At 37.6% G+C, this 144,179-nt stretch overlaps 7 protein-coding genes across 18 annotated transcripts; 4 read left to right on the top strand and 3 right to left on the bottom strand.

The window, feature by feature from the left end:
• The first annotated feature begins 17,012 nt into the window (after positions 1–17,012).
• Positions 17,013–23,066, top strand: kcnk1a (potassium channel, subfamily K, member 1a). 2 transcript variants are annotated; one of them, XM_051667240.1, is made up of 4 exons: positions 17,013–17,083; positions 17,180–17,540; positions 20,975–21,370; positions 21,871–23,066. In XM_051667240.1, exons 2-4 carry the CDS (start codon positions 17,186–17,188, stop codon positions 22,122–22,124), a joined length of 1,005 nt encoding a protein of 334 aa, XP_051523200.1. In that variant the 5' UTR covers positions 17,013–17,083; positions 17,180–17,185; the 3' UTR covers positions 22,125–23,066. The 2 variants fall into 2 exon arrangements, with proteins under 2 accessions (XP_051523200.1, XP_051523199.1); XM_051667239.1 differs by having other exon boundaries at positions 17,019–17,540.
• Positions 23,067–24,931: 1,865 nt separating this feature from the next.
• On the top strand, positions 24,932–48,942 carry slc35f3a (solute carrier family 35 member F3a). Of its 2 annotated transcripts, XM_051667265.1 has the most exons (9): positions 24,932–24,978; positions 27,325–27,539; positions 30,079–30,081; positions 33,170–33,512; positions 42,215–42,434; positions 43,759–43,884; positions 44,068–44,260; positions 44,374–44,463; positions 46,501–48,942. In XM_051667265.1, the coding sequence occupies exons 1-9, from the start codon at positions 24,932–24,934 to the stop codon at positions 46,755–46,757; spliced, it is 1,494 nt and encodes a 497-aa protein (XP_051523225.1). In that variant the 3' UTR covers positions 46,758–48,942. The 2 variants fall into 2 exon arrangements, with proteins under 2 accessions (XP_051523225.1, XP_051523224.1); XM_051667264.1 differs by lacking the exons at positions 24,932–24,978; positions 30,079–30,081 and adding an exon at positions 26,905–27,039.
• Positions 48,219–75,597, bottom strand: LOC127423152 (ectonucleoside triphosphate diphosphohydrolase 1-like). Of its 2 annotated transcripts, none has more exons than XM_051667263.1 (10): positions 75,341–75,597; positions 57,330–57,457; positions 57,118–57,235; positions 56,277–56,427; positions 53,712–53,871; positions 53,382–53,600; positions 52,416–52,670; positions 52,204–52,311; positions 51,970–52,107; positions 48,219–51,473 (listed from the first exon to the last, which is right to left on the bottom strand). In XM_051667263.1, the coding sequence occupies exons 1-10, from the start codon at positions 75,354–75,356 to the stop codon at positions 51,264–51,266; spliced, it is 1,503 nt and encodes a 500-aa protein (XP_051523223.1). In that variant the 5' UTR covers positions 75,357–75,597; the 3' UTR covers positions 48,219–51,263. The 2 variants fall into 2 exon arrangements, with proteins under 2 accessions (XP_051523223.1, XP_051523222.1); XM_051667262.1 differs by lacking the exon at positions 75,341–75,597 and adding an exon at positions 59,769–59,976.
• Positions 75,598–82,581: 6,984 nt separating this feature from the next.
• On the top strand, positions 82,582–83,643 carry LOC127423101 (heat shock cognate 71 kDa protein-like). Its single transcript, XM_051667149.1, has one exon. The coding sequence runs from the start codon at positions 82,642–82,644 to the stop codon at positions 83,362–83,364; it is 723 nt and encodes a 240-aa protein (XP_051523109.1). The 5' UTR covers positions 82,582–82,641; the 3' UTR covers positions 83,365–83,643.
• A 1,545-nt stretch (positions 83,644–85,188) lies between these two features.
• Positions 85,189–105,465, top strand: LOC127423346 (delta-1-pyrroline-5-carboxylate synthase-like). Of its 9 annotated transcripts, none has more exons than XM_051667567.1 (18): positions 85,189–85,314; positions 85,892–86,008; positions 87,338–87,558; positions 92,169–92,318; positions 92,461–92,565; positions 93,350–93,508; positions 95,444–95,534; positions 95,650–95,774; positions 95,881–96,025; positions 96,127–96,200; positions 99,973–100,072; positions 100,219–100,439; positions 100,805–100,945; positions 101,066–101,261; positions 102,422–102,543; positions 102,733–102,919; positions 103,580–103,675; positions 104,105–105,465. In XM_051667567.1, the coding sequence occupies exons 2-18, from the start codon at positions 85,918–85,920 to the stop codon at positions 104,299–104,301; spliced, it is 2,421 nt and encodes an 806-aa protein (XP_051523527.1). In that variant the 5' UTR covers positions 85,189–85,314; positions 85,892–85,917; the 3' UTR covers positions 104,302–105,465. The 9 variants fall into 9 exon arrangements, with proteins under 9 accessions (XP_051523527.1, XP_051523528.1, XP_051523529.1 ...); XM_051667568.1 differs by having other exon boundaries at positions 100,808–100,945; XM_051667569.1 differs by having other exon boundaries at positions 93,350–93,502.
• Positions 105,466–110,990: 5,525 nt separating this feature from the next.
• On the bottom strand, positions 110,991–113,640 carry LOC127422941 (gamma-crystallin B-like). Its single transcript, XM_051666841.1, has 3 exons — positions 113,497–113,640; positions 112,520–112,762; positions 110,991–111,569 (listed from the first exon to the last, which is right to left on the bottom strand). The coding sequence occupies exons 1-3, from the start codon at positions 113,533–113,535 to the stop codon at positions 111,294–111,296; spliced, it is 558 nt and encodes a 185-aa protein (XP_051522801.1). The 5' UTR covers positions 113,536–113,640; the 3' UTR covers positions 110,991–111,293.
• A 517-nt stretch (positions 113,641–114,157) lies between these two features.
• Positions 114,158–116,011, bottom strand: LOC127422942 (gamma-crystallin M2-like). Its single transcript, XM_051666842.1, has 3 exons — positions 115,857–116,011; positions 114,994–115,236; positions 114,158–114,482 (listed from the first exon to the last, which is right to left on the bottom strand). The coding sequence occupies exons 1-3, from the start codon at positions 115,863–115,865 to the stop codon at positions 114,204–114,206; spliced, it is 531 nt and encodes a 176-aa protein (XP_051522802.1). The 5' UTR covers positions 115,866–116,011; the 3' UTR covers positions 114,158–114,203.
• Between the last annotated feature and the right edge of the window lie 28,168 nt (positions 116,012–144,179).

The following is a 144,179-nucleotide window of genomic DNA, read 5'->3' on the forward strand; positions in this document are numbered from 1 at the left end:
AGGGCGCAATGGCGCTTTTGGGGTGGCCAGTGGGTTAACCAGCTGGCATTCCCGGCATGCCGCACACCACCTGCGGACATTGCCGCCAATGCCCAGCCAATAGAAGTGGGCTATTAGACAGTTCAGTGTTTTCCTTTCTCCTAAGTGACCCGCCATGGGATTATAATGAGCCGCCTGGAATACCATTTCCTGACGGCTCCGTGGTATCAAAAGTTGGGTTGTATCCTCTTTAGTCTGAGCATCCTGTGTCACTCTATACAACCACTTATTTATAATCGCAAAATAGGGGTATGAAAGGTCGATGTCCAGCTGGAGTCGTTGACCATTGATGACTCTCACTTTGTCGAAGGCGTATTTGAGGGTTTTGTCTCGCGACTGCTCCAAAGGGAAATCCCCCTCAGGGAATTCCCTGAGAAGGGGAGGGGCTGTAGCCTCTCCCCCTCTCTCGTCATTATGACGTGGAGCTGTCGAGGACGGCCCCGGCTCCGCCTCCCCTGCCAGAGCATCGCACATTGCACATCTCCCTAATTTCATGAGGCGGGAACTAACCGCGGCCTCCACTCTGTGCTTTTTCCCCTGGAATTTAATCGACAGGGTCACCACCGGATACTTGTGAATATCCCCGTGCGCACATTTCACCCTCACCATTTTAGTTGTGCCCAAAGCCTCAGGTTGAACCAAGCGTTGGTGGATAGTGGTTTGATTACACCCGGTGTCCACCAACGCTTTGTGAGTACCCCCCTTGACACTTACCGGTATCCGGTATGCTCCGGCCCGGTCGGGGGCAGCCTATGGGAGGTCTGAGACCTGCACCACCGTCCCCAGCTCCATTAGAGGGCACTGATCCCGGAAGTGGTCTGGGTCCCCGCACCTCCAGCAGGCTGGCCCAGGCGCTACGCCCGCACTTGCCTGAGAGGGAGAGCGGCAGGGCATCGGGGTAGGGGAAGGTGTCGCCTCCCACGCCTGGGGAGGTGGTCTCGGTGGCTGAAGTCCTCCTCGTCTGCGTGGGGCAGGAACGGGCCCTGGGGAGAGAGCAGAATGAGAGGAGAGAGGGGAGGGGAATGAGACAGGGGGAAGAGAGAGAGTAGGAGGGCTCTTCCGCCCTCGGGATCGCCGCCATGTGGTCCTCCGCAAGCCGGACGGCTTCCTCCAGCGACGCCGGCCGGTGGCACTGGACCCACTCCGCTGTCCCCTTTGGCAGTCGATGTATTAGTTGCTCCAGTACCACCTGGTCGATGATCCCATCGACGCCACGGTCCCCCACTAGCAACCATCTTCGGCAGGCGTCGCGGAGCCATTGGGCAAAGGCAAACGGGTGGTCAGAGCTATCTAGCTTCAGGCTCCAGAAGAGTTGACGACTCTCCTCCGGACTCCGCCCAACCCGTTGTAGGATGGCTTTTTTTAAATCACCATAAGCCAGGAGGCTCATCGCCGGCAGTTGTTGAGCCGCGAGCTGGGCTTCCCCGGACAACAGCGGAATAAGTCGGGCCGCCCGCTGGCCGAGCGGCCAGCCCCAGATCTCGGCGGTGCATTCAAATAAGTCCAGGAACGCCTCAGGGTCATCCGCCATCCCCATCTTCTGTAACGCAGGTGGGGGCAAGGGCGTGTGGGTGTCCGTGGTCACGGCTGGGGACGCCTCCTGGCTGAGGAGGCTCCGGATCGCCTGCCGGTCCTCTGCTTGAGCACGTAGGAGTTCCACATATCGGCGATCCTGATCTTGCCGGAGCTCAAGCAGGGTTTGCTGGTGGCTCCGATGTCAGCCAGAGAGGGCTTGGAGGATCTCGGCCAACTGGGAGAACTCTACGGGGCGACTTCCGTCCATCTTCAAACTAATCCCGGGTTTCGGTGTCACACTTCTCAGTGGAAGGAGGAGGCAAGAAGCAAGGTTTCCTTGTTCAGGTAGGCGTTTAATTGAGCATCCTGTCGTCTACAGTTCCACACACTCCACAGTTTCACAAACAAATAGTTATTTAGATAGTCCCACTTCATTACATTATGTACATAACAACATATGACGCCGTGGCCTTCCTTGTGCCAATCTCTCTCTCTCATCTACTGGCGGTGTGGCTCTTTTATGCCACTCTCCCCGTGCTCACTGAAATTAGAGACAGGTGTTAGACATAATTTAGCTCAGGTGTAAGCGCACTTACCGCTTTCTCTCTCTCCGGAGAGATGCTTGACCACGCCCCCGCTGCCACATACGTATTTTTTGTGGGACAACTGCATGTCATATCCTTTATTTAAGCTACACTTATCATGATTAGTTAACTGCGACAGCCATACTTTTAATCTCATTTATTTTTTCGGTTCATTGTGCTGCCACACAGTCATACCTCAGACATGAATTTTGAAACCGATGTGTTCTTTAAAATCATAAGCTGCAACATGTTTCTATATAAAGACTTCAGTTCATACTAGTCAATGTTTTCAAGAATAGTGATTTTGACATTTATGCTGTCTGATGTGCCTCATTAGTTCAGCACCATGGCAAGATGTTAGGATGGAAATAAGCATGGGCAAATTTTCCAATTTTCCATCCTCTCTTCCCTCAGTGACAGCTACTCTCATTTGTCTTTTAGTGTTGTGTTGAGTCTTGATGACATAAGTAATTTTTATGGCAACCCATGTAGATATACTGGATATTGACTATGCTGTCTGAACAAACAGATCAGAATTCAATACTTACAAAATGACAGTGTGAAAAGTCAGTCGTAAAGATCGGTTTTGAAAAACACTCTTTTGAAAAGGACCTGTTCCTTCATTTCTATGGACCCATCAATTTTTCAGAAGCCCACCCAAACAACAAATCCTTTTGTGGATACTGTTTGTGGAAGAATAATTGATGGCTCAGAAGTTCAGTATCAGGAATAGATAGTTTCATATGATCTCCATTATCTCTCGCAAATTGTGTGACCACAAGGGATTGTGTGACCGAAGGCCGAACTACTCCAGTCCAAAGCCAACTGCAATAATGTCCAAAAATACACATATAAAACTGGGAAACTGTCTTTGGAAAATTGCTATAGGTCAAAAGTATGGAGAAAGAATGATGAGACATCTTATCACATTGCTGTGTTTTTTAAATTATTTTTCCTGCTGATTCTGTCAGTCTAGTTCCAGCAGGGGTAGAGTGCAGAAGAGTAATGGAGCATGGTAAATACTGAGCTGGGAGAGATTTCCAATGCAGTTTTTGAATGCTGTCATCTGAACGGTACAAGACCAGAAATGGCTACCTGCAAAGTTAATTTAATATAACACAACCATCCCCAACCTCTTGGTGAACAGTGGGAGAGTTTTGCAGGGGCCAAGTAAATATGAAAACATTTTCCATTTCACGTTTCTTCTAAGTTCTCTTCAGAAACACCAGCTGGCCATGTGCACAAGGATGAGGCCATGTTGCAGTAAAAGTTATTTTATGGAAATTAGGGGCAAAGTGTAGGGTTTACGAATTACTATATCTTCTGCAGCGATTACATAAGTAACAAGACAATATAGTGATGTAATGTGGGCTGCCCCATTGTTTTTAGTGACCTCACTATTTGTCTGATAAACAAACTAATTCATGCACAAATGTTGACACGTTTTCCTCGAAGGAACACGCAACAGATTCATAGGCATTTCACAGCCCAACAGATCTGATAGCCATAAGCTCATCTATGGTGTGCATTTGTTCAAATACTAATTGGTCATTTTAAAATTGGCAGATATTAGTGACCAATATAGCACACTAAATATCAAGAACTTGTTTTGTCCACTGGTAGTGTGGGCAAGATTTTCTCAATCATCTAGCAGAACAGATGCTCTTGTCGTGGCCAAAAAGAACAGCTTGTTTCATTGACAATAGAGGAAGTTGAGGAACTGATTTGTCACAACACTGGCAGTTCTCACTAATCACCCACAATGGTCATTAAGTGCTTAATTGCATTAGCTTGCTCATCTGCGTATTTGTCCTATGGCTCCCTGCTTCTCCTACCATTTTCTCAACACTTGCCTGCACATATCTCAACACTTATGCCAGATAAACAAATATCTCCTGACCCAGAACCGTCAAAACTTATTCATGTTATCTAAACATCTTTACAAAAAGCAGAGAAAGAAAGACCAGCCATCATTAATTACCTTCATTAATCATATTTAGCTGACAGGCAGACTTGCTGTTTTGAGTAAGACACAGAACAAGGAGGTTTTGGAAAGAGGGAATGACTTTTATATTGATGTTTTACTTCAATCCAGTGGTCAGCTAAATTGCTTTCTTATGTTTACACACAAACAACACTGGCCTTCTTCAAGATTCTGTGTCAAAATACATGCGTTCCTTTTTAGAAACCAAGAGAGGTTGCGATGTAAAACAAATTGTACCTAAGAACTCCTCAGATCATTAAGAAACCACATGGAATAACCCAGTCCATTTTACTCATTCACAAATAAAGGTGTACAGTAAGTCATCTGCAAAGGTAACATGCTAATTTTGAATGCGTTTTATGTCAGTGTGTGGCAGGAGGGGCGATTTGCTTCCATTATAGTTATTTGGCATTTTAGCCTATCAGCTGCGCTTCCTGGGCTATAAAAACGGGAGCATACGTGCTGCCTGGTATGCGTCACTTTCAGTGAACTGCTGCGTCGTTAACGCACTTTCGTCATTGTTTCCAGGAACCGGATGCGAGTACCCGAGTTGGTAAGGAGAACGCGCTGCTAGTTGTTTGTTAGATGATAACGCGTATTCGGTTACGAGAAGTGCACTCTGTTTAATGTATGTTTTAGAGACGCTGACTTGTTCTGAGAGCGTGCTTCTGTCTTCGGCTGTACGAGCTGGGGGTGGCAGTTGGATTATTTTCTACCTTAATCCTTGCTACTGTGTTGTTTCTCGCTGTTTACACTAACTGGATGTGGACACTGGAGAAGGTAAGGAGAATGTGCTGTTGATCTCTCGCTAACAGTCATATAAGGTACGTGTTCTGGAAGCGCTGATCTGTATTTAAGAACTAACTCCCTTTCTCAGCTGTGAGAACATGACGCAGTTGCTGGATTATTGTTTCTCTGCTCTGGTTTTCACCAGGAAAAGCTATGGTTTCATTGTCTTTTGATGAAACATTGACGTATCCTCTCGACGATCGGTATGTATGTTTTATGCGTCCATATATTAGGTTGGGAGAGAGTGAATCTAACAGAGTAACAGTTTCACTTTGTTTATAGGTGTGAAGGCCCGTAACTGCATTCCATTCGGGGTGCTCCGTGTTCGTTTACGGCCACAGTGCTGTTCTGTTTCCAAATTTGGGGCTTCAGTTAATTCTATTTGCTTTTCTTTGACTGTTTTGTATTATTGTTTATAGTCGTTTTGGTTGTAATTGTTTTTTTATTTTTTTTATTTATAAGATTGTTTCTAAAGTTTGAATTGTTTATTGCTTTGTCTTTAATTTTGATTATTTTCTTTTGTGGTTTCTTTCTAGTTTTGTTTCTCACTGCTTTCTTTAGTCATATTAGATCTGTTTTTGATGGATGTATAATTGTTTTATTTATAAGGTTTGCATTGTGTTTTGTTTCAAGCAACTGTTTATTGACTGACTCATTAGTTTGCAATATTTCATTATTTGTGTTTTTGGCTGGCTGTCAGAGTTTGATAATCAATCCAGCTCTCAAAGTGACTGTTTATTTCTGATGTGTATTTTCTGTGTCTTGGCAGGGCCTGAGCACCAGGGGCAGAGGGCTGACTCTATTTTGGGTTGTGGTATCTTCCTCACCGTGTGCTGTGATTTGTATTTATATCAGTGTGTGTGCGTGTGTGCACATGTACGGTGAAGTGCAATGATTCTTCCCCAGGGTGTGGTGTAGTTTGGCTTTCTGCCTCTGCTAGTAAGCTTAGTCCCTGGTCTTGACTCTGTCCTAGACCCTTAGTTGCCTATTGAACGGGAACAAATGTTGCGGTATCCATTTTAACATTGTTTTTACTTAAGATTTGTCAAAGAGTTTATTTTTGTACTATGACCCATGTCTCTGACTCTTATCGGTGATACGAACTTGTGTATGCCATTGTAGGAGGTTTATTCTAATTCTTTGGGTGAAATTCCCAAGGTGGCGTAGTCGGAGTGTGAATGGTATCATCTTGTTCATTTTTTTTATCGTAATGTATTAAAGTGTAAAACCCCTAACTGCCCTCGTAGAACCTAACGCCTCAACGCCACAAATGCAAACAACTTAATCAAAGACACCAGTCTGACTTCACTATGGCAGGCAAATAATGATAAATTAATATGGCAGAGGTGCCAGCTTCAATGTTTTTAATATGGAGGACCCACAGGCCCAAGTATTAATTTCAGTACTTATTACAGATACATCCTTTCAGTTGTCATTCAGAAGCATGGCATACTGATGACATGATAATAAATTAAGAGGATTTTAACATTGCCACTGGCCATAAGATGAGCTCATGAAGGATAATGAGCACATTTTAAACACAAGCCACTGTTTCAGTTTCTGTGTTGAAATCAGTCATCTCAAAACACCAAATAAGGGTGCTGAGGTCATGAAGGAAGGTGGCAGATTAAATTAGGAAAGCTAAACATGAACCAGAGACCCATATTCCTTAAATTGTGAAGAGGTGTGCATTAACTTCACAAATCTGTGCTTTCGTTTATTAGCATTTAAAAGAGTGTTTCTCTAGATAATGTTTATGGGTCTTTATGAGCATTGCATTTTTATTTTATTTGTCTTAAAGGGTATCAAATGTTTATTTTTCTGTTGAGTAACTTCTTAGCAAGGTTACTGTGTTTTTTAAATTTTTCATTTTGCTTTTATATTTATTCTATTTTCAATTTGTCCTTTTAATTTCATTAGTTTTCAATGAACCCATATTATCCCAATTATCTTGATTTAATATGAACATTTTTACAGGGGTGGTGCAAATAGTCACATGACCAGAGCCATTTATTTCCACTGTCCCACAGGGGCTAAACTGTCTTGGGCACAATTTAGTTAGTCTTCCTACTAACTAAATGTGCCACCACAGATTGATCGCTAGACCCTGCCCGGCCACCCCTGTGAAAAACTCCTGGCTCTGCCCCTACTGTGCCCCTCTAAAGGTAATAATGCCTGTGTAAAATCTTCAAAAGGAAAACCTGTTATAACACACATACAGGACTCAGCGGGGCTAAAGTCCCCCTGCGTAAAAAGCACTTTTGATTTTAAGTCCTCCCAAAACACTAAAAAGCAACTAAAACTACCACAGAACTTTCCTTAACAGCTATTTGTCACTATAAACTGCAAAATATTCCTGATCCATAAAGGTCATTTTGTGCAATGTCTAAAGTTTGATTCTGAGGTCATTTGATCTAATATTTAATAGTTTATAAAATTTTGCACATTTATGTAGCTAATGAGTATCCCTGAAATTATCACATTTATATTAAGATAAAATACTTATTCATCATTTTCAGTTTTGTTCAATGTGATTCAATCAAAAGTTGTTGTTTTTTTAAACAGTTTAATGAGTGAAAGGATAGTTTTTAGGGTAAAAAGCCCCCCTTATGCAGGGGATAATGGCCCCCTATAAAACACAATGTGGAGAGAATTGATTTGTTATAAAAATGAATAAAGTGTGCTCACATTGAATGATCCATTTACAATGGTGCTTAATTGTTTATAGAATACTTGAGATGTTATGAAATGCTAAATGCGATTGAAATTAACAGGAAATGGTGCATCATTTTCTGAAGTAGTTATTTTAAGTAAGCTTTCTCTTAATTTGTTACTCAAAGTATCTTGCTGTCTCCAATGTATTTGCGTAAGTTGAAAATGTTGCCTTATAACTATTGTCCCTATATTTACATGAACCCCTTTTGAGGCCTTTTTTCTCCAAATGTGGGGCCTTTTACCCAAGTGTGTGGTAAAAGGCTCCCTCGCCATCTTTCTTTTTTTTTTTTTTTTTTAAGAATTTTAAATCAAAACAGCCTTCCATTATTAATTCTTTTCACACAACTTTTGTTGCTCCATCAATATTAAATCAAAATAAATATATATATTGTTTTCAATCTAGATATACATTGTAACCATAAAAAAGCTAATTTTCCTTAAGGTGTGCCTTTAGCCCGATTGTACCATACAACTACAGTACCATACTTGCTACATATAATGTTTAAAGGATCTATTATTGATTTATTATAAATCATGCTCATAGGACAAGTAAACATGTAAGCGTTCACAACTGTGACCAGTGAAAATACACAGAGCCTCATTTTTGTAGGCGACTGATTGACTCCCATTATAAAATTGTAGGTTTCAAAGTACTGTTAAAATAAATGAAACAAAGTTAAATAAAATAAAAAATGCATTTATTGATTTATCAATCATTTTGATTTATCATTTATTTTTTCCCCCACAATTGCAAGTTAGTAAAATGTTTTATTAAAATATGATACTTTATTGTTTGTAATTTCCTGTTGGGTCTTATTAAGAACTGTGCAAAATGTAACTCTGTAGTTTCCTAATGGTTACAAATGTGACCAAGAGAAAAGAACATATTAATTTCTTTTTCTTTTTTTTTTCTTTTTTTTCTTTTTTTTTAAGGTTTATTTTACTGGGCAAAGAAGTAAATACATGTCTTTACTTTGGGATTTGGGATTAAATGGGTAAAATTTTTCCGGCCTGTCTTATTAAAACTAAATTTTTTCATTTCGTTTTAGAGTCATGAAATGTATTTTATCTTAGTTTTTACAATTATGTTTTTATAATTTACAATTTTAATTTAACAAATGTGTTCTAGCTTTCCTAAATGATAACACTGCTTCTTAGTTATTCTTTATTTACTTGTTCTAATATAAACTACAGAAAAAACATGTATATGAGAATGTTAAAGAGATTGCAGCCAGTGACCTTAAAGGAGGGCGACATAAATCAGAGGTAACGCAAGCCTTATTTCTCTGAGGAGTATACAGAATGCAGCATGCTCACCCCAACTCATCGACTAGACACAGTGTAAGAGCCCCTGTGGGGTGAACCTGCTGGTAGGGATGCCTTTTCCAGATGTTTCCTTTGAGCAGAGAAAGCACCGTGAATTCTCTTCTCTGGGTCCTGATCAGACCCTACAGGACCAAAGTGAGCCTTGAAGTTTGTTAGGAGATCCACGCTGAGCCTGGAAACTTCTTCTGCTCTCAAACTGAAACATATGCACATATGTGCTGCGTGTGGCCCCAATCAATGACGTGCCCCAAGAAGTACAGCTGCAAACATACATGCTGAGTGGCAGCTCCTGCCAAAACATGTACACTGACTAACGAGAGGGCTGCCTGGTGGGTACATGGCGTCAGGGCACTTGTGCGTCACAAAAGGAAGACAAATCGGGTCCAGCTGTCAAATGTGTCCTGATCTCACTTTCAGCACTATTGCAACATAAGCCTGGGAACTTCAGGGGCACTTGGGATGGTAAAAAAAAAAAAAAAAAAATAATATATATATATATATATATATATATATATATATATATATATATATATATATATATAAATTGAAGGCACTAACTGGGCTGCCAACCATTGAGACAGAGTGTTGACTCTGGCTGGATCCCCAGAAAGCCTGCAAGTGTTAGCTTCCTGTCTGAGAAGCTATGCCATAATTACAGTGAATACATCGAAGTAGGTTAAGTTGTGCAGTCTTAGAGACAAGCCGCAGACTCAAATCAAATCAGTAGGATGTCCGAATACTCAGTATTCATGATACAGTAGCCAGACAATATCCGGATGACATGCTGCATCTGCTGAGATTGTGAAGTGTGCAACCAGAGGATTATTAGCTATTCTATTAATAAAGCCACTCATTAAAAGTCATAATAATAGTCAGAGATGGCAAAATCATACAAAAATATATGACTTCTACTCCCATAGAGAAAAATAAAATGATGATATTACGATTTTTCCTAAATTTAAGCCCTTAACCTTAAACCTAACCATGATTTTCATAGGAAAATGACTGTTGTGTACTGTTCTTACAATTTTTCCAAAGTTTAACCCCTATCCTAAACCTTAAACCTAAACCTAACCTTCACAGGGAAACAGTAATTAAAAAATTAAAATTCTCTCATCATTTACTCACCTTCATGCCAACCCAGATATTTTTAGAAGAATATCTCAGCACTTTAAGTCCTTACAATGCAAGTGAATGGAAATTTTAAGCTCCAAAAAGCACATAAAGGCAGCATAAAAGTTATTCAGAAGATTCCAGTGGTTTAATCAATGTCTTCTGAAGCAATCCAATCGATTTTAGGTGAAAACAGACCAGAACACAACTCCTTTTTATTGTACATCTTGCCATTGCTGTCTCTAGGCACGATCATGATTTCAAGCTCTATTACACTTCCTAGTGCTTGACACATGCGCAGAGCACTAGATGGTGCTATGAAGTGTAATTAAGCTTGAAATTATGATGCCCAAGGAGACTTTTGATGTCAAGATTTATAGTGAAAAATAGCTATATTTTGGATCACTTCAGAAGACATAGATTAAGCCACTGGTGTTTTATGGATTATTTTTATGCTGCATTTGTGTGCTTTTTGGAGCTTCAAAGTCACCATTAGGTCACCATTCACTTGCATTGTATGGATCTACAGAGCTGAGATATTCTTCTAAAAATCTTTGTTTGTGTTCAGCAGAAGAAAGAAAGTAATGCACATCTGGGATGGCATGAGGGTGAGTAAATGATGAAAGAATTTTCATATTTGGGTGAACTATTTCTTCAGGTCTACCCAAACCCTAAACCTACAATTATTTAATAGGAAAATATTTTTGTGTACCATGGAAGAAAGAAAGCATTAGGGTTTGCAACAAGAGGAGGGAGTATATTACAGGATATTGACAAAAATCAGTCATTTGTATTGCATAAATAAATATGGAATGAGTAACCACATTTGTTCACAGATGTTTCCTTTCTTAAAATAAAGTGTAGGATAACTCAGATTTGATGTCTGTATTGTATGGATTTGAAATTGTGTTTATTGATTGGGTGGTCTCTATCGTACGTTTCCGTAAGAGCCAAGTTGTACTTGTTAAATTGTATTATGTCCAGGAATGTATTTATACTACACACCGACATAACTAAAGAATGAGCTTAATTAACAAACAAGATGTTCTTCTTTGAATTCAGTACATATGTTACTCTGAAAGTAAGAGAATTAATGGGAAATAACTTATTTGATTTGTGTAGTAACTTCATGTTGTACAGTTGGGAAGGGACATAAGTTGCTATTGTTTTCTACAGACAGGACATTTAATCCCTATGTGCTCACTGATATTGCATCTGTCTTAAAAGCCAATAACTGGAAGGCTTTCTGTGAAGCATTAAAACAAAGTTTGAATGCTTTGAAGCATTTATGCTTCTCTGCTGTTCATTTATGTGCACAGGTGTAGATCAACAGCAGTGTCGACAAAGCCACCGATTAATCTTCATTTTGTGTCCTCCCTTTGACATGAGAAATAGCATTGGAATGGAATGGCATTTTGAATAATGACATAAGCATGTAAAAATGGCTTTAAACAGTAGATGAGAACCTAATGGTAGCCTCATAAAACAAAATGTGCACAGCACAAATCAAAACTTCAAATAATAAACAACTTTCTCTATTTAATGTGGCTTCACGTGAAATGCAAGGCCTTTAAAAAAAAATCTATAGCAGTTACTAGTTAGTACAGTAGACAGAGGCACTGTTGGAACATCAAAAGGTATGCAGGCCATGAAACAGGAACAATAAATGATATCCAGGTGTAAGGTTGACAGTGTTAACTCTACAAATATGGCTTGTTAAAACTGTGATATTTTTCCACTCACAGTACAGAGGATTGTGTAATGCAACAGTAAGTGTTAAGATGACATAGTTTGCTATGCATTTCAATAACAAGGTCTGGAAAATACACAGACCAGATTTTAGACACTTTCCTGCAGCCTAAATCTGACCTTTGAAACACCACACCTCTGCAAACATATTCAATAATAACGATGATTCCCCCCTTGTGGAGACACAATACCCTCTAGTGGACATTTAGAGTTCCTGTAGCTCAACTGGAAGAGCATCATGTTAGCAACGCCAAGATAATGGGTATGATTCCCAGGGAACACACAAACAAAATATATACCTTGAAGTCACTTTGGATAAAAGCATCTGTCAAAGGCATAAATGTAAATTACATTTAAAAGAGGCTTCCAGTGTGTACCAGGGAATAATACTCAGCTTTATTGCAGAATTATTAGATAAAGTAATATAAGTGGATATTAGTGGGGTTTCCCCAAGAAAAACATGCAATACCCATCAAAAGTTTGGACATACCTACTCAGTCAGTATACTAGTACTATTTTCCACATTTTAAAATCATAGTGAAGTCTTTAAAACTATTAAATAACAATATGCTGTGATATAGAAAATATTTGCATAGATAACAGCTTTGCGTGCTGGGCTTCTCTAAACCAACTTCATGAAGAATTCTAAGATGCTATGTATGCTGGCCATTTTTAGATGTTTTAGCAAGGGATGCACTGATATGATCATTTTTGGCCGAAACCGATTTTAACAAAAAACCATAGACCGATACCAATATTTTGCCACTTACCTTATTATGTCATTAGATCACTGTTTTACTTTGGAATTATGCTTTAAAAATGCACAAAGAGGTAAAAAAAAAAAAAAAAAAAAAAAAAAAAATTTTCACTGTTCTAACAATAAATTATTTCCATTTAACATGGCTTGGATCTGGCCAAACATTTTTAAAAAGCCACAATGAAAGATAAATAGAAGATAAAAAGAACAAATAACTAAATATGATAACATGATGATTGATATGAAAAAGGTCATTTTGTGCTTCTAAAACATTTTTGCACTTCTGTTTTTGCAGTTCAAGACAATAGAACTCACATTTAACATGTACGAACTGTATATAATGGAACATTACAAATTCATACTATGCATATGTTAGGCAGTTCCACGGAAGTGTCAACCACATCATGGAAAAATAAAAAGTTTAAACCAAAGGAACAATTAAATTATTAATTATATTGGTATAATGGAAAATGGATAATGCCATCCAGACCTCTAGAGGGTGCCGCTTGCTCACATAGCAGAGACTGAAGTGCTGAATGCAGAATCACAGCCTTTTAAGGTTAAGTAATCACGCATAGAAATCATGTGATTTCAATCTTAATTCAATCAATCATGCAGCATTAATAGATATCATACCGATGTCTCAAAGTCTGCTTGTTTCAAAGCGTTTGAGATGGTTTCCCTCATCATATTGCCTATAGATACGTGCCATTTTCACAACTGTCATGTCCATTTATGGCGGTTTTTTGCATTAACATAAGAAAGAGAAAGAATAAAACTGAAATAATGCATGTTCTTAATTTTATTCATAAATTTACAGTATATTAGTCTACAAACCTATAAAACATTTAAACATAAGCCTATAGGTTAGAAGGTTTTTAAGATCACTAGAAAAATATATTCTGGTAGACTGATTTTTTTGGTAATCTTATTCTCAGCGACTTCATCAACATATAATAATTGTCATAATAGATTAGTTTTAACATTCCACTTATGATTGACCACTTACTATATGACATTGAGTCTGCGTGTAATAATCTGTATGAGGCCTGTGTGAGAGCAACAACCTTGACTACTGGCATTCAGATCTGGCCAGAGGTCTCACATTTCGCTTTATCATCCAAAAATAACCCAAAGGAGCAGAACAGAATATAAAGAGGAAGCTCTCACAGTCTGCTCAATACCTAGAATGATTTTTTTAAGCTTACAGTCATCCAGTGAAGCAGCAAACTGCAGAGTAGCAAAAGGGACACATGCAACTGCCACATTAAGTTGTTCAGCCAATCATGAAATCCCAAGAAATGCCCAAGAAATCAGGCATTTGCAACAGTTCCGATAAAATGGGGAAATACATTCTGGTACAAGACCATAAAAGTGTGTAATTGTAACCAGTCCTGCTAAATCCACTCCGAGCGGGATTCAAACCGGGATCTCTAGCATGGGAGGCAGGCGTGCTAATGAGGAGGCTTAAGGCTACAGTCTCTAGCGTCAGTCGCTAGTGGGCCTCTTGGGGACAGGGGAGTGAGGTTTACACATACCGCACAGCTATCACCATGGTTGGGAGGGTTACTTTTGAAATGTATTCCACTACAGATTACAGAATACATGCTGTAAAATGTAATTTGTAACGTATTCCATTAGATTACTCAAGGTCAGTAACGTATTCTAAATACTTTGGATTACTTCTTCAGCACTGGGAGATTTTTTCACTTGTTTTGACTATAAAAACTCTGCCAGTACAGTAAGACAAAATACACGTTAAAAATACATTCTCTGAAAAACCTAAATATCTTATGCAGTGTTGTTTCTAAAACAAGATTAATCAAATTGAACTTGTTTTAAGGATTTTTAGATATTTTTACAGGAAAACAATACAAAAATTATGATCAAGAATATGATTTTTGCACTAATAACAAAGGTCTTACTACCTTACATGAATTTTCTTGATAAAAAAAAAATATGTTCGTGCCTGGTAACGTGCATGTAAAATGGCTAGAAATAGCATTTTAGCTTAGCGTAAAGGTGACAATTTACACAAGGTTTATTTCTATTTCTTCTGCGCCAAACTTACTTCAAACTTACTTCTCTGTCTGCTCGTATGAATGTAACACATCATAAGAAAGTGTTTCACCGCTGTTCAAATGCACTTTGGATCACATCATTTATATGTATAAATGTTTTCCATCTGAAAGGACTAAATATTAAATGAAACAAATGACAATAAAATGCAAAGTAATCTCTTTAGTAATCAAAATACTTTTTGAATGTAACTGTATTCTAATGACCAATGATTTAAATTGTAACTGTAGTGGAGTACAGTTACTTATATTTTGTTTTTTAAATACGTAATCCCGTTACATGTATTTCGTTACTCCCCAACCCTGGCTATCACATACCAGCTAACCTCCACTACTGTTAATCATCAGCTTTAGTTGCAAAATGTGCCCAGACCTGTTTAATGAGATAATTATCTCCTGCTCTGACCTCATGCAGGGTGGAGTGATGTTTTTAAAATGAAGAAAGGGTAGAAAGTTGGTTGTGAAGAGCGATGGGTGATTGGCATATGTCTGAAAAGTTTTATTGTTTAACTTGTAAAATTAATAGCTTTTTGAGCTTTACCCATTGGTTACCACTCTTAATGGATTTTAGAATTAACTACTTCTAAAATAATATGGCTAAATTGTCTATTTTAGAACTTTTGTCCCTGTAACATTGCATTATACTCCAGCTTCATTCTATCATTATTTATCAGATGTTAAATTGAGGTTTTGACTGAAACATGTGACAGGCTACCTCAACTTCTCTTCACAGAAACCAGAGAGGTGTTTTAGATACAAAAGCACTGATATTTACTATAAACAAAAGCTTTTTGATACATACTGTTATAGTCTGGAGAGGGGCATAGAAAGGTTTCTTGCTGTTAACACTCGTCTCAGGTCACTTTCAAATCTTTTGTCATCCTAAAAGACCATCCAGTCAGCACCTAGTCAAACCAGTATATGAGCTGCGCAGTTGCTGGCCTTTTTGTCACTTCAAAGAAAGTGTGTATAGTTTCCATGAGACATCTGCTTAACTGTATCTGTCTTCTAAATGCAAATTCCTTTAGTTTACCTAAACGGGTGTGCCCTGGTATGATAAACTTGATGAATAGACCTGACCTGGGTGAGGCCTGTGACGTCATGTCTCTGGCTGTCGACCATCCTGCTCGCAAAATTCGGAATCCCACTATGGCGAAGGTTTGGTTCCTGAATATTAATCAGGGAACGGTAACGCTTGATAGACTTCTAAGGGGCCGTTCACACCGAACTCGTTTTTGCGTCCGCGCTTTTTCAGCGCCGTGTCTTGTTAAAAAGAACTTCGGGACCTTAAAAAACCCGCAGAGTAATCAAGTCAAGACAGGTCAAGTAATTTGTGATTGTGTAGTGCTTTTCACAACACACATCGTTTCAAAGCAGCTTTACAAAAAATCATGCATTAACAGAAAATGAAACTGAAATATCTATAAAATCTTAGAGTAATACAGAAACTATTTAGCAGAGACGAGACACTTATATTAAAATGAATGGGAGAAACTGGAAAGCCCAACAGTCAACGGATGCAGAAAGGAAGTCCCGCCTTACAGGTAAAAGAGCCAATCACTTTTAAGATACAGACATCGCCTGTCAATCAACTCTATAACGCGCATGCGCATTAGCTATACAAGCCGGGAAAATTGCGTTTTTTGTAGTAATCTGAAGCCAAGAAGCACAATTTATGATACCAATGTTGTCAGATTTTACTGTTGATTTATGTTCTGATGAAATTCATACTCATGAAATATGTTCATTGTTCATTGATTTTAAACTTGACCAATCGTTTTGAATATTTTAGCCTTTCCCCATTCAAGTAGATAGGAACTGCACTTGTACGCCACTTGTTCACGTAGAAAATTAGCTTCCCAGCCTGCACAGGAGCGTTCCAAAAATGGCCGCCGAGTGGACTGACTTGCTAAAAAACCCTTTGGTAGCGAACAGAATGAACGCAGGTGTCGAGAGATGCATTTTTTAAACCTGACACAGACGGCGACTAAAAACGTGGCGCTGCTGCGCGAGACACTGAAAAAAACAGCTGGACGCGGCGCAACTGTCAAATAGTCTAGCGCACGTTTGCCTAGTAAAACAATCAAAAACCAGCGCGAACGGGCGCAAAAGTGCCTTCGGTATTTACCTTAAACTGATTTTAAAAAAAGGAAAAAATGTAAACGAGTCTCGAGACACCTGCGTTCTGCTCTATCCGTGGCGCTATATTGCTTTTATTTAGCGCGATAACGTTTCTGTTTGAACGGCCCCTAATGGTCATGATATAGCTCATTAATATTAATTAGACAAGTCCCCAGGGGAGGGATCCGCTCATGAATATTTAGAACCGAGTCTTCGCCATAGTACAATTCGCTAATGCACATCTTGTCTGTCCGTCACATCAGCTCCGCAACACCGGCTGAAGACAACCAGGAAATTATATTAAGCGACAGCTGTAAGAGTGTTTATCGCCATTTATTTTCCGGGTAAGAAACATTGTATTCCTGTAATACAGCTACCTGTACTGATACTATAACGTATTTTGCTTCAGGAGACAATGCTTCAGTGTCTATCGGGAGGTTCATGTATGCGTGTGGTAGAAGGTTACAAGTCTACGTGGTATTTTTTGGTCTTGGTGCTGGCGTATGTGCTATATCTGATATTCGGGGCTTTGGTGTTCTCCGCGGTGGAACTGCCGAATGAGGAGCTACTTCGACAGGAGCTTCGGACTATAAAACAGCAGTTTCTACAGGATAATGAATGTGTGTCTGATGAGAGACTGGAGGAGTTTCTGGCCAGAGCACTAGAGGCGAGTAATTACGGTGTGTCGGTTCTCAATAATGCCACCACTAACTGGAACTGGGATTTCACATCAGCGCTTTTCTTCGCCAGCACAGTGCTTTCCACGACAGGTGAGCACAGATGACTTTTCCCAACGCAGCATTTATAGAACAAATTGTAATTATTCCCACCCATGTATTGATTTAAATGATACAACAGTCCTTCATCGCTAAGTCCTTCTCTCCTAATATTCTTAAAGTGTAAAGTCGACCTGTCCTTCCTGGGATCTGTGCATCGGACCACCTGGCTCCTGTACTGTCACAATACAAAGACAAAACGAATACAACGTTTACAATTGCATTTCATTGTTTAAAATTTGTATTAAAGGAATGTTCCGGGTTCAATACAAGTTAAGCTTAATCGACAGCATTTGCGGCATAATCTTGATACCACAAAAAGTAATTCTGACTCGTCCCTTCTATTATTAAAAAATAAAAAGTTATGGAAGTGAATGGGGCCAAAGTTTGGGGAGTTTAAAGGCACAAATGTGAAGATTATAATTTAATAAAAGCACTTACATTAATACTTCTGTTAAAACTCATGTATTATTTGAGCTGTAAAGTTGTTTAAATCGTAATTTTTACAGTCATTATAGGGTTTGTAGTCATTACATTGTCATGGTAACGAAGTTGTAAAATTGGCTATAACTTTACACAGAAAAGGTTAGTAAGTGATTTTATCACACTAAAATCATGTTTACACACATATTGTTTATGTCTTGTAGCTATACCTTTGAAACAGTGTTTACGGATTGGCCTCCATTCACTTCCATTGTAAGTGCCTCACTGTAACCCAGATTTTAGGGGGGTTTTTTTTACAGAAAAGGAGGGACAAGTCAAAATAAATTTGTGTGGCAATCAGTATTATACCACAAATGTTGTTGATTTACCTTAACGTCTATTGAACCCAGAATATTCCTTTAATAGCAAATATCCTTTAAAAGGAATTTTCCGGGTTCAGTAAAATGTCGATGACAACAAAATATATTTTCTACTCGACCCAACGTTTCTTGAAAAAAACAAAAAACAAAAGCAAAAATTGAGGTTACAGTGAGGCACTTACAATGGAAGTGAATGGGGCCAATTTTTTGAGGGTTTAAAGGCAGAAATGTGAAGATTATAATTTTATAAAAGTACTTGCATTAATTCTTCTGTTAAAACTCATGTATTATTTGAGCTGTAAAGTTGTTTAAATCATAATTTTTACAGTCATTTTAGGGTTTGTTGACATTACATTGTCATGGCAACGAAGTTGTAAAATTGGCTATAACTTTACACAGAAAAGGTTAGCAAGCGATTTTATCACACTAAAATCATGTTAACATGCATATTGTTTATGTCTTGTGGCAATACTTTTGAAACAGTGAGTATTTTAACGTTTACAGATTGGCCCCATTCACTTCCATTGTAAATGCCTCACAGATTTTTTTATTTTATTTTTATTTTTTTAAGAAAAGGAGGGACAAGTTAAAATAAATGTTTGTGATAATCAGTATTATGCCACAAATGCTGTTGATTGAGCTTAACCTGTATTGAATATTCCTTTAAAAGGAAGACTTTAAGGTGCACTTAGTAATTTTTTCCTTATTACAAAGTTTTACCCCAAAGAAATTAATAGTACTTCTGATGACATCTCCAGGAAGCCGCCATGTTGAAATGACATAACCATCTGAATACTTCTCCTTTTATCTCAGTAATCCCATTGTTATCTGATACTTTCGATTGTGGAATAAATTAATCATGCACGCACAAATCCACTTGCAAATAGGGTATTTCTACAATGGCAGCGGTAACGATGCTGCATCCTCGTTGATACATGTAGGTGTCAGGATAAAGCGAAATACTTTCTTCGTATTTGCCAGGGAAACATAAACAAAAACAAAACCGAGTGCACCTTTGAAAAGACGTCTGCATACTGCACACAAATGTAAAGGTTAGTCTCTCTCTCTCTCTCTCTCTCTCTCTCTCTCTCTCTCTCTCTCTCTCTCTCTCTCTCTCTCTCTCTCTCTCTCTCTCTCTCTCTCTCTCTCTCACACACACACACACACACACACACACACACACACACACACACACACACACACACAGAGAGAGAGATATAGTTTAGTTTGCATATCCTTGTGAGGACATCTCATTGACTTATTGTGTTCTTGTATTAAGCTCATACAGACCATAACTCCATACAGACACCTTTTGGCATTTTTAGATTTTATTATTTTTTATTAAGACATTATATGGCCCATTTATAAACCCATTTGTTTTTTATAAGTGACAACCAGCATCACAAGTTGGTTTTTAGACGTTCTATTACTGTAAAATTGTGAGGACACTCTCACAAATACAGTAAAACAAGTACACTCAGGCATATTAATTTAACAGTCCCTGGTGGGTTTTTACTTCATTGCGGGTGTGTACTTGGTGCTTTGAAGGGTGTCTGAAGGATAAGCACGCAGTGTGTATTGTTTCCAAGCGTTATGCAACTTAATACAGAAGGATTATACCGCAACAAGGAATATCCTGAAGACTGCTCTACATTCTGGCTTTTAATTATGTGTTCAAGACAGTGTTTAAGAAATGTAAAACTGGTTAATTTGGGTAAAATGGTATACATTTACATTTAGTCATTTAACAAATGCTTCATCCAAAGCGACTTACAAATGAGATAGATTGCAGATCTCCCTAAACCAGGGGTCTTCAGCCTTTTGCAGGCCAAGGACCATTTGGTGGATAGAGTCAAGGAGGAGGGATCCCCTGTAAAACTGAGAGTTGCATTGTAAGCTGGGCCTAAAATAATATGCTACACACTGTAAAAAATGAAATAACATTTTATCCAGCTAATGTTTTTTTGTTTGTTTTTTGAGCCACAGATACTACAAAATACTGTATGAATTACTTTGCATCTACATAAAAACACATGTTAAACCAACAATATTCCCCCAATGTTGTCCCAGTTAGCCTAACAGAGTTGTCTGAACAAACAATTTCGTGTTAAACAATGTGGCTGATTTGTGAGTTCCCAGCATGCATTGCAGCACAAATAAATGATGTGATTAGTGTTTTAGGCATTTGTTTTTTGTTGCCAGTGTTAGTTAATGTTTGTGTGGTGATGTTAAGAGCTCATCTTTTAACTTAGTTGGCTGAAGAAATTAGTAGTTCTCTGAACAAAAATTTTTGCATTTAGTGAACAAACAAATTCAAATTGACTAAACAAAGCAATGTTATTGAGGACAATAAATAAGACAAAAATCACACTGCATCCTATTGTTCTGCGTTTTTAACTTTGCTCAACAATTCCTTTTTTACAGTGCAGTACCATTTATATGTATTTTCATTCTTCACTATGATGCTTCCATTGCAAAGATATCATTAATGATGTATAGTCATATACTTGTACATTCCTGATCCTACAGCCGCGGACCCCTGTTGAATATACCTGCCTTAATCCATTGCCTCACAATGTACAAAAAGCAGACAAACTATTTCAACAGCTGTATGTGTTTTCGCAGGGTATGGCCACACGGTGCCTCTGTCGGATGGGGGTAAGGCCTTCTGCATTATTTACTCAGTGGTGGGCATCCCATTCACCCTCCTGTTCCTGACTGCTGTGGTGCAGAGGATCATGGAGTTCAGTACGCGCAGGCCTGTGGAGTATCTGCACCGGCGCTGGGGAATGTCCAAGCCTCTGCTGGCAGCCCTGCATGCTTCCCTGCTGGCCTTTATTATCATCTCCTGCTTCTTCCTCATACCTGCCATCATCTTCTCAGTACTGGAAGAGGATTGGAATTTCTTGGAGTCCTTCTATTTTTGCTTCATCTCTCTTAGTACCATTGGCTTGGGCGACTATGTGCCAGGAGAGGGCTACCACCAGAGGTTCAGAGAACTCTATAAATTGGGCATTACCTGTAAGTGCACAGCCAGTTGAATGACAAATAAGTTTCTGTTGATTGGAAATAATGTTTTTTTTGGTTTTTTTTTTCTGCTACATTTAATTTTTTTAGCAATATATTTTAGATGTGTCCAAAAACTAAATATATCCAGTACATACTGTGTATGAGTGTGTGTGTGTGTGTGTGTGTGTATAATTTAACATAAAGTTACAAAAAACATTACTGGTTTCTTTGATGCTTCCAAGACTAATAAAAGTCATTCTTGCAATTTCGACAAAATCTTTATCCATATTACATATTAGCCAGCTAGAAAAGGTAAATTTCATCCCAAAATAAAAATTCTGTCATCGTATACTCACTCTCATGCTGTTCCAAACCTGTATGACTTTCTATCATTCATGGAACACAAAAGTAGATGTTCGGCCTTGCCTCGTTCAAAACATTGATATAGTAATTTGAACATTTATAAACCTAACTGCATATGTGAGTTTTCTCTCTGTCTCTCTTCTATGCAGTCTACCTGATAGTGGGCCTGATCGCTATGTTGGTGGTTCTGGAAACCTTCTGTGAACTTCAGCAGCTGAAGAAGCTCAGAAAGGTGTTCTACGTGAGGAAACAGAAAACAGAGGACCAACTTAACATTGTGGATCATGATCACCTCTCCTTTGCCTCTGTGTCTGACCAGGCATCCTCATTTAGAGAGGATAAAACTGATGTATTTTCAGATGCCTCACCCACTGCTACCCCTAACGGACCAATGGACCGATAAGGTTCTGCAAGCATCCAGATATACTGTGTCTAGAATCCTTTGAAGCATGATACGCTAATAATATTTCTGATTATATCTCCACTAAGAGCATAAATGTATCGTAGTTGTACTCTACTATCAAGTTCACAGAAAACTCCTGTAGCTATGGATCCTTGAAATACAGACTGAAGTTAATTTATTGAGGAAAAGGATTATATGAATGTTTAGAAAACACAAAAATATGTCCATGCAGCTTCTGAAAAACATGATGTGACCATAGCAGAATTGTGTGTGTATGTGTAAAAGATAAATCCATCCGTGACTTCGGAAAATAAATAGTTAATGGGTAAGTCGTCATAGACTAGCTTTACATATTCCTTGTACTTGTTAGGTGACTAAAAAGGGATGCAAATCGTATATAATAGTTTTACTGTTGTATTAATGCAGATCATGTCTTCAAGTTACCAAGTGTATACTTGTGTATGCTAAATTGCTTTATTTTTAGAATGTACAGGGGCAGGTCCCAAGTGACATTATTTTAAAATGTACTTTCCTGTTATTGCTTGAATACCTCATAAAGGGAAATTAAAAAAATTAAATATAATTGTGAAGGGATTTAGAAAATAAAAAATTATAATTATTTAATTAATTAATAATTTTTTTTTTTTTTTTTTTTTTTTTGGAAGCAGTGCTTTTTAATGCAGTAAGCATTGTCCACCACTGGGGGTAATGTTGTGCATTGAGTGCCATTACTGTTGGGTTGTAAGCAAGGAATGCAAGTCACTACAGATAGTGAATCTGTATGTTGTTAAGATCTACTGGGTATATTGATGAAGGAAAATGTATCGTATCTTATTTTATTATTCATTTGTAGTTCTCAGTTTTTATTTTATTGTCAATTTTATTGCATATGAAAGTTATGCATTTTACTTTAACAAATCTGAATAAACTGGTGATTTGTGATGCTCATTCTTCAGCGACTGGTTATGAATTGTGTACATACACAACAGAACTAAATATAAACCAGACACATTAGTGAACATTGGTGAACATGTTTAATAATTTCCTCTTCTGGTTTCAGCCCTGATGCCTGAATGTTGTGCTAATCTCCCTCATTGTGCCCACTCAAAGCTGTTTACTGTGCGATCATTGCTAGGTTGTTTGCTACTGTGTTAAAACATTGCTTGGGGGGAGTTAGGCCTTGTGGGTCTGAGCAGCTGTACGGTCTGTTAACAGTCTATCAGGATATCTGCTGAGTGCTGTTAAAGGCGATATTTACTCTGCTGTTTGAAAGTGAATTTGATGCCGTCCCGTAATAGTGGTGCTGAAATTGAGCCGAGGTTATGTTAACAATACCCGTTAACTGTACCCGCAGCTGTGCTCACCTTGTTAAACTTGACCTGAGTTTCTCATAAGTAATGCTCTGCTAAGAGCATGTGAAATTGTAAGAGGCCTTCTGAATTCCCACAGCCATTCTCTTAAATGTCTCGTCCATTATCCTCATCAAAGCATAAGATACATTATTGTTGGAGAAGCTTATCTTTTCATTGACTCCTCTGGCAATGCATTCTATTGATCTTTTAACTTTTCTTGCTTTTAGCACTTTGTCTTTAAAGGTGCATGATTCCTTCATACCATGGGAAAATGTTGTGTTTGAGTTAGTATTCTGAATGAGGTCCTGTTAGTAATGGTTATTATTTTAGATGCACTGTGTTAACCCAAAAGAAAATATAATTACTCTGAGGTTGCACGTTCATACCTCAGAAGACTTTTTTGCATTTTGTTATCAACTTTATCCAAGATGTTTCTCCTAAAATGGTGAGACAATTGTTGAAATACAGTAGGAATATAGAGCTATAAAATTACTGTGGATAGTGTAGTTCAGATAATTTGGTCTTTGATGTATTTGATGAGAAATGTTCATATTGTGTTCATAATGAAATCTCTGACTTTTGATTGCAGACTTTGGTATCCTGGCAAATCTGAGCACAGGCTAAGAAAATGGTGAGATCTCTACTGAAACTCTGAAGGAGACATTTGCAAGATCATAAGGGACTTTATATTTCAGGAGAAAAAAAAGCAAGATACTTGTGCAAAAGTTTCCATTTGATCTAGTAGAAACAACTAAGATATTAAATAGATATCTTCTGTGATTTTTCTTTCCTATAGAAAGTGTGATGTGTGGTACCAAAGCTAAACATAATTTGACTTTTGAAGGATAAACATCCCTTTTAGTTTGCTGTTTGTTCTCCTTGATGAAAACAGCAAACTACTGAACACAGCATTTGTTATTTATGAGTGCTTCTCCTTTTAACTTTGCCTTTGGTTTGTCCTTTGTAAATGCTAATAAACTCCACCAGAGAGCTTCAATAGTTCTCACCAAAGATTTTTCAATTAATCTTACTCTCCCATGGCCTGTGTTTATCCTAGCCACCCAGTCTGCCTTATTTGATGTCAGACCTCGCTACGTGCCAAGCTCAATTTTGAGTTAAGCATATGCAGTACAGACCTCGTGGCTTCCCCCCATGGCATTCTCCATCTAAAGGTGTTGGGAGGTTTATTGATGGCACTGGCAGAAGTTTTTGCTTGGCTAAGCACTGGTCTCTTGACTGAGGCTTGTGCTGGGTTGAAACGATTATTTCCGATCGATAGGTGCCAACAAGTTACAATGAACTACCCCCTCTTTACCCCGCGCATGCACACACACATACACACACACACACACACACACGGTGTCCCAAACCCCCACCACTTTTTAAAACCTGCCTCTGGACAGTGTAGCTGCCACACTGCAGGGAATAGATCCCCACAAATGATGTGCCGGCGCAATGCAGAGAGAGGATGAAAAAGACAGAGAGAGTCCCCAGAAAGACAGGTAAAATCTTTTATTTGATTAAGCACTGATAAGATCATTCTGACTGACATTATAATGAACATGGCATTAGATGCTTTCACTGAGTTATATTAAGATCTTTTGATTTCTCCTAGTCTTGGCAAATTTAATTCTTGCTATATTTGCATTACCATCTGTTTTTGTGCTTTGAAATCTGGCATTTTTTAACTCCATAGTTGAACAACTGGCAACAGTTTTACAGGGTTTGTTTGTCACACCAACAGTTGTCTTTTTTTCTTAAGAATTATAACTTCATCATCTTTCTTTGTTAAACATACTAATATAATTAAATGTTCTAAAACAGTAGCAATGGAAAAAGTTCTGTAAATTATAGTGGAGGAGTGGATCTGTTATAGATATTAAAAAGATGCATTTATGAACTAACTGTACATGGATGTTTATTATGAGCATGAATATATTTAAGCATGCTTAGTAAGTCAAGCATTAGAATTGCTTTTGCTCATACTTGCTCAAACTCCTAACCATTATACTTTGGCATGTAACTCGCTCTGCAGCATTTGTGCTATAGGAACATGTGTGATATAATTTTACTAAGCGATCATGCTCACATTTTGCATGGCATATGATAAAGTTGGAGAAAAGATTGCAAAGACATTAACTGAAGGAGGAGCCTAACTTGAACTATAGTATCAGAGACTTGGGGGGTAAACAACCATCTAGCAACCCCCCCATCCACCCCCACCACCCCCCCCCCCCCCCCCCAACAAAACAGAACACTTTAGCAACCGTTTTGCAATGCCCTGGCAACCACTCAAAACATTCAAGCATCATGCTGTAATTAGTATTGCACAGGCAAGCACCAATTACAGTTTCTTCTGAAATAATAATAATAATAAAAAATAAAAAAATTAGCTTATTATGTAGGCTATGTTATGAGCATGTATGAGCTAATATACACTCACTTAGCACTTTATTAGAAACACCTCTACACCTACTTATTCATGCCATTATCTAATCAACCAATCGTGTGCCAGCAGTGCAATGCATAAAATCATGCAGATATGGGTCAGAAGCTTCAGTTAATGTTCACATCAACCATCAGAATTGGAAAAAAAAAATGTGATCTCACTTATTTAGACTGTGGCATGATTGTTGGTGCCAGATCTGCTGGTTTGAGTATTTCTGTAACTGCTGATCTCCTGGGATTTTCACACACAACATTCTCTAGAGTTTACTCAGAATGGTGGCAAAAACAAAACAACAAAACAACAAAACATCCAGTGAGCGGCAGTTCAGCGGACGGAAATGCCTTGTTGATGAGAGAGGTCAACGGAGAATGGCCAGACTGGTCAAACTGACAGAAAGGCTTCGGTAACTCAGATAACCACTCTGTACAATTTTAGTGAGCAGAATAGCATCTCAGAATGCACAACATGTCGAACCTTGAGGTGGATGGGCTACAACAACAGAAGACCATGTCAGAAACTTTATTAGGACCATAGTGTTCCTAATAAATTTCTGAATGAGTGTATATGTGTATGGGATGGGTCTAATACTTTGTGGAAACCATAGATCTCGCAGGTCTATTTGGATAGTCCCAGAGTAAGAGTCAGATTAAAAATTGGATTAAAAGGGCCTGCTATTCTTTCCTCTTGGATTGCCAACCCCCCTCCGATATCCACTTCCTTTCCCATCTACTTTTGACCAGTTTCATTCTTTTCCAAGATAATCTAAAAAGTGAAGTGTCAAAACAGTTTCTACATTGCTAAGTAAACAGTACATCCGTTATAACAAGCACTTTCCAGACACTAAAAGAAGATATATTGTCATAGTCAGAAGTTAGAAAATGTTTAAATAAAGATGACGCAACAAATTCGCGCATGCGCTGTGAGAGTACAGGTGTCCGTGGCCCGTGTCCAACACTACTGCCGCACAGCGTTCGCCCACCTCACCGCACTTGGTTCCCTTCGTTCTTTCTTCCACAATTTTTTATCATGCACAATCACGATTCTTAAAAGCTGTCACAGTTGCTAAAATGTGCTCATCGGAGTGCCGAATGAAACGCAGCTTCTCTGTTCCAGAGTGAGTTACTTGATATATTTCTTGCTGAAAAAAACTACATGGGCTACGCCTGAACTAGCCGCACATTTTAAATGCGTTCATCTTGCAACTGCGACGTGACAAAACAAGAAACCCATTACAATCAACGAATGAAGCTGTATGCATTGCAGTTTAACGTGAGCTCACACACTTAGCGTGCTGAGTTCTGGAGTGTTTGACTGCAGGTTAGGTCTTCTAGTACGACATTTCACGGCGATTCACTGTTCTCTCTTGCCTTGAACATTTTTGTCTCTTCTTGAACTTTAGGGGAATGAGGAAGACTTCAGACATGAGCCCGCGCCGTCTGTCAGATATCAGTCCTCAACTCAGACAGCTGAAGTCCCTCGTCATCGATGAAGCTCTAAATGAAGAATTAAAGTCTTCGAGATCGGTAGAGTATATCAACAACGCATCCATAGAAGAGCGCATCCTGAGGATCACCGGTTACTATGGTTATGAGCCCTGGAACGCATCTCTCAGAGGTATTCCACTTATTTCATGCTTAGTTCTTATTAAAACCTGCCTTGATGACATGAAAGAGAAATATAAGTGTAGGCTACTACATGAGTGTTTTATCAGTTTCACCCAAAAATGAAAATTCAATCATTTACTCACCCTCATGTAATCCTAGATGTGTATGACTTTATTTCTTCTGCTTAACGCAAACAAAGATTTTTAGAAGAATATTTCAGCTCTGTAGGTCCTCACAATGCAAGTGAATAGTGGCCAGAACTTTGAAGGTCCAAAAAGCACATAAAGGCAGCATAAAAGTAATCCATAAGACTCCTTTGGTTAAATACATCTTCAGAATATGATGGGTGTGGGTGAGAAACAGAAATATTTAAGTGCTTTTTTACTATAAAGTCTCCACTTTTACTTTCACATCCACATTCTCCTTCCTTTGTTTTTGGCGATTTGCATTCTTCATGCATATCGCCATCTACTGGGCAGGGAGGACAGTTTATAGTAAAAATGGACTTAAATATGGATCTGATTCTCACCCACACCTATTACATCGCTTCTGAAGATACATATTTAACCACTGGAGTCGTATGGATTACTTTTATGCTGCCTTTATGTGCTTTTTGAGCTTCAAAGTTCTGGCCACCATTCACTTGCATTGTATGGACCTACAGAGCTGGTATGCTCTTCTAAAAATATTTGTTTGCGTTCAGCAGAAGAAAGTCCTACATATCTGGGATGGCATGAAGGTGAGGAAATTTTCACTACTGAACTATCCCTTTAAGGGTATAAAACTATAAGACTATTATATCAGTTATGGTATAGAACTATAAAGGCATTATATAGCCTTATTATATGGCTCTTATAAGGCTAAAGAACAGTACTGCCCTGTAAAGACAAAACCTAACCCTAACCCAGGCATATGGCACTAGACATTTTGTCAAATTTGAGTTATGTGTGAAAGTCATATAAAGTATCAAGGTACTATATGAATTAAGGGTATAACATAGTCTATAAAGGATCAGGTTGAGTCTTGTTTAGGGATGCATCGATGTATCAGCTGCCGATATTTATAGGAAATGTATTGACCGAATTAAAACCATCGGTAATAAGCATGAAAATGTCGATTTGAAAAAACAATGGTTTACTCATAATCAGTTAGTAACAGACTTGGTACAAACTCTGTGAATTGAAATGCACAATCCAGAAATAATAATAGCCACAATATGAAGAAGGGTTGGCTGTCCTTAAAATGTAATATTCTCACGTTATTGCAGAAAAAAATGGCATAAAGAGACATGACAGTTGTGAAAACAGCAGGTACATATAGGCTACATGATGAGGGACACCAGCCAAAACACTTTGAAACCAGCAGACTTTGACTTCTGAGATATTGGTATGATATCCAATAATATTGATTGATTGAATTAAGACTAAAATTGCAATATGGCCTTGCACAATTAAGGCTGCATTTTAAACTGCAAAAACAGAAGTGCAAAAAATGTTTTAGAAGTACAAAATAACCTTTTTTCATATCAACCATCATGTTATCATATTTAGTCCTTTTTTATTTTATAAAAAAAATATATTTATATTTAAAAAATATTTGTATATTTATCTTTTAGTGTCTTTCGCTGTGGCTCTCTTTAAAATTTTGGCCTGTCGTGTGTTCAATAGATCCAATGTACACTGGAAATTATTTATTGTTTGAATAGTTAAAAAGCTTTAAAAGTATTCCTACGTAAAACGGTGATCTGATGGCAAAATGAGGTACAAAATAGGGTAAGTTGCAAAATATTGGTATTGTTATCGGCCTATAGTTGTTTGTTAAAATCGGTATCTGTATCGGCCAAAAATTATCATATCGGTGCATCCCTAGTCTTCTTTATTCTGAAAATGTAAGGGTGGCTAATACTGGCTATAATATACTTGTCTGTAATTTTAGTTACTGCCAGGACTGTTTGTTCGTGCTTTTCATTTAGCTGTTAGTTGTGAGTTGTGGGTTTATGATTGATGTTTCAAACGCGAGAGCTAAACATCTTTGCTGATGGCGGCGTAATCACATCAATCAGAGACCTGTGCAAGATCTTCACACCCCTGCATCAATCTGAGCTCCTCCGCAACCCCACACACAATCTCTCTATTACAGTTCTTTGCAGTCACACTTTTGAATACTGATGAAAAAGGCAGAGACCATAAAATCTATCACCCAGCACCAGCAGAGTCAGATCATTTGTAGACAAGAGACCTTTTAGTTTCCTTGGGGTTAGTAATTGTTTAGCCTATAGGACCCCTGATGTATCTATTGTAGTATTTGATTTAAATAGCTAAGCACTGTAGTATGAGTTACAGTATGAATCTCTGGCAGCTCATAGTATGCATGAGAAAGTAACTGAGCCAGAGCCCATTTGTGCTTAGTCACCAGGGGCAGACAAGGTCTCTTGCTATTCTCATTTCCATTCTTCCACTGATTGCATCATAGCATGAAGTAAACACAATTTGTGTGCGCTCTAATGCATATTCAGTATCCTCGTAAAATGGCACAGGGCACAGCAGAAGGGGGTGAAAAGTTAATACACTGTTATGTCTTTGTTGAGCAGTCCTGTGCATTGAAGTTAACTACCCTCTCCTGCTGGTACTCACTGAACCTTACCACAGCAGCTCCTTACAGTCCCTGTCAACTCTGTTGACAAGTGCCGTTTTCTTCAAGAAGGTGTAGCTGCAAGCCGGAGATTTCCAAAAGAGGGTAGAGTTAGCCCAGAAGGGGTTGGGGTTACTCCAAAAGGGGGTTGTGGCAACTCCAAAAGGGGCTTCCACACATGGATAGGGTTAGAGAAAGGGTTAGAATAGGGGCTCCCTAGATCTTTGCTGAAGGTTTGGAGCTCTGCCTGCAGCAATATCCTTCTCATTTTCTTTGGCATCATTGGCATATTTTGTACTGAAACTTGACATTGCTGTGGTTCATGTTGAACAGCTCCTTCCTTTTTTAAAAATAGCCAAAAGGCTTAAGCTTAAATTGCAGCCCACCAAAGCCACACACACACACACATATCCCCTTTTCCCTGTGCTGCTTCTCGTGCCAGATCCGGTGTTCAGCCAGAGAAACTGAGAAGTGGTCTCAATACCGAGTCCGACTGCTTTTCCACTGACTTGAGAGCCGAGTGATGATCTAACTAACCACTTTACTACAAAACTAGTCTCGCATAGCCAGACCTATGACTACAGCTCTATAGCAACTTCAATTGGTCAAGAAATACCCATTTAGACAGGAAAAGCTAACTGACATGGTAAGTGACCAATCACAGTCAGTTTTGTCATTACAGGGTAAATTATAAAAATGTTAATTATATAATGTCTCTACGAGCAATTGCACATTAAACACACAGGGAAATAGCAAAATGTGAAGAGTCTAAGTACAGTAAACCTCATTACAGAGAATTTCACAGAGATAACTAAGTAAACAAAGCAGAAAATGCAGCTCTGCTCGTGGATATCCACTTTACTTTCTGCTACGTGCCTCAAACAAAACTCTGAATATCTTTAAAAGATTTGATGTCACTAACCAGGCAAACTTGGGAAAATTCTGTGATTATTTCATTCTTAAAAGCACTCATTCTGTCAACGCGGAACCTTGTGAACACAACTCGGCTTCCAGGCGGACTGATAAAATGTCTTGTGTGCGTCTACTCGTGGAAGTTCCATTGAATCAATCAGATTTGCGCTGAGTTGATCAGTAAAGCGTTTTCCAGTTTTGCGTACTATGTGCATCAGACGGTTAGAGAACGGACTGTGGGCAATCCGTGGGTGTGCTGTCTAAGGCTGAGACTACTACAAAACCAGACCACAAATGCGCACAGAATATGGCAGTCTTTGCTTACAACAAGGCTGGAGCCGTTGTGCAAGTCCAGTGCAGATGAATGAGAAACAAGCGAGTAAAAGATCACAATATATCCATGTTTTGAAACACAATACACTAAACATAATGAATAAAGAACACTTCTTTGTGCTGTACATCCCAAGAAACCTCCATAAAATGCCTGCATTAAAACTATGAATAAACTCCAGCCATTTTCTTTGCATCCAAATCCCTATGCCCGATTCCCTTCAAAGACAGTTACCATCCACTGTGAGAGCTTCAGTGGGCTGAAAGGTGATATCAGTCATTTGGAACTCACTTTTTAAATGATTGTTATTGGAAATTCTATTTGGAATGTTCCAAAATCATGGATTGTCCTCCCTTCGAAGTGCCCTCCGAAGGCATCATGAGCGCTGCCACTGGTTAGAACACAGACAGACGTGCTGATCAGATGTACGAGGAGGGTGCATTCTCGTTCTGGAAAGCATTTGATTGGACAATATTTTTCAGCTGCTTTGTGCCGTCAAATTTTTCCTGGGTCTTTTAAGCCCCAATAAAGACAGCAGATTTTAAATGTGTATATCTGCTGAAAGCATTTTCTTTCTTTTTTTATCGTTTTTTTTTTCATGCCGTCTTTAAATCCACCCTGTCACAACATAGACCACATTGGTCATTTTGTAGTACTAAAATAGAAAACATTCTCATTTTCATCATGAATTTTAATGGAGGTGAAATAAGGTGCAGCAGTGGAAAAGCCGTTTTTTGTGAAAGAGAATAATGAGAGGTGAAAGTCTAGTAGTTTTTACGTTACTTTAACGTGAAAAGAATCAGTTTTATTGTACTGCCTTATTAATACACATACCTGTATTTTCCAAAAAGTCATGTGGATTCGCTGTCTGTTATACGAACTAGGATAACTTGAGACATCATAGCAGTGCTGCTCCACAAGGGATTTCTTTTTTGGTTATACATAATAAAATATTCAGCCGATGCTTACATTTTCAAGGTGACTTACAGTACATTTATTACAGGGAACGTCCTCCTCGATTCCTTGCTTCAGGGCACAATGGTAATTAGGGAACTCAGCAATTCTTCAGTTCATGGATTGGGTTTGAACCTTTGATCTTTGGGTTTAAAGCCAGATCTTTAACCGCTGCACCATCACCACCTAATTAATGTGTGGGTCAATGTGTGCACCACCAAGCTGGGACTTGGATCAAATTAACTTTCACAGATTGTGGTCTGTGGTGTACCTGTGACAGAAGAATCAGCCTCTTGCTCCACTGGCGGACTGCTACTCAGGGACAGTCTGTCTGCCCCCCTGCCCTCAGTGCCCTGACAGCTTTGTCCTAGAGACGTGCCAGGTTCTGAAGTGCAAACTAAACTTCTTCTATGGGCTTTTAGGGGCAAGCGTGTGGTATCTGAAGTAGAAATGAGACGTCTTGACAGTTATTGCAATACAATGTTTCATAGACTAACTTAGTATGAAAATGTTTGCCACAGTTATAAAAAGGGCTAGAGGGAGAAACCTAATTGGCACATATTCAGTACCATGGACAGCACCAAATAAATCTACACTGAAACATTATAAAGGTACTTGGTGTGAGTTGTTTCTTCTAAGGTTAGGACTGCAATTCAACTGTGTCAGCATCATATTTGTCAAGCAATATTTTTGTGCTGTACTATATGCCATTTTATGCAGAAATAACAGCAAAAATGTAATACGTACAGCCTTTATTTGATACAGACACACACACAAACAATTTACATGACCTTTGTTGTCTATATCTGCAGAGGACCAATCCAGCAGAGAGAAAATGGAAGTGAAGGTAGATAGCCATGCTGCTACAGGAACTGTTCAGTCTGTTCGTGTGAACAGGCAGGAGAGACTGCAATTCTGTTTGCTTATGACCGCAGTCCACCTGCGCAGAGCACTATGGGGTGTCACGGTGGTGATCTGCATCTGCATGTCTTGGTCAGGCTGCACTCAGTTGGCTAAAATAACAGTCAGACGCTTGAATGTTCCATTCACCCTCACTTGGTTCTCCACGTCCTGGAACTGTGTCATCTTTCCTCTGTACTACTTGGGTCACCTGTGCTGTAGCAAAGACAGACAGACCCCTAGACAACGCTTCAGGTGAGAAGGATTGTTTCACTTCATGCATGATTGGAGGAGAAGGAGATCTTATTGCTCTGTGACCTACGAAACTTTTCACTGCATTCCTAAATGTGAACTCGTTGCATAAGTGCTGCACTGTGTAAAAGTTTGGATTTATGCAGACTTAACTCAATTTAAATTGCAGAACCAAAGTGTCTGTTGACTTTGCAGTTCTGTTGGGTTGAGCTTCTCAGATAGATTTGACCCTAGCCTCATTTTCTTAACAATGTCCCATGGCAATATTTTGTCCTTTTCATCAGTTTAGCACAACAGATTTTTAAAGGCTTTTTGTACTAGGCAGCACTTTTGAAAGAAGTTTTAAATAATGCAAAAAAAGTTTTTTATGGTTTGTATCAAACTTGGATAGCTGGTTCTATGAAGTTAGTAGTAACCTTCTGCACCCTAAACCGTCACAACTGGGGTGTCTCGGGGCTTTTTACACGTTTTGATGTGGAAAGAACCAAGCCATTGTGAAATTGAGAATACAAATAGTGAAATGGATTTCCACTGGACCATAAAATTCTCCGTGGTGAATGGAAAATGAGATAAATCTTAAAAGTCATGGAAAAGTGAGGGGCCTGGGTAGCTCAGCGAGTATTGACGCTGACTACCACCCCTGGAGTCGCGAGTTCGAATCCAGGGTGTGCTGAGTGACTCCAGCCAGGTCTCCCAAGCAACCAAATTGGCCCGGTTGCTAGTGAGGGTAGAGTCACATGGGGTAACCACCTCATTGTCGCTATAATGTGGTTCTCGCTCTCGGTGGGGTGCATGGTGAGTTGCGAGTGGATGCCGCAGAGAATAGCGTGAAGCCTCCACATGCGCTAGGTCTCCGCGGTAACGCGCTCAACAAGCCACGATAAGATACGTGGATTGAAGGTCTCAGACGCGGAGGCAACTGAGATTCTTCCTCCTCCACCACAAGGACTTCGAGCACATTGGAAATTGGGCATTCCAAATTGGAGAGAAAAGGGGAGAGAAAAAAAATAAAAATCATGGAAATTTCTATAGTGAATTTACATTTTTCTAGTTGTGCTCTGCTCTGAAATATTAAATTGGCTAGAAATTGCTCCTCATGACTGTGATCTCTATACAAATAATTTTTTTTAAAATCATACAGTAATTCGAATAACTGGAAAAATCATGAAAATATAATGGAACTTAATTGGTCAAAAAATGTGGGAACCCTGGTGTCAGAGTGTGTTGCTGTGAAAGTAACATTTTTATCAACCTTTGGTCACATGACCATCCCCATTGAAATCAATCGGTATGCTATGACAAAGAATGCTGCACAAACTCAAAAGCATGCAACAGTCTGGTTCCGGAAGTAAAAATCCCTTTCATTTTTCCATAGACAAATTGATTTTAACAATAACTTATAAACCTTTAAATACAGACCTACACTGTAAAAAATGAAATTGCGTTTTATCCAGCCTATGGGGTTTTTTGAGATATTACAGATACTACAAAATGTGAATTACTTTCATATACATAAAAACACATGTTACCTTAACACGGTTTTACACAGGACGCAGTGGGTGGCAGGCTTTGCTTGCGTTCTTGCCTTATCTTCTAAACATAAGCTGTACATGTAGTATATGTTTCTGTAGTCTGTTTCCACCTGGTACACAGACTCGTCCATTCACAGCTTCCCATGAGGCTGTTTTCCTATTTATGTCTCTATAAATGCTCAAAGAAATGTTATACAGGTCAGGAAATTCAGCAACAGCGAGGTTATTCTTCTGCATGTTGTTTTTGACTACACAAAAGCTTAATGTCATTTGATTGGTTGTGAATAAATTCAGCTCTGTGTGCACAGCAAGAAGTCATGCACAACAAAGTGGCAGGATTCTCGTGAACGAGCTTGGAAAGCGACACCACTTCGACTGCCGGCTCCGTTTTGCAGACTGCCGCCTCTCTCTCATTGAGCGGTGACCGCATCCCATGAAAAACCGCCTTTAGACCAAATATATTCTCCCAAACGTTGTCCCAACTTGCCTAACAGAGTTGTCTGAACAAATAATTTCATGTTTAACAATTTTGCAGATTTGCGAGTTCCCAGTATGCATTGCAACATAGATAAATTATGTGGTTAGTGTTATAGGCTTATTATTTTTTGCTGTTTATACTTATTGTTGATTTTTGTTGCCACTGTTAGTCAGTTGTTTTGTGGTGATGTTAGGCGCTAATCTTTTGATTGTCTCTATTATTGAGGTCTGTGTGTTAAGGGTTGAGGTCTATTGCTTGTCTTCCAAATGCCGTCACCTAGTGTTTGTTTGTAAACAGTAACTTCATCAATACTTATAATTAGGGGTTCAAGCGCTTAGCGCTGAAACCCTATTGTAATTGTTAAGATTTTTATTATTATTATTATTCCGCTATAAAACTGATTGGGTAGTGCAATCCGTAAGGCCTAGAGACTTGAAACTTGGTCAGATGGTAGTAGTATTGCTCGCTACTCAGAAACATGGACTCGGCGAAATTGGTCAATAGGGGGTGCGACTGATTAAAAATGCGAAACTGCTCATAACTTCTAGACCTTTTGTCGTAGACTCAACTTTATACTATTGGAATCCTTGGCTCAAACCAAACAAAACGTATATCTCCGATTTCATTTCCGCCTATAAAAATTCTCCGCCATTTTGGATTTTTCTACTACTTTTGCGAACTAGTCCTAGGTTTTTCGTCCAATCGGGACCAAACCAGTGCCAAACGATTCTCTGGAGTCTCAATATCAAAAGTTATCAAAAAAAGTTTGAACTTTCGACTCGAGCTAGCTGCGGTATGCGAAAACATCGGAAGCAGGAGTGGCCAATTTTACGTAAATGGCTATAACTCTTGAAGGAAATGAGATATCTTCACCAAACTTGGCATGCTTATGTAGGAGGTCGATCTTTGGTCGCCCAGAAAAGTTGCCGTAGTTTTGTCACATGGTGGCGCTATAATACCAAAAAAAACATGAAATTGGCTGTAACTATGAAACTGTTAATCCTATTGACTTCAAATTTTGCATACATTGTCTTTGTCTCAGCTGCCATCATTGTCTATATGGACATTCACGTATGTTGAAATCATGGCAGCCATCGGCCAATCCAATTTCAGTAGCTATTACACAAGGTTAACAATGACTGATCGGAATGAAACTTGGTGGACCTATTTGACTCTTGGTCTGAGAGGGTTGTGCAAAGTTTTTAAAAAATCAGCCACTAGGTGGTGCTATTACGATTTTTGTAGGTGTTAATGGTTGTACATAATGCAGTGTTGCATTAAAACACAAGTAATATATATCACCTGATAGCTCTTCCCATTCTAAACAACTTTGCCTCTAGAAGCATTGGTGTCTGTCAAACCGTTCGGTAAATATTTCAGATAATGTTAAAAACCTACTTTTGCGAACTAGTCCTAGGTTTTTCACCTGATCGGAAGCAAACCAGTGCAGAAATATACTCTGGAGTCTGATTATCAATAATTCTCAAAAAAAAGTTGACATTTCAACTCATGGTCGCTAAGGTGTGCCAAAACGTTCAAAAAGGGCGGTCCATTTTTACTAAAATGACTATAACGCCCGAAGGAAATGAGATATTTTCACCAAACTCGGTACACATGTGTATGAGCTCAATCTGAGGTCACAGTAAAAAAACTGCGGAGTTTAATCACTTGGTGGCACTATAACAGGGAAAAAAACATGAAAACAGCTATAACTATGCAACCGTTAGTCTGATTGAGTTGAAAATCGGCATGCAGCGTCTTTGTCCAAGGTGCCATTACTGTGTATGAGGACATTGGCGTATCTCAAAAAACATGGCCAATGAAATTTGAGCACCTATTAGACAAGGTTAACGGAGGCTGATCGGCACAAAACTCGGTGGGCCTGTTCGACTCCTGGCCATAGAGGTCTGTGAGAAATTTGAAAGAAATCGAACACCCTTTGGTAGCTATAACAGTGTCATTTAGAAAATGGCCGTGGTCAAGTGTACAAATAAGCCCATAATTCCTAAACAAAAACTCAGAACTTCACAAAATTTGCTGAGAACATTCGACATGTGATTTTAAACAAGCATGCTGACTTTTATGGAGATCGGACCATAGGTGGCACTATGAGCTTTAATATCCATGTATTTCCTTAGTAAATTGACTGTATTGGCTGTAAATGGTCTATTCCATCTATGATCTAGGTGGTTACACGCTTGCTAAATAAAACATAATACCTTTTTACGCATGTGCTTAAAGGCCTTAAACCGCTTGAACCCCGTTAATTGCTGCTTGCAGCTATATTTAAATCATTAGTTTTGCATATTTCCATCTTTTTTTTATTTTTTTTTTATTGCGTCATTGGCAATGCTTTATGGAATTGTAGTTCATTCCCTTATGCATTTACATTTACATTTACATTTATTCATTTGGCAGATGCTTTTATCCAAAGCGACTTACAAAAGAGGAAAACATAAGCGAATCATCTTAAGGAGACAGTGGTATGAAAAGTGCCATATTACAAAGTTTCACTAGCATCAGAATAGTATTCAAAACAGAATAACGTGCAACAGGAATTTAAAAAAAAATTTTTTTTTATTTTTTATTAATGACTGGTTAAGTGCTCATGGAAAAGATGTGTTTTTAGTCATTTTTTGAAGACAGAGAGTGAGTCAGCTTCACGGATGGAGTTGGGAAGGTTGTTCCACTAACGTGGTATGATGAAGCTGAAAGTCCGAGAAAGTGTTTTGGTGCCTCTTTGTGTTGGTACAACAAGGCGACATTCCTTAGCCGACCGCAGGCTTCTAGTAGGCGCGTAGCTCTGCAGAAATGATTTTAGGTATGCTGGAGCAGACCCAGTGACTGTTCTGTATGCCAGCATCAGAGCCTTGAATTTGATACGTGCATCAATCGGCAGCCAATGGAGAGAGACAAGGAGTGGTGTAACATGCGCTTCATGACATTTCAAAAAAGTGTCCAAATTTAATTTTCAGAGTCTGTTGTATAAAAGGGGAAAATGGCAAGTGGAGGATCTGTATGAAGCAGCGTTCCTGGACTCTTTTCTTCTCTTCCGCCTTTTCCTCTTTCTTCTTTGCAGGGGTCTAATTGCACATGCAGGGAGGCCTGCAATGAGAGCGTTACAGTAGTCCAGTTTAGTTATGACAAGTGACTGGACAAGCAGTTGTGTGGTATGTTCAGAGAGGAAGGGTCTTATCTTCCTGATATTGTAGAGTGTAAATCTACATGATTTTGTGGTCTTTGAGATGTGGTCTGTGAAATTTAGTTTGTTGTCGATGGTTACCCCTAGATTTTTGACAGTTTTGGAAGGCGTTACTGTAGTTGCACCCAGCTGCACGGTGATGTTGTATTCAACAGCAGGGTTGGCTGGAAAGACAAGGAGTTCAGTCTTGGCTGGGTTGAGTTGCAGGTAGTGCTCCTTCATCCAGGCCGAGATGTCTGCCAGGCAGGCAGAAATTCGAGCAGTCACTGTGGTGTCGTTGGGCTGGAAAGACAAGTAGAGTTGCTTGTCATCAGCGTAGCAGCGGTAAGAGAAACCATGTGCCTGAATGATGGGTCCCAGTGATGTTGTGTATATAGAGCAGAGCAGTGGCCCAAGCACTGATCCCTGAGGTACCCCAGTAAGTAGCTGATGAGGCTTGGATACCTCAGCTCTCCAGGCTACCTTGAAGACCTACCTGAGAGATAGGAGTTAAACCAGTCAAGCACAGTTCCTGTGATGCCCAGTGAGGAGAGGGTAGAGAGTAAGATCTGATGGTTGACTGTGTCAAAGGCTGCAGAAATGTCCTGCAGAATCAGGACGGATGATCTGGATTCAGCTTTCGCCCATCTCAGCGACTCAGTGACAGACAGCAGGGCAGTCACAGTGGAGTGTCCACTTTTGAAACCTGACTGATTGTCATCCAGCAGCTTGTTCTGTGAGAGATAGGCAGAGATTTGATTGAAAACTGCTCTTTCAAGTGTTTTTGCCATGAATGGGATGAGAGAGACTGGTCTGCATTGTTCTGTTTGTGTGGGGTTAAGTGCGGGTTTCTTCAGCAGCGGGGTTACTCGAGCCTGCTTGAATGTAGTGGGAAAAGTGCCTATAAGTAGAGATGTGTTAATTATGTGTGTGAGTGCAGGTAGGATGGACGGAGAAATGGCCTGGAGAAGGTGAGAAGGAATGGGGTGAAGGGAACAGGTGGTGAGGTGGTTGGAGAGGAGGAGGTTAGAGACCTCAGTGTCAGTCAGAGGAGAGAACATAGAGACAGAAGAGTTGCATACAGGAGACAGGTGTTTGACAGGGTGTGGTGCTGAGAATGTATTGCTGATGGATGTAACCTTATTAGTAAAAAATGTGGCGAAGACATCTGCTGTCAGTGATGTGTCAGGTGGTGGAGGGGGAGGGCAGAGAAGTGTGTTGAATGTTCTAAACAAGCCGCGAGTGTCTGTGGTGCTGTTGATCTTGTTCTGGTAATAGGAGGTTTTTGCAGATTTAACATTGTCTGAAAAAGTTGCAAGCAGAGACTAATATTTACCTAGATCTGCTGGATCTTTAGATTTCCGCCGTCTCCTCTCAGCTGCCCTGAGCTCAGTCCGATGTTCACGAAGGATGTCAGACAGCCAGGGGCTGAGTGGTGTAGCACGTGCTGGCCTAGAGGAGATAGGACAGATGTTGTCTGTCCTATCCCTATTATACAATCTTATACCTTCATATTTTTGTCTGATTTTCAAAAACATTTTTGCTTTAAATCAAAGTTTGTGATGTGATTCACCTCGGAACCGGTTGGTTTGGTTCATGGCTTACAACTCTTTTATGAAGGATTTTATGAAAACCCAATGGAAAAAATGAATGGGAAAAATACTTCTGGAACCCAGATGGCTGAAAATGTGGGCGGACACTGTTGCGCTCTAAGGTTAAGGTACCTTTTGACTTACATTCAAGGGTGTCTCATTCATTATAAATGGATGGTGTATGTTCTTTCCTATTTTTTGAGTGTTTGTGTTGCCTTTTCCCCAATTTTTGGGGGAAATTAGTGATCCATGCCTTATTTTGTACCCACACTTTTTTTTAATCATTCCTATGCCCCAACTTATACTTAAAAGAATATTTTAGGTATATTTTTTTTAAACACATTATGCATTTCTGCCATTATATTGATTACAACAAAAAATATTTTGACTCGTTCCTCCTTTTCTTTATATAAAAAAAGCCAAAATTGAGGTTACAGTGAGGCACTTACTATGGAAGTGAATGGGCCAGTTTTTTGGAGGGTTTAGGAAAAAATGTGAAGCTTATAATTTTATAAAAGCACTTACTTTGATTCTTCTGTTAAAACTCGTGTGTTATTTGAGCTGTAAAGATAAATCGTCGTTTTTACAGTTGTTTTAGGGTTTACGACGTTACGTCTTCATGGCAATAAAGTTAAAAAATGTAATATAACTTAACACAGTAAAGGTTAGTAAGCAAGTTTATCTTGCTAAAATCATGTTAACACGCATATTGTTTAAGTCTTGTGTTATACTTTTGAAACAGTGAGTATTTTAACATTTATAGACTGGCCCCATTCACTTCCATTGTAAATGCATCAACCCAGATTTGTGTTTCTTTTTCTTTTCGTATTTTTTTTTTCTTTTAAGAAAAAAAGAAAAGTCAAAAAAAAAAAAATGTGATTATCAACATTATGCCACATGCTGTCGATTGAACTTTACTTGTATTGAACCCAGAATATTCCTTTAAGACATATTTATTTGTTCCTGTATTTTCTGGGTTGTGTTTATGAGGAATATCTGTTACATAAATATGTATATTGAATACACGGTGAGGATGTGTTATTTGTATGCAGAGTTGGGAGGGTTACTTTTGAAATGTATTCCACTACAGATTACAGAATACATGCTGTAAAATGTAATTTGTAACGTATTCTGTTAGATTACTCAAGATTAGTAACGTATTCTAAATACTTTGGATTACTTCTTCAGCACTGGTAGATTTTTTCACTTGTTTTGACTATAAAAACTCTGCCAGTACAGTAACACAAAATACACATGTTAAAAATACATTCTTTGAAAAACCTAAATATCTTATGCAGTGTTGTTTCTAAAACAAGATCAATTAAATTGATCTTGTTTTAAGGATTTTTAGATATTTTTACAGGAAAACAATACAAAAATTATTATCAAGAATATGATTTTTGCCCAAATATCAAAGGTCTTACCAGAAAAATAGAAAATATGATCCAATGTGAATTTTCTTGATAAAAAATATGATCGTGCCTGGTAACGTGCATGTAAAATGGCTAGAAATAGCATTTTAGCTTAGCATAAAGCTGACAATTTACACAAGGTTTATTTCTATTTCTTCTGCTCCAAACTTACTTCAAACTTACTTCTCTGTCTGCTCGTATGAATGTAACACATCATAAGAAAGTGTTTCACCACTGTTCAAATGCACTTTGGATCACATCATTTATATGTATAAATGTTTTCCATCTGAAAGGACTAAATATTAAATGAAACAAATGACAATAAAATGCAAAGTAATCTCTTCAGTAATCAAAATACTTTTGAATGTAACTGTATTCTAATTACCAATTATTTAAATTGTAACTGTAGTGGAATACAGTTGCTTATATTTTATATTTTAAATACATAATCCCGTTACATGTATTTCATTACTCCCCAACCCTGTTTGAATGTGATTGGATTCACAATAGAGAGTGTTGTCAATTCTTTGGAGATGATGGACTGTCAGTGAGGATGCTGCTCTCTCGGGTGGCCCCATTTGGAGTGCTGTGGACTCTCACCAGCTATTTGTACCTTCAAGGCCTTCGCAGAATCCCTGCCACAGATGCCTGTGCCCTCTTCTGCTGCAGTCGTGCCTTTGTCTTCCTAATATCCTGGATTGTACTGCGGGATCGCTTCATGGGAGTGCGGGTGAGACTTAAACTAAAACTACATTCCCTTAGTAAGAACTTAGTTAGATATATATCATGGGGAGACAGATTTAAAAATCTGCTACTTAACAGAATCTTTTTGGTTTAATTCTTTAAAGGGGTCATGACATGCCTTTTTTTAATTTTTAATGTCCTTTGAGGTTCACTTATAATATTAGTAAAGTTTTTATTTATTTATTTATTTATTTTGCACAAAAAACAGTCAAATATTTGCAAAACATGATGATTTTCCACCCTTATTCTGACCCTCTGTCCGAATGGAAAAGTAGGCGTTGATGTGTTGTTCTGTCTACCACAGTGTGACATCACAATGTGAAGGAAGTAGAAAACGAGTCACTTTGGCAGCTTGGTTTCAACAAATGCTCTCTTTGCAGTGATTAGGAAGTTTAGAGTTCTGAAACTTACAGTATGTTTTTAAACAGTATTACAATGACCTCTTATATGTCAAAAGATCAAAGAAAACTTGATTCCTCATGTCATGACCCCTTTAAAGGCTATAGTTTGGCCGGGTTTAAACGGCAAACTGGACTTAACCCCATTTTTTTTTTTTATCATTTATAATACTAACTACATAGGATATGCTTATGATAGCTTTGTTTTTCAGCACGCCTTATTTATTGCTGATTGTATATTTTTACTTCTTAATTGTGGCATTTCTATTCTAATAGTTTAATTTGTTAATTTTCAATAGCTTTGTCTATGTATTGTGTGAACAATTTTATATTTTGTAATCTTTGTAGAATGGTACTATTTATTCTGATCAGTCTGGTCAACCAGGAGTATTTTTGTACTTGAGGTGTGTTTTTATCTGTCTGGTTGAGTGGGGTGGAATTTCGTTTGGGTGTTGATATGTTCATAATGACTGAATGATTGAAGTTCATTGGCTTCTTGCCACACTGAGCACTACTTTAATATGACACAGGTGTTTGTTTCTTGATTGCCCTGATGAAGGCAGTTTGTCTGCCAATACACATTGGCCTTTAATGTATTTGGCCCATTAAAATAAAGGATTTTTTTGTTTTGTTTTTTCAAGTAAAGTGCTTTGCACATTTTTTCTAGGGTATCTTACCTACATAATTTTTCATTGATGCAACATTTTAATTACCCAGAACCAAAACCTAAAACTTAAGCTCTCATAAAATTTTAACACTATTTTTACTGCCTTGAAAGCACTTGTATTACTTCAGGAAATGCAAATCTAGTTTGTTTTGTTGTTGTTGCTGTGCAACAAAATTGCAAATGCCTGTTAATCTAACGTACTTGTAAAAACAGTTACACGTTTCCTGTATTCCATCTAATCACAGATTGTGGCAGCCATTTTAGCCATTGGAGGCATTGTTATGATGACATATGCAGATGGTTTCCATAGCCACTCTGTGATTGGCATCTCCCTTGTGGTTGGGTCTGCATCAACCGCAGCTATGTACAAAGTAAGTGAGAATTACTTGCTGCTGATAAGTATATTGTACCAACAAGCACATCTTAAGACAGTCATACACCACTGACTTACTATTCCTATCGAGATATTTCAAGTTCACAATTACTTATTTCATGCTCTGTTTGGCTGTACAGCACTGTACAACTTGCACATATCTTTTTTTTTTTTTTTTCAGGTTTTGTTCAAGCTTGTTCTGGGAAATGCAAAGATTGGTGAAGCAGCAGTGTATCTTACTGTTCTCGGTGGAGCTAATTTGGTCTTCATTAGTGCTGTACCTCTGATCCTGCTTGTCACAGGGGCTGAGGACTTTGTTTCACCTGGAGATTTGCCATGGCCAAGTATCTGTGGCATGTCTGCTCTTTTGCTGGGTAAGAGGATGGACACATAAATACATGCATACTCCTCAAAATGACGTATTCCCTTAAAATGATTATCATTGACTTGACTAATATTCTTACTTTTCCTCTTGTTGCGCTCTTAGTGTTCAACTTCCTGTTGAATTTTGGTGTTTTGATAACACTTCCTACTCTGATTTCTCTGGGTGTGGTCCTCAGTGTGCCTGTAAATGCTGGTAAGTTATACTAGCACCATTTGTTGTTGTCTCTGGTGAGTTTAATTTGTATCATTTAAAAAAATATATATATATCATCTATGTCTATGATTTTTTTTTAACTCTAACTTTTTTGACTGTCGCATAAACTGTAAATAATTATTTTATTTTTTATTTAGGAAAAATATTTTATGAGAAATGTAACTGTTTAATAGATTAATAATAAAAAAATACTTTATAAAATTTACTTTTATTTATTTTTTTCAATTTTGTAGCCTTTTGTGTCAGTGAAACTCAAAATTGGTTTTGAACAATAATCAAGATGCTAATCTAATCAGTACCATTTGAATAACATTTAAACTTAATTTTGGTATTATGGGATTAACCCTTTAAGCTTGGATGGGCCCGCAAGAAAAAAAATAACTTTCAAAATATTAATAATACAGTCATGACCAACACAAAATAGGTATCATTTGAAAGGTTAAATGCTGTGCTTTACAATGCATGTAGGCATTATGACCAAAACTGAACTAGTGCTTGAAATATGCAGACAAATCAGAAGTTTTACATTTTGATAATTTATTAAACATTTTGCACTGTACATATTATTGTAATCAGTAAAAACATCAAACTCATCAAATAGCCATGTGTCATATGTTGTTGGAAAGCTCTCAAAGAGTAGAATACAAGTAGCCTATTTTTACTTAAATACAAAAATATAGCGAGTAATAGCTAAGTATATGTCTTTGACATTTATGTTTCATGTGAACAAGTGTTGCTCTTATGCTGCGTTTTTGCTTATAACTTCACAAAAAATAAAGAGAACCTAAAATATACAGTTACTTAGAGGAGGTGATCATCTTTCAAACAAGCCCACACACAAGGTCATCGGATGCATAGATCATTAGATAAGTGACATGACACCCAATGTGCATACAACATCTGGCCATCTGGCATCTTGCAATCTGGCTGAAAAAACACTGGCTTTCCTGGATCAGATGAAGTCATCGGAAGTGATGTAGTGTTATGGAATGCTAAACCAATCGGATTGGGTTCAGATCGGTGCAAAAATCATCCATATTTGGGCAGATAGACATGTGATTGTTGACTGTTACATATGGCCACCAGGAGATGGCGCCAAGTACATGACACAGACTCGGTGTCAAATGGCACACATTATGTGAAATCTCATTACTAAACTCATGTCTGCATGCTAGACAAACCTTTAGTCATTGTTGTGTTTGCATGTGTAATTAGTTCTTATGTACAATTATTATGTTTTATTTGTTTGGAGAGGCTTTTGGATACTTTTTTGTAAACTAGGATAAATGATATTTGTAATGCTATAACTTTTTGATTTCTTTGAATCAACACAAAATTAGTTACAGTAATCAGTTACAGTTGACATGATTAGGAACAAAACAAAAGCAGTTTTTCTGAGCCAGATATATATAATGTCAAATCAGAAAAAGAAGGAAAAAATGACATGGCAAAGTGATTTTTCATCAGTTTATTAGAGCAAGAGCCTCAGAATTTATCATAAACAATATCATTAACAAAATTTAAGTTTTCTCAACAATGATATCAAACACTTGACCCTTATTGGTGTTGTTTTTTTTTTTTGTTGTTGTTGTTTTTTTGAGTTATAAGCTTTTAATTATGGGTATGCCACTGAAACAGGAAATCTTTAAAAACACCCTCAGAGCTTAAAGGGTTAATAATTGTTGAACTAAACAGCAGGTGGATATGGAAAGTGGACTTGATCCTTTTATATTGCCTGGTTTTTAAGTGTTTTCATAAAAATCAGATGGTGATGACAAAAACAAGGTACACAGTTGTGAACCTGAAAGAGATACATTTGTAAAGTTAACCTCTTCCTTTTGTCAGAAAATAGCAGCATTGTTTATTTAAAATGTACATAAAAGAACAAATAAGTGTTCATCTCTGATTATCTTGTGGAAATGTTGCTATTATTCAAAACTAATGGCATTGTCTCAAGAATCAGTGATGTGTCATTTAGAAATGCCTAAGAGACCCTGAAAACCTTTTGAACTCCAGTCATAGATCGCTACATGTGTGAGATCCAGCTCAACAGTGTCCGTGTTATAGCGGCATCTATCATTTGCCTGGGCTTCCTTTTGCTCTTGCTGCCTAAGGATTGGGACCAGTGCCTGCCTCAGTTATGGTCCATGCTGCACACACAGGAAGAGCCACAAGAGTGCGCAAGAGACAAACACTCAGAGACACTTCACATCAGACCAAGAGAAGCCAGGAACTGCAATTCCAAAACAACCGGTACTCCCAGTATACACTGACCTGGTGTCATTTTCATGCCATAAACACATTATTGGCACCAGATTAGTTTCATCCACATTTGTGGTGCAGAACTGCACATCAAAATGGAATGGCAACAAACAACTGCTTAGAAAGATGAGAAGTTGATACAGTTGCATATGAGGGTGCTATTGTTATCATATCTTATGATCCAAAGGAATATTGAACAATTCTATGCACAGCTTTAGAATTTGCTTGGGTAACCTGTTACATGGTTAAATGGAGTGGTGAAAGTTTATATTTCATTTTTGTTTACTCGTCCTCATATTAGTTGTTCCAAACCTGTATGACTTGTATTTTTCTGTGGAATACAAACAGAGATGTTAGGCAGAATGTTATCCTCAGTCATCATTCACTTTCATTGAATGGACAAAAGATGCAATGAAAGTGAATGGGGACTGAAGCTCACATTTTGCATAAAATCTCATTTTGTGTTCCATGGAATAAAGAAAGTAATATGGGTTTGCAGAACAACTCACATGAGGGTTCATTTTTGGGTTAACAGCTATCTCTTTAAGTGTCAATGCACTGTTACAGGTCTTAGTGTTTGGAAACTGAATGAATGAGTAGGTGAGAGACATTTTATTACCTGCTACAGTACTACTGTATGTCTGTATATCTAATGTAGATTTGTATATTCCATTGTCGCTTCATGGGTTGAATGAAGTACCTATGTACAGTATATATACAAGTACTGTATATTGCCAGTTTCTCAACTGCTGACACATCGTCACACTCTTCAACTTAATATTCCTGTTATGTGCTATAATCTCAAACTGGTTCTATTTACTCTGTGTATGCATTTGATAGTGTTATGGCCTCATATAATCTGAAAGAAAGACAATACCCATGGATTCTTCAGATTAATGTTACATTTTATCTCTATCAGTGACAATACTTGGTTCTAATATTCCTGTGGAATTAAGGCTTAATGTAAACCTTTGTAAGGATGATTTTTTTGTTACTACTTAATAGCAATAATAAAGAATGAAGGTACACACTATGCATGTTGTTACATTACTGAAGTTATTCATAAAAATTCAGAAATATATCAAGGTTTATCAGCAAGGGTTAAATTGGGGCATTTTGGCTCCTCTGATTAAACAAGAAAAAAAAAATATTGGCAGTTTGTTCGTCACTTTATTTTATTTCCTGCAGGCACGCAGTTCAGGTTTTTTATGTGTTCCATCTCAATTTAGCGAGTGTGCTCAAAAACATCTTTAAAGTTCTTTAAAGTTAATTACATAAGTATTATGCTTCCGTGTAGTCTGTGTTGGAACCTGGTCTGCTATATTTGCCTAAATGCAGGAGGTGGTGGGGGTTGTTAGGGTTCCCCCACCTCAAAAATCCCAATTTAACCCATCAGTTAAGTCTATCAACTGTTGATCTTTCAAGCATGCTTTTCCACTTAAATATATATAAAATCTATATGCACAACCATGAATCACATTTTTTTGATTTAATATAGAAATTTGCAGGTGTTGTTTAAATATATAAAAACAAAATCAGAATTCACATTATTTTACATATTTCAGAGCCATACACAGGAATTTCACATACAGAATGTGCCTTACAGAAGCAGATAAGATCTAATATTTTGAGCACAAATTATGATTTTAACGCTCCTGTGGTATGATAAAATAAATGCAATAAAAAGCAAGAAACGGTAAGCACAGGAAGAGAGCCAAATCATGCAGTAACAACCCTAACAACAAGGCCCTCAATTGTCAATTCATAAAAATATGCTATGCTGGAAGCTTTTATTGTGTTTAACACAATGATATCCATATGACCATAATTAAAATTAGGGAGGTACAACTAGAGTCCTTACAGAGTTTTCTTTATAATAACTAAAAGAGTAAAAGATACTGGCATCAAGAAAAACCTTCATAAAAGATTTAAAGGAATATTCCGGGTTCAATACAAGTTAAGCTCAATCGACAGCATTTGCTGCATAATGTTGATGACCACAAAAATTAATTTTGACTTGTTCCTTTTCTGTAAAAAAAAAAAAAAAAAAAAGGAATAATTGGGGTTAAAAATTAGGCACTAAAATTGAAAGGGGCAATCCATAAATGTTAAAATACTCAAAAGTATAGCCACAAGACATAAAAAATATGCGTGCTAACATGATTTTAGTGATAAAATCACTTACTAACCTTTTCTCTGTACAGTTGTCCAATTTTTCCAACTTCCTTGACATGGCGACATAGTAACGCTGTAAACTATGTAATCCCATTAAATGATTTAAACAACTTTACAGCTCAAATAATTTATGAGTTTTAACAGAAGAATTAATGTTAGTGCTTCTATAAAATCATAAGCTTCACATTTCTGCCTTTAAACCCCCCAAAGATTGGCCCCATTCACTTCCATTGTAAGTGCCTCACTGTAACCTTGATTTTTTTTCTTTGTTTTTTAAAGGATGGACAATTCTAAATATTTTTTTTAGGTAATCAACATAATGCCAGAAATGCCTTTGATTGAGCTTCACCCACACAATATACTGTATGTCATTGCACTTTTCCTTTAAAGGGGACCTATTATGCAAAATTCACTTTTACATGGTGTTTGAACATAAATGTGTACACAACCACCTTACAATGTTAAAAGTCCACCCACTCATCTTTCTTATATTTTTATTAATCAAAAACAGTGTTTCAAAATGACTGGTTTTGGTATCTGCTCCAAAGTGACCTCACTTTAGAGCAGGCCACGCCCACGACTGGTGACGGACTCCACCCTATAATCATAGATCCTCCCCTGAGTGATCAACACACAGTCCGCCATTTTTTTCCGCGCTGGAGCAGCTACATTGAGAAGAATAATGTCTCAGCTTCATAAGCGTAATACGTGTTCTGTTGTAGGCTGTAAAAGTGAACATAAGTGTCTTCATGTACTCCTGGCATCAGAGCCACTGAAGACGCAGTGGACAAGTTTTGTTTTTGAAGAAAGTGTTCCCCAAAACATACCAAAATTTGTGTATGTTTGAGCAAATCATTTTACACCGGACTGCTTTGTGAATGAGGGTCAATATAAAGCAGGCTTTTCTAAATATTTGATTCTCAAGCATGGATCAGTACCAACTGTTCGTGTTCCAGCTTTATATCCTGAAGATGTAAGTATCACACTTTATATTTTGTGAATGTTTGCAAATCGCATTATGCAAGACAACCCCCTAAAATGTCATGTCTCGTTATAGCGCATAGCTAACGTCATTACAGTATATTTTTGTGTTGCTCATCCATCGATGCTAAATGGCTGAAAAACACTGGTATTTATGGTGTCAGTCATATTGGTTCTGATTTGTTGTTGCTATAGTATCCGAAGCACCAGCTGTAAAGGCACAGCCCTGTTCCGGGAAGGGGGCGGGGAGCAGCAACTCATTTGCATTTAAAGTGACACACAAGAAAACAGCGTGTTTTTGATTCCACCCAAAAAGAAGCATTTATAACATGGTATAATAAATGATCCGTGGGGTATTTTGAGCTGAAACTTCACAGACACATTCTGGGGACACCTGATACTTATATTACATCTTGTAAAAAGGGGGCATAATAGGTCTCCTTTAAGGAAGCCTTGCAACCCTCTTGACCCAGCTCCCCAAAGCTAAAACCTGTGCTTCTAAGAGATTTACAGTGGCAACCTGAAGTTGTCATAAAAAACACAATAGTATAGGAATAGAAAAAACTCATCTTTCCTCTGATGCCCCTTCAGTGTCAATGGAACCTGTAACTCAAAACTCTCACAAAGCCTGTTTATCCTTCACTTGAGGTATAACATCCAAATTCTTTGAAATGTAAAATGAGGTTGAGTAAATGATGACAGAATCTTAATTTATGCTTGAACTGTCCCTTTAAATCAAGTCAAAACATTTGCTGTTTCCCAATGTCTGTTCTTTTTGTGTTCTTGTGGACTTGTTTGACATCATCACCCACCTCCAAAAAAAGAAAATAGTTAAGAAGTTGTTGAATATACATATCGCGGCACATCTTAAAACTAGCATAGATTCGTTTTACGTCCTCATGTCTTCCAAGTTTGCTCTTTCAAGATAGTTAGACAAGACTGATTTTCACAAGAACTTAAGAACAGCATTGAGACATTTTTTTGGATCGTACAGATTACATCCTGCGGAAATAAACATTTGGTAACACTTTACCATAAGGTTCCATTCATTAACATTAGTTAATGTATAAGGTATCATTAACAAACAATGAACAATATATATTACAGCATTTATTAATCTTAATGTTAGTAAATATAGCTCACAGGGCAATGACTTATGTTAACATATACAACTTTTGATTTTGAATTAAATGTATTAGTATATGCTGAAACTAACATTAACCTAGATTAGTAAATGCTGTAAAAGTATTGTTCATAGTTACTTCATGTTAAGTAATGTTAACAAATGGAACCTTATTGTAAAGTGTTACCAAACATTCAATGTTAAGAGATCACAGCATAATAGCCCTGTCATTGTCGAGCTAAATAATGTCTTTCTGGGCTGTCCTAGTGGAATGACGGAAGTACATGTAAGCCAGAAACAAGAGAACAAATATTAGAAGTGAGAAGAGGAGCATAAATTTGACGTATCCCCCGTGAGGCATCAGGGGTGTGTCTGGAGCTTCAGCTGGGATCATGTTGGTTAGGTTTAGCATGTAACCCAAAGTCCAGCCTGCATCACTTTCTCCTATCTGCACAGAGAGAGAGAGAGATTGTCAACACTGCTCTCATCAGCATACCTCTTAACACAATCTTATTTCACACACATAGGTATCCACATATTCTTTATAAGAGGAGAAATAAGTTAAGGCTGACTACTCTAGCATACTTTACTATGGCTGTACAGTAAAATATACCCTAACATCTCTTGAAATTCTGTTTAGCTTTTTTGGGGGGGGGGTGATTACAGTGCAATGTTAAATGCACTATGCAAATAGCGATGAATTTTGTGAGAAAGTCCCAATCTTTAATTGGCCTAATTAACATAGAAAGGAGTGTTTGCACTGAAAAACAATCACAATCACTTATATATATGGTGCAGTGCTATTTCAGCACGTTTATCCCCAGCTGGATTGCGGTTGGTAAGTGAATAAGTAGGTTTTTGCACTGAAATAACACCGGTAAAAGCACAACTTTTTAGTGAAGTCGTCCCTTGGTAGAGCATGAATTAATTCATGCCATATTTACCTTCTTAATGAAACGGATGTCTTTCCAGTTGTTAGAGGTAAATTTGTATCCATCTTCCAGAAGAGTCAGAATGTATGTTCCTGAGAAGCAGTATTCGGAAAGATACTTCTGCTTTATATTGGGATGATTTTCTACAATCTACAAAAGGCAGATGAGTTCATATTTAGAAATCCTACTCCAACAAAGATTAACTGTTTTAATATCTTTTTTAAGAAGGTAAACAAATAATTTCACCTTTTCCCATGGGGTGGAGCAGTAGCTTGCCAGTTTCTGCTTTGTATTGTCTAATGTGTCAGAGGTCAGATTCAAATAGTTCATTACAAAGTAGAAAGCAGAAAAAGCCTTGAGAGTGAAACAGGTGGGAGACAAGAACGTTATCAATATTTATGACTTGCATCTAGCCATGATTAACTTCATTCATTCAAGAAATCACCATTGTTTCTTACCCCAAAGTTTCCATCTACAGAAGGCTGGAAAACACCATTGAAAGAGCATCTTGAGTATTCACAAAGGCTGGTGTTAAAAACCTTTCTCACTGATTGTTGGCACTTTGACCAATCCCCCAACCCCACATGGGTTAAGGTTTTATTTGGCAGGGTATTCAATTTGTCTATACAGGGGGTGTCGAAGAGACTCTGAAATGTCTTGTTGACCTTATATCCTGGGTGGAAGCAAGGGTCCATTAACTCAACGGGGTCTGTCTTGGGAAAGATCATTTAAGAATATAAGATACAGTTCATAATATAAGAGCCAAGTGTGGTCTATACCAGTAGTTCTCAACTGGTTCTGCTTCCAGACCAAGATTTTACATTGGACATAAAGTGGTGACCTAACACATCAGAACTGATGATACACAAGCAAACAAAAATGTCTCCACAGCCAGTAATTCACTGCTCAAATCAAATTGTGGTCAGAATTGGGGAAGCTACTTTTAAACTGGTTGCAGAATTAAATAACATCACTTCTTTATATATATTCAATTAAGGTGACACTGAACATATAACGTATATAACGTAGAAAACACAATATTGAATATTGTGTATATATACAGTATATTGCCTTCTTTAATTTCATGTTCATGGTTTTCAAGGATGATGGGATGTCAAGCAACCTGCCCATGGTGGCATCTGCATAATTTGGCTAGCTCTACCAAGTGACACATGAATTTGAGCCAAAATACCATAGAGTCTGATTGGACGCACAGCCTTTGACGTTAACAGCACAAAATATGGGGATATAATTCTCCTATATTTCCTCATTTATTTAGCAATAATAACTATGCTTGATTATGGTTAGTTGTGTTTTATTACTTGTGTTAAGCATTGTTTTTTCCCTTCTGTTTGATCAGAACAGGGACCTGTGACTTAACCCACAAGCTGAGAACCATTTTCAATGACAAGCATGGTCATTACCTTATCAACTGCATGTGTTGACCATAATTTCTCAGCCATAGAAAGCTTAAGGACCTGGTCCTTCCCATAACAGAGAAAGCTGTGGGTGTATAGGCGATAATCATTTCCGTACAGCCTAAAGTCAATTGAATTGTCATTTGATTCAATTTCCTGCTTAGGAACGAAGGTTATCTGAGTAGATGCCCCACCAAGGTCCAGAGCTCCAAGGGTACCAGTGGCCTACAAGATCAAAATAAGATCTTTCATGAAAAGCACAGGGAACCTACAGAATAATTATTTTGAGATGTATGCACAAAGTTCAAGATTCTGCAAACTTTGAGTGAAGTTTACCTTTTTCAAGTTTTCGCTGAGGTAATTAACAGTGATCCAGCCGAAAGCTCCCTCCTCTTGGCCCGAAATGATACGAGCTCCCTGATAGGAGAAGGGGGACGTCTGCAGAGAATGTGCTACTGAATCAAGGACCTTGTCTGAGGCCACTTCATTCTCCATCCTTGAGAAAATAAAAATTTATTAATCATACAAGTGTTTTCAGGAATTAAGTTTCAAAGTCAAAGTTTTATTTGTCACACACAGTGGCCCCAAAAAGTATTTGGAAACTGAACACACTAAAAACTGCATTAACGCCATTGCATTAAATAGGAAAAAAGTGGCATTTATCTTATAGAAAGTTAACACAAGCGTACTTTTCAAGGACATAAATAAAAAGTTGTTTGGTTTGAAATAAATAAAATAAATAAAACAGATATACTGTTCAAAATTAAGACAAAAAGTATTTGTACACTTACTGGGCGTCAAACAGAGTGAAACATCCACATTCACAAAAAATTATTTAGTTAGTAAAGTGTGCAGTTAACTTATTTTTGAATAAAGGGCCATCATTTGTTTGTATTTTGTTATCAATGCAATGACATTCTTACATTCTAAATTGTAGTTTAAGTCCACTGTACACTCCAACATAGTCTCATGACAACTCATAATAATTTGTGCGAGATGGCGAAATCGTAAGATATTGTATTGACTTATTGTATTGTATGACTTAGCTCATACAAAAATAGTACGACTTTTTTCCATAAAGACCAATCAATCATCAAATAGAATTTAAAATATATACAATATAGGCATCAATTTTAGCTAGCCTCCTATCCGACATTTTATTTTAAGAAATGTCAGCGAACAAATTTGGTTACTCATTCCGTATATATTTACAGTATACAATACAAATTACTGTAAATGTCAATAACCTGTATTATGCCTCCCTTGTCAGAAGATAATTCTCTAAAGGTATTTTCCTATTAAAATCATGGTTAGGTTTAGGGTCTGGGTAAGGGTTTCTAATGTATTTCTTAGGTTCAGGCTTGGGCTAGGGGTTAGATTTTCGAAAAATCACAATAACACTGTTCATTGGTTTGTTTATGAGCAGTACTGGGTGTATCCGATTACAAAGTAATTAGTTACTGTAAATGAATTACTTTTTAGTTTAAATAAGTAGTGTAATACATTACATTTTAAATGCTTGTAATCAGATTACAGTTACTGACTTTCAACTAAAGTTATTACTTTTATGTACATTACTTGCGCTAAAGTAATATGTGTAATACATTTAAAATATACATTTTTATGTGTGTCTGTTGGTGTTCCTGTGACAGCTGAAGGGTGTATGACAATGAATGAAGAGGAAATATACACATTTTGAATTTTAGCGAAAAACCAAAAACTTTAATAGCAAAAGTGATATAGGGCCTATTTACACTCGGCCACTTCACGCATTTTTACTGATCGGATTGCTATCCGACTGAGAAAGCTCATTCCATTTACACTTGGCTACATCAATTTGTCTCCACCAAACAGATATTAATGCAATCTTCAATTCCCACACTATATGCAAATAATACAGAGTTCACTTCCGTGATAATGCTAATTCCGGGCAGTGTATTTAAAAGATGTGCTTTATTATTTGATTCCAAGTGAATTTGCCCAGTGCGCGTGTGTCTGTGTATGGGCACGCTGTCTGGTTTCCCCTCAGGGTTTGTCTTAGATAAGATGCGTCATGCATGTCAGCTGTGCTCATTTCAGTGTTGTTTTAGTTTCATCAGCGATCTGCTTCAAATAAATGAGGAAAAAAGTTCTGTCTCTCCTACAACATGCATTAATCTCTTTCTTTGTTATTATTTATTGCGCGATGCAAGCCCAATTCAAATATTCGGTGACAGCTGTTGTGTTTCACATTTTTCCTATGCTGATGTAGTGCTGTTTGGGCAGGGAAAAGTTTACATATTTGACTTGAACAGCCTGATTCATTTAGATCTAAGCAGTTTCATCTAGAATGCATCTCAAACCACCTCCTGAAGTGGTCTGAGCAATCGGATTGCAATCCGTTTCAAATGCGTTTCGGAGGGCATTTACACTTGGTGTTTTCATGATCGGATAGCTATCAGGTCAGTGAAAATGCATGAAGTGGCCAGGTGTAAACAGGCCCTTAGAAAGTAACTTAAAAGTACAATAATTAGTAATGTGATTACTTTTTATATGAAGTAATCAGTAAAGTAATCTGATTATATTTTTAGATAAGTAATTAATAATAATAATCATTTGTAACATTAATAATTAGTCATTTGTAGTGCATTACTTATTTTGAGTAACTTACCCAATACAATTCTTACGTATTTGTCCAACCTAAATCATTCGATTTCTTAAAATTTTGCCATCTCGTAATATTATTACTACATGCTATGAGCTTGAAAATAAAATGTATCATTGATTTTTAAGTCTTAATTTAGCTTACTAAAAGTTTCTCTGTTTGACGTGTGTTTTCAGAATTATTTTCAAACCCCCTCATTTCTGGAGAAATATTCTCCCACTTTGATTCCGACATCGACAGTACTGAGAAGTAATTACCTGAGTAATCGCATGCCTGCTGTGGCCCCCAGATATACTGGAGTTTCCCTGTGTCTGTGTGCAGGTATTATCTTCTTGGCCTCCTCCATACAATCCTGCAGGGATGTGCCAGCCTTTTGTGGGTTAACTGAATAACTGGAGATGCCTTTACCTACAGGGAAAACAGAGCAGAGTGCACAGAAACTAGTTTCTCAGGTTACCCATACAGACTTTGCCTATAGGCAGTATTAGCATGGAAAGTGCTCTTAGAAATGATGTGATGTGTTAAAATTAATTATCAACATGTTGAAGGGTTCTTAACCCTCATGTTCTGTTAAGATTGACTTTATGTCTTTATCTTTGGGGTGCTATAGAGACCCTAATGATTTCTATAAAACAATAATAGTAATTTTTAAATTACCTTCATGTTTCTTCTTCAAATTATTTTACTGTGTTTATCTAGCCCATTCAAAACCCATTTGACAGATATTAATGAAGCATTGCCACTCTGTTGTATCACAAAGTAGGCATGCATATTTCATGTGACCTATCCAATATAGTAACATTGCTTTTGTTTCGGGTTGTTTTGAAAAACACATTGTTATTGCAATAATTCAAATAAAAGTAGTTAGTAGTAGAATTTCTCAACCTGATATTTCAGTATTAAGTATGTTGTTTTTTGAGCTATGAAATTGCCTTTGTGTATTTCAGACCCCAAACAAAACATGAAGGTTAGATAAAAGAAAAGTAAAAAACACAGTAATGTAGCCAGAGGTGTTTCTTGAGTTATCTGAGCTATTCCATTAGAATCCATATGACATTCGATTTTGAAGACCGCACAGTAAAATTAGGGATCATGTACCTTTCACGTTGCAGGTGTGTTTCTGCTGTACCATGCCTGTGTTGTTTTCCTTCTCTGCTGGCCATTCATAGATGAACACTGAAGTGTGGGAGGAACCAGCATCCAGAACTATTCCATACTGTTTACACAGACCACATTAGAAAAACTGTCTAATATTTACATATCAACTAAAAGTGTTGCATTATTAATTACTCATAGTGAATAGTTCATACCTTATACTTCTTGAGTAAAGGCTTGTTCTGGACGACAGAAATGGACACCATGGTAATGATTCCCAGGGAAATAATAACAGTCAGAAAGATGAACACTGGCCTGTGGCATGGGTTCTTCATTTTTACTTCTAAACAGAGTAAAATAAAGAGAACAGGTTGACATTTAATACAAATTTTAATATTTGATAGGCTCAGTGTGTATTGTGTTTAATTTATTAATTTATAGCATACATTCCCTCCAATAACTCTATTTATAGCTTACGCTATAACAACAACTGATGAAAAAAATAAAAACATTACTGTTGTAAAAAATGTAAAAGGAAAATTTGTTTTTAAATATTGATCCTTCACATAAATATTAAAGAACGGTCTTGTACGGGCTGCTGTCAATATCATTTCAATTCTGCGTTAAATTCAGGATATATAAATCCTTTTCTTTTCCCAAACCATTTTTTTCTCTTTTTTTCGGAATCTGCAATGCATAAATAGCATAAATGCGATTTTATGCTTGTTTTTAATTTGTTAAGATTATCTGGATTCATCCCTAACCTTGGTGAGGGCTTGGTGAGGTGTTTATAAAATAAATAAATAAATAAATAAAGATCACCCATCCTGTCTGTTAAAAAAAAAAAAAAAAAAAAACAAGGCTTTAAGTCACGTCATTGTGCACTCTGCTGTGTATTACATCTGTCTGGCCACTGTTTATACAAGAGGCCCTTCATGATGTGTATTTTGGTATCATGTATTTTAGTGATCAAAGGATAATAGGCCAATGGCAATTTTTTGTCTGAAACTATTATTCAAAAATACAGTTAAAATGCAATTCACACAAAACAATTACTTGAATACACCTCTTTTATGATTAAAAGGTTGTCAACTTCTGAGTTTGAAGATATTTTTCTTAAATTCAAAAATGTCTAAGTGGAGTAACCATCCAGAGACTGATGGTTAAAAGATGAAATTCTTGAAAAAAGTATTTAGATAAGCAGTTTGTAAAAACCTTTTATTATTATTTCTTTAAAAAATCAGTTAAACAATTTTATTTTAAAATAATAATACTTGAAAAAGATTTGTCCACCAAATCAGTCATGTGGTGTAACCAAAAAAAAAAAAAAATAATAATAATAATAATAATTGTGTGTGACGTTTAAAAAAAAAAAAAAAAATCTGATATTTTCATACATTTTTATGGAAAGGCACATTTTGTTCAGGTCAAATGGAGAAACCCTTAGAAAACTTCTGGATATTTGTGATTCAAAATACATATATACAAAATATGTTTTTGAAATTAATGATTAAGTTGTACACACTCATGTGTTTTCAAGGTGTAGGGAAAGTATTTTAACACCACTTGACATTTTAAAAGTCATTAAATATATTTTGTTTTTAGAAAATGCTATAGCCTGGGGGGGTAGCTCAGCTAGTATTGATGCTGACTACCACCCCTGGAGGTGCGAGTTCGAATCCAGGTTGTGCTGAGTGACTCCAGCCAGGTCTCCTTAGCAACCAAGTTGGCCCGGTTGCTAGGGAGGGTAGAGTCACATGGGGTAACTTCCTCGTGGTTGCGATTAGTGGTTCTCGCTATCAATGGGGCGCATGGTAAGTTGTGCGTGGATCGCGGAGAGTAGCACGAAGCCTCCACATGCTGGGAGTCTCCGCGGTGTCATGCACAACGAGCCACGTGATAAGATGCGCGGATTGACTCTCTCAGAAGCGGACTTGTCCTCCCCTATCCAGACTGAGGTGAGTAACCACGTCTAGCTACTAAGTAGTGGGAATTGGGCATTCCAAATTGTGAGAAAAGGGGATAAAGAAAGAGAAAATGCTATAAATGTTTTTTTTTTTGTTTGTTTTTTTTTAAATGTATGAAACCAACATGGACACAAATATTACATTTCTATGAACTTGATTAAGTCTTTTTTTTATCATCTCAGACAAACATATTTGTCAACGACCCTAATTATAACTTTGAATAAAAGAAAAACTCCAGATATAGGTAATAATATTTTGGGCCATTGTTACAAATAATACCTGGCTTTAGGTCAATAAAGTCAATTTATTTGTCCATGTTTTTACAGGATGTAAATTATCCTTTTGAATGACTGATACAAAAATGTAATTATTTTTCAAAAATAGCCTACATTACATTTTTAAACCTCTGTTTCATCTCCTCAATATATTGTACATCAATAGGCTACAGTACATATTATATATTACATATAGTAGGCTACATATATAGTAAATATTAATCATCTTGAATTCAAGTACAATATAATTTACTCCCGTTCCCCTACTGTTCTGAAAACAGTTCTTGCAAAGTCCAATATAGCCACTTCTCATGAGGTTGCTCTGTGTTGACATGTCTCTGTAAAGCGGAAAGTAGCATATGGCATGATTAGTGCATTATAATCAGTGCGCCTCGCTGTTCTTTTCACCTACCCATTAGGACTCCACAGGACATGCGTCTTTCATAGGCGGGAGAGTGTGTCAGCGGCACGGAGAAAACAACTGCCGTGGTTTCTGCGGTAACCTCCAAACAAACGAGTTTTAATTGCCTACTGAATTACAGTTCCATTGTGCGAACGTGCATTCCAGGTAATTTGAGTTAAAGATAATTCACACACCTATGCGCGTAGCTCTTCTTGTCATACAAGAGTATATGAATGTGCATTTGGGGAAACATGCTGAGCCAGGCTTGCAGTGACGCTACATGCGCCAGTGAGCGGAATTCCCTAGAACACCCCCTCAGGGAATTGACCCACTTTTGAGTATCTGCATGAGCTGCATACAGATCACCATCGGTTAAGCAAACTTTATTTGAAGCTTCTGTCTTTGGCATGCAAGACAGTGGCCAAGATTTAGATGTTTGGGATTAATCAATAAAAAGGTCTAAAGCCTAAATCTAACTATTTTAATGCACAAACTATTAAAAGATAGATGTATTACCTTAAATTGCATACAAAACTTGTTTTATTAGGGGACTGTCCTCATATTAAGACACCATCCATGAAAGGGTGAATCCAAAGAGAAATACCATACCATATAACTTTTTATGCAACAGTTAACATTGATTTTAAAGGTTAGACAACTCATGTCAGTTACACCTATCAGAGAAAAGAGACAGAAATAATTCTGACTTTTAACCACTTAAAGGGATAGTTCACCCAAAAATTAAAATCCTGTCATCATTTACACCCGCATTCCAGACATCACCCCTCATGTTGTTCCAAACCTGTTTGAGCTTCTTTTCTCCATGGAACACAAAAGGAGATGTTAGGCAAAATTGAACTTAAAACCTCATTCCCTATTTACTTTCATTGTTTGGAAAAAAGAGCAGTGTCAACATTTTTTAAAATTGCTCCTCTTGTGTTCCATGCAAGAAAGAAAGTCAGACGGATTTGGAAACGGCATGGAGGTGACTAAACAACAACAGAATTTTAAATTTGGGGTGAAATAACTTTTTAACTTCATGCACTGCATGAATGTAGCAGATGCTATTATCCAGAACAAATAGCACTGCTGTTCCACCCAAACATTTCGACCAATTACACCGAATTCATCAGAGCCCTTTAACTCCTCTTTAATGACTCCTAGTGGAAAGCAATCCTGTTCTGTTCATGTACATGGCTATTTGTGTTGTTTCATGTTCCTTATTCTTGGTTTCCTTCCTCCAATTAAAAGTATGTTTATATTGCGATAAGCACTGTTGTTGGGATACAGTGAAAACACTCATATTTAAAATACATCTGTTTCTGTCTGTTGTACAATACAAAATTGAAGTTACAATACAATGGTATTTGCAAGAGAATGTAACATTGCTTATCTGTAGTTTGTTCCCCAAGCCACATCACAAACTATACTGTATGTAGATTAAAAACATATGTCCATCCCTCATGTAAAGGCCGCAGCAGTAGTCTCTACACTGTCTCTGTTCATTGCATTCTTCCAGACACCCATCCCACATAAAATGCGTCACCCTCAAGCTTTTACTGTTAGTCGCTCTGAAGTTCTGCCAAATGCAGGTTGTTACTGATATATCCATAAAAACAGGGGCCCCCACGGTTGACATGTTTCTTGCCTTACTTAAAGGAATAGTCCACACTAAACTGTAAAGTTTGTCATATTTACTCACCCTCATGTTGTTCCATGTTAGGCAGAATGTTTGTCTCAGTCACCATTCACTTTCATTGTATAAAAAAATATGCAGTGAAAGTGAATGGTGACTGAGGCTAACATTCTGCTTAACGTCTCCTTTTGATTTTCACAGAAGCAAGCATGACATATGGGTTTGGAAAAACAAGAGGGTGAGTAAATGGAATTTTCTGTAACAGAACTTCATTATGAAACTAAGTTGCATTTCCTCTTGAGCAAAGACACAGACAAAAAAAAGGTGTCATTGTGAAATCAGAGTTGTATAAAGGATATTTGTATAGCAACTAACACATACTGAAAAGAGACGTCAATGCACACTCATGCTCTCTAGTAAACAGATTTCCTTTCTAGTTCTAAATTCCTCCATGGATCACCCATTATTGAGACACTGTCATCATCTACTAAATCACCTGAGAGCAAGTACAGCCTGGGCAAATCATCAGCAGTTTTTATTATGTCTCATCAGACTGTACAGTCACTCTTGGCCAAAGCTGGGACTAAACGTGTTACATCAGGTTTTATATGTCCTCTGTAGGATTCTCCTGCACTGACATGCCTCACTGAGTAAGCTTGCATGAGGTAATCCATGTCAATGTGACACTCTTGAAACAAAGTAAATAATGATACTTCACACCCTATTCAGTGAACACAATCGTGAGAACTGGAATGTCTGTGTTTTTATGAATGAAACGGACGCCAGAACCTTGTGTTTTGTGTAATTCTGAAATTCGATTTTGAATGAAATTTTATTCCTCATTCAAACGTGGTTTAGATTACAAAAACAAGAATATAAAGGTCTTGAATAGATGTAGCCACAAACTGTAGTAATACACATAGCTTACACATAAACTACACAGCCAAAAGTAAGCAGAGACCCCTTCTAATTAAAGTGATAGTTCACCCAAAAATGAAGATTCTGTCAACATTTACTCACCCTCTTGTTATTCCAAATCTGTATGACTTTGTCTTCCGTGGAACACAAATGATGTTAGGACTAACACAAATGATGGTAGGATATGACTGAGACTAACATTCTGCCCAACATCTCCTTTTGTGTTCCATGGAATAAAGAAAGTTGTACAGGTTTGGAACAACATGAGGGTGAGTAAATGATGACAGAATTTTCAGTTTTGGGTGAACTATCCCTTTAGCTAGTTTGGTAATTTCAGCTAGATTCATTAGGATCAGTTCCATTACTATCTGTTGCATAAAATCAGGCATATACCCATACAATCTCCTTAGACAAACATTTTTAGTAGAATGGGGCATACTAAAGAACTTAATGACTTTCATTGTGGCACTGCCGTAGGATGCCACCAGTAAAATGGTTTACTGAGCCTAGTGTGGAAGAACTTGAGTGGCCTGCACAAAACCCATTTAACCACGCTCAAAACCACCAATTTTAATAGAGACACAATAGGTGGGTTTCCATCCAACAATTTTTATGCGCATTTTTAAATTGTGCATAAGAAATCCTGAATGGAAACGCTTGATATGCGAATAAACTTTCTAAATTCGCTTAAAATGTAATGAGTTAAAATGTGCATTAAGGTGATGGAAATGGTTTATTCGCAAAACGATGACATGTTTTGACCATTCGTGCATGTGTTATGAGTGTGCGATAGCTTGATGTGACTAGCCCACTGAAAGGTCCGACCTTGGCACACAATTCTTTGAACATAGCACTTGTCATTCGGAAGTGTTTAACCCACAGATGGTCGATAAATTGGTTCCTCACAAGTATGCGGAGATTGGCGCAGCTATTTCAGCCCGCATTATATCAGATATTACACATATTCTGCAGTGTCTCGTGGACGCATTTAATAAAATTAGATTCTTGCTCCAATCTTGCAAATAAAACTGTCCCCAAAGCAGGGAGAGGTCATTCAGCTGCTCCATCATGACGAGGCGGCTCCCTCACGATAATGCGCATTACGTAGTGGATGGAAACGCACAACAATTCGCATTTTCTTAAGTCACATTCTTAGAAATTCACATAAAAAATGCTAAATATTTTGGATGGAAACCCAGCAAGTGTTTACAGTTTTCGAGAAAATTAACCTATGAATGGCTTACTTATTGTCATGTGTATTTTGTTGATTCATGTCTTTTATTTTGAAAAGTTTCGTTCCTGTTCCCTTGACATGTGATTTCATGTTTTCCCTCCATGTTCATGTGTCATGTTTTCATTGGTTTATTGTTTAATTAGCTTGTTATCAGTTCTGTTTGTTCATTGGTTTATGTTCTCCCATGTTTTGTATTTGAGCCCTCATGTTTGCATTGTCAAGTATTGAATGTGAATGTATGTGGATGTGTTTTGTTCTAGCCAAGTCAAGCCATGTTATTTTTATGTCAAGTTTTAAGTCTAGTCAAGTTCATGTTTCACGTTTATAGTTAGGGTTTTGGTTTCAATTTTGTAAATAAACTGCACTTGGGTTCTTCATCTTCACGTCATTGTCTTCATCATTGCCAGCAGCCAGCACACGTTACACTTATAGTTGTCTCTGCATATTAAGCTGGGATAGGAGAAAATATTTGAACACTGTAAAAGTTACACATTTCAGCTTTAACATGTAGGGATACTCTTGTGTATGAATGGGAGATATTCCCCGCATCCATGTTTCAACATCTAGTGGAAAGCCTTCCAGGAGAGTGGAAGCTGTAATAGGAGCAACAGGAGGACCTGTTACCTATGAATCCCCATGGTTTTAAAGAAATAAAGCACATGGGTGTGGTTAAGATGACCACATAATTTTGCCATGTAGTGTTGTCTGAATAGACAATGCAATCTCTATGCCAGTATCTGAGGATACATGAAACTGACTGGCATTTAAACAATATTACGACACAAATTGTCACGTTGACAGGTATAATTCCCAAAACAGCACCATCAGCGAAAAGTGACGTGTGAATAATGTGCCCTGACATTAGGAGGTCCAGAGCTCACACTGAAGAGAACTTATATCATCTCACCTTGACGTAGCCTTTTAAGTTGTCATTCAAGCCTTAAAGTAATAATGCACATCAATGGTTTATACATTTCCCATTCAGCTGTGTGTGAGGCTTTTCTTAGAGAGATAATACAATAAATTATGCCTTTCTTGCCATACTATCTATCAGTGAAAATTGAAACACAGTCCATTTGAAAGCAATCAGACTGTTTTAGACTGCCAGACTGCCGAGAAGCCTCTTTAGATCAAGGGGCTTAGATTACCCGTGATGAGGTTCATTCAGTCTTACAGATTGACAAAGACAAAAAAAACAACCAACTAAAAACTTGTGGTTTAGTGGTTTAGAAAGCATGCACATGATGATTTTTCAAATAATACAGGAAAGCAATTGTCTCACCCATGTTTGAAGTGCATGCCAGTGTGATCTTGTGGTCATCATGGGCTTGTCAGCACAGACACAAGCTAGAGAAGAGCAGATTCCCAGCAGATTTGAAGACAGAACACTGTCTTCAACTAGTCTTCTAGTGCTATGCTACAGTATGACATTAAATGGATCATTCACCCAAAAATGAAAATTCTGTCATCATTTGCTCATGTTGTACTAAACCTACACTCACTGAGCACTTTATTTGGAACACTATAGTCCTAATAAATTGCCCGACGTGGTCTTCTGCTGTTGTAGCCCATCCGCCTCAAGGTTTTTTTATGTTTTGCATTCTGAGATGCTATTCTGCTCACTACAATTGTATAGAGAGGTTATCTGAGTTATCGCAGCCTTTCTCTCAGCTCGAACCAGTCTGGCCATTTTCTGTGGACCTCTCTCATCAACAAGCGTTTCCATCCGCAGAACTGCTCTTCACTGGATGTTTTTGTTTTTGGCACCATTCTAAATAAACTCTAGAGACTGTTGTGCGTGAAAATCCCAGGAGTTCAGCAGTCACAGAAATACTCAAACCAGCCTGTCTGGCACTAACAATGATGCCACGGTCGAAATCACTTAGATCACATTTTTTTCCCCATTCTGATGGTTGATGTGAACATTAACTGAATCTCCCGACCTGTATCTGCATGATTTTATGCACTGCACTGCTGGCACATGATTGGCTAATTAGATATTTGCATGAATAAGTAAGTTACAGGTGTTCCTAATAAAGTGAGTGTATATAACTTTCTTTCTTCCATAAAACACAAAAGGAGAGATGTTTGGAAGAATTCTAGCCCCAGTCACAATTCAATTTCATTGCATCTTTTTTCCATAGAGTGAAAGTGAATGGTGATTAAAGCTAACATTTTGTCTAATAACTCCTTTTGTGTTTCATAGAAGAAAGTCACAAAGATTTGAAACAACATGATGGTTTGTAAATAAGACAAAGTTCTCTGTTTGGGTTGAACTATCCCTTTAAATCTCAGTGTCTATTTTTAACATTATAGTTCAAGGAAAGCAGTTAAGATTTCCACTCTGATGTCCATTACAAACAGAGAGATAATAGTGTCTTTCATCGTAACAACAGGAAAGGCATTGTTATAAATTCCATTATTTGTAATTTAGTTTTTCCTGGGAGATTACACTTTATGGGGAAATTTACTAAGAATGAATTTGCGCCCACTGATATTACTTTTTCTTTTCTCTCTCCATCATTTGATAACCATTTGATTTAAAATAATTTTTGTTAAACATTAATTTCACCAGGCAAATAGAACTGAGGTTTGACGCAGTATATAATAAGCTACATTTTAATGTTTGTGCTGAAAACAAAGATAATGATTTAATTTAAATACTCAAGAAGCAGAGAAATTGCAAGCCTGATCTCATGAAAATTACGTGACTGTGGAAACATTTTTGCAAAATGATATGTGGTTCCTTACATTTACACACTTATTCCATTGTAATTAACTTGCGTGGTAGCTCATCTGATAGACTGTTGGACTTTGGACTCGGAGACCGAGCCCTGAGCCCAGCCAAGGATGCTCGAAATAAAAGTGAAGCGAAAGTGCCATAGAAGCGACATGAAATGACGTGGTTGCTTCAGTAAATGTGCTTTTCATGTCCAATTTGCTTTTAAAACACTATTGGTTAGGTTTAGGCATTGGTTAAGGGTAAGGATGTCTGTTTTGTTCATCTCTTATTTATCTTTTAGGACACTATTGGTTAGATTTAGGTTAAAGTTTTGGGTTAGGGAGGTATGTTTTACTCATTAAAACATCCATCTAATATTCACCATAAAAGCCTTGTCTGATTATCTACATTAACCTTAAATAATTTCACTCTCTTTTGGTGCTCCCCGCTGGACATTTCACTGGGAAACTACAGCCAAATGTGCAATCCAGCATGTAAATTTGGTTTACAAATATGTTGCCATTGTCATGTGAATTTCATAAGATCAGGCTGCCCAGACAGATGAGGTTTTTAAGGTTTAAACTGAGTTTGAAATCAACAAAACCTTTCTCCCTACCCTAAACCTTAAACCTAAACCTTCATGAAAAGTGGTGTGACTGTTTATTGAATTCCCCCCATGTGAAGTTATTTTCCTTTTTATTTATTTCCACGAAACCCTAGCGTTTTTTTTTTTTTTTTTTTTTTTGTTTTTTTTTTACAATGAAATGACCATGTCAAGTGTGATGTATGCATTTCATCCGTTCAAGAACATTTCAGTATACAATCTTTCCCTAAGGGTTTATTTTGCCAGAGGAGGATGTTTGTTTCCACTGGGTGAGCTGTTTTGTGGTTAGAGGAAGTGAGTGTGTCTGTGTTCCATTTTGCTGAGTTGTGAAATGACTAATGACTAGAAAAAGCATCATGTGAGCCCGACCCCTTCAACCCCAAGATGACACAAGAACACAGAGGCTTTAATCTCTTCACACAAACAAATGGAATTAAATCAAACATTTTAATTGACCTTAAATGGATGTTCATTTACATTTATGCATTTGGCAGATAATTTATCCAAAGCCATAGCTAAATCGCACTGCCCTAAACAAACGGCAATATCCACTGGCAACTCCATTGTGAAAAAGTCCCAGAAGAGGTTGTACTTCCTTCGCCAGTTGAGGAAGTTCAACCTGCCACAGGCGCTGCTGATACAGTTCTACTCAGCAGTCATTGAGTCTGTCCTCTGCACTTCTATAACTGTCTGGTTTGGTTCAGCTACGAAATCAGATATCAGAAGACTACAAAGGACAGTTCGGACTGCTGAGAGGATTATTGGTTGCCCCCTGCCCTCCCTTCAAGAACTGTACACTTCCAGAGTGAGGAAAAAGGCTGGAAAAATCACTCTGGACCCCACTCACCCTGCCCACTACCTTTATGAACTGTTGCCTTCTGGCCGTCGCTTCAGAACTCTGAGCACCAGAACCGTCAGGCACAGGAACAGTTTTTCCCCCCAGGCTATCCATCTCATGAACAGTTAAAACTGCCCCTTTGAGCAGTAATTAATGTGCAATACACAGCTTAGTCTTTTTATATTATCCAACACATCCAACCTCTTCTGCATTACATTCCCTTGCACTGTATATAACTGATTTGTATTTAGATTTGCACTACGTATGTGTATGTGTGAATGTATGTATGTGTGTGTCTGTGTGTGTATGTATGTATGTACACTACCGGTCAAAAGTTTTGAAACACTTGACTGAAATGTTTCTCATGATCTTAAAAATCTTTTGGTCTGAAGGCATATGCTTAAATGTTTGAAATTAGTTTTGTAGACAAAAATATAATTGTGCCACCATATTCATTTATTTCATTATAAAACGAAAATTATATTAAAATGAAATTGATGACTTGGACCAAATAATCAAGAAAAGCAGCCAATAAGTGCCCAACATAGATGGGAACTCCTTCAATACTGTTTAAAAAGCATCCCAGGGTGATACCTCAAGAAGTTGGTTCAGAAAATGTCAAGAGTACATGTCTGCAAATTCTAGGCAAAGGGTGACTACTTTGAAGATCCTCAAATATAACAGTTTTGATTTATTTTGGATTTTGTTTAGTAACAACCTAAATCCCATAGTTCCATGTGTGTGTGTGTGTGTGTATATATATATATATATATATATATATATATATATATATATATATATATATATATATATATATATATACAGTTGTGCTCAAAGTTTGCATACCCTGGCAGAAATTGTGAAAATATGACTGTTTCTGTCTTTTATTTAAGGATAGTGATCATATGAAGCCATTTATTATCACATAGTTGTTTGGCTCCTTTTTAAATCATAATGATAACAGAAATCACCCAAATGGCCCTGATCAATAGTTTACATACCCTTGAATGTTTGGCCTTGTTACAGACACACAAGGTGACACACACAGGTTTAAATGGCAATTAAAAGTTAATTTCCCACACCTGTGGCTTTTTAAATTGCAATTAGTGTCGGTGTATAAATAGTCAATGAGTTTGTTAGCTCTCACGTGGATGCACTGAGCAGGCTAGATACTGAGCCATGGGGAGCAGAAAAGAACTGTCAAAAGACCTGCGTATCAAGGTAATGGAACTTTATAAAGATGGAAAAGGATATAAAAAGATATCCAAAGCCTTGAAAATGCCAGTCAGTACTGTTCAATCACTTATTAAGAAGTGGAAAATTCAGGGATCTCTTGATACCAAGCCAAGGTCAAGTAGACCAAGAAAGATTTCAGCCACAACTGCCAGAAGAATTGTTTGGGATACAAAGAAAAACCCACAGCTAACCTCAGGAGAAATACAGGCTGCTCTGGAAAAAGACGGTGTGGTTGTTTCAAGGAGCACAATACGACAATATTTGAACAAAAATGAGCTGCATGGTTGAGTTGCCAGAAAAAAGCCTTTACTGTGCCAATGCCACAGAAAAGCCCGGTTACAATATGCCCGACAACACCTTGACATGCCTCACAGCTTCTGGCACACTGTAATTTGGAGTGACGAGACAATAGAAAATAGAGCTTTATGGTCACAACCATAAGCTCTTTGTTTGGAAAGGGGTCAACAAGGCCTATAGTGAAAAGAATACCATCCCCACTGTGAAGCATGGTGGTGGCTCACTGACGTTTTGGGGGTGTGTGAGCTCTAAAGGCACGGGGAATCTTGTGAAAATTGATGGCAAGATGAATACAGCATGTTATCAGAAAATACTGGCAGACAATTTATATTCTTCTCCACGAAAGCTGCGCATGGGACGCTCTTGGACTTTCCAGCATGACAATGACCCTAAGCACAAGGCCAAGTTGACCCTCCAGTGGTTACAGCAGAAAAAGGTGAAGGTTCTGGAGTGGCCATCACAGTCTCCTGACCTTAATATCATCAAGCCACTCTGGGGAGATTTCAAACGTGCGGTTCATGCAAGACGACCAAAGACTTTGCATGACCTAGAGGCATTTTGCCAAGACGAATGGGCAGCTACTGTATACCACCTGCAAGAATTTGGGGCCTCATAGACAACTATTACAAAAGACTGCACGCTGTCATTGATGCTAAAGGGGGCAATAAACAGTATTAAGAACTAAGGATACGCAGACTTTTGAACAGGGGTCATTTCATTTTTTTCTTTGTTTCCATGTTTTGTTTTATGATTGTGCCATTCTGTTATAACCTACAGTTGAATATGAATCCCATAAGAAATAAAAGAAATGTGTTTTGCCTGCTCATGGTACATACAGTATATTACCAATTCTCCAAGGGTATGCAAACTTTTGAGCACAACTGTATATATATATATTGTCTTGTGTATTCTATATATACTTTTTTCTTTTCAATATTTATTTATTTTTTATTCTATTTTTAATTATTTTTTAAAAGTCTTGTTGCTGTTTTGTATTGTTGTGTACTGGAAGCTCCTGTCACTAAGACCAATTCCTTGTATGTGTAAGCATACTTGGCAATAAAGCTCATTCTGATTCTGATTCTGATAAACACAGTTGTTGTTTTTTTTTTTTTTTGATCAGTGTGTGAACCCTGTTGATAGCAGCTTTAGAATGTTTGAAATCAAGGCCGTAACCATGTCTTGAACATCGGGGGGCACCAAACCATTTTGGGGGTGGGGGGTCACGGGTGTTGAGGTCACAAATATAATGATTCTCTTTGGTCCTTTAATATAGTAAAGGCACTGAATGCAATAATTTTCTGAATAAAGGCTCGAAATGCAATAAAGGGCCAAAATTTTATAATTTTTGGTTTTAAAAGATAGATGTATTTTTAAGGTTCACACAGTACAAGACAAAAACTGTGTCTGCATTGCTAGCAATTTGCCTGTTTCAGTAATCTTTCTTTCTTTGTGCTGTCTCAAAGAAAATATTAATATCATTTGAATTTCTTTTCATCACTGATTTATCTGTAAAATGACATGACTGTGTCATGTGGCTTGCAAAAAGAAAATACACAAAATTATTTGCTGCCCGCAAGTTGTCCCTCATTGTTTTTTCCTCCCAGTAGAATCTTTATACACAATATTTTGTTCAAGAAACTGAACGCTGCTCTTTTCCATACAAAAACAGTTCATACTGACCACTGCTGTCAAGAACCAAAGATGAAAAAAAATATATATATAATTATAAAAATACCATAAAAGTAGTCCATACAACACATAGCTGTTGTACGGCCCCAGAAAGCTTGGAATATTGTGCACTTGTCCTATGGAATACTGTCATATGGACTACTGATGTCTTTTTACTGAACCTTTAATAGTGCTTTATAGTATTTGTCCTTTTTGAAGCTTGACAGCTCCTGCTCACTGTAATATAATATATTCTATGGAATAGAGCTGCTTAAAATATCTATTTTTATGTTCCAAGAAAAAACCCAGAATATGTGTTTTGAACAACATAAGGGTGAGGTTTTTTTAGGTGAACTACTTTAACTGGTGGCTCATTTTTTTTTTTTTTTTTTTTTGCCTACATCGATTTGATCTCATATGACATTGGCGAGTGGTGTTAGACTAATGAACATGCTAAAAATTACACTTTTTTTTATACCTTTATGTTATTTCTGCAACAACTTAATGACAATTAGACAGTGGTGCATAATGGACTGCAGCAGAACAGCAACAATCAATTATTGGGGGGACTTGTCCCCCTCACAGTATACTGTGGTTACAGCCCTGCTTGAAATGGTGGTGTTTGTCAGACTGATCTCACAGTGAAATCGGAAACAGTAGGTTGACTTTTCTTTAGCTAAAATCGGTCTGTGCTTACCGAAATGGGTGAAATGTCCAAGGAGGGACGCCAAAAGCGAGTTGTGAAGCGAGTTGTTTTCAGCTATACAGGCTGTAATACAGTGAACAGGAATGCCTATTTTATCAACTGTACACTGTGGCATTTTGTTTACATTCACCTCTGATCAGTCAAGTAGCTACGAGCACAGATATGCACTTCCTGTAAAGTAGTCCAACAATATTATTTTTTTATCATTGTTTTTGATAAGTCATTTCCACTTAACCACCGCCCAAATACATGTCTTCAGTGTAGTTATGTAAGGTATTGCTTGCAATAGCATATGGGGTGTGTGTGAGCATGTTAACTCCACAATTGTTTCTGGCAGGCTGACAAGGCCTTTACCCTGTCCCCACCTCTATTCCTAAGACTCCTAACCATATAGTAGCCTGCCAGATACAACTTGGGACTTGATTTGAGGGCTAAAAATTGAATATTCAAAAACCCTTTGTATCCATTTATTAAGTCAGTATGATACATCCGATATTCTATTTTTTAGCTATAGCACGATGATTTGTCATGTTGCATGTCATAGCTGTCATTTTAAAGGGATAGTTCATCCAAAAATGAAAGTTCGGTCTACTCACAATGTTGTTCCAAACTTATGAATTATAGCCCTGGAACACAAAAGGAGACTCCACTCTTCTGACTCAAACAGGTTTACATTATTTTAATGTAAAAATTATTATTGGTGTTAATCAGCTTTTAGTGAGTGAATTGTGGTGGGAGATCGCTAGAGATCAGAAATCACTTCATAAATATTCAGAAATTTCAGCTCAGACATTCTGCTTTTATAGACTTTCTCTCTAAATCTTTTCTACTGCATCTACTGTCTAGATAGCACTATGTAGTATCTACTATCTGCATATATATATTTTCTCTCTAGATCTTTTATACTGCCTGCCAGATGGGTAATATACCTTTATTCAGGAGTCAAATAAAGAGATTAAGCTCAGAACTTTGTTTTCGCTATTTTAACTGGGAAGATGAATCCAAAGATAATTCATTACTGCTGGGAAGAATATTTTATTGATTTTCTTAATAGATTTTTAAACATTCATCACCATCTCTACTTATGTTACTTAATACCATAAAGTAACCAGCTGCCTAGTTTGTTTGTCAAATTTTCTTATGGTGATGATCACAAGCAGACCACATTCTGACATCAGCAGCATTTTTGTGACAGTGGTCAAGTGGTAAAGTACCTGGTGTCAGACTGCAATGGCTTCAACCTACGCATCATTCGCAGGTGTGAGTACAGACCCCTCTACGCACGCAAGCCATTTACAATGACATGCAATATACCACACTGTAGGGTCAATGGCCACATTTTTACACACAAGATTTTCCTATGTCCTATTTCAACTGAAAGTGTGAAATATCTCTTTTACTTAGTATTTAACTTTATAAAACCAAATCTGGCTTTTTAAAATGTTTCTCTTGCATTGGATTAAGGAAATGGCCCTTTAAGACAAGGGAATCACCCCAGCCAGGCTTGTAAAAGAGGCCCTGTGTGTGGGAGGGGTGGGACTTCCTCAACTGAATGTGACTGGAATAAGGAGGAACATCTACACTGACCTTGTTGTGTCAGCTACAGGAAGTTTTAGTTTCCTCGAGGCATTTGGTGTTGAGAAATGAGATCAAGATGGCACAAAGTAAGTTCGAGTTTCCTCAAGTTAGCACATGAAAGAAACAATGGAACTTATCCTAACAAAAGAATTCCAAGAAGTACTTGTTCCGTGCAGGTCTAAAATAGTGCAAAACCGATACTTAAAAGGATAGTTTACTGAAAAAGTAAAGTTCTGTCATCATTTATTCACCCTCATTTTGTTCCAAGCCCATATAATTTTCTTTCTTTTTTTCCATGGAACACAAAAGTAGATGTTAGCCAGAAAGGCAATCTCAGTCCCCATTCACTTTCATTATATGGAAAAAGATGCAATAAAAGTGAACGGTGACTAAGGCTAATGTAACGGTAGCCAGCTGGTAGGTAACTGTGCAGTGTGTAAATCTCACTCCCCTGGTGTCAAGATGCAGACTAGCGACTGACACTAGAGGCTGTAGACTTTAGCCTCCTCATTAGTGTGCCGCCTCCCATGCCGGAGACCCCAGTTCAAATCCTTCTCAGAGCGGGTTGAGCAGGACCGGTTACAGTGGTGCCGTGACCCGGAGGGGAGTGAGGTTTAGGGGGGGTGAGTGTAATGGTAGCCAGCTGGTAGGTATCTTTGCAGTGTGTAAACCTCACTTGCCTGGCCTTAAGAGGCAGACTAGCGACTAACGCTAGAGGCTGTAGCCATTAGCCTCCTTGTTAGCGTGCCCGCCACCCATGCCGGAGACCCCGGTTAGAATCCCGCTCAGTGTGGGTCGAGCAGGACCGGTTAATAACATAAAATCTCCTGTGGTGTTTCAGGGAAGAAAGAAAATCATACAGATTGGGAACAACATGAGGGTGAGTAAATGATGTCAGAATTTTCATTTTGGAGTGAACTGTCCCATTAAAGCTGAAGTGTGTCATACTTTATCCAAGCTTAATATGCAGAGACAACTATAAGTAATTCTCTTGTGGCTCAGTAACGCTATTAAAACATTGGTCTATTTTAGCATCCTGACCAGCCCATCGCAACATTGGCTCAACCAATAGTGTGAATTGGGAGCGGGACTATCTTTTTTGACTGACAAATCGCAGAGAGGCAAAAATTACACACTTCACCTTTAATTTCATGAGATATTATATAGCTTTAAGCAATCAAAATTATATTAAAGCTATGATAACAATGCAGACATGTTGTTTTGTTACTCTGAATTGCTCAGCAACCAGATGGCATGCCCAGACTCCGGAAGAAATCCTCTGAAGTTATGTAATAATCTTTCCCTCTCTTTTCCTCTTTGACGATGCCCCGGCTATCTGAGTCCTGCACAAATACTCTTTGCAGGCTCCTGCTGCTGCTGCAGCAGTAAGATGAAGACCAGATGTTGACAAGGGAGGCATTAGTCGATTGTGCTGCCTGCCAAGGATTCCCATACCTTTCACCTTCCTTTATTTACATAGCATCAGATAATCTGTTTACACTATCAAGCCAAATTTAGTGTGAGATCATCCTCACTTTTTCCAGTTCCTGATCCATAATAGGTTTCTTAGAGGTCATTAATAAAATCGATGCACCAAGCTTTAAAAGCAGCACATTAATGTTTAATGAGCTGTTTGACAGATAGTCCAGGATTTAAAATATGTGCATACCTCAAACGATATTTTTTAAGATAAGTCCTTTTAAGGTAAGTTGAGAGTTTTTAGGTCATTTTTAGTCATTTGAATTACTGTCACAGAGTAGTTAGATATTTGGTGAACAATAAACCGTAGATGTGGAATTAAAGAAAGCATGTGGCAAACTAAATACCATATGATCCTTCAATTGTCTGCCTGATGTCAATATACAAAGATTAACAAATAGTGACCACACGTACATCACCACTACTAATACTAACATGCTACTGTTTCATTTTTAATTAGATCTTTTTATAAAGGTGGATTGGTTTAGTGCCAACAGATATTCAGCTCCAAATAATCTGATTCAAATAAGTTCTATTTAAAGTTTTGCATTGTGTTTCCTCACTTTTTTTCTGTGCACCACTTACCAAGTTACATTGTGCCCTGCCATGAACCCAGTATGGTGAAGACTGTGTTAATGTGTGAGTGGTTGTCATAGACTTACCTCCCTGTTCATCCATGAATGCAGCGTCTTATAATACTCTCTCTCTCTTTCTCTCACACCCTCTTTCTGTCTCTCACTCGTCCCGGCTATTAGTGTGCTGTTCCGGGTGCTTGGCTCAACTCTCTTAGAGGGTCTTTCCCATAATTGAGGTTCTTTATAAGGCAAGGGGGCATGAGTGGGCGGGCCAGTCACCAGTTTTCTCCCTCCCTCCGCCACCAACCATGTTAACGATCTGCCTGTTACCTCTCACTTCACTCTCTTTCTGAAAGAGAGAAACACTGACAAAGAGTGTGTCTGTGTGAGGGAGAGAGAGAGAGAGAGAGAGAGAGAGAGAGACAGAGACAGAGAGAGAGACAGAGAGAGAGACAGAGACAGAGAGAGAGAGAGAGAGAGAGAGAGAGAGAGAGAGAGAGAGAGAGAGAGAGAGAGCTTACCTTAAAGTATTATTATCCACACTCTCCCTCACTAACCATTGTTGTGTCACCATTCTACAGTATGTCAGAGAATGTCTTTTGCCAGTGCTCTGATCACAAACAAAGACATTTTTGTTTTTCTCTGGGCTACAGCTAGCTTTCTTTCCCTGTCACAACTCTTGATAGCCAAAATCCATAAACACACAGCTATCAACTAAATTTATGGCATAAGATCTATTGTTCTCTCATATTGTGTTCTCTCTTTTTGTGTCTGGGCGTTTCATGCAGGTATTGCCATTGGGACAGAGATTTGTTAGTGGATGTTGGTAATGAAATCATTTGTACTGGATGTGAGAAATATGAGACAGGCTGTAATGCAGATCCGACAACCAAAATCTGACATTTAAAATCTAATTTAAACCTGAAAATAAACAAAATGTTTTTGAAAAATGTAAAAACAAAGAAGTGTTATGCCTTAAAATGAATGCAAACTATATACGATTCTGCATTATTTCTAGGTCACTAATCAAATATGCAAATTTGTGGCACTGACCATGATATTTATTTTGAACAAAAAGATTTCCTTGCTTCCATTGGAAAATATGTTATCATACTGGGATTTGCACACATTGGAGTTCATGCCACCTCAAGTGCATGCTGTTATTAAAGAAAATGTGGCGACAGAACAGATTTTTATAATGCAATTTCTGCATAGTCGCATACGTTGATGTTCTGGCTACAAAGAATCTACGAACCTTTTCACCATTATTGCCCTGGACAAAAGATACGGTTGTGAAAGCTTGCCCCAGTAGTACCCCAAAAACAAAATCTACACCTCGCTTAAAATCTATGCCTGCATTTAACAGCTTAATAGCAACATTTTAAAAGTAAAACAATTATGAGGAACAAAAAATGCATGAAACAGCAAAATTGGAAAATATAGTTCTTCGTAATATATAGTTGACACTTGCCTGTATGTATGCCAGTGTGGTTTGATTATGTATGTTCGCTTGTTTACCCAAGAGCTATAACAAAAATATGATGATGAAAATTTAGGGTAGAATACGAAAAAATATTCTAATTTAAGAAGGTTTTTAAGTACGTAAGTGTTTGCATCCAACAAAGAAAACCAGTGCTAGAGAAAACACATTTGTGTAATTGGACTTTTGACTCCAAATCTTAATATAGCTTTTGTGACAACTTCCTAGTGTGACAACTAGCCCAGTCTCCCCTACTAAGAAATTCTGAAATTAATGTTAATTTTTCAATTCAGCTTTTCACTCACATTTTTATGTTTATAATATAGTTTATTATGAAAACATTTTTAGAATAATTAGAAGCATTTTCACTAGTTCTCTCAGATTCTTGGTATGACCCCACTAGTATATGCTCTGGTAATATTTGGACTACTTAAAATGCAAGCTATTGTATTCAAAGAATGTTGTTTCCAAGAAAATGGGATTTTGGGGGAAAAAAGGAAAGAAAGAGAGAAATTGAGAGTGAAATTTTTAATTGCAAAGCAGTTTCATTTGACAAACAGATTCTAAGAAGATTTGTGAGCAGGAGAGCAATTATATCTGAGATCTGTACTGATCAGGGACTACTTAATACATTAGCAGATATTCTGAGTGCTTGTCAGCTGCAGTGACTAATGCTCCAGGAAGACATGAGATATCAAACATGGGATCAAAGGCACACATAAAGTCAAAATTTGCAGTTTAATTTTATTGTAATAAATCAGTCAGAGATACTGTATTTTAAACATGTATAGAACAATAAAAGTCTTTCAGGCAACTACCCAACAGTGGAAACAATTTGGAACATGGTCATTCTAAATGGAAGCTAGTTGCCCTTTTAAATTTAGAATACACAAGGGACCTCTGTGATACCAAATGCATAATACATAACTTTAGAATTTCCTTAAAAGAAAATGCATCGTCTGAATGACTTCCTGGGGACCGAAACAGACTCAAAAAGCATATTCTTTCAATTAAATCTTCAGAAAGATTTTTTTTTTTTTTTTCTGGGGGATGTTTATATCCTCTGTATTTGGATGGTGAAAACATAATCAATTGTCTCATCTTGTTACCATGTGATTGTTTTTTTCTAGAAATGGAAAAATGTAATTGCACTGAAATTTCTGACTGAAGAAAAAGAACAGATGTGTTCAACCCTTAGGACTTTCTTGGTTTTCGGTTGAAGCCTTTTGGAGAAGAGGGTCTAATATTCACCATACTTCCCCAGTATATGGTCTGCCTAAAAACGAAAGCATTGAATAAACATCTAAAGCACTAATGGCAACATAATTGAGCTCACAAAAAGTAAACTGAACTTTGCCATGGTGACTTAGAGCCAGCAGTTTTGTTATAATGACTGTCTGGCAATGATGTCAACCATCTGCTTCCCAGTTGGAAAACTCTTTTCCCTCCCAAAAGGGTTTCCTACTACCCATATGGTATAAAGGACATGGTGCACAACTTGAAAAAGAAAATATGCAATGAAGACAATTCAAACACCCACTCAATTATGGTGATATTAAGCTAAATTAATTTTGAACTCATCACAGATGACAAATACTGTGGCCTAGGGGTTCACAACAAAACCAAATTAGCAAAGCACATAAAAACTGAAAACACAATGAAAATAAACCACAGCCAAACTAGATTAAACCACAACACAACTGAAAAGTCACAGAACAACTAAATAACTGCAATTACAACACAACAAAACACAACTAAACCTAAGCCACAACAAATAAGTTCAGCATTTTTTTTCATAGTTTTCCCCCTGATAATTTGTTATATTGTGGCTTAATTTCTTTGTGTTGTGCTGTGGATTATTTCCAATGTGTTTTCAGTTTTATTTGCTTTACTAATTTGGTTGTGCACCTCTGGGTCACTGTAAGGCAAAGCAAATAAGAGACTACTTATGTAAAAGGATTATTCTGGGTTCAATACAAGTTAAGCTCAATCGACAGCATTTTGTGGCATAATATTGATTACCAAAAAAAATACATTAAAAAAAATTCAACTTGTCCCTAAAAAATTGCAAAAACCTGTGTGAGGCACTTACAATGGAACTGAATGGGGCCAATCCGTAAACACTAAAACACTCAATGTTTTAAAAGTATAGCCACAAAGGAGTAAACAATATGTGTTAACATGATTTTAGTAAAATTACTTACAAACCTTTTCTGTGTAAAGTTATAGCCAATTTTACAACTAAACCCTGTAATTCTGCAAAAACATTGATTTAAACAACTTTACAGCTCAAAAACAACACAAGTTTTAACAGAAAATTTTATGAAAGTTCTTTTATTACATTGTAAGCTTCAAATTTATGCCTTTAAACCCCCCCAAATATTGGAGCCATTCACTTCCATTGTAAGTGCCTCACTGTAACCTCCATTTTTGCTTTTTTTAAAGAAAAGGAGGGACGAGTCAAAATAAATTTGTGGTAATTAACATTATGCAACAAATGCTGTCGACTGAGCTTAACTTATAATGAACCTGGAATATACCTTTAAAACGTGACTGACATTGTTGGAAAGTTAAGGATTCCACACTAGAATACATTCCAAAAAATCAAGGGAATTAATTAATTTTATGATTGTAAGAAAGAACTCCAGTTGCTCAAAGCTGGTTATGATGTGGTTATGGTCCTTGCCATTAGTTAATTTATGTTCATTATGGTTTGTACAACTTTTAAAGCATTCTGCAGATGTTCATGCTGCTTTGCCGATATAATTATTAATTTATGTTTGTTGTTGTATCCATATCTTCACAACACAACTAAACTAAAGTCTATTTAAAGCTGAACACGGATGTAATTTTGTTTGATTAACAAAGATAAAAGAGTTCATAATGTGATAAATTAGCTGTTGTGTGAAGGAGATTTGCTGCTTTAGGTGTACAGTAATCGCTGTTGCCTAAAATAGGGTGCAAATCTAGTAAGACATTACAGAGCTGTTAAGTGCTTTTGTATCTTTTAAAATCATGCTCACACACTGTCACTGTCCACTTCACAATTTCATTCATCTATTCACATAAACACGGAAAAAACAGCGCTCAATGAACATACAATCAAACAAAAACCGCAGGACAGTGCTACTCAGAAATACTGTTGCATTTCTTGAATGGATTTCAAATCAGTTCTTCATAGCAGAGTAGACAAGACTCTGTCTAAATGGACAAAGACGTGCATAGAAAAAGCCATGGCTCATTTGCCCAGGTGTTTCTTATGTCTCAGATTTAGTCACAGGGTTGTGCTGTAGCTTTTAACTGAGAAATTGTGGAATGCAGAAAAAGGGACAAAACCTGTGTACACGTCTGGATTGTGTTTTTTAAGGCTTGCAAGTTGATTACGTCCTCATGTAAATTACTTGCAGGGTCACGGGTCAGACCGTTTATGCACATTAGGCTACATAACAGATAAGATGAGGTAGGCCTAGTGTCCAAAGAATACTGAACTGACTTGTTATAAACAAAACAAAATATACTTTTATTTACCTAGTGTTGAGAAACAATCATCTATTTCATTTTAGAATTTATAGTTAAGCCTTAAATAGGTCACTTCACAAATAAATGTATTGCCATTTTAATACCTCCACTGGATTTAACCAAAGCACTTAAACATATTTTATGTATCAGCCAAGAAGCTGTTATAGTAGACGTGCTGGAAGCAGAACGTGGTCACTAACACACTAAATAGGTAATAAAGCTATTTAAAATATCAGCATTTCGAATGGTCCATTGTCTTTTGTTTGGCTCTTGGAATGTAGATCACCCAACAGAGAGAACTGCATCATTATGTTTACACACCGCCCTCTAGTGGTGGAGGTTGAACACACCACAGATATACATACGTAGATGCCTCATTCTGCTGGCTTGGATACATCAACCGCGGCGCCATCTTGGAGCGGTCAACAAGAAGATCTGTTTGAAGTGAATGGAGAATAAGCCTAAAACTGCTGCATTAACTGCTTTTGTGTGGAATCAGTTAATCATGTGATGAACTGACTGAGTGGGTGCTAATTTTCAGTATGTTTGCCATGATATATTCATGTGTAGATAACATTATTTGCAGTTTGCTATGGAAAAAAACTTATGTTTTAGAAGTGGTCAGAATTTTTTATATAATCTAAAATATTGCCCGATGTTTATGGAAAATCTGATAATCTGAAAGTTGGCTGGATACGACAAAAGACTTTTGCAGACCATATCTGTCAATTTACAATCAGGGTTGGGAAGTAATGAAATACATGTAATGGGATTACGTATTTAAAATACAAAATATAATTAACTGTATTCCACTACAGTTACAATTTAAATAATTGGTAATTAGAATACAGTTACATTCAAAAAGTATTTTGATTACTGAAGAGATTACTTTGCATTTTATTGTCATTTGTTTCATTTAATATTTAGTCCTTTCAGATGGAAAACATTTATACATATAAATGATGCGATCCAAAGTGCATTTGAACAGCGGTGAAACACTTTCTTATGATGTTACATTCATACGAGCAGACAGAGAAGTAAGTTTGAAGTAAGTTTGGAGCACAAGAAATATAAATAAACCTTGTGTAAACTGTCAGCTTTATGCTAAACTAAAATGCTATTTCTAACCATTTTACATGCACGTTACCAGGCACGATCATATTTTTTATCAAGAAAATTCACGTTTGATCATAATTTCTTTTTTTCTAGTAAGAGCTTTGATATTAGGGCAAAAATCATATTCTTGATAATAATTTTGTATTGTTTTCCTGTAAAAATATCTAAAAATCCTTAAAACAAGATCAATTTTATTTATCTTGTTTTAGAAACAACACTGCATAAGATATTTAGGTTTTTCAGAGAATGTATTTTTAACATGTGTATTTTGTCTTACTGTACTGGCAGAGTTTTTATAGTCAAAACAAGTGAAAAAATCTACCAGTGCTGAAGAAGTAATCCAAAGTATTTAGAATACGTTACTGACTTTGAGTAATCTAACAGAATACGTTACAAATTAAATTTTACAGCATGTATTCTGTAATCTGTAGTGGAATACATTTCAAAAGTAACCCTCCCAACCCCGTTTACATTCATGCGTTGACGGACGGCTCTTGACCTATCCAATATGGAGGACAAGCCAACGTACCTGCTAATAAGGTATCTATGTATAGATGTCTATGGAACACACGGCCAAGTTGGTTGTCCATAATGACAAAAATACTACAGAATTTGATATACAATCCGGAAGTTAAAGGCACTGTAAGTGATTTCAGCCATTCTACTTACACAAGACTGAGCCGTTGGATTAGCCATGCCCCCTCGATCTCCAAAGATACCAAAATGAGCTTTACTGAGAGCAGAAACAGTTGTTAAAAACACCAGCAGCATAATAGCACTCTAAATTGACAACTGTTATGAGCAACATGGCATAAAAATGCATTATGCTTCAATAATTCGCTGCAACTACAATAATATGAGAACGCGCAAAATGAGTGAGAGGTAGAAAGCGTCATTGTCTGCAGAGCGCGGACACATTTTTGTTTGCTGTTTACAGAGACTAGAGCTGTCACAGAGGCCTAGATATCTCATGACACTTAATATATTATTATCTTTCAGGGAGTAGGAAATTTTTTTGCATACATTTCCATGAAAAAAAAAAATCGCTTACAGCACCTTTAAGAGAAAATCACGGAAGTGTGCGGCGCTGAAAAGGGGCGGGGCTGAATAATGTGAACACATGCATCGGCTGTCTTGTTTGGAAGGCTGCGTCCTCAGGAGGTCGCATTTGTCGGCCGCATATGTCATCGAGGCTGTCTCGTTTCATAAAAGCGAGTAAGACACTCTCGACGTCACTCCACTGTCCCTTGGAATTGAGACCGCTGGTGGTGTCATGACCGTACTCATCAAGCGTAACACCACTATCCCAACCAAACAGACTCAGACTTTCACCACATATTCTGACAACCAGCCTGGTGTGCTGATTCAGGTCTATGAGGGTGAGCGTGCAATGACCAAGGATAACAACTTACTGGGCAAGTTTGAGCTCACTGGAATCCCACCCGCACCCCGTGGTGTTCCTCAGATTGAGGTCACTTTTGACATTGATGCCAATGGCATCATGAATGTGTCTGCTGTCGATAAGAGCACTGGCAAGGAGAACAAGATCACCATCACCAATGACAAGGGTCGTCTCAGCAAGGAGGACATTGAGCGCATGGTGCAGGAGGCGGAGAAGTACAAGGCTGAAGATGATGTGCAGCGTGACAAGGTGTCTTCAAAGAATGGTCTGGAGTCCTACGCCTTCAACACGAAGTCCACCGTTGAGGATGAGAAACTAAAGGGCAAGATCAGTGACGAGGACAAACAGAAGATCCTTGACAAGTGCAATGAAGTCATCAGCTGGCTTGACAAGAACCAGACTGCTGAGAAGGAAGAATTTGAGCACCAGCAGAAAGAGCTGGAGAAGGCGTGCAACCCCATCATCACCAAGCTGTATCAGAGCGCTGGAGGCATGCCAGGTGGAATGCCTGATGGTATGCCTGGTGGCTTCCCAGGAGCTGGTGCTGCTCCCGGAGGTGGATCCTCTGGCCCAACCATCGAGGAGGTTGACTAAGCCATTCCAAAGCCACTATGCTACCTCCATAGTAATGTGTACTGTTGCCCTCTGTAGTTGGACTCTAAAATTTGTTACAGTTCTGTGAAGGTTTAGATGACTTCAACTTACAGAGAGACTGTTGCAATTAATAAAAGGGGGGGGATAAGGGATCACTTATTTCAGATCACAGGGAAGAGACTTTCTATGTTGTACAACCTATTTATGGGCTTGTGAAATATGTATTTCATAAGCCTTTTCCAACTGTCTCTATGCTTTGAAATAAATGCATAAAGTTGACTTATTCCCAAAAAAAAAAAAAAAAAACAAAAAACAAAAAGCGAGTAAGACACTTGGAATGTGACCTTCTTTCACGGGAATTCTGAGGATGCATGAGGTGTATCCTTCGTGGGCACTCATTACCCACAATACTTTGCTTCAGTGGAAATGTCAAAAAAAAAATAAAAATAAAAATAAAAAAAAATGACGCCAATTTGCCCGTAAATATGATGTTCAAACGTAAGTAATTGTTAATTCCCAAGTTGAAGTGCCTCAGTAGATGGGTGCAGAGTATATACTATGTATAATTATATTAATATATTAATATAAATATAAAGTATTAGACTAAAACTACACCTGTAAAATCTATTTTCTTTTCTCTTTACATCATTATAACTCTCCTAAAATGTACCTCATACATTCCCTTCCAGAGGGACTTTGTTCCCTTCTCACTCAATGCGCTCGCTCTTGTTAAAGAGTGGCGTGCTGTCATAGCAACCATGTTACGTTCCGTTTGTCCTAGGAAGGCCATCTCGTTTAAACGACACTCGATATATTGCAGCCTTCAAAGGACGCATCCTACCTAGCATGCAGCCTTCCAAACGAGACATAGCTCATAAGATATCTTTTTTGTTTTGTTTTGAAATTGCATGTATTTAAAAAAAGAGAGAGAAATGCATTCTAAACCGTATTATCGCTAAGTGTTTTACGCACAAAATGAGAATAGTTCAAAATGCGTGTATGTTATATTTTGTAGTACGAATCTTAGGCTAATATTTATATGGAAACCCTTATATGTAAAAAAACGAGCCATACCGTAAAATAAATAAATAAAAATGTAACTGCAAAAGCTTTTCAAAGTAATGTTAGTGCCCTATTTACAAAGGGCACCTATTTTATTTTATTTTTTAATTATTATTCAGATTGTTTCTATCTTCTCTGTACTACTGTTTAACATATTTATATTCTCATATGTGTACTCGCATACAGTGTGTATATGCAAATACAGATCAAATTAGAAAAAATAAATAAAAAATGTCATGCATTCCAAAAACACTACGGAATAAATATTCTGTAGTTTAGCTCATTCAAGATTTTGTAACCGAGCGTTAGCGTAGAGTTCGCCTAGATACTTAGGAATAAAAAAAAAAATAACAAACGACTGCTGCCAGAGTTATGATCCGCACATCTTTCTCCTTTTTATTAACTGAAACACATGTGGGAAAAAGAGGACGTAAGCACTCAAAACCCCAGTGCGCATGCACACTCACCATCTACGGCAAGCCCCAAGGGGAAAATGTGCTGCACACACACATATACACAGTACAGTGTAAAAGGCACTCAATGTTACAACAATTAAATTAAATTCAAAATTAATTCTGTTACAATATAGTTACTCGTTAAATTAAGGCAGCAAACCTTTGCGCAGATTGCGTATGTGACGTAGGCAGCGTTTTATTTCTAAACGAGACCGTATTTTGCGTAAATATGTTTGTGAATCATTACGAAACTCTGCGTAGATCAATGGCTGTAGCGATGAGGCGTACGTTCTTTGCGTAGCTACGTCGATGAACGTAAACATGGCTGAATCTATGATGAGAGCAGCTGCTGTGAGTTGATGTGGCACTGAGGAGAGCGCTGCCGTGACAGTGAACTTGAGCTGGATAAAGAGTATTTATTTTTCAGATTGAGGTATGTTAATATGATTTTGTGTGCGCTGCTTACACATTACTGAATTACCCATTACATTTGCATTCGAAATGTCATGCTGGGCCATTTAATCTTCTTGCATCCAAATAAAGTTTGCATTAAAAATAAGAAATATTGTTCTTTATCCTGCCTTATGGATTTATTTTTATTAGTTAGGGTAGTATGCTAAGTCTATTTGTATTTTAATATTACGCATAGAGTATGCGTTTAGATCTTATGCCCATACTTATAAAATATCCTATTCAAATAATAATGCACCTATCCCATGTTACTCTTTTAATTTTAGTACAGTGCACTTATATTATTATATTGAATGTGGGTCAGTTGGGTGGAGCTAAACTGTGATCTAGGTCTTTTTTTCTTCTTCTTTCTTTCTTTCTTTCTTTCTTTCTTTTTTTTTTTTACATTTAAGTTCAAAATAAGAATTCACTAATGGTCTTGAGCAAGTTCAGAGGAACAATTATCATAATCTCAGATTATTTATTTATTTATTTAAGAATCCTGCCTAGGAGGACTACAAGGAGGAATTGATTAGATCAATGGTGTTCTTTTTATTTAGATTTCAGTTGGACAGATCAGATCAATATGTATCTGCATAGGCTGCTCTCCTGTTCTCGGTGTTTTACAAGGCCAAATGCTCTGCAGATGTTCAGTAGAGCTGCTTCACAAGGGAAGAGTAAGTGTTCATGTACTGTATCATACAGCTTTTACCATTCTACCTCCTGAAAGATATAAAAAATATGCAGGGTAATGCAATGTAACTCTATATAGACAATCTAGGCTTGCAAAACTAATTTCCTTTACCATTAAATAGCAAGTACTAAACAACCCTGTTTCTGATTTGTTAAAAAATCGGTCAGTAATTGACAGGAATTGAAGTATGGATATATAGGAATTGTTTCCATTCATTTGCCCCCACACTGCTCAAATCACTCCTAATTTACAGCATGTCTGTATCCCTCATTCACTGCATCGGCTTTGAGTTCTGTGCTGTCAGCATTTGGTGTGCTGTCTGGTTTGCTGATGTGGCACATTTTCCTGTTATTTTCTTTCATAAAGAATGTGGTGGGGCTTTGGTGGATTCTGTTCTGTGCAAACTCAGTTTTGTGATTTGGTTGTCCCCGATTTCTGTTCACTTGGTTTGATTGCAAATAACCTTTATGATTACTTGGATTGCTTTACATTTAACATAATATGACTTTTTCTGAGTGCAAAAGAATATGCAGGAGTTAAAAATGTAGGGCGGGATCTGGATTCATCCGGTGATAGCTGATTGGATCTTGAAATGTGGCTGTGATGTTTTTTTGGTTTTTATTATGTTTCAGAGGTGGAGAAAGTTATTACTTTTTAATGTTTTCCTAAGAATAATGTGCTATGATGAATCATGTGCAATAAAAGCAGGGAAGTATATTAGAAAAGCAAATATAGTCAACTTTGATTTCATGTTGTCTTTAAGTCCGCTTAAACTGGATTGTCTCATGTTGGTATCCCAGTAACACTTTACAATTAGGTACTATTTGTTAAGATTAGCTAGCCTAATGCATTAGGTACCATGAACAAACAATGAACAATAGTTTATTATAGCATTTGCCAATTTTGGTTATTATTTATATAAAAATAAATTGCGATTAAGTTCATGATTGTTCATAATGCATTAATTAATGTTAATGTGTAACTTTTAATTTAAAAAATGTATTGGTAAATTAACATGAACAAGAACATTATTGTTGGTTCATGTTAACTATTGTAGTCAACTAATATCATTAGCATTATCCCGTAATAATCAAACATGATGGACATGCATGATTTGTCTGCTTGTTTTTGTCTTTCACCGTTTCTCATATCCATCCTCTCCTTATTATCGTGACATTCATAAGTGACACAATCAATTGCTGCACACAAACATTCACCAAATCACTCCTAATTTCCCTCTGTCCTGTCACTGGCTCTCCCGCATGGCATGGCTGTTCATTGGTTGCTTTCCTGGCTCTCTTTCCCCCTGCAGATCCTTCCTTCTCCCCATCTCTCTCACTCCATGCTGTGCGTTATTGGAATAACGTGCCTTTTTTTACAGTGCCGCTGGCACGGGCGCACGGTAAGTCGTTTGGCCACCGTAGCGAGCTGCGCCAGGCCAAAAGAATTGTGGTCAAGCTGGGCAGTGCTGTCGTAACCCGCGGTGACGAGTGTGGTCTCGCTTTGGGGCGGCTTGCCTCGATTGTGGAACAGGTAAAGATAAAGGCCAGATGCTCCAGATTTAAAAAAAAATCTGTGGCATGAAAGTTACTCATAACATTTTTAATCCTCTATGTGAGTATTTGATGTTAAATGTGATGTACTTAAACTGCTTAAAGTCTTAAAGGGGTCATTTGCACTATGAAAACTGCTACTTCTAAAACTCAAAACTTCTAAAACTGTTACAGTGGATATAAAAAGCCAACACACCTCTGTTAAATTGCAGGTTTTTGAGATGTAAAAAATTAATCCTACCTAAATCATGTCAGATCTTTTTCCGCCTTTAATGTGGTAAATGCAATCAACCAAATTCAAGTGAACAACAAGCAGAAACCTTTTAGGAGGAAAAAGAAAAGACTTGGAAAACCCTGGGTGCAAAAGTGTGCACACCCTTTTATAATGGGGCATGTGACTCTTTTTGGAATTGACCAGTCACATTCAAACTCTTACTCAAAAGTAATTTTAGTTCTCAAGTCATGAATTAAGTGACACAGATTAACCCTAAATAAAAATTGTCTGTTTCTGTAGGATTTTCTTGGCAACATCTTGGTTGCATCTTACTGCTTAAGCCATGGTCTGCAAATAGCTTACAGAGGATGTGCAGGATGTCATTGTGAAGATATAACAATCAGGAGAGGGGTACAAAATAATTTTCAAAACATTAGATGTGCCATGGGACACCATGATGGCCATCATCAACAAGTGGAGAAAATGGGGCACCACAGTGACATTCCAAAGAACAGGGCACACATCAACAATTGATTAAAAAAACAAGAAGAAAACTTATCAGGGAGGCTGTCCAGACCTACAGCACCATTAAATGAGCTTTAAGAATATCTGCCAAGGACTGGTTCTTTACTGCATGTGACAAAAATATCCCATATTCTTCACTTGTCTAGGCTATGGGGTAGGCTGGCAAAACAGAAGCCATTACTCACAATTTTCCTTAAACATATATCAAATCACCCAAAACTATGTGGCAAAATGTTTTATGGTCTGATGAAACCAATATAGATCTTTTTGGCCATAATTTTAAAAGGAATGTTTGGTGCAAAAACAAAATTGCTTATAACCCAAACAACACCATACCTACAGTGAAGCATGGTGGTGGAAGTATCGTGCTATGGAACTGCTTCTGTTCAGCTGGGACTGGGGCACTAGTCAAGATATCATGGATAGTGCCAAATACCAGACTATTTTGGCACAAAACCTGCAGGCCTCCATTAGAAAGCTGAAGAGGACCATAAACACAAATCTAAGTCAACAAAGGAATGGCTTTAAAAGAAGATCAACATTTTGGAATGGCCCATTCAGAGCACAGATCAAAATCCAATTGAAAATGTGTGGAATGACTTTAAGAGGGCTGTGCACATGAGATCCCCTCCCAATCTTTTGCAAGGAAAGGTGGGATAAAACTGACAAATCAAGATGTGCTAAATTGATAGACTCTTTAAAAGCAAAAGGTGCTTCAACCAAGTATTAGTTTAGGGATGTGCACACTTATGCAACCAGGCTTTTTTAAGTGTTTTATTTTTCTTTCTTTTTTCCTAAAAAGTTTCTGTTTGTTGTTCACTTGAATTTGGTTTATTGTATTTATCACATTAAACGAGGAAAAAGATCTGACATGATTTATCTTGGATTATTTATTTTTTTACATCTCAAAAACCTACAGTTTAACAGGGATTGTAGACTTTTTATATCCACTGTACTTCTAGCCCCTGTCCAGATTTATTTAGCTGCAAAAACTAATTAGTTCGTGACTTACTGGTTTTGTGTAGCACCTACAGCTCTGCAAATTTATTTTAGTTTTAAAGTTAAATAAGGTCCCTGATCATTTCAGTCTGATCAGAAAAATGTTTGCAGCACATTTCAGCATAGATTGTCACAGGTTCTGAAATAATGTAATACAGACTTTGCTAAGAGAATGTTATCGAAGGATAAGGAAGTTAAAAACCTATATTTGACCCTGCAGCTGTTTGAACCTTTAAAGGAATATTCCAGGTTCAATAAAAGTTAAGCTCAATCGACAGCATTTGTGGCATAATATTGATTACCACAAAAATGTATTTTGACTTGTCCCTCCTTTTCTTTAAAAAAAGCAAAAATCTGGGTTACAGTGAGGCACTTAAAATGGAACAGATTGGGGTCAATGTAAAAAATAAATAAAAACTGTTAAATGTATAGCCACAATTATACATAAACAATATGCATGTTAACATGCTTTTAGTGTGATAAAATCGCTTACTAATCAATTCTGTTTAAAGTCCAATCCAATTTTACAACTTCGTTACCACGATGATGTAGTCAGCAAACCCTAAAATGACTGTAAAATTAAGATTTAATCAACTTTACAGCTCAAGTGATACATGAGTTTTAACAGAAGAATTCATGTAAGTGCTTTTATAAAATTATAAGCTTCACAGTTCTGCCTTTAAACCATCCAAAAATTGGCCCCATTCACTTCCATTGTAAGTGTCTCACTGTAACCTTGTTTTTTGCTTTTTTTTAAAGAAAAGGATGGACGAGTCTACTTGATTTCTTGTGGTAATCAACATTATGCCACAAATGCTTTCAATTGAGCTTAACTTGTATTGAACCTGGAATATTAATTTAATTCTAGGAAAAAGGATGTAAAATGGTCAGAAATTTTTTTAATACATTTTTTATACTGTATTATATAAACTGACATTATAAGTGAACCTCTGGGGGGGGGGGGGGGGATAAATAATAAATACAAGTATGATATGACCCCTTTAAATGCTAATAATAAAAAATACTAGCCCACTAAATATATATATAATATATACACACACACACACACACACACACACACACAGTTGAAGTCAGAAGTGTACATACACCTTAGCCAAATACATTTAAACTCAGTTTTTCCACAATTCCTGACATATAATCATAGAAAACATTCCCTGTCTTCGGTCAGTTAGGATCACTATTTTAAGAATGTGAAATGTCAGAATAATAGTAGAGAGAATTATTTATTTCAGCTTTTATTTCTTTCATCACATTCCCAGTGGGTCAGAAGTTTACATCCACTTTGTTAGTATTTGGTAGCATTGCCTTTAAATTGTTTAACTTGGGTCAAACATTTTGGGTAGCCTTCCACAAGCTTCACACAATAAGTTGCTGGAATTTTGGCCCATTCCTCCAGACAGAACTGGTGTAACTGAGTCAGGTTTGTAGGCCTCCTTTCTCGCACATACTTTTTCAGTTCTGCCCACAAATTTTCTATTGGATTGAGGTCAGGGCTTTGTGATGGCCACTCCAATACCTTAACTTTGTTGTCCTTATGCCATTTTGCCAGAACTTTGGAGGTATGCCCATTTGGAAGTCATTGTCCATTTGGAAGACCCATTTGCGACCGAGCTTTAACTTCATGGCTGATGTCTTGATGTTGTTTCAATATATCCACATAATTTTCCTTCCTCATGATGCCATCTATTTTGTGAAGTGCACCAGTCCCTCTTGCAGCAAAGCACCCCCACAGCATGATGCTGCCACCCCCATGCTTCACAGTTGGGATGGTGTTCTTCGGCTTGCTAACCTCACCCTTTTTCCTCCAAACATACCGATGGTCATTATGGCCAAACAGTTACATTTTTGTTTCATTAGACCGGAGGACATTTCTCCATAAAGTGAGATCTTTGTCCCCATGTTCACTTGCAAACTGTAGTCTGGCTTTTTATGGCAGTTTTGGAGCAGTGACTTCTTGCTGAGCAGCCTTTCAGGTTATGTCGATATAGGACTCGTTTTACTGTAGATATAGATACTTGTCTACCAGTTTCCTCCAGCATCTTCACAAGGTCCTTTGCTGTTGTTCTGGGATTGATTTGCACTTTTCGCACCAAACTATGTTCATCTCTAGGAGACAGAATGCAACTTCTTCCTGAGCGGTATGATGGCTGCGTGGTCCCATGGTGTTTATACTTGCCTACTATTGTTTGTAAAGATGAGCGTAGTACCTTCATGCATTTGGAAATTGCTCCCAAGGATGAACCAGACTTGTGGAATTCCACTTTTTATTTTTCTGAGGTCTTTGCTGATATCTTTTGATTTTCCCATGATGTCAAGCAAAGAGGCACTGAGTTTCAAAGTAGTCCTTAAAATAAATCCATAGGTACACCTCCTATCGGAAGCTAATTGTCTTAAGGCTTGACATAATTTTCTGGAATTTTCCAAGCTGCTTAAAGGCACAGTTATCTTAGTGTATGTAAACTTCTGACCCACTGGAATTATTATATAGACAATTAAATGTGAAACAGTCTGTCTAAACAATTGTTGGAAAAATTACTTGTGTCATGCACAAAGTAGATGTCCTAAATGACTTGCCAAAACTATAGTTTGCTAATATTAAATCTGGAGTGGTTAAAAAATGAGTTTTAACGACTTCAACCTAAGTGTATGTAAACTTCTGACTTCAACTGTGTGTGTGTATGTGTGTGTGTGTGTGTGTGTGTATATATATATATATATATATATATATATATATATATATATATATATATATGTATGTGTGTGTGTGTGTGTGTGTGTATGTAATTGTTGGCATACTGTGGCTTTGTATTTATTCATTTTAATTGTTGAAGGTGGCGATGCTTCAGAATCAGGGCAGAGAAATGATGATCGTGACCAGTGGCGCTGTGGCATTTGGAAAACAGAGATTGAGGCACGAAATTCTTCTCTCACAGAGTGTCAGGCAAGCCCTGCATTCAGGCCAGAATCAGCTCAAAGACATGGTGAGGGTACTGTATATAACTTATTGTAATTTTTTGCATAATGTGTTCCATGCTGTCCTTATGTGCTGGATACAGTAACTGCATTGATACAGGATAAATTGCACTTAAGTCAGAATGATTATAAATGTATTTTCTATGTCAGTCACTACCGGTTCTGGAGGCAAGAGCATGTGCTGCTGCTGGACAGAGTGGGCTCATGGCACTTTATGAAGCCATGTTCACTCAATACAGCACCTGTACAGCACAGGTACATACACACACTCGCACAAGCATGATGAAGCTAGAAAATATACTTGTTATGGTTCTCACCATCATGAAAAACAACAGCAATATCAGGGGATTTTAAAATTGTAATTTCCAAATCTGAAAAGTCATAGAAAGGAAAATCGTGAAAACTGATGGAAATGTTTAAAGGGATTATTATGTTTTTTAAGCTTTGTTCAGCTTTAATATATTTATTTGACTGAGTATTTTTCTGTGTAAGTGCTTGCGTAGAATAAAACCTCTGCAAAACGCAAGCTAGCGTCAACAGTCTGTCTACAATATGTGTGTAATGTTTTCAGTGTAACAGTCCTTTTTTGTATTATAGCTTAATATAAAGTCAACTATAATACTACCATTTGTAGGTTGATTTCACCTTAAAGTGTAACACTCTGGCTCTCTGGTGCTATTGTGATACTGTGGCAAATTTGTGGCGGGACTATGTTTTTGCAACCAATGGAAAATGGAGTTTTCTGGAATTTGTTTGAAAATAGTGTTTTTTGTTTTTTTGGTAATACTGTATGGTGATGCTAGTGTTGCAGAAATTGCACACTGGAATGTTCTTATTGGAAATATTTGTGCACTAATCAGTGCTATCATTATCTATTAATTCAAAAGATTGGTTCCTGACATACAAATGGAAATCCACCCAGCAATCTCTGTTAAATGATTTCTTAATTCAACCCTTATCATGAATAAAAAAAGTAATGGAAATTCACGGATCAAAAAGTGTCTTATTTACTCTTTAATGGATATTTTTGCTGCTTCAGATCCTGGTGACGAATTTGGACTTCCACGACGACCAGAAAAGACGGAATTTGAACAGCACTCTGCACGAGCTACTGCGTATGAACATTGTGCCAATCATCAACACCAATGATGCTGTGGTGCCTCCCCCAGAACCCAACAGTGACCTACAGGGGGTAAATGTGGGTACAGAGCACAACAGGGCAGGGAGAGAGTCTGCCAAGCAGCCTTACCACCCACCCTATCTCTGTTGGCAATGCATGCTGGGAGGGGATTTTACAGATGCATGCTGGGAGTCAGAGCGATGTTGAGGCTTGAGCTTTGTCTTCTGCACTGTTGCAGCCTGAGGGTGTTTTTCTGTTCCTGTAGAAACTGGGGTGGAACTAACATTACTTAGTTGGGAGTGCAGCTCTGTTGCTTACACTCTGGGCTAGTCTACACTTGCTCTGTTATGCATTGGCTGGGGTTTCACATGTGATTCCTTGAGGAATGTTGCCATTTCATAGAGCAGATACATTCCTTGTTCATCATTTTCAATTTAATGTCACAATTTATTGATACCAATTCATGGCAACATTAAATATAGCTATGATGTCTTGCTTTGTGGGTTTAAACGACAATGGGTCTCATTCACTAATAGTTACATCCAATTTTTTAACTAATCTGTGCAGAAACGGTTCTCACTGTAATTTTCCATCGTATTTAGAACATGATGTGAATGCACACATAAATTTGTTCTTACATTTCGTTGATGAATCAGAATTATTTTAAATGAGGTAGTGCGGGCCCGCATTAATTAATTAGCATAATTCACGCCCAAACTATCTCCATATAAGGGTTTTCATGAAGCGCTCTCTGAAGAGAGAGCATGACCAGTAAGATCTTTATTAAAGCCACATGTGCCATTCTCAAAACCAGATGAAACCCAGTAAACACCATTTATTTATTTCTAGACTATACTTGATTGTGTTTCAGATCTCTCATTAGCCAACTGTACATTCTTCTATACAGGTTGCATTTTTATGCAGAACATACCCCAGCTCGGGCAATAACACATCTTTTTTTTGTTACTCCGATTGAAGTTTGACTTATTTTAGGGTCACTAGACCTTATTCACAGCAGCGCCATCTTTGATTTTTGATGGTAATGACAACAAGACTGTGAGGGATAGACGTACAGTCTCTTCAATAAGCTGGACTGCAGTTTAAAGTGTTTTTTGATTGTTCCGCAGACAAAACACTGAAAAACCATATTTCCAAGAACATTATGTTGTCAAAAAACTCCTGACAACATGAGTTGTGGAAAATCAGAGCTTTTTACAGCTTTAAACAGTACGTGCCATTGAAGAGATGGTAAGTCTATCCTTCATAGCCTCATTGTCATTCCCTTTAAAAATCAAAGATGGCGCTACCGTGAATGAGGTCTATAGTCATCTTTACACTGAAAAAAAGTTCACAGAAGCTGCATCTAAAGTGGCATATATACCAGGAAAAGGTGTATTTATACAGATGTTTAATGAATGCATTTACACAGCAATTACAATTGCATAATGTTATGAAATTACTGTTTTAAATATAAAATTATGAATATATACGTAACTATGAAATGAATGAACAAATTAAATTATACTTTTAAATATGAAATCATACATGCTGTATCATTATATCAACAAAGTTTAAGGCTGCCCTGAAGCTGCATTTAATTTACACCAAACCAGTGCAGCATCAGAACTGCCTTTGATGTTGGGGGCTGAGCAGGCATAATTTGTCTAGCTTTTATGCAGCATTGCTTCTTTACACAGACTTTTAAGCGGGCTCAGAACAGCCTTAACTCACCTGTGTATAATATCTCATAAAAATAATACATAATTTTCCAAGGCCACCAGAAGTCTGTACTTGTGGTTTATGTTTGCAATTGTTCTAAATTTAGAACAAACTTATTGATAAATCATGATTTCTGAGTGAAACACTTTTTAAGCACAAATTTGTGTGCGTGCACAGTTATTAAATGAGACCCAGTGAGTCACTTCCTCTGCACAGGTCTTTTTACACTCTGTTTATATGTTTTTAAAAAATATATGTTTTTCTTAACATATATTTCTTATGTTCATACTCTAGGTTATCAGTATCAAGGATAACGATAGCCTTGCAGCGCGACTTGCCGTAGAGATGAGGGCAGATCTTCTCATCGCTCTCTCTGATGTAGAAGGTGAGATTTCAGATTGCAGCTTTTACTCAAAATATGAAAGCAAAATGGATTGATGGAACTGCTGTCACAAAACCAGGAGCTCAGCCACTCTGAGGCTTATTTTGTTATTATGCAGGGCTTTACGACAGCCCACCAGGATCAGATGATGCCAAGCTCCTGGACACATTTTACCCTGGGGACCAGCAGTCCATAACCTATGGCACAAAATCCAGGGTCGGCATTGGAGGAATGGAAGCAAAGGTGTGATTTCAATATGCATGTGATCAATGCAGCATTTTTATGTTAATATTTATTATTCATGGTTGAATCACTAAACATGACAGTCTGTGCTATGACTAACTCTTAGGTGAAAGCTGCTCTCTGGGCTCTCCAGGGTGGGACATCTGTTGTCATTGCAAACGGTACACACCCCAGAGTCACAGGTCATGTGATCACTGACATTGTTGAAGGGAAGAAAGTTGGAACCTTCTTCTCAGAGGTCAAGCCAGCTGGTAAGCTGTCACATGTTCTACAGGATAATTTTTCTTTAGTGGTTCCTTTGTCTTTGTCTGTAAGATGACCTCAGAGTGATGCCACTTTTCTTCTATCACAGGCCCCACAGTCGAGCAGCAGACAGAAATGGCTCGTACTGCTGGCAGGACTCTAGCTTCCCTTGACTCAGAGCAGGTTAGATCTAAACCTGCAAACCATGTTAACCAACTGCCTGTAATTATATGTCCCTTTCTCCCACAAGTTGTTGGTGTGACTTTAATTTATGACCAACTTCCTGATTAGAAAGGAAAGTTCTGGGATATTTTCAATGTAATCTCTAAGGACAACATCTGTGGCATGCTGTTGTCGGGCTTTACTGGTTGTTTAGATCGGTGTTACTATCAGAAATAATTAATAATTATTTCTGTAGTTATTAATTAATATATAAATTAGTCAATTGAATCTAACTCATTAAAACCTCATATGGGGCTCCAGTAAATGTAGTGTGCTACGTTTAGGAGCAAGTTTGGTTATTAGCAATAGTTAATAATTATCAAAGATAATTATTAATTATTAAAATCAAAAGAACATTGATGAGAATCAGTGTTAGCTTTTTTTAAAATCCTTTAAATCAACAATTATCAAAGATAATCGTTAATTGTTAACATCGATGAAACATTAATTAAAATTAATACTAGCTTATTGATCATTCAAATTCAATCATCAAAGATAATTATCAATTGTCAAAAATCAATAGAATATTAATAAGGATTAACATTGACGGGGCACCACCCTGAAATCAGGGACTAATAACTACATAGTAAAACAGTCTCAATATTAGATTGTTTTCTTAGGAAAATCGACATCCGAAGAATATTGATTTTCCGGAAAAAAAAACAATGAATGAAGGTTTGAATCTGAGCACTGACATCCTGTCAGCATGACACAGGTGTATGCAAAACAAACCAAAACACTTCTCTTTGTAATATAAACAAAGTTTATTTATGCAGTAATATCAATTAATAATTAATACAGTGCAGTAAATAAACTTCCGACTTACAACTACAAACTAAACAGTGATATGATTAGATATGGAAATAAAATAATCCTATAACACATAAGGTGTTTGTGTGTGTGTGTGTGTGTGTGTGTGTGTGTGGTGTGTGGTTAGTACGAGAGAGAGAGAGAGAAGTGACAGCCCTAAAGCCGATTTCGCGATAGTGGGAGAGAAAGCAGCTCTCAGTTTATCACTCAGAGACGCGGTTTTACGAGCGGGGCTCGTAAAAGTCCCACGTTATTTGACTCTTTAATGGATGAACTCAGTTGCTGTCTCACCCGCGATGGCGAAATTACACAACAATCCAATTTGGTTGGACAACAATACAGCAAAACAAATTCATGATAATTAATACCCTGAGTATTAATAATGAGCGGACATGGTGGTCCGTAAACTGTACAAGCAAAAACCTTGAAACACAAGAATAACACGCTATAATATTCTATCTCTGCCCAGACGTAAACCTCTTACTTGAATCGCATGAGGACACAGGTAGAATGTGTTTTCCTCCATCCTTTAGCTCTGACCCAGTTCCTTGAGGCTCGGGTGATGACGGGAGGCCGTTTCCTCGCTCTGTCGGCGGGCACGGCTGTTAGTTCTCGGCGGGCTGGCGGAGAACTCAGAAATGTCGACTTGATTGAAGATGGAAGAGAAATCTTTAATCTCTTCACTTCTGTAGGCAAACGGATGAAGATGCGAATTGCTCTTCGGATCCTTAGTGTTCGGTTGAACACAGAGTAATCTCAACTCGTCCAGCGAGATGGAGATTGTATGGCCACAGTTTCAAGTCGTACGTTACTTCCTTGTGCCACGAGGTTGCACCTGAGAGCAGCAAAGAGCTACGTCTATATTCGGTGAACAAAGTCGCTGGAAGTAAATTCTGGAAGCATTTCAGAGGTATTTCAACTCCTGATGATGTCATGTTTGAGGGACGTTCTGTTGTGTGCCTCATCCAATAGGAGTTGAGAGTTTGATCCTTTAGTGAGCAAGGCTTCATGGATTTGTAGTCTGTTTTTGACTCCCTTTGTTTGATTTTGGTGCGATTTTTATCAGCAAGATTTACGACTTGGAAGGTGGGGGCTTGAGTTAGGTTTTTACGACTGTATTAGGCCTGCCTTTGTCTTCTATCTGAATACATGAGGCCCAACACTGTTGATTACTTATGAAACAAGGTAAAAAGAAAAGAAACAAGGTTCTTTTTGCATTCACACTGTTGCTGGCCTTAGAAGTGGGGATGGCTTTCTTTTTGGTCCACTTTGTTCCACTCTCCATTTACACTTTATTTGGAGCTGAATGTAGGGTGCACCAAAAGCACTCTTCTGCCATCTGGCCAAACGTTTTTCATTGTGGTTACGGATTCTTTTTCCATTGTAGTGCTGTTATATCAGGATTAAAACGTACGTAACAAATACGTCAGTTGGCAGTGGTGTGAGAGGTAAACATTGGAGCGAATGCACTATGGAGGATGATCATGATTAACACATCGAACCTTGAGGCGGATGGGCTACTACAGCAGAAGACCACATCTGACCATATTGTTCCTAATAAAGTGCTCAGTGAGTGTACATTTAGTCGTTTAGCAGATGTTTTTATCCAAAGCGACTTAGAAATGAGGAACATAGCAAGCAATTTGTTGTAAAAAATTCAACAATATCTGCAGTATCACACTGCCACTTTCTCAAAGTGGCTGGAGTAGTATAGCTACTATATAGAATAGTAGTTAGAAGAATTATTATTTTTATTATTATTTATTTATTTATTGTTAATTAGTAAGTGTAAATTGTTTAAATGCTCGCAGAACAGACATGTTTTCAGCTGGTTCTTGAATGTTGAGATGGTTTCAACAGATCGTGTGGAGGTTGGAAGCTCATTCCACTATAGAGGAACAGAGAAAGTGAATGATTGTGAAACAGACTTTGTGCTTCTATGTGACAGGACCACCAGGCGCCGCTTGTTCATTGACCGCAGAGAGCGAGTTGAGATATAGACCTGAAGGAGTGAATTGAAGTAAGTGGATGCAAAGCCTTGAATTTGATGTGGGCAGCTATAGATAACCAGTGGAGTGAAATCAGGAGTGGAGTGACATGAGCCCTCTTAGGCTATGTTCTGGGCCATCTGCAGTGGTTTAATCATGCTAGCTGGGAGGCCGGCCAACAGAGCATTACAGTAGCTCAGTCTAGAGATGACCAGAGCTTGGACCAGGAGCTGTTTAGAATATTCAGACAGGAAAGGTCTGATTTTTCCTGATGTTGTAAAGCACGAACCTGCAAGACTGGGTGGTTGATGAGATGTGGGCAGTGAAGTTAAGCTGGTCATCTACCATTATTCCCAGGTTCTGAGCTGTCCTAGTTGGAATTATGTAGTTGAACCAAGGTAAATAGTGAGGTTGTGGTTAACAGACCACATACTAGTCAAACCATCATCATAAAATCATGAACATACACTAATTTGTATGAACCTTTATTAACTTCACCAAAATATTAGCGAACTTGGCCAGCTACCTAGAAACTACTGAGTTACCTTGGCATTGGTGAATTGACAATTGTGTGTCGCCACGTACTAAAAACATACCGCCAGCACGGTTTGTAATCATATCGTGCTGAACTGCAGTTAAGTGGAAATGCGACTTAACCATTCCTCACTGTGCTCAGAACCGTTTGCCACTTTAAAAAAAGCACATTCAAAAAAAGTACTCTCTTTTGGGGCTGGTGGCAGATGTTAATTTCACACCCTGACATACTGTTACACGCTTCCAGAAACAGCTTGGTATAAATATTGTCTGTGGTGATCGACAGCATGACATAGACATTAAGTCGAAAATAACTCTGTATATTCATTGAGAGACTAACTCTTAGTCTAAATAATATGGAGGCACTATGAAGTAGGTATTATTGATCTGTTTTCCCACAGAGGAGTGACATCATCTGTGCATTGGCTGACCTCCTCACCGAGAGAAAAGATGAAATTTTAACAGCCAATAAAAAGGACATGGAGCTTTCTGTCAGCACAGGTAAAAGGAAATCGTTGCTGCTTGTCAGGCCACACAGTTTCATGTACAATGTAGAGAGTCCCCCCCCCCCAACATTGAATTGGGATAATTGAGTGTGTCAAAGAGGATTTTGGTTTAGTTTTGGTTCTCATCCGGTAATGTTACAGGTCGCCTGTCTCCAGCCATGCTGAAGCGACTCAGCTTGTCATCATCTAAGCTGAACAGTCTGTCCATCGGTCTGCGTCAGATCGCGGTGTCCTCTCAAGAAAGTGTGGGCAGGGTTCTGAGCAGGACTCGTGTGGCAAACAATCTGGAGTTGGAACAGATCACTGTGCCTATAGGAGTACTGCTGGTCATTTTTGAGTCACGGCCAGACTGCCTGCCCCAGGTCAGTCACGCAAAAACACATGTGCTCATGTATTAAACAAGACATCAAGAGAATGTGGATTTAGATGATTTCAGTGTTGATCATTTGCATAGTTTCTTAGTTATCCATATTTCATAGCTTTCATGTTTCCAAGCATGGGGTGGTTGGACTAGTGGTTACAGATCTGGGCTAAAAATGTTTGTTTAAACCCATCAAGGAGCAATTCGCAAGGTTGTAGGTAAGGGGCGAATCACTATTTTGCCCTTGAGTAAGGCACTTAACACCAGGTTGCTCATGGTGGATTGTCCCTGCAATAAGTGTACTGTAATTCGCTTTGGAAATAAGCATCTGCTAAATGACTACTACTGTTTTTTTGTTTGTCTCAGCAGGTTTCTGCTTTAGCCATTGCTAGTGGAAATGCTCTTTTGCTGAAAGGTGGCAAAGAGGCCGCAAACACGAATCGCATCCTGCATGAGCTCGCCCAGGAGGCCCTTTCCATCCATGGAGTTAAAGACGCCATCCAGCTGGTACATGAAACACTCGTATACCATAGATTTGAACTTATGTCTAATTAGTGTCAGTGTGTAGCTCCGTGATTACTCTTTTTACATACATATCAAACATGTAACAGATATAATGTGTTGCAGGTGAGCACGCGTGAAGAGGTGGAGGATCTGTGTCGTCTTGAGAAGACGATAGATCTGATCATTCCCCGTGGATCCTCTCAGCTGGTCAGAGATATTCAGCGTGCCGCTAAGGGCATCCCTGTTCTTGGCCACAGTGAGGGCATCTGCCATGTCTATGTGGACCATGAGGCCAGCATTGACAAAGCCATCAATATCAGTAAGATGGACTGCTTATGAAAAAGCCTTTATTTGAATTTTAGAGAGCTAATTCTTTCTTTATTAACTCAACCTCATGTTGATCCAGACCCATGTGATTTTCTTTCTTCTGCGGAACACAAGCAGAGGATTTTGAATGGGTGTCAAAATGTTTTTTTTTTTTTAAGCTTTAAAGTGAGTCACTATCAACTGCCGTTGCATGGAAATCAGCAGAAGGAACATCCTCTAAAAGCCTCTCTTTGTGTTCCACAGAAGGAAGTAAGTCATACGTGTTTGGACCGACATGAGGGTGAGTAAATGATGACAAAATTCAAATCTTTTTGGCAAACCATTCCTTTAACACAGGGGTTCCCAAACTTTTTTTGTCAGCTGAACCCCTTTGACCTAAATGATTTCCTTGAAGTAGCTACCCCTGATATTTTAAGTAATGTTAACCTTTCAAAATAGAATAAATTTTACTTCTTTTTACTTAATTTTACTTTTTGTTATATTTTAATGAACCTTTATTACATCTGTTGTTTTTTTCATATGATATGTATACAGTACGTTTCATTTGATTTACCATTGTCAATTCTATCCCAATCAGAGATTGCACTACATATAATCATTGTCCTCCACAGCAGTAAAATTTACAACAAAAAAAATTGTAAAATGGTCTATTTTTGTCTGTCATTTCCCTTTTAATTTCCCTGATAATTTTATAAACATGTCATTCCATTTTTGTATGTACATTTGATATCTTGATGTGATATAGCCAATATTTACATTTTCAGTAATTCAAAATTACTTTTCATAAAAGTAACAATGCCAGGGCTGTTGCAACCATTATAAAAAAATATAACCTATTCCCATCACCCTTGCTTCAGGAAATATTTTTAGGAAATGAAACATTATATTTATATTTTTGAGAAATGATACATTTTATTTTAAGGGTTTTGGTAGCTGTGCAAGGAAATAGTCGGTTAAAACTTCAGTTATGTTCTTTCTTGTTTTTTATTTGTCAAATGACACAACATTTTGAATTACCCTTCAATGTTTTTTTTTTTAATTCAGTAAATGATGGAAATATTTCTGTTTGCAACCTCTTCACTATCTCATGAACACCTGTTTGTGAAACCCTCCTTTAATGGTTTACAAAAATGATACTGCTCATCTCTTTAGTCCGAGACTCCAAGTGCGACTACCCTGCAGCCTGTAATGCCATGGAAACCCTGTTGGTGCATCGAGATCTTCTCAGAACCCCTCTGTTTGACCAGATCATTGACATGCTGAGAACAGAACATGTAAGACAACAGCATATACACAGTATACCATTCAAACTGAAGTAGGCACTTATGCTCAGAACTGTAATGAAATCTGTCTTTTGTCTAGAAAAATGTACAGTATTTTTCATGCTATAAATAGAAAAATAAGTAAACAAATTATACTCTAAATACAGTTCCTCATGATTATTGGTGACTTAACTCCTGCAGGTAAAGATCCACGCTGGCCCCAAATTTGCATCCTACCTGACCTTCAGTCCATCAGAGGTGAAGTCTTTGCGTACTGAGTATGGGGATCTGGAGTGCTGTATAGAGGTGGTGGACAGTATGCATGAAGCTGTGGATCACATCCATAAATACGGCAGCTCCCACACTGATGTTATTGTCACTGAGAATGGTAATGCTGAACATACAGTTTCCCTGCAGTGATGGAAGATAGCTGTTAACATACTTAAACAGTTTGTCAAAATTGTCTAGATTTATGATTCGTTTAAAGGGGTCATGACATGAGGAATACAATTGTCCTTGATCTTTTAACATATAAGATGTCAATGTACTATAAAAACATTCTGTAAGTTTCAGAGCTCAAAACGTCCTCACTGCAAAAATAACATTTGTTGAAACCAATCTGCCAAAACAACTGTGATGTCACACTGTGGTAGACATTTGCATCTGACCACCTCCACAACAACACATCAGCACTTACTTTACCTTATCACTTAGCCCACCCAGTAGTGCTAAGCATTGAAATGGCAAGGAGAAAGCAGGGCAGTCCAGAGCAGAGAGATATTTTACAAATATATGACTGTTTTTTTTTGTGCCAAAAACTGTACTAATATTATGTTAACCAAAAAAGAACATGAAATGGCCCCTTTAAGTTTGAGTTTGAGGGCCCTGTTTCAAGTGCTACAGTGCCATCTAGTGACAAGATTGTGATTGCAACCAAACTTGTAACAACGTCCAAACATATGCAATTTACATTGACCTTACATGCATGTAATGTAATGCACATTGCATTAACCATTTTTCTTTAATCTTTGATTAATTATCTATTTAGAGGAGACAGCAGAGCAGTTCCTGCAGCAGTTGGACAGTGCCTGCGTGTTCTGGAATGCCAGCTCACGCTTTGCAGATGGATATCGTTTCGGTCTTGGTAGAGAGCCCTTATATTACCTTTATTATTATTATTATTATTATTATTTCACCAAAAACTAATAGTTCACCCAAAAATAAAAAATTATATCATCATTTTCTCACCCTTATGTTGTAGACTTTGTTCCGTGGAACACAAAGGAGACTTTGAAGAATATCTTGGCCACTATATACTATTTATAATGACAGTAAAAACGAATGGGGCAGTCAAGCTCCAAAATGACAAAAAAGCACCATAAAAGTATAATAAAAGTGGAACAAATGACTTGTGTACTATAATACCAGTCCTCTAATGCCATACAATAACTTTGTGTGAGGAAAAGTCTTTAAGTGAAATCTTCTATTTTTGTTTTTGGGTGCACTTCAGTATTTCTTTAATCATTCAAACATTTCCCTTTTAATCCTGTAATGACCATGTGGTGTATTGCAGGTGCGGAGGTTGGCATCAGCACGGCCCGTATTCATGCCCGTGGACCTGTGGGGCTGGAGGGGCTTCTCACTACCAAGTGGGTTTTGCGGGGTGAGGGTCACACAGCTGCAGACTTCTCTGAACAGGGCAGCTTGAAATTCCTTCATGAGAATCTCCCGGTCGCACAGCCCCTGCCTGGACGCAGAACCGCCAGCTAGAGTCATTTAGTAAAAGCCTCTACAGTCAAGAATCCTCTTATGACTCCACTGCACTTAAAATGGAGAACCAAACAAATCTCATTTAAGTGAAAGCACACCCACTTAAAACTTTTTTAAAGGGACCCATCAGAGAGTTTGTTTGGAGTAAGCGCAATATACATGAAACCTTAAATGGACGGAGCAATTTAGTGCACCCAAGTACAGAAGAGCCTTTAATAGCAAACCTTTAAATCCTTAAAACCTATAAATGGGAGTGTCAGAAGGGCAGTTTTTGACCTGCCTCAAATCTGATCGAATTTGTCTTGTTCTTAGAACAAAGCAGTACACTCCCACATGCTTGTTAAAAATATCATGCCACAAAGATGTAAGGTGAACCCTTCATTGATTGACCTGTTCAAAAATCTTGTTTCTCTCGTTATTTCAGGGATGATTTGTGCATTGCATTATGTTTCTCTGGGTAGTGAAACATAAAGCCAATATTTGCCAATTTCATGGCAAATCTAAAGACAAGCTCACCAATAAGTTTCTGACCCCTGTGAATTGGAGTTGACTAAATTAGGTACTGTAACAGGCCCTCACGATGCCAATGGTATATTTATGCGATATTGTATTTAAGATGTGAAATTCCATTAGGACATTCAGAAGGAAATTCCCCTACACAGGCTGTACAAATCAGTGCATTAAAGAATAATGTTGCTGTTTTTTTGTTTTTTTTTTGTTTTTGTTTTTTTGTGCACAGCATATTGCATACAGTACATACCTGTATAGCTTTAACAATAATGAAATAATTTCTCATGTGGCAAGTTCTGGTCATAAACAACATTACATAAAGCTATTTTTGTTGTATTTTCCAAATGCTGTTGTCTGTATCATTATGCTTTTATTATATATAAAAAAACAATGAAACATCACCGCAGTAGACATATTCCCATTTTCCTATGTATTGCTTTCATTCCCCATTTTTTTTTTTTTTTTTTAAATGCTACTTGCTTTTTAATCATGAGGAATGTGCAGTACTGTAAATAATTTCCTGTCATCTGTGTAAAATGCACCTGGGACGGACAGCCTTTGTCCTGAACTGCTGAAAAAGGCCTCGTTATCTTTGCATAAAAGTGCTGTTAACATTTTTCAAAATTTAAATTAAACTGTTCACCTATTTTGTATGTAGAATAAATTTCTTTTTTTTTTTTGTATTTCTAAGAATCCTTGTTACATTTGTCTCTTTAGACAAAGACCTGAAAGTTGAATTTGTACATGAAAGATGTTTTGGAGAATAATTAAGGCAGCAAATCGGAATGCGAGGAAACTGAGGAGTATTGGAGACATTTTTAACTTTTTTAATCTGTCTTCAGTGAATTCCAGTGTGGGAAACATCAAGAGGCCTCTCTGTAGGGAGTAAGACATGCCAACCACTAAGTGGGACATGGAAGAGTAAAAACAATACCACAGAGGATTAATTAGCTAGCTATTTGGAAAAAGGAGACTATGGGAAGACTGAGGTTTGCCATGAAAGTGCCACTGCGTTTTGACTGGAGAATCCTTTTCATTTCCCAAAATGTGCTGTTTACGCTCAATAAGACTAAAATATATATATATATATATATATATATATATATATATATATATATATATATATAATTTTATTTATTTAATTTCTCCCAATTTGGAATGTCCAATTCGCTCTTAAATCCTTGTGGTGACTCGCCTCAATCCGGGTGGCAGCGGACGAGGCTGTGGCTTTGTCTTTTTTGGAAGGCTGCATGCTAGGTAGGACGCGTCCTTTGAAGGCTGCAGTATACCGAAAGTCCTCCTTTAAACAAGCCTCGTTAGCCGGCCTTCGTAGGAGAAACGGAAAAGGAACGTAACATGGTTGCTATGACAGCACGTCACTCTTTAACAAGCGCCAGCACTTTGAGTGAGAAGGAAACAAAGTCCCTTTAGAAGGGAACGTATGAGGTACATTTTAGGAGAGATATAATGATGTAAAGAGAAAAGAAAATAGATTTTACAGGTGTACTTTTAGTCTAATTCTTTATTTTAATTATATATTAATATAATTATATATATTATATACTCTGCACCCATCTATTAAGGTACTTTGACTTGGGAATTAACATTTCTTGCGTTTGAACGTCATATTTACGGGCAAATTGGCTTAATTGTTTTTGACATTTCCGTTGAAGCAAAGTATTGTGGGTTATGAGTGCCCACGAAGTATACACCTCATGCATCCTCCGAATTCCCGTGAAAGAAGGTCACATTCGAAGGCTGCATTCGAAGTGTCCTACTCGCTTTTATGAAATGAGACATCCTCGATGACGTATGTGGCCGACAAATGCGACCTCCGGAGGATGAAGCCTTCCAAGCCAGACACAGCCAATGCAGCCTTCGAATGCGACCTTCTTTCACAGGAATTCGGAGGGTGCATGAGGTGTATCCTTCGTGGGCACTCAACCCACAATTCTTTGCTTCAACGGAAATGCTGTATTTTATGTAAGCATTGTAGGCAACATTCGAAACTAACAATAAACATACAAAGCACGGCGGCCCCTCAGCACACTAGAGCAGAAGGAAAAAAAAACATTGCCGTTTATCAAGCGCTGAAATTTGCTTATTGCAGAACAATCTGGAATAATTGTAACAGTCCCCTCTTTGCAACCTGAATTTGTTCAGAACGTTAAATCTTTGTGACACCTGTGCTAAAAAAAAACAATCTAGACATAGTTCAATGACTGATACAGAATGCAGGTGTCTCGGCATGCATTTTTGAAACCTGAAGCTCTTATTAACTTGACACAATGTCTAAAAATGTGCCAGTCCTCCGTGAGACACGGAAGAAACAGCGAGACGCGGTGCAGCAGGTATGGATGTTCGTCCAGCACTTGTTTACACAGGAAAACAATGACAAAACAGAGCAGATGCAGGCAAAAACACGTTCGGTGTGAACAGCTCCTAACTCATCCGTTTGCGCGTATCTGTGAGTGAGAGCGCGAAACAATTTCAGACGGCCTATATATTTTTTCATAAATTACAAACCCGAACCCTACTTAAAAAAACTCACCTGTCCCGACCCCAGCGGCTTCTAACGTGAACCGCTCCAAGAGCGCTGACAACAGTGTATATACCCAGAACATCATGTGACCCCTCAAGCATTTTTTTGCGGAGCTTTCCTACCGGGGCAGGGGCCCCCCCGACGTCTGGGGCCCCACGCAATTGCGTGGTGGTTAAAACCGCTACTGCGCACAACTCACCACGCCCGAGAGCGAGAACCACATTATGGCGACCATGAAGAGGTTAACACAACGTGACTCTACCCACCCTAGCAACCGGGCCAATTGGTTGCTTAGGAAGCCTGACTGGAGTCACTCAGCATGCCCTGGATTCGAACTTGCGACTCCAGGTGTGGTAGTCAGCGTCTTTACTATATATATATATTTGTTTGTTTTTTAAATGTGAGAGATCATAAAAATTCTATTTTGTTTTTGAATTACACTACCATTCAAAAGTTTGGGGTCACTTGCATGAAAAGTTTCTCATGATCTTAAAAACCTTTTGATCTGAAGGCGTATGCTTAAATGTTTGAAATTAGTTTTGTAGACAAAAATATAATTGTGCCACCATATTCATTTATTTAATTACAAAGCTAAAATTTTATTTAAAAAAAAAAAGTTTTTGAAATTGATGACTTGGACCAAATAATAAAGAAAAGCAGCCAATAAGTGCCCAACATAGATGAGAACTCCTTCAGTACTGTTTAAAAAGCATCCCAGGGTGATACCTCAAGAAAAATCAAGAGTACATGTCTGCAAAATCTCAGCAAAGTGTGGCCACTTTGAAGATGCTAAAATATAACACAGTTTTGATTTATTTTGGATTTTTTTAGTCACAACATAATTCCCATATTTCCATTTCTATTATTCCATAGTTGTTATGACTTTACTATTATTCTAAAATGTGAAAAAAATAAAGAATGAGTAAGTGACCCTAAACATTTGAATGGTAGTGTAGTGCTGCCCTTATTAAAGATGCAGTAGGTGGGCCGTCGCACTTTGGGGCCGATCAGGGGTGAACTGGCCATCGGGAGAACAAGGCAGGAGGGTGGGTGGGCCGGCCGCAAAACGGGCCGAATGGGCCGCTATAAGCTGAATTGAGCCACCGTGTTATGCCGAACGGGCCACAAAACGGCGCCGTGATATGCAGATGGGGTCAGCGATATGCAGAAAAGGACAGCTTATGAGTAAATAAGTTCTGTGGTAAACATTACTTGACGATACGTAAATTACACACTTTCAAACGTGAATATTAAAGTGCCATGTGTTTTTTTTTCAAATTATTATTATGCAGTATGCAGCTTCAAAATTCAACTGACTGTGTGTAATTTATGTTGTAGAACAAAATGTCCACGTATTGTCAAGTAATGTTACTGTTGACCTGCAGGTCGAACTGCGATGCACCTCACTGATCTCTGCCTGTATCCCCTTTGTCTACTGATGGACTACATTCTTGAAATAGAACACATAAATCATTTAATTGCCAACAAAACCCTTCATCAGCCAACTAATAAAGGACAATGCAGTTAATCCAGGATAGACTTCAAAGACATTAGTCATTAATCTTAATGTTAATAAAAAAATCTTGTATTTTATTTTTAAAACATTGGACCTTAACACTTACTTAATTGACCAATTTAAAACCATGACTTGCACTGAACATAAATAACTAATATTGGCATTATATTCATGAGGGGAACTGGCCCCCACAGTGAGCCTGGTTTCTCCCAAGGTTATTTTTCTCCATTAACCAACATCTATTAACCAACCAACATCAACACCAACAACGAGTTTTGTGTTCCTTGCCACAGTTGCCTTCAGCTTGTTCACAGGGGTTCTAAATACAATTATTATTTAATTTCTATACACATTTTACAATAATATTTAATCAAACTACACAATGATCACTGTAAGACATTATATATATTAGTTTCATTTTTTGTTTTTGTTAATGCATGATTTTCTGTAAAGCTGCTTTGAAATGATATGTGTTGTGAAAAGCGCTAAACAAATAAAAATGACTTGACTTAATGTTTACCACAGACCTTATTTTACTCATAAGGTCAAAAACGCCATTATACAAACCTATAGGAAAATCCCTAGAGAACTCATGGTAAATTCTCTACCAGGTTTGTGGACTACAAACTGTGCAGCTCTATTGAGTTGGCTCTTCTCTTCTAAATAGTCTTTGCCTTGTTCTAATATTATGTGTAATAAAAGTGACTCTTTGAAGCCTTTTGTGATATTTGTGTGATAGAGCCTGATTTGATTGATGAGGGAGATAACCGTAGCGACCTGACAAACATTTTCCCTGACACTTTTCTGTCGGCTGTTTAGAATCAGAACTAGCGATGCCGAATCGCAAATAATTGACTGTTTTAAGACAATTCTGAATTGTTTCACGATTCATTTTAAACTGAGTCGGACAGCTCACTTACGCATTGAATCGTTTGGTGCGGGTTGTCACTTTGTATGAACAATAACGGGATACTTTGAACACGGAGAACAAATAGAGAGACTCTGTAGAAGTGCCCTGGATGAAGATGTCTCACATTTGGAAGATATACCTAAAATACATTGAAACAAAACAAATACTATGTTTTATGGAAATATACTTGGAGCACCATGTAAATACCATGCTACATGAATAAGTTATTCAGTAAACAGAACCATACATACTTTGAAGCCCTAATTACATTAAATGTGCTTTGCCCATTGGTTTGACCGCTCATCTTTCCATATGCAATTAAGTGGAGCTACTTTCAGATGTATTTTTATTCTGTTTTATTTTGTTCTGCGGAAATTATGACTGCTGTATGTTTAATTTTGTATCCCCATCAACCTGGAATGGAAACTTTATGTGATGTATCATGTCAAGGCCAAACTTGAGAGTTTAGGGCACATGGATATGAAAATGAAAAGAACCGGTCTCATGTCAAACCCTAGGACTTTCACAGCAAAGTCAGTACAGCTTTAATTGAACATTACTTGGGGCCAAAACTCACATTCTGTTTTTTTCCTTGATCTTTAGAGACTCAAACATGTTCCCGGCAGAGCTTAATTTTTTTCAAATCAATAATTAATCGTAAAAGTTATTTATTCATTTGTATCTTTGCCAATTACGGAGTTCTAATTAACAATTTCAATAATTGATATTTATCTTTGAAAGGGCTTGGTATCTATACCTTATGAAAAATGCATGAACTGCAATATGGACTTGGTTTTGGTTTGTGTTCTGAGAGAGCTGCTTGCTCGGGGATAAGACCAGGCCACTTTGACTTTTCCTCTTTGAGTCTGCACTGGCCTATGATGTACTGCTAATATGGGCCTCTTTCATGGGCCCAAAGCGCCTGCTACCACCCGTGTGATCTTATAAAGACTTCTGCTCTCCCATCCTCAGAGACACCTTTTTTTGTTCTTTAATAACTTGCTTCAAAGAACAAGTCTTTCGTTCCCTTTATTTATTTATTTTTTTATTTGTCTCTTGGCACAAGTTGATGCCATGCCAGATCAAGGCCTTTCACTGGACCTATACTGCATAGTATATGTATAAGAATCTCTGTTGCATTGTTTAGCTACTAGTGGTACTGGTACAACATAATTGTGCAACGCCATTGCATTCACTCTCTTCAAAACTCATTTGTTTGATTTTAATCAAGTTTTCCTTTATTTTCATTTATTTGGGAAGAGAATGGTGCTGATAAAATACACAGTTTGCTCGGTCAACAGTGCTAAAGGAGACAGATAGCACTAATTAAGTGAGGCTAAACAGCCACTTTGATACAGTGCTGGATTATAGCATGCACCACAAATACATTCAACAGATCCACAGGCCCTGTCACCTTGAGGTGATTAAAGGTCAGACATAGCGGTTGCATGGACAGGCAGTGCTGTTGACACATTAGGAGAGGGTTTCATTTAGTAGTTGCATTATTTGGATCTTCAGTTGAGGTCAGTCACACGTCGCAGGGAGCCCATGGTAGTACTTGGACTGCCCCACTCAACGTGCCTCCTGTATTCACCGGGGCGCAGGAAGAACTGGCGGCCAGAGTAGTTGGGGTGCTCGTGGAGGATCCAGTAGCCCTCCATGACGTTGGCTGAAGAGATGTCTCCATTGTGGAATCGCTGGCGCAGATCAGGGCAGTCTTCATTTAGCTCCATTGCCTGACCACCAAAATCAGAGCGCTCAAAGATCTTCATCCTGTAGTTTCCAGTGTACTGAGGAAGAATCAATCAGACTTATATTATAAGCTCATATATTTAACTTGTTGATATAAAGAGAAAATTACCTTGTTGAAAAAAATTGCTTAAACCAGCCTTAGGTGGTTAGTTACCCTAATAAGTTGACTTTACTCAAATGATTGAGTAAACTCGTTCCCTCAAATGAATTGAATAATGGCGTCTCCAAAACTTGAGTAATTACGTTTACTTAACTTTGTGTTCATATAGAATGAACTTAACTATTTAAGTTATGGTAACTAGATGCAAGTAGACTTAACTTAGATTTTCTATTTAAATGTTGTTGTTTCTACTTAATAATTTTAATTGAATGTACCCAAACTTTGTTCATACAATAACACAGCGTAAATAATGAAGATCATATCTGATTCTAGGTCAATCATCAAATAAACTTATTTCTTCGTAGAAATGCATAGATGTCTGTACTTCAGTTGCACATGCACAAGGAGAACTGAGATAAGGAGATGCAGATCTCCCTAATGGTGACATCACACAAAACAACTATTTGCAACAAAATATCAATAATACCACAAAAGAATTCTTAAAAACAACTATTTAAATGCCCCCATATATTCCCTTTAAACAAGGAAAAATAATGTCATAATTTAAAGGTGCTATATGTAATATTTTTACTGTACTAAATCATAAAATGAGCATAATATGTCATTAGAGAATTAGGAAACATGCTAAGTTGAAATACTGGCTTCTCCGATAACAATGCTACAGCCAGTATATTCTACTTTGAATTTTCCATTCTGGGCCGGAATTCCTGTTTATGTTTTGGCCTGTGTGATCCCGCCCACTGCCCACTGACCAGTAATATAGCTGGGATTTGGGGATTATTAACCTCCTTACTATATCATGATGCACGCTCTAAAAAACTAAATAAAAAAAATAAAAATTTCTCAACTATACAGTCAAAAACTCACAGGAGGAACCATGCGGCAGGAACGAATGCAGTCATTGAAGCCAGCCCAGTGATGGAAATCAGGGTATTCACCCTTGAACAGCATGTACTGGTATCCAGCATAGCTGGGCTTCTCGTAGGCCACCCAGCATCCACTCTCTACACGGATGGAGTTGCAGCGAGAAAAGTGGGACTGCATGTCAGCACAGTCTCCAGTGCAGTCATATTGACGGCCCTGGAAGTTTTTGTCTTCAAAGAAAGTAATCTGTTGGATGGTTAGAATGAAGGAATGAAAAAACAGATGCAGGGTTACTTTTTCAGTACTTTTTTACTGGAGAATGTTTTTAGAAATCTTTTTGAAGATTATTCAGAAAAGCTGGTTTGTTCATTTGAATATTAGTGTTTTAAAAGTAAAAGATTTAAGGCTTGTCAGTTGAAATGTTTGTCCTCAGTATGACAGTATACTGTATTCTCTCTTTGTCATGCACACATACTTAAAATACACTAATACAGATTTTATTTCAGACATACTAAATTAATTTAACTGGACTATCTTTTAGTTTAAAAGCATTTTTTTTTTTTGGACTTTAAACATCAATGTTGGACTGACATGAATATTTTCTATGATGTAAATTAATTAATTGAGATAAATGGGCACCATGATATCTTATAACATATTATTATGCCTACAGAAGAGAATACAGTGTAGACCACTATATTTCAATTATCACCACTTTCATCAGTTATATTAACCAAAGCTGAAATTCATCAGTTATTTTGACCATAGATGATTGCTAAAATATGTGCATGTGATTACAAATGTTACACCCCCAAACCTGCAGAGTTTTAGTTTCTCGATTACCATGGCTTTGAAAGTACTAAATCTGTTCTGTATTCTTTATTCAGTGTTTATTTTGAGGAGAAGTAATAGGGTGGCATATCCTAACACCTAATTCTGTATAACTGAATTTACAGATACCATATAATTTGGTCACTTACCTTGCCCATTGTGACTGTTCTCTGAGCGGACCAAGCCATTTCTGAGGTCAGGACCTCTTTATAGAGCCAGCATGAATTGGGGCTTTGTGTGTGACTCACAAAACTCTGTCTTGTCAGCAAAATGTGTTGTATAGAGTGCACACAACTGTAGATCTGGCAGTGTGCACCCCCCTTTGTGTCTTTGCAAGCTTTTATTTTTTTTCACTCTCTCACCAAAAATAACACCACTGCAGTTTTCAGTGCTTGACAAAAAAAGTTGCAAACTCTGCTTTTAGTTGCTCCAGGGCTTTACATGTAAATCCTGTGAATGGGCAGATCACGCAAATGAAGATCAAATGGTAATATGAAGCAGTTTGCATTTCAAGTTTATATATGAATTTATGAATGTGAGACACAATCCTCTCAAATGGGCACAAAGTTGTTGGGTTTTTTCTTCTTCGTCTTATCTTTTTTATGTTCTGGAATAAGACTAAAATTAATCCTTTAACCAAGAAAATATATAAAGTTGGATTTGGCTTGGAAATGATTTAGTCTTTATTTTCATGTTTATTAGGCAGTGGATCAGTGAATCCTAACTTTAAAAACAACTATCAAGCTGAGCAAGCTCTTTCTGCTTTCATTGCTACCCAAAAATTGATAGTAGAATGAAAAAAGAGAACCATTTTAATCAGTTTAAAAGTTTTAATGGTCATAAAAAAATACTCTGTTTACATTAAACTGCTCCTCATTCTTCTGAAGGAACCAATCATGGGATTCATGCAACCCCAGTCCCCGCAGGCTCTGTACTCTCCGGGCCTCAGGAAATACTGACGCCCTCTGTAGTTAGGGTGCTCATAGAAGGTCCAGAAGCCCTCCATAACATTACAGGAGTAGATGCCGTGGTGACCGAAACGGTCGTAGACGTTGGGGCAGTCGTCTGTGAACTCCATCATGTGTCCGTACATTTCAGGCCTGTTGTAGATTCTCATGCGGTAGGCTCCTCTGTACTGTTGTGTTGTGAAAAATAAAAAACAGGAGTCAGGGCTTGAGAGAAACCACTAATCAGGACATTATAGAGACAATCATTCAGAACATTTGAGAGACCAATGGTCAAGACATGAGTGAAAAAAGTTGTCAGAACATTAGGGAGGCAAAACTGAAGCTCTGAATTCTTGATGTTGCTGTTGAGACTAGAAACCTTTGAACATGACTTTCTGCTGTAAACGTGCAACTTTCAAAGATTTTCAAGTAGACGTTTAGTAATTTCGGTTAAACAAACTCTAGTGACAGTGTGATGATTTTTCCACTGCCAAAAACAGAGATGAATGGAATTAAGATGAGCTGCGCAGTCATCGGAGTGTGTCTTGCTCCATTTCAAATAACTAAATCTCCTGGTGGACCTGTGAACCTGTTTTTTTCCCTGCATTTATAAATTACTTCAAAGGGCTCATTGATTGACATTGCTTTTTTAAGATGTCGAACTGTGTGGAATAAAACCCATCAGTTTGATTGACTTACTGGGGGGAACATCTGACAAGATCTGATACAACTGTTGAAGCCCATCCAGTGGTGAAAGTCAGGATACTCCCCACGGCCCAGGACATACTGATACCCCATATAGTTGGGCTTCTCGTAGGCCACCCAATGACCCCCCATGACCCTGATGGAGTTGCAGCAGTTGAAGTGCCTGTAGGTGTCAGAGCAGTCTGCAGAGCACTCGTAAGAGCGCCCCTGGAAGTTGCGGCCTTCGTAAAAGATGATCTGTCAAGAGAAAGAGAATCAAAAAGCTCAGTGGTTAGTTAAGATCTTAGCAAATAAAGGTGAAATAATCCATGTAAACTAAGTGACAAATTAATATCCTGCATAATTTATCAAGTTGCAAGCTTGATATTGATGATAAATGTTTTAATGCCTCATTTATGATCTCATTTAGCTTGGAAAACACTTTTGTCTCAGTAAGATTACTTTTCTAACCAGTATGTTAGAGTGAGAAATATCATATACAGCTACTTCATGAGCAGCACATTAGCTAAGCCTCCAAAGAAGGTTCCTGAAGATCTATAGATCAGATCTGATGAGACGTCCTGCTGTAGTCATGTCAAAAATGTTTGATGTGTTTAATCTAATATGAATGCAGTTCTTACACAGCTTTTAATGCTTGTGTGTTGCGTAATCTATACTCATGACATGTGCAATTGTTCGCAAACAGAGGAGCTATATAGAAAGACAACGTCCTTTTTATAAAGTGAGATGTGTTTGTACACTCATATCCTCTGAGGAACTTCTTTAGTTTGATCTGTGGTCATCAAGTTGTTGTTTCTAGCCAAATGAGTAGCACATGCCATGCAAAATATTTTTTAAATATTACGGCCAATGCCTACCTTTCCCATGGTTGCAGAGCAGGATGTCTACGCCAATCTGCCGTATTGCCATAGAGGACCTGGTGGTGCTTTTATACTCTTCTACAGATGTATACACACCGCTGCCAGAGGCACGTCACAGAGACTAGAGTTTACCTTTTGCAACGTCACAGACCTTTCCCATTATTCATTTCTCTAAAGACAACTATAGCCGCACTCCCATTATTCACCAATGCTAGAGTTTACCTATACAAATTCCCCTCACCTCATACACCTTACTAGCACACCAAGCCTTGTTCACCCATGACCTGGTGTTGTGCTCTTTTCACAACAGGTCACAAAAGAATCAGGAGGCATTCTAATGGGCCTTTCTGTTTTTGACACACTGTGTGGTAAAAAATGGTATGTAAAAATTTTTAAGAGAATACACAATTTTTGTTTGATCCAGATCAAAGGCCCATTTAGATAACCTCTTAAACAAACCCTTCCTGATATTTTGGAAATTTAAATTCCCCCACGATGTACAGTTCCCACATTTTTTTGACCAATGAATTGTGCGGTTGTTGACAAATAAGGTTGTCCGTGATGCTAAAATTGAGAAATATCTAAAAAATATAGTTTAAAACATGTCAAGTTCTAAAAATGTTTTTATCTTTGATTCCATGTTGGTTTCATAATTATATATATATATATATATATATATATATATATATATATATATATATATATATATTTTATTATTATTATTATTATTATTATTTTACAAATATTATGAATTTGAGTCATGAATATCAAAAAGTTTTCTTAGGGTAACTCCAACTGACCTAAACAAAATGTGAAAACACAGATGAGGGTTTACCTGGAATCCTCTTTGTTTTTTAATTTATTTATTTATTTTAATGTTTTTTTACATGACAACAAAATGGCTACCTGAATTTTGATTACACAAAATGACTTTGATTTGGTGGCAAAAGTGTTACAAATATTAATGATATTTTAAAATCAAAACTTTTCCATGCTTATTTTTTTAAAGAAATAATAATAATATATTTTTCCGAACTACTTTTGCCAACATTTATTTTTTCAAGAATTTCGCCTTTTAATGAAACTTTTTTTTTTTCGGGCATTTACACCACATTTCTGACATTAAGCCCCAGAAAAAAAAGATATCAAAATGATTTGAACATAGCAGAAGTATATTCAAGCAATTGGTTTGTTTGAATTGCATTTATAATGTATTTTAATTTGTGATTATTTGATATAGATTTTTAAAAATCATTTTACAGATTTTTTTTTTTTTAAATAAAGTAAAATAAAATAAAAAACAAAATTTTAACTAATGAATTATGTTGGGTATGCTCAACTAGAGCAATTTATATTCGCTGTAGAAATTTACATGATTTAAGACTCTAAGACTTGTATGTGTCTTAACTTTACAGCCTGTTTTTCTCTCTTCTCCTTTACATACAAACTGCACACCTATTTCAAAATGTGTTAGGAGAACTTTTCATCACAGGTTTCTGAAATCCCTATATGGCAGAAATTTTTTTCTATAGCTGATTTTTGATGTCACCATCAAATATGGAAACACAAGTGTCACATTCTGTTTAAAAAGGCAAATTGACAGGCATTTTGTCAAGCATTTGGTCTGGAAATTTTCATTGAATTATTTATTTTTAAACACTGGCATCACAGGACCTTTGTGAGTGATTTCATCACAGTACACATTATAGTACATCTGGTCTGTCTTTTGCCTGCCGTGCACAGTTTCAGGCGTACTCTAAGCGATTCTGACACTATTGATTGTTCTGGAATGTGTTGACATAACCTCCGACAATATGTTGCCTTCTTTTGCTTCCATAGCCTGAAGACCTGCTCTGATGCAAGGCCTTTATAGGCTGTATTGAGGTGGGTCACATGTGTGTGTTTGTGGTATTGTGTGATGGGTTTTTTCAACTCTAAGACAGTAGACTTTGGCATGTAAGCAGACCCCTCAGCTGACAGGCAAAAGGCCAAAGAGAGTTGCCCTTTTTTTATTCTTTTCAAAGCTGAACTTTACTCCCCTCATCTCTCCTTTCATCAAGATGAGGAGCAATTCTTTGTTTTGTGTATTGTTTTGTGCTCTTTGCTGATTTTACTGTGGAGAAAGACAGCTTTTGTAAATCAAAAGCCACACTGTTCTTTGATAACCACTCTGCCATTGAGAAGTAATAGCTTTGTTTCTTTATCTGACAATGGCTTGAGCTGACAGTCACAAGCATTATTAATGTGTCAGATTTCTTTTAAAAAAATGCCAAATATTGATCCTCAGACATCGAGTTATAAATATTTATCTCTTCCATAGTGTGGTACTATTGTGAATGAGCCCCCTCACATTTTTGAAAGTAGTGGATTTTGAATGTAACTTTTAAGAAAAGGAAAAAAGTTTTTATATTTGATAGTTAAGCTACATTATTTTTGTAGGTAAAAGAATAATTTTGGGGCAGAAATCAGCAGATGTCTAAATATGGTCAGTTCAGTCAAGCAGATCATTCTGCTGACCATTTGCTTTAAACTAAAAATTCTGTCATCATCTACAGTCATGTTATTCCAAACTAGTCTTATAACTTTTAGGACAAAATGTCAAAGCAATAAAATGAAAAGTAATGTTCAACTCTCAAGTTCAGCTCAACATCCCCTTGCATGTTAAACAGGTAGCCTGACAACATAAAGTATATGACACCCTTGCTTCCCCTTGTTTTTGTGAGGAATTATTTTTCAGTCTAATTTTTCCCTGTCCCCTCCTATTTTTGCTTTTTTTCCCCCCTGGCTTAGTTGGCGATTACTTTACCACATGTGCTCTGCACTACAGGAATGGTTCTCTCACATCACAGGCTTACAAATAGTAATCTTGAAAGCGCTACAAGACTTTTCCTCCCCACATGGGGCAGAATTCTTAAAATAAGCCCAAGCTTTCTCTCTTGGTTCCCCCTGGAGAACAAAAAGCCAACACATAAGATCTTTTGCTTCGTCTCTGGTTGAGAGAGACACAGGGAGAGAAATGGAAAGAGTTGCTGTTGGACACAGACTGAGAGCAAAAGTAAAAGTCTTTTTTGTTTTTTTGGTAATGTAAGGTAATAAAGGTACAAAACAAAGAAATCCCTAGTGAAAAAAAATAATATACTTAAGCACACTTTATTCGTGAGTGCTTCGGTATACTAAAGTGTATTGCTGGCAGGCTATAAATTGGTATACTTAAAGTCTGCTAAATTGGAACAATTAATTTTGTACTCAATGCACTTTATTTTGCCGAAAGCAGTGTTGTGGTGCAACTAAAGATGTGTTAAGTATACTTGGTTGTGCTAAAATGGAACTATTTCAAGTATACTTGAGTACACTTTAAATATCTACCCTTGCATTTAATTTTTGAAATACACAGAATTGACTCAGTGTGAACTTATAATGTATTTTGGTGAAATTACAATCATAACTCCATTACTCTGTAAGAGTGCTGGACATACATTAGTGTTATACTGATAATATACTGCTGGCCCACACCACAACTGAGTTTCAGCTAGCATTAACATATGTACTTATGGCACTAATATTAAAATTAAATTATCATAGGTATTACCAGGAAGAAAGTTCCGGGACCAATCATAGCAGGTTTTAAACCACTATTATTCAACAATGAAAACACTGAAAAATTACAATTAATTTTCTAATAAGATACACAGGATCATATCTATATCAAAGCAACACTAATCTCACCCAGGGTAACTAAATAAATAACCCCTTTTCATAACATAAAATGACATATTAAACATTAAGATGAACTCAAAACATAACTACAACCCCAATTACTTTTAAATGTTAGTTAATAAAACCCACAAACAGTCCCTAAAACCTACACAGACATACCTAATTAATTATGCAAATACAACAGCCAATAGCAAGTCCTCAAGCAGAAACATCAACAGACGTTACAAGATATTCCTGGAAATGACTATAATTCTATGTAGTTTTAACTCCTGACATTTTATTAAAATAGGTAAACATACCATTTTGCCCTTTGCACAAAGAAAAGTGAAAAATGCAGACGTCTGATTGGTCCATCTAATCACTGATCTACAAAGGCCCCTGGCCGACAGTGGCTAACTTGCGGCTAGTAGCCAGAAATTAAATAAAGTGGATGAGGGTGCGCTGCCTAGTTGGCACTGCCATTCAGTGTTGTTTGTAGACACGTGTAGAACCATAAGGAGATGCTCTGTTATACACTATTATAAGTTCAGATGTTTATGTAGGTAGTTAACTTACATGATATGACTGGTGTGCTAGTTGTAGAATGACCAAATGCTGATAGCACAATGTTAACAAGCAAATTAATAGTTTTATATTCTCTGTTGGTTTTGTGTTTATTCTACTTTCAAGAGGGAAATTTGTCTTAATTCAAAGTAAGACAAGATTGAACAGACAAGCAGCATTAGACAAAGTAGATTAATGAACAAATATAGCTTTATAGCCTATAATTGGGATGAGGAAATTACTTTAACCCTTACCTCTTCAAGTCACACAGTGCTGAATGCAACATGCTGCTTTAAAAATGGAATAAAACACAGGGCATACTGTACTTGTGTAACGTTGTTGAATGCGGACAAAAACAAAAAAAGACTGTCTGACTGAGACTTTAATAGATACATAAAGAGGAGAAACCCATACACAAGAACACACAGTTGAACCAGTTCAGTGTTCTAGTAGAATCATCACCACTGGCTTAACAGACAGCATTTCATTTTGTTGAGCAGTGGTTGTGTGAACTGAATATAATGACAAGCACATAGCCAGTTTCTCTCTGTGGAAGCAGATTTAAATCTTTTTAGTTTAACTGCATCAACATTCTAACTGTGTAAGAGGACAGTTTTTGACAATTTTGGAAGCTAATGAACATTTACTCCACCTCTCCGCTTGACGCTTAGCTGGTGAATGGGCCACTTCAGCATCCTGATTCCCCACAGCGATTCGGCAGGAGATAAGTTATTGTTGATATTGTGTGTGTATATATACACTGGCGGCCAAAAGTTTGGAATAATGTACAGATTTTGCTGTTTCAGAAGGAAATTGGTACTTTAATTCACCAAAGTGGCATTCAACTGATCACAAAGTATAGTCAGGACATTACTGATGTAAAAAATAGCACCATCACTATTTGAAAAAATTCATTTTTGATCAAATCTAGACAGGCCCCATTTCCAGCAGCCATCACTCCAACACCTTATCCTTGAGTAATCATGCTAAATTGAAATTTGTTTTTGAGTTGCCACAGTATGCAATAGACTGGCATGTCTTATGGTCAATATTAGGTCAAAAATGGCAAAAAGAAACTTTCTCTAGAAACTTATCAGTCAATCATTGTTTTGAGGAATGAATGCTATACAATGCTTGAAATTGCCAAAAAAACTGAAGATTTCATACAAAGGTGTACACTACAGTCTTCAAAGACAAAGGACAGCTGGCCCTAACAAGGACCGAAAGAAATGTGGAAGGCCAGATGTACAGCTTAACAAGAGGATAAGTACATCAGATTCTCTAGTTTGAGAAATAGACGCCTCACATGTCCTCAGCTGACAGCTTCATTAAATTCTACCCGCTCAACACCAGTTTCATGTACAACAGTTAAGAGAAGACTCAGGGGTGCAGGCCTTATGGGAAGAATTGCAAAGAAAAAGCCACTTTTGAAACAGAAAAAGAAAAAGAAAAGGTTAGAGTGGGCAAAGAAACACAGACATTGGACAACACATAATTGGAAAAGAGTGTTATGGATCTTAACCCCATTGAGATTTTGCGGGATCAGCTAGACTGTAAGGTGCTTGAGAAGTGCCCAACAAGACAGCCACATCTATGGCAAGTGCTACAGGAACCGTGGGGTGAAATGTCACCTGAGTATCTGGACAAACTGACAGCTAGAATGCCAAGGATCTGCAAAGCTGTCATTGCTGCACATGGAGGATTTTTTGATGAGAACTCTTTGAAGTAGTTTAAGTTCTGAATGTATTTTTTTTTTTTTTTTTCAAATTGTAATAGTAATTCTTCACGTTATTAATGTCTTGACTATACATTGTGATCAGCTGAATGGCACTTTGGTGAATAAAAGTACCAATTTCTTTCCATAAGAGCAAAATCTGTACATCACTCCAAACTTTTGGCCGCCAGTGTGTGTGTGAGTGTGTATGTGTGTGTATGTGTGAGTGTGTGTATATATACAAATATATATATATATATATAAAACTAAAAGTGCCGCTTAAGTGTTTGCGTCTTGTTAAAGATGTCATTCCATAAGTGTTCCTTATGCGAGGGACACATTCTGCCATCAGATCAGCATGAGAGCTGCATTCACTGGGCCACACCCACTTAGAGACAGCTCTCAGAAAGACAGACTGCCCTCACTCAGGGTACTTTTCGGCGGCTCTGTGGACAGATTTGCTGAGTGCTAAGTCACGACCCGGCAACACTCAGGCTATAAGACATTTTATGCCAAAAAGGAGCAGTACTTCATCACAACCGGATCGCTCCTGCTCTGTCTCGGGCCAGTGCCCAGCTAAAAAACCCACACCTGCTGCCTCAGCGCCATCAAATGTCACTGCCGGTAAATCCACACAAGCTGTGCCTTTCACATGACAAAGACCCAGTGAACTGCCCCATACCTGAAATTCGTACATTTCTTTAAGAGCGATTGGACGCAAGGCTCACTCCTTCAATGCTCAAAGTTTATGTTGTGACTATATCTGTGTATCATGCACCTGAAGCCAGCACCTCTAAGGCAAACATGATTTAATCATAAAATTCCTTAAGGGGGCGGGTCGGCTAAATCCCCCTCGCCCAGCTACAGTCCCGACTTGGGACCTAACTTTGGTCCTAAAAGCGCTCGTGGGGCCTCTCTCCGAGCCTCTGGACTATGTTGAATTCCATATGCTTTCTCTTAAGACTGCATTACTGCTGGCTTTGGCCTCAGTAAAATGGGTCGGTGATATGCAAGCACTGTCAGTTGACGTTCATGTCTGGAGTTTGGTCCGGGTCTTTCAAAAACCACTGTCAAACCCAGGAAAGGCTATGTACCAAAGGTTATAACCACACCCTTCAGAGTGCAGGTGGTTAAACTTCAAGCCTTTATCCCTCCTCCATTTAATTCGGACAAGGAACAGTCCTTGCATTTGTTATGCCCTTTGCGAGCGCTACACACATTCGTTGAGCGCACCCGTCAGTTCAGACTGTCTGATCAGCTATTTGTGTGCTATGGAGGACGCATGAAAAGAATGTCCGGCTCCAAGCAGAGACTTTCTCACTGGATCGTTGATGTGATCACCCTGGCTTACGAGTCACAGGGTGTGAATTGCCCAATTGGTTTGAAAGTACACTCATCTAGAGGCGTGGCTTCTTCATGGGCATGGACAAATGGTGTGTCCTTAAAAGACATGTTTTGCAGCAGGATGGTTTTCTCAAAACACATTCGCAAGGTTTTAAAACCTAGACGTAACGTCTCTCTCATAGCAAGTCATCTCTGTCCAGAGTGCTTGCTTTTTCATTTGCCAAACATATACTTCTGCCCCTCTTTTTAAGTACGGGCTCCCTGTCTTTTTACACAACCGCCTGCATTCAGACCGTTGTATTTCCCAAATGTCATAGGCACTTTCATTACAAATACAGTAAACTTCCTTCCTGACTGGGTTTGTGAAGGGGTTATTTCATACTATATGACCATAGTTCACATATATATTCTGAGTGTTCCCCTCCTAGCTCACCATGAGGGTCATTCACTTGCGGCATACTCATGTCGGTTGCCATCCCTCAGGACTGCGGTGCCATGTTTCCTCTATGGGAAGGTTAAGTCGTGTAGTGCGGCGTGATGGGAATCAGTTCCCCATAACGTCAGCTTAGTGACGCAAAGTCAAGTGTACTGAATGCGATGAAGGGAACGAGACATTGCGTAAGCTGGCCCCACTACAGACTCAGGGTTTTTTGAGGGTGTGAGTGATGCACTCTTTGTCCCTCATTCAGAAAATTCTGAGGAATGGTGTTTGCTTGCCCTCTTTTATACTAGACAGCTTCGTGCCTAAAAGGGTGGGACTTAAACACCATATCCAATACTGCCGTTATTGTAGAAAGGTTTCAACTAGGTCGTGTAGAAGGACACTTCCCATAGCGTCAGCTTTGTGATGAAATGTCTCGTTCCCTTTATCTCAGGGAACCGAGGTTACATACGTAACCGAGATGTTTCTGCCAGTAGGTATTGCTGCAGCCCTGGGGCGGAAACTCCAAAAGAGGGTGGAAAAACTCCAAAAGGGGGCAGGATTACTTCAGAATGGGGTTTGGCCCACATGTATTAAAATGTATTTCTTAAATTATTGTAGTATTAAAAACAAGTTAATCAGACTATGAACATGTTGAGATGTAGATATATATTATTTATGAACATGTTGCCTGCCATGCAGAGAGAAAATAAATCAGGCATTTACTGTATGCTTACTCTTGAATTGCTTGAATAATAATATTTTGGCACACTTTTGACACTCCTTGCTGAAAAACAAACAAACATCAAATTAATTAAGAACAAGGCTACTCGCTTGTCCAACACATAATGGGTGACGTTTTAAAGCTTAAAAGATGGACTTTACAATGCATACAGGCAATAAAACCCAATCTTGACAGGTGTTTTTTAATTTTCTGACAAATTAGAAGTGTTCTGTTTTCATAACATATCTAATATGATTATTCACTGTACATCATACTGTTAAAAATACAGTCAAAACATTGTACAGATCAGAAAGTTCTCAAGTAGAATACAACAAATAAAATGAAAAGCCCAGAGGAAAAAAAGCACAGAGTGTATAAATTGTAAACAGATGTGTCTTTTTGAGTTTTTGCTTGTAACTTCCTGAAACAATAAGAATAAACAGCAGATGTTCCTGATTAAAACCACGCTCCCGAGTTCAACTAAAATGTGACATGATGCATAGGTCTTAAAATAATCTTGGAGAAAATGTGATTGTAACATTGCTGGCAGTGGCAATGACATGAAGATGAAGAACCCAAGTGCAGTTTATTTACAAATGTGATAACCAACATCCCTAAATACAAATGTGAACCATAAAACATGGGCTTGACTATGGCTTGACTATGGCTTGACTATGGCTTGACTATGGCTTGACTATGGCTTGACTATGGCTTGACTATGGCTTGACTATGGCTTGACTATGGCTTGACTATGGCTTGACTATGGCTTGACTATGGCTACAAAGTTACATTCAATACTTGCCAACTAGACAATGCAAACATGAGGGCTTAAATACAAGACATGGGAGAACATAAACCAATGAACAAACAGAACTCATAACAAGCTAATTAAACAATAAACCAATGAAAACATGACACATGAACATGGAGGGAAAACAGGAATCACATGACAAGGGAAACAGGAACTAAATATTTCAAAATAAAAGACATGAATCAACAAAATACACATGACAGTGATGCTACCTAAGATATCTCTTTGTCATTCTCTAGTTACAAAGCAGAACAATGACAGCTTTTGACATCTGCATCACTCCAACGCGCTGTTACATTTTTGGAGAGGTGCACGTTTGGCTACTGCATAGGTATAAATCGTCCTTAAACCTAATCGTCAGTGGTGTAAAAAGTGTAATATTAGAGGAACCTTGGAATTGCGGTCGTCACTCATTGTGCAAACATGATTACTTCCGGGTTTCAATAGGGGATGATGCAAACTGAAAAATGTCTGATTGGAGATGGCGCTTGTCAGTAACTTGGCATGATGGGGCCGATGCCAGGGTACTGGAATATTTAGAAGCAACATGCAGACTTCCCATGAGATCATATTATTAACTCACAGGGACCTAGGTTCAAATATAGTCTGGGTCATGTCCTAATCCTATTCCCACTCTTTACCCCACTTTCCTGTCTGCCTCTCCCAACCCAGTCTCATGAAAAATTGTACAAGATGGTGAAATCGTAAGAAACTGTTTGCTTGTACAATGAACCAATGAACAATGTTATGAAGATCTGTCCTAAATTTAACCCCTAAGCCAAACCTAAATCTAGCCATAAAGTCTAACCCCTTACCCAAACCCCAAGCCCAACAATGTCATGGAGCATTTTAATGCAAACATCCGACTTAGTTTTAGATAAAGAAAATTGTAAATACATTAATACACTGTCGGTTTACGATAAGAAATTGGCATCATAATGCAGCACAAAGTATCCATTTATTTGCCTCCTTAATACACATGAAGACAATATCCAAAGGACTTTGCAGTCCCAGATATGAGTATTTAAAAAAGCCATCTGAGCAGTTTCTTATACAGAAAATTAGTCATTTAAAGTACGTTATGGTTCCAGGACATTTAAGCACTGCCCTGGTGAATGGCAGATGCCGCCAAGTATGGCTTCTCTCCAATTAGCCTCGGGTTTGTATGAACAGGCCTTAATCTGCTGTCGAAGACAGTGTGATGTGGCTGAGCAAGCCAAAGCCTCCCATGTGAGGGGGAGGAAGACGAGGACCCCTTTGCTGAGAGATCATCCTCCTGTTGTTGTGTGGAGCTGCAGGCGGCCCCTGTCTGTCCCTGCCAGTACATGAGCCTTGCTATCAGCTTCGCCAGACGGTGCCTACGCTTGGCGGCCACTCTGAGAGCGTGCCAGGGATGGCTTTGTGGAGATGTGTCTGATGTGCTCCAATTTCTTTTGGAGGATAATTAAAAGAGGAAATAGTTGTGGAATATACACTTAAGAATGGAAGGATTGGGAGGGGCGGTTCTGAAGCCAGTCAAATAATGGATGTAGTTATCATTTAGTTAAAAATTTCTCTCAGTCTCTCTGCCACCACTCTCTCTTGGACATTTCATATAACTTCTCCTAGAGGGTTTAATAATGAATTAAGCCTCCAATTAAACCCAACTTTATTTTTAATAAATGTATGCCTTTCCTGAAAAAAAAAAAAAAAAAAAAAAAAAAACAGCTTGAACCAGCCTAAGATGGTTTACTAAAATTGGTTTGAGATGGTCTATTTGTAGAATAATGCTGATTACCAAAAAAATTTATTTCGACTCGTCCCTCCTTTTCTTTTAAAAAAAGCAAAAATTGAGTTTACAGTGAAGCACTTTCAATGGAAGTGAATGGGGCAAGTTTTTGGAGAAATTAAATGCAGAAATGTGAAGCTTAGAATTTCATAAAAGCACTCATATTAATTATTTTAAAACTTGTGTATTATTTATTTGAGATGTAAAGTTGTTTAAATCAACATTTTAGGATTTATGGCATTATGTCATCATAGAAACGATGACGTAAAACTGGATACAGCTTTAGACAGTAAAGGTAAGTTATCGATTTTATCACACTAAAATCATTTTAACATGCATATTGTTTACATCTTTTCGGTATACTTTTGAAACTACTTTGGAAGTGAGTATTTCAACATTTACGGATTGGCCCCATTCACTTCCATTGTAAGTGCCTCACCAGTGGCGGACTGTGCATTTAAAGTCTAGGCCTTCAGTGTGATTCATGCCATTAAGAAAACACAGTTTCACATTAAATAAGACACCCTATGCCTTTGGGCATCATACAATATGTATAATAATTAATAATTATAATTTTCTTTATTTATCACACATTATACATTTGCACATATATGGTGAAATTCTTCTTTTTCACATATCCCAGCTAGGCTGGGGTCAGAGTGCAGGGTCAGCCATGATACAGTGCCCCTGGAGCAGATAGGGTTAAGGGCCTTGCTCAAGGGCCCAACAGTGGCATCTTGGCGGTGCTGGGGCTTGAACCCCCAACCTTCTGATCAGTAACCCAGAGCCTTAACCGCTGAGCTACCACTGCCCTCTGTCGCAGCTAACTAATAATACTAACTGACATTTTAAAAACACACACGAAAGCCAGAACTTGAAACGATACTTAATGCTCAAGCAAGCCTAATTTTAACTGCAGCATAACTGTTTGTGAAATGAACGCCTCCCGAACAGACATTCAAAAATCATAATTTTTCATATGCATCTACCAAGGAGGTCTATAATACTTGGAAAAATCTATCTAATTATATTTGCGATTTAAATGTTGCTTGCAATAAATTTCGTTTCGTCAGGGTACACGGTTATGCTGCGTTCCATTCAAGTTGGATGAGGGATATTCCTACTTGATATCTGCAACCATAAATGCATTCTATTTTCCGATATTCGGAAGATGACGTGTAAGGAAACAAAACTGCATTGCTCCCGTTAGCTTAGCAGGGGTTTGACTCTCATTAGAGATGTCTCCTAGCAACCCAACTGATAAACAATGCTGCAGCGCTAGAATTTGTGCTACAGGTGTACGATTATCAAAAGAGATTATAAAGTTTTATACACCTGTTTCTGCAGGTGTTTGTTAAACAAGCTTTAATATCATGTAATGTGGAAACGAACTCATTTATCGATATTACTTAATAAAGTGAATATTTATCACTTACTTTGTATATTTCCCTGAGTGTCGACATGTTTGTTTGATTGTCCCTGTAATAAGTGCACTGTAAGTCGCTCTGTAAGTCATCTCCTGTTTTTATATCCATAAGGATATCTTTCTCAGTGGTGATGTGGCAGGGACAGCCGACTCGTTAGCAAGATCTTACGCGCTTCTCTTTCAAATTACGAACATCACTTAAAGCGTGATTGCGTCACTCAAGGCCAGCTAGAAGGCCTCGACTGGGACATATCCTAAAGATCACATCCACCAAGAACAAATAAATCAATCTGATTGGCTGATGAATCTGACAATCTGACTTTAGTTGCTCATTCATTTGCACTGTTGAGGGATTCTGTAGAAATTCTGAAGGCCTGACGGGGTGGAGCTCAGACTCACCCGCTGCTTCGGCTAACAAGCTCGGCTTCGGGCATGCGATTTGTGAAACAGTTGTCACACATTGCTTGTAAGCATCAAGGAATAAATTCTGACTGGATAAACTTTTCATTTTTCTCCATTTGTTTGTAAATTAATTAAGAGTGGAAAGCGATTAAAAATACATAGGCAAAAAGGTGATTGAGAATGAAAGGATGAAAAATATTTATTTATTTGGCATGTTAGGCCAGCAGAGAAGGCTTTGCTGGCCCTGAGAATTCGCCACTGTGCCTCACTGTAACCCAGTTGCGCCCCCTTGGAGTGCCGCCGACGCTCCCCTTAATTTGACGCCCCTGTGTGTTGCATATATTGCTTTTGCGCTTCTGCTGCCTGGTAGGGTTGCCAACTGTTCCGTATAATACGGAATCATCCCGTATTTAAAACATCAAAGCAGCGTTCCGTATTAAACCCATACAGAACGCAGTTTGTCCCGTATAGGCTACATGTAGATTAGAGAGGCATCTATAAATGTGCAATTGGTAATGTCTGTGCAAGGTAGCGGTATGTACAGTTATTGAATTAAAGAGTGAAGTTACATATGTACATGAGATGTGTCTGTGCGTGCACACGTGAGAGTGAGAGCTCTCTGTCATTGGTTGTTGCTACATTACCTGGATCATCCAGGCTGGATGCTAGCTGACAGTGGTGGGATGTTTAACTTTACAGCGAGTATCTCATGATGGCAACTGTTACTAGTCCACCATGTAAAAGAAAAAAACTTTTACAGAAATATAAACCAGAATGGGAGACCGAGAACCCATGGCTTGGCGAAGTCCAGGGAAATATGTATATGGCAAATTGTAAATTTTGTAGGAGAGATTTTTCTGTAAACCATGGCGGAGTTTGTAACGTCAAACAACACACGTCTACAGAGACTCATCGACGGAACGACTGACAGCAAAGGACCCAAGGAGCAATTTCTAGTTTTTCGTGTCACCCGCCACCACATCACCAGAGGCTGATATGGTTGGCTACTGTTTCAAATGTCAAAATTTATTTCAAGATGCACTCCAAAATCTCTCAGACAAATAAAAATGTATAGCCAATATGTGTGTATGTGTGTGTGTGTGTATACATTATATTTATATATATATATATATATAATAGGTATATATATTATATATAAAACAGCAAAATAATAAATTGTACATCATGTATATAAAGAATATGCTTTCAGATATGATTTTGCCTATTTAATTTTAAAATAAATTATTTCATTATTGCTGGGTAAGGTGATGGGCTTACACATACAGACAGTTCCTGTAATACTGAAATTACAAAACAGTTATTATACTGTTCATTTTGATGATAATAACTGTGATCTTGATGTTATTGTAAATTGGTATATGTCTCATCACTGTCACGACTGCTATGTTGATTGGAACTGCACCCAAGAATTTCACACACCATTGCACTTGTGTATATGGCTGTGTGACAATAAAGTGATTTGATTTGATTTGATTTGATCTTGATCCTCATATTTGCATTTTTACTTTTAGGTTACTGCAGCTGAGTTGGCCCACGTTTATCACACTGTAAAGCACAATATGAGCAATGTCAGTGTTGACTATGCTAACAAATTACTTCATTGGACAGTCAGTGACTCAAAGATAGTGAAGAAAATTTCCTGTGGACGTACAAAAGCGGAGACCATTGTCAAAAACATCCTTGCCCCCAAGTCAGTTGCTGAAGTGGTTAATATTTTGAAGGGCTCGAAACCCATCCCATTTTCCCTTCAAACAGATGAATCTAACAAGGGCAATCAAAAGATGTTTCCTCTGTCTATTCAGTATTTCACTCCTGAGAGTGGAGTAACCCAAAAACTGATTGATTTCGTGGAGAATCCCGATGAGTCTGCTGATGGCATTGTGACATGTATGGAGCACAGTCTTGAACAACTGTCACTTACTCTAGATCAAGTGTCTGCATTTAGTGCAGACAATACAAATGTGAATTATGGTGTTCACAACTCAGTTCACACAAAGTTGAAGAAGAAGAATAGCTACCTCCTAACAGGCAACTGTCATGCCCACATTGTCCACAATACAGTAAAACATGCACTGGATTAGTTTTCAGTTGATGTAGAGAACATTGTTCTCAAAATCTATGCATTCTTCTCAAGCTCTGCAAAAAGAAGAGAAAAACATAAAGAATTTTGTGAGTTTTGTGATGTTGAGTTCCGTGAGTTTTTGCGTCATGTTGTGACCAGATGGCTGTCCCTGAACCCTGCGATCACTCGCCTCATGCAGAACTGGACTGCTCTTAAGTCCTACTCAATTAGTCTTGGAGATGACTGTCCAAGGCACCTGAGGATTTTGCTGAACCTGAACATGGATGCAGAAGAGCTGCAAGAGGAAGGAGATTTTGTAGAGGTTTATCTTCTCTTCTGCAATAATATTCTCTCCCTCTTTGAAGAGGTGGTGAAGAATCTTGGAAAAGATGCCACAACATCTGTTGATTTGTATGCCATCATGAAGTGTTTCATGGACAAGTTGATTCAGAGGAAAAATGATGAGTTCTATGGATATTTGACAAAACTGAAGCTCCAGCATCTTCCCCCATCTGATGCAAACACTGCCAAAGAGGAGTTCAAAGCCTTCTTCAGCACTGCCATCAGGTATGTTAAGAAATGGTTTGACTTCTCTGAAGACAACTGGCTTTTTCACCTGCAACCTTCGTCTCTCCAGTCTGAGAAACTTTACTTTTGGTGATATAGAGAAGGTTGCAGAGACACTTAACCTCATTCAAAAGCTACAAATCAACATGGATGCACTTTACGATGAGTGTGTCACTGCCAACCCCATTTTGGAGAAGCTGAGAGAACATGACCAGTGACAGCATAAAGACACAGCTAAAAAGTGGATGAAAGTGCTTCAAGCAGCAGATCTTCCAAACATATTGGCTCTAGTCTCATTTGTCCTGAGCATTCCATCATCCACAGGCTACGTGAAGAGGATATTCTCCATAATGAAAAACAAGTGGAGAGACTCAAGGAACAGTTGCTCTGTTGAACTCATTAAAAGCCACCTGCTTATCACCATGAACTTCAACAAACCATGTTATGAATTTTACAAAACTGTACTTCATGACAAACAAATCCTTGCTGCTGTGAGAAATGCAAAATTTGGGGTGTCCTTATTTTTTATGTATTCTTTTTTCTTTTTTCACCAGTTTCAAATTTATATCCCAAATTCATACCCCAGATTAATGTGCTGTGATCCAAATTTAAACATGAGTATGCATTATCGGTTGCTGGGTTTGTCTTGCCCGCATCTTGAGTTCTTTTCAGAGGAAATTGGTCCAGAAAAAAAACAATTGTCTGACGTGATGTATCCCATAGCTCAGAGTTTAAAGAGTAGCTTTCTTTTCTGTGATCTGCCCTCTTTTATAAAGTACTCTCTGTATTTACTGACACATGACAAAAAAACAAAAAACAAAACTCAGATCTTTTCATCTCTTCTTTTAGAAGGAGGAATCACCTTACAGTGCATCTGTGTGTTTAAGGCAAGAGCTGGCAACAACACACACACAACTTCAATAGAGCCCCTTGAACACACAGGGACATGGTGCACCAGAGCTGCCGATCTATCCCAACCTTTCTACAGCCTTAAATATATAATCACATATGATGCCATTTTTGCTTCTTCAAATTTGACATCAAAGCAAATGTGTTCTGACAACAGTTAGTGACAAGGTTTCCAAAGAAAAAGAGGCAAGTCGGCTCTACCACGCCGTATCAATTAATGATCGTGCGGCTCTCGACCAGAACTAGAAAGAGAGAGAGAGAGCCTTGTTTTTAATAAAAAATAATAGATAAAGGTCGTTCCTATTGTTGTGAAGACTTATGAGTTTGATTGACAGCCTGCAAATTCTCTTCATTCACTCGTAAAGGAGATCAAAAGACAGTTCTTTTCTTTGCCCAAGGCCACTTGCAATTTATTTGGAAGCCCTGTGCTCATGTCCCAGCAGGTATCACTGCTGAGTCGAGCCAATCAGGATAATCACAACTTTAAGGTGTCTCTCCTTCAACACACTTCTCACTTTTGTATGTCAAATTAATGTAGCCAAAAATCTAGCTCAGTTCCTTGGCCTGACAATGATAATATTTTGATTCCACAGGAGATTTAAGTAAGAGAAACACAATTTGCACTTGATAAAACCTCCCTGCAATTTATAACGTGCATCATATTATTGAGTCCAAAAAGTCCAAAGACACCAGACTGAAATTCTGGGATTTTGGAAAAACCTTGAGATAAAGAGAATGTTTTTAGATTTGGATCAAGATTTGCACTAATAAGCTAATTTTGTACAATGATCATGTTAACTTCATTAAATACAAATGGTCAGATTTCCTTGCTTCATTTATTGCACATTAGATGCTCTTTAGAACATTCCAAAAAATACTGGGATAACATGGGTCATCAGGTTTTGCAAAAACTTGTGGAGTCCATGCCAGCTGGAGTGCATGCTGTCACTAAGCAAAAGGGGAACATACCAAATACTAAGAAGTTCGGAAATTGTAAAAAAAAAAAAATATACACACACACACAGGTGCATCTCAATAAATTAGAATGTTGTGCAAAAGTTCATTTATTTCAGTAATTCAACTCAAATTGTGAAACTCGTGTATTAAATAAATTCAGTGCACACAGACTGAAGTAGTTTAAGTCTTTGGTTCTTTTAATTGTGATGATTTTGGCTCACATTTAACAAAAACCCACCAATTCACTATCTCAAAAAATTAGAATACATCATAAGACCAATAAAAAAAAACATTTTTAGTGAATTGTTGGCCTTCTGGAAAGTATGTTCATTTACTGTATATGTACTCAATACTTGGTAGGGGCTCCTTTTGCTTTAATTACTGCCTCAATTCGGCATGGCATGGAGGTGATCAGTTTGTGGCACTGCTGAGGTGGTATGGAAGCCCAGGTTTCTTTGACAGTGGCCTTCAGCTCATCTGCATTTTTTGGTCTCTTGTTTCTCATTTTCCTCTTGACAATACCTCATAGATTCTCTATGGGGTTCAGGTCTGGTGAGTTTCCTGGCCAGTCAAGCACACCAACACCATGGTCATTTAACCAACTTTTGGTGCTTTTGGCAGTGTGGGCAGGTGCCAAATCCTGCTGGAAAATGAAATCAGCATCTTTAAAAAGCTGGTCAGCAGAAGGAAGCATGAAGTGCTCCAAAATTTCTTGGTAAACGGGTGCAGTGACTTTGGTTTTCAAAAAACACAATGGACCAACACCAGCAGATGACATTGCACCCCAAATCATCACAGACTGTGGAAACTTAACACTGGACTTCAAGCAACTTGGGCTATGAGCTTCTCCACCCTTCCTCCAGACTCTAGGACCTTGGTTTCCAAATGAAATACAAAACTTGCTCTTATCTGAAAAGAGGACTTTGGAACACTGGGCAACAGTCCAGTTCTTCTCCTTAGCCCAGGTAAGACGCCTCTGATGTTGTCTGTGGTTCAGGAGTGGCTTAACAAGAGGAATACGACAACTGTAGCCAAATTCCTTGACATGTCTGTGTGTGGTGGCTCTTGATGCCTTGACCCCAGCCTCAGTCCATTCCTTGTGAAGTTCACCCAAATTCTTGAATCGATTTTGCTTGACAATCATAAGGCTGCGGTTCTCTCGGTTGGTTGTGCATCTTTTCCTTCCACACTTTTCCCTTCCACTCAACTTTCTGTTAACATGCTTGGATACAGCACTCTGTGAACAGCCAGCTTCTTTGGCAATGAATGTTTGTGGCTTACCCTCCTTGTGAAGGGTGTCAATGATTGTCTTCTGGACAACTGTCAGATCAGCAGTCTTCCACATGATTGTGTAGCCTAGTGAACCAAACTGAGAGACCATTTTGAAGGCTCAGGAAACCTTTGCAGGTGTTTTGAGTTGATTAGCTGATTGGCATGTCACCATATTCTAATTTTTTGAGATAGTGAATTGGTGGGTTTTTGTTAAATGTGAGCCAAAATCATCACAATTAAAAGAACCAAAGACTTAAACTACTTCAGTCTGTGTGCATTGAATTTATTTAATACACGAGTTTCACAATTTGAGTTGAATTACTGAAATAAATGAACTTTTCCACAACATTCTAATTTATTGAGATGCACCTGTATATATATATATATATATATATATATATATATATATATATATATATATATATATATATATATATATATAAAAATCCAATGAAACTTTGCACTCTTTGTTATACTGATATTCTAATTTGTACTGAAAATAATTAAATTATATTTTAAAAATGCAAAATAAAAGCATTGCACCAGTCTCAGACTTTTGGACCCCACTGTAGGTACATCCTGGCTACATATGTATATTTTTAAATGCCTAGATGGCCAGTTTATTCAAATAATTTTGCATGGTTGTGGTGTCATAATTGATTGGGAGCGATTGTCATTGTTGATTATCATTACCGACTGTTATCTTTTTGAGTTTCTGAGTATAGCTTCACATGAGAGCATAAAAAATGCAATTGATGGTAGTGGAAGAAGCCACTCTACTTTGTAGCCAGCAATAAATAATACTGTTTATTTCAAAGGGACGCACCAGTTCTCATGAGCAGTGCAAAGCTTGAAGAAAAATGGGGCATTCATATGGGAGCAAGTGAAGGCATGAAGAAATAAAAGATAGTAGGGAGCAGTGTGAAATTCCTTTTGAGTGGTTTGAAATGAAGTAGCATTTGAAATGAAATGTTTTGTTCACCTTCGTGCTGGTGCACCATGTCTCTCAAAGAGTGTTTGAAAAACCTTACGTATTGCATTAATAATACACAGAAGAACATTTAATGGGGTGTGTGGCTCATCCACATATCCATAATGATGAAAATGTTTACCCCTTTCTAACACCCAAACATGCTGCACAGTATCCTGTAAATGCCTTCAGTCTGGTTAAATTAAAATGGAATGACAGTGTGTAGCACAGTGAAAACAATATAATATGAAATTATAATAAACAACAAAAACTAAAAATTATCAAATATAGTCAAAAAATAGTGGAGTATATTATTGCAATATGCTTGAAAATGTAAAATAATAATAATAATAATAATAATAATAATACGTTTTCTTGTTGCAATGTAGTTATACACTATATATATATATATATTTTTTTTTTTTTTTTTTTCAGAATATGTTTAAGAATTCAAAGCAGGCTTCAATATGCTTTACAGTAGTTAAGGTTTGATTTCTACTTGATCTAACCTATTACTTAAGTTGGTGTAACACAATGTAATCAGGTTAAATCCTTCATATGAAATCATATTTTGACTTGAATAAAACCAATTAATTTAGATATTACCACATGAAGCACATTTTTAGGTTACCTTAAGAAAATGTGAGGTTTTTTTTCCATTTCTTTTTTTTCTGTTGAATGAAACACATTTGTTATTAATAAATGAACATAACATTTGTTAGGTTATTAATTAAAGGTAATGTTTTGGTAAAGATTATTGCATGATAGTATTTTTGTTTACTTAGAACACAACAGTCAGTATTTACAAACAGTCAAATCAATTTTTTATATATATACAGAAAAAACAACAAAAACAAAACAAGAACATAAATAAATAATTAGCACTAACTAAACCCTTATTAAATTACTGTTCAATTGACCTGGCAAAGTATTATTATACTTTCATTTGTACTTATTAGATTATGCTGTATGCCGTAAGCATCCAAGTTAAATATTTGCTTTGATTGCAGATAATTTACATAATATTTATGCCTGTTTACCAAGACATGCATAATGATTAAATAAATATTAAAATGCTGGAATCAATCAAATCACTCTGCTGATACATCCTACAGGGACACTATTTGAACTATTCAGATCCTTTCTTTAAACACCACTAGGGGGCAGTAGAGCTTTAAATGTGCTTCCATCTATCCATTCTCTCTCTCTCTCTCTGTCTCTGTCTCTCTCTCTCTCTCTCTTTATTTGTAAAATAATTCCTGGAAGAAGTGTGCAGACAGATATGTATTTACTGGCTGTGTCATCTCTCTGTGCTTTAAATCCTATCAGCTGCAGCAGGTGCTGTGTTGGGCTCAGACTCAGACGCAGGTAATTTTAAACAGCTGCTGTGAGGGAGCTGACCTGGAGCACAGGCCACAGTGGGTATTCATACACACAAATAAGCACACTCTCTCTTATACAAACAAAGGTATGTGCACACACAGCACACATGCATGTAAAAGCTTATTGTTTTGGTGTTGCAACATTCTGGTGTGTTGCGTGTTGTGATACATGGGTATGCAACTAAAATAGGCTTTTTTAATAGAACCATGTACAAAAATATCTAGAATTTGCATCTCGATTATGTGCACCTAACAATTATGATGATTTACATTTCAGAGACATTATTAAATAAATAGTGATACTGAGATCCTACATTACATCATCAATGTCTAAAAATAGATAATAAAATGAAAGTCATTTTCCTTACCTTTAAAGCTGTTTGAGACAGAATATCTTACATAAAACCAGCAAAACTGTTTTAAAACAATGTTCGCCATAATACTGTGTTTATAGGCTACTGTAAACTACTTAATATTTTCTTAAATATACTGCAAAAAGTTAAAATGTGAAATTGTTCAAATAAAGAGCTGTTTCTACCTCATGTGACGTTAAAATTGGTTTTATTGATGTAACCGAACATATTTGGTTAATTCAGTAATATTAAATAATATTTCTGACTTGAATAAAACCAGTTAACTAGGAAACATTATTAGAGCACATGACCTCACTATGTTTGTCACGTCACATGACCTCATATAGTATGTTTAATTCTGCAAGTGGCATCCAGTCATCATCTTGGAAATAAAAATGGTTATTTTGCATCTTTGCAGTTTCATTTTGTGTAAATATGTCATAGTCAAGAAGGAGATCGTGGCTTAAATGACTTCTGGTGTATTTGTCACACCGGAAATGAAAGGTTAAGTCTAGATGTAGATGGATATATCAGTTTTAACGATTAATCAGTGCCCATAGTTGCTTTTTGGAACTATCGGTTATCGGCAAAATTGCACACAGTTTTCTATAGTAAAACAGAAGCTTCTAGAAGTTAAATAAAAACAATTACTGACACCTATTGGGGATTTGTTATATCTAAATGCTTCATCATTGATAGTATTCATCTATATTTTTATCCTCACTTCGATGCATATTTTGTTATTTTGATGAAGTGTTCTAGATTGAGGTGAGAGCATGTAAAGAAAAATGTGACTATATAGGAATGTGCCTCGTTGTACATACATCGTGTATCTTCCTTTCTTGTGAATAATAATAAAAAACTCATCTGGTGATATATAAAATCCTTAATCTGGTGAATATAGGCTATAAAAATGTGGTAAATGTAAAGCATTCTAACTGAGCCAATTTCGTCAATAGACGAAATCACAATCTGGAATTTTGTTCATTTTGGACTCTTGTAGCCTCTGTCTGTGCCCGTCGTAGTATGGAAAGACTTAAAACATTTTTTAACATTCTATAAATTGTTTTAAAAAAAACTATCGGCCGATTAATCGGTTATCGGCCTATTTGACCACATTAGTTATCGGTATCGATAAAATCCACAATCAGTCGACCTCTTGTCAAGTCAAGTGCATTCCATTGTGAGATCTGACATAGTAGTATAATGCACATTTTATCAGATGCAGTAGGTCATCTGGGTGTTTTATTGTTAAATCTTTTGTCAAACATGAATACATTACTGTAGGTTACACAAATAAAAGCAATTTGTAAGGGTTTGATCAAGTACAAATAACAGGTAACAATTGTACATACCCATATTTTACTGTTTAAATTGTACTGCAGAAATAGTAAGAGAAGTGTGCTATTTTGAAACATAGCTCGAGTTCTTGATGTGCTACTGGGATTGCCTTAGCTATTCTGTGTTACATACTAAGGGCTTCTGGAAATCAAGCTCTTGTGTCAGCAAATTCATTCCACAGTGGTTTGAACATCTTTGTATGGAAACACGTGACTTCCCTTTAACTCAGATCCCAGTTGATAAATGCATATGCTATAATTCTTTTAAGATCTGCATATCTTACAATTTATTTGAATGACTGACACCAGTCTGGGTCACGACTACCTACATTAGTTGAAGCAGATGCTCCGTTGGTGAGCTGGTTAGAACTTTGAGATTGTTTGAATATTTGTGAGAGGCCCGAAGAATCAAGAGTGACTTACAGCAGCCCCTCGGAGGAGATCACCAAATTAAAAAAGGCAGGGAAATAACACCAATTCCCACCATCAATACCGCAGTTCTTCTTCTTTGCGCTTTTAACTTTTGATTTCCCCTTCTTTCTTGCGTTCTCTCTACTCTCCTCCCATCGCACTGTTGTTTTCTTAGTATGTTTTCCCCTCATTCCTGCCTTTCTGTCGCTGAGCGCTGCAGCCATTTTCAAAGGCTCAGCTGTCACGCGCCAGCTTTGAGTGCTAGTTTAATTTTTAACGTACATGTTGTCAGGGTGCCGTCAGTGGTGATTGACAGGTTCGTCCCAGAGCAGCCCTGCTTGGCAGGCTGGCGTCTTTTGTCAGAGCGAGCGAAGAGAAGCAACAAAGAAAGGAGAAGAGGAGGAAAAAACACATAAATAAAACACAAACCCCCACTTTTCAATAGAGATTCAATTAAATGAAAAACGCAGAGCTTTTTCATATAAAGAAAATGGACTTGATATTTTCGTTTGTTCTAAAATTGAGATCCACTTCAGAGCGTCACTCTCTTGGAAGTGCTTCAGCAGTAGACACAAAAAAGAAAACATGATCAACATAGGTGGCAATAGCAAAGATACAGTATGTGTGCTTTGTGATTTTATTGCAATATGTATGACCAAACAGAACAAAAAACTTGTCAAAATTTTATGCAATAGATTGTTTATGCCACAGAGTGAAGGGACACAGCATATTGTGATCTTGCTATAGTGTAGGAAGGGGACACAGTGTCTGGTAGCCTACTATGTAACTAGATGTAATAGTAGTCATGGGATTACTTTCTAAGGCTACTTTGAGCTCAGAATACATACAAACCCAAGGGTGAATAAAATATTATAATTTAACGATCAGCCATTGGAAAACACATATCAGTCGACCACTCTTCAAATGCAAATCACAGTAACTTCACTTAAAAAAAAAAAATAATAGACTCAAAATGCTGGAATCGACTCCAGAGCTTCGGGGAAGCCGGTTGATATTTTCGGATTGTTTATTTTCTCGACCACTGAACTACACATTTCAGAAGCCTAACAGCACTAATACAATTTACAAAAGAATTATACAATGACTGCATCTTAACGATCATCAACCATCTTAACGAGCCTTTTTTAGTCCATCAGCATCTGTAAATCACACAAGCCCTTCAACACATCTGCTTTCCAGACCTGGATAGTCTACTTGTATTTTACATTGGATTAAACTTTTAATCAACATGCCAAATTTGTGGCTTTTAAGTGGCATACCATAACAACTTCCCTGATGTTACAACACATGTCTGCAACAAGGAGATGGCAGAGTTGAGTTAGCGTCCCAGTTCACATCGATAAATCGGTATGTTGAAGTTTAATTGATCAATATGCTGAATTTATAAAAGCGAGAATCGAACATTTCTCTACTCGTTCTCAACATTTTAACAGTATTTTAAAACCTTTTGCATATATAATTTTTTTTTTATTTAGCCTACATTTTACACAAATTTATATATAATATATAAAATTATTTATATATATTTTTTAGATTGTATGAAATAAACCAGTATAACTTTGATTTTCAAATTAAACTGAAGTGGGTATTGTTTGGACATTTTATTCAGTGTACAAACAGTAGTGGACAATTACTGTACATTCTAATATAAACCTCTTTCTAAACAATTTCAATGCATGTTAAATGGTGCTTTTCAGATTATATGCAGTAGTTCTTCGAAATACAGGCGCATCTACTCAAATGTCCCTCAAATTTATCTCATTGGATTGAAGCATTGCGCTTTGGTATGTGCATATAGGCCCTGATTTAAAGAATGGAGCTATTAATAGTAGGCCTAAATGTCATTCATGCTATTATAAATAGTGCAACGAACATTTTGTAGTGAGCTGTTTATTATGAGATATAACTTTTACCTGCCGTTTTTCAGAATCGAAAATATGAGTCTGGAATCAACTCTTGGAATCAATTCCATATTGATCAAAGAGAGTTAGTAGATTTAACGTTTCAGTAACTTTCAGTAACAAATATGACATACACGGTGCTTGAATAAACATAGTAAAATTTAATCTTATTAGAAAATGTTACATTTTTAATTTTCCTTACTAACATTTGTTTAATCATGTACCACATAACATATGGAAGCATCCCTTAGGCAACTTTAATACATGCTATGTAATCTATAAAACAACATCACCCTACAGTATTGGCAATAGCACAATCGATCAACACTTGGATGGACAAAACACCATGATGGTGACAATCAACGGATAAATATTTTGATCATGAATGGGTAATTTTGAGTAGAAAATGAACTTAAAACTGCACAAGACAAGAAGTTACCAAACATAGCAAAATTAACAATAAAAACGGCGTGAATAAACTTGCAAGCAGTGAAACCATGCAAGCTCATTAATTATTCAAGCCAAGTGCATGCTGGGAACACCAGCTTCGAAAAGTTAAGTAAAATTTACTCATTAGCAAATAAATATGATAAAATAACAAACAATCATAAATAATATTTACTTAAAGCTAAAGCATTAATTTGTACATGTTTGAATGTAGAATTTACAAAATATTTTCAAGTTAACTTATTCAATGTAGAAAGTACTTAATCTTTTCTGCTATATTTACTACACCATAGAATAAAAAATGTTCAGTCTATGCCAACTCTGAAACTGAGACAATGGCTTCAAATTTACTTGGTTTTAGTGTGGATTTTGATGTTACTGCAGTTTTGACACTCTGTTTTCTCTGATTTTAAGCATAGTTGAGCCAGATCCATCTGTCTCGGGAGAGATCATAGTCTAAAGTGACCCGATTTCTGAATTTTGACAAAATGAGTCAAACTCCATTTTGCCTTTGCATGACAGCACTAATCTGAATAAGGTGTCTATGTGGTTATATCCCTGATACAAACACACAACGAATACAATATATTATTCACTTACATAAGTAGCTGTGTACTGTTTATTGCCTTAGATGCTCTTCCTAACAAACTGAAGGAATCTGAAATGTAATGCCTTTGGAGATAAATTGATCTCCCAGTCCAGCTAGATGAAGACATGAGGCTCCTCTAGTGTAAACACTGAATAGGACACTCTTTAGAGTGTCAGCATTCTGACAGGACTGCCGCAAGCCAGTTGGTCTCTGTGCATGTATCCACACTACCCATAAATGTTTGAGAATAAAAAGAGCAGGGCAAGTAGTTCAGAACTGCACTCAAAACTCTAAGAGTAGAGACTGACTATTTATAAGACTCAGGAACACATCTCACACATGGGATAAGAGTCATTTAAAAATGTAGTTTTAATAAAGAACAAGTAGCAAGATAGTAAAGTTTGAATCCTCTCTCAAAAAGTAGTTTTGCAGAATTTGTTTTATAAAACGTTTGAATAATTAGTTTTATAAAATGGATTGTTCCAACTAAAATCAGATTAGATGAGCCACATTCAATGTCGTTGTAAAATGTACAAATGTATAAATGCACACCTGTGACTGCATATTTGTATCAATGCACCAAGTTGCATTAAATATAACCATTTATAATTATTTAATCATTATATGTTGAATTATTGATATTTGATTAATTTGATTAATTAATCAGCATACCATGTAACTTAATTCGATTAAAAATGTTAATCAATTGACAGCCCTAATTAAAACATACCATTTGGATAATGAATTATATTACTTATATTACTTTCTTATCCATTGTACCTAAGAACACCCATTACCTGTAGTAAAATCACTGTAACACACAGTCTCACACACAACTATGCTTTATTGAATAATTAAGGTAATTAAATTGGCACATGAAATAAAGTGTGAACCTGTGGCTATAAATTTGTTATCATTTTATTACAACACTCCTTGCATTATGTTGAACTACAACACTGTTAGTCTTATTGCATGCCCTTTATCTTGAATCAAATTAATAGAGTTGAATCTGCATTTCAGGCAATGAACTAGAGTTTTTGTTGTTGTTTGGTTGTTTTTTTCCAGAGTATTTATTGATAGTTTCATATTGACACTGTTTGCTACTAATATACTATAGTCTATTTGCATGTCAAAAAAAGCGGTCACTCCAGGGGCGGACTGGCCATAGGGAGAACCGGGACTTTTCCCGGTGGGCCGTTTGCCAAATGGGGCCAAACGGGTTGCGATAAGCTGAAACGGGCCACCGCCTTGTACCGAAGAGGGCTGCAAAAGGGCACCGCGATATGCAGAAAAGGGCAGCGACACCACCCCACCCCCGCTCCCCAACAACTTTTGAAGCCCCTGGGTCACCCCAAGGCTATTGTAAAATGATGACTCTCTATAAATTAATTAAGGAAAACTAGTTGTCATTTCCAACAGATGTGTTCTTCAAATGGTCCTTTTTGGGCCAGTTTTAGGGGCAACATGTGGTGCCTGAGCATCCTACACCCTGTCTGGAATAGGCGTAAAAAATAAAATGCATCTTTTATTTGATAACGTCTTGACATTTGACAGTCTGTTCAAACCACTCAAATGAAGCAGACTTTTTTTTTTTTTTACTCAGAGCCATCTAGCAGAGAGCATTTGGGAAAAATAGTCCTGTCACTCCTTAGAAGCCTATCAAAGACTGCCTTAGCCACAACGATCAACATCTGATAGCGCTTCCACCGCCCCCTTTTTTATTTATTTCTTTTATTTATTTATTTTGTAAACCAGCCTGTTGAGACATCACAGCTAACATCAGAGCTCTAAAATGATGGGATGAAGTGCCCCACTTTCCTCTGTTAAGTGTTGGTTTGTTTTTGTCTCACGGATGGAGGAAAGCAGTGGTGACTCATGACAGAGACAAAATCTCAGTGAAACTCTGGTCATCACCTCAGACCCTCATTATGAAAGTAAAGCATGGATCAGATTATGTATGTTGGTTTCTCCAGTGAGATTACACTTGAAGAAGCAACAAAGCTTCCAGTCTCCATGGTTACATAATTTATAGCAGCCAAACTCAAACAAAATTTAACACATTGCCATTCATCTAAGGCCACGTGTATTAGAGCACTGTTAACTCCAAAGTGATAAATTAATAACGCCACACCAGGGGATATGAATGAGCATGTTTAATGATTCTGTTTGACAACGAAAGAAAAGTATCTGAATCCCAGGGAGTCACCATTGCCTTCCCTTTCTTGTGTTACACTATAAGCCTGCATGT

The sequence above is a fragment of the Myxocyprinus asiaticus genome, chromosome 32 (genome assembly GCF_019703515.2).
Source record: "Myxocyprinus asiaticus isolate MX2 ecotype Aquarium Trade chromosome 32, UBuf_Myxa_2, whole genome shotgun sequence".
NCBI lineage: Eukaryota > Metazoa > Chordata > Actinopteri > Cypriniformes > Catostomidae > Myxocyprinus > Myxocyprinus asiaticus.

Excerpts from the sequence above, each read along its gene's own strand:
- kcnk1a (XM_051667240.1), top strand. The coding sequence starts at position 17,186 with ATGCTTCAGTGTCTATCGGGAGGTTCATGTATGCGTGTGGTAGAAGGT. Across the intron at positions 17,541-20,974 it reads CACAGTGCTTTCCACGACAG|GGTATGGCCACACGGTGCCT; the intron begins GTGAGCACAGAT and ends GTGTTTTCGCAG. Across the intron at positions 21,371-21,870 it reads CTATAAATTGGGCATTACCT|TCTACCTGATAGTGGGCCTG; the intron begins GTAAGTGCACAG and ends TCTTCTATGCAG.
- slc35f3a (XM_051667265.1), top strand. The coding sequence starts at position 24,932 with ATGCAGAGAGAGGATGAAAAAGACAGAGAGAGTCCCCAGAAAGACAG. Across the intron at positions 33,513-42,214 it reads ACCCCTAGACAACGCTTCAG|AGAGTGTTGTCAATTCTTTG; the intron begins GTGAGAAGGATT and ends GATTCACAATAG. Across the intron at positions 42,435-43,758 it reads ATCGCTTCATGGGAGTGCGG|ATTGTGGCAGCCATTTTAGC; the intron begins GTGAGACTTAAA and ends ATCTAATCACAG.
- LOC127423152 (XM_051667262.1), bottom strand. The coding sequence starts at position 59,790 with ATGTCCTGTGGAGTCCTAATGG. Across the intron at positions 57,458-59,768 it reads GTCCTGTGGAGTCCTAATGG|AAGTAAAAATGAAGAACCCA; the intron begins GTAGGTGAAAAG and ends TACTCTGTTTAG. Across the intron at positions 52,108-52,203 it reads GCTCCACCCCATGGGAAAAG|ATTGTAGAAAATCATCCCAA; the intron begins GTGAAATTATTT and ends TGCCTTTTGTAG.
- LOC127423101 (XM_051667149.1), top strand. The coding sequence starts at position 82,642 with ATGACCGTACTCATCAAGCGTAACACCACTATCCCAACCAAACAGACT.
- LOC127423346 (XM_051667567.1), top strand. The coding sequence starts at position 85,918 with ATGTATCTGCATAGGCTGCTCTCCTGTTCTCGGTGTTTTACAAGGCCA. Across the intron at positions 92,319-92,460 it reads AGAATCAGCTCAAAGACATG|TCACTACCGGTTCTGGAGGC; the intron begins GTGAGGGTACTG and ends TTTCTATGTCAG. Across the intron at positions 102,920-103,579 it reads TGTTATTGTCACTGAGAATG|AGGAGACAGCAGAGCAGTTC; the intron begins GTAATGCTGAAC and ends TTATCTATTTAG.
- LOC127422941 (XM_051666841.1), bottom strand. The coding sequence starts at position 113,535 with ATGGCTTGGTCCGCTCAGAGAACAGTCACAATGGGCAAG. Across the intron at positions 112,763-113,496 it reads GAACAGTCACAATGGGCAAG|ATTACTTTCTTTGAAGACAA; the intron begins GTAAGTGACCAA and ends ACCATCCAACAG. Across the intron at positions 111,570-112,519 it reads CCTGCCGCATGGTTCCTCCT|TACACTGGAAACTACAGGAT; the intron begins GTGAGTTTTTGA and ends ATTCTTCCTCAG.
- LOC127422942 (XM_051666842.1), bottom strand. Across the intron at positions 114,483-114,993 it reads CTTGTCAGATGTTCCCCCCA|TACAGAGGAGCCTACCGCAT; the intron begins GTAAGTCAATCA and ends ACAACACAACAG.